The 144179-nt window shown below is 47.3% G+C and overlaps 6 protein-coding genes, 1 non-coding gene and 1 pseudogene across 9 annotated transcripts; 4 read left to right on the top strand and 4 right to left on the bottom strand.

Moving 5' to 3' along the window:
* Window positions 1-51167: 51167 nt before the first annotated feature.
* LOC136473574 (protein VACUOLELESS GAMETOPHYTES-like) lies at window positions 51168-52631 on the top strand. Its single transcript, XM_066471224.1, has one exon. The coding sequence runs from the start codon at window positions 51327-51329 to the stop codon at window positions 52140-52142; it is 816 nt and encodes a 271-aa protein (XP_066327321.1). The 5' UTR covers window positions 51168-51326; the 3' UTR covers window positions 52143-52631.
* Window positions 52632-69489: 16858 nt separating this feature from the next.
* On the top strand, window positions 69490-72036 carry LOC136469922 (uncharacterized). Its single transcript, XM_066467939.1, has 8 exons — window positions 69490-69687; window positions 69824-70213; window positions 70339-70535; window positions 70626-70842; window positions 70915-71286; window positions 71369-71597; window positions 71670-71774; window positions 71861-72036. Exons 1-8 carry the CDS (start codon window positions 69490-69492, stop codon window positions 72034-72036), a joined length of 1884 nt encoding a protein of 627 aa, XP_066324036.1.
* A 1127-nt stretch (window positions 72037-73163) lies between these two features.
* Window positions 73164-73302, top strand: LOC136478835 (small nucleolar RNA Z247). The gene has a single exon (XR_010764509.1). It is a non-coding gene; the product is annotated as a small nucleolar RNA Z247 (small nucleolar RNA).
* Window positions 73303-78775: 5473 nt separating this feature from the next.
* LOC136469923 (uncharacterized) lies at window positions 78776-79150 on the bottom strand. The gene has a single exon (XM_066467940.1). The coding sequence runs from the start codon at window positions 79148-79150 to the stop codon at window positions 78776-78778; it is 375 nt and encodes a 124-aa protein (XP_066324037.1).
* A 15689-nt stretch (window positions 79151-94839) lies between these two features.
* On the bottom strand, window positions 94840-98062 carry LOC136473576 (probable aldo-keto reductase 2). Of its 2 annotated transcripts, none has more exons than XM_066471226.1 (5): window positions 97753-98062; window positions 97459-97653; window positions 96249-96421; window positions 96058-96160; window positions 94840-95652 (listed from the first exon to the last, which is right to left on the bottom strand). In XM_066471226.1, the coding sequence occupies exons 1-5, from the start codon at window positions 97978-97980 to the stop codon at window positions 95314-95316; spliced, it is 1038 nt and encodes a 345-aa protein (XP_066327323.1). In that variant the 5' UTR covers window positions 97981-98062; the 3' UTR covers window positions 94840-95313. The 2 variants fall into 2 exon arrangements, with proteins under 2 accessions (XP_066327323.1, XP_066327322.1); XM_066471225.1 differs by having other exon boundaries at window positions 94847-95652; window positions 97453-97653.
* A 3718-nt stretch (window positions 98063-101780) lies between these two features.
* On the bottom strand, window positions 101781-103057 carry LOC136473577 (uncharacterized). 2 transcript variants are annotated; one of them, XM_066471228.1, is made up of 2 exons: window positions 102543-103057; window positions 101781-102336 (listed from the first exon to the last, which is right to left on the bottom strand). In XM_066471228.1, exons 1-2 carry the CDS (start codon window positions 102855-102857, stop codon window positions 102028-102030), a joined length of 624 nt encoding a protein of 207 aa, XP_066327325.1. In that variant the 5' UTR covers window positions 102858-103057; the 3' UTR covers window positions 101781-102027. The 2 variants fall into 2 exon arrangements, with proteins under 2 accessions (XP_066327325.1, XP_066327324.1); XM_066471227.1 differs by having other exon boundaries at window positions 101781-102341.
* Window positions 103058-108157: 5100 nt separating this feature from the next.
* LOC136469924 (uncharacterized) lies at window positions 108158-113458 on the top strand (annotated as a pseudogene).
* A 3301-nt stretch (window positions 113459-116759) lies between these two features.
* On the bottom strand, window positions 116760-117185 carry LOC136469925 (putative disease resistance protein RGA1). Its single transcript, XM_066467941.1, has one exon. The coding sequence runs from the start codon at window positions 117183-117185 to the stop codon at window positions 116760-116762; it is 426 nt and encodes a 141-aa protein (XP_066324038.1).
* Window positions 117186-144179: the final 26994 nt, after the last annotated feature.

Consider the following 144179-nt stretch of genomic DNA (forward strand, 5'->3'; position numbering starts at 1 on the left):
CTACGTCAACACTCTGGAGCTCCTGGAGCTCGACCAATCACGGCTTTGGGGTGGTTCCGCGCCCTTCCACGGCGTCGTGCCAGGGAAGCGCACACGACCCCTCGGACGCATCGACTTACCCGTCTGCTTTGGCACCCCGTCCAACTACCGTAAGGAAGCCCTCACCTTCGAGGTAGTTGAATTCAAGGGAGCTTACCACGCCATCTTGGGGCGCCCGTGCTACGCCAAGTTCATGGCGATCCCCAACTACACCTACCTCAAGCTCAAGATGCCAGGCCCCAACGGCGTCATCACCGTCGAGTCCACGTACGAACATGCATACGACTGCGACGTCGAGTGCATCGAGTACGCCGAGGCCATCGTGGAGGCCGAGACCCTCATCGCCAACCTCGACCAGCTTGGTAGCAAGGTTCCCGACGCCAAGCGGCGCGCCGGGACCTTCGAACCCGCGGAGGCCGTCAAGTTCGTCCCAGTCGATCCCACCGTCCCCGACGGTCGGGGACTGAAGATCAGCGCCACCCTCGACAGCAAATAGGAGGCCGTGCTCGTCGACTTTCTCCGTGCGAACGTCGATATGTTCGCATGGAGTCCCTCGGACATGCCAGGCATACCAAGGGAGGTCGCCGAGCACGCCTTAGATATCCGGCCAGGCTCCAGGCCGGCAAAGCAGCGCCTGCGCCGGTTTGACGAGGAGAAGCGCAGGGCCATCGGCGAAGAAGTACAGAAGCTCGTGGCAGCCGGGTTCATCAAGGAAGTATCCCATCCAGAGTGGTTGGCTAACCCTGTACTAGTCAGGAAGAAAAGTGGCAAGTGGAGGATGTGCGTGGACTACACTGGTCTAAATAAAGCATGCCCGAAAGTCCCATTCCCACTACCACGAATTGACCAAATCGTCAACTCCACTGCAGGATGCGAAACCCTCTCCTTCCTTGATGCGTATTCCGGTTACCACCAAATCAAGATGAAAGAGTCCGACCAGCTCGCGACTTCTTTCATCACTCCATTCGGCATGTACTGCTACGTAACCATGCCGTTTGGCCTCAGAAACGCAGGGGCCACTTACCAACGGTGCATGATCCAAGTCTTTGGCGAACATATCGGACGAACCGTTGAGGCCTATGTGGATGACATCGTAGTCAAGTCCAGGAAGGCCGGCGATCTCGTCGGCGACCTGGAGGTTGCCTTCACATGTCTCAGAAAGAAGGACATCAAGCTCAACCCCGAGAAGTGTGTCTTTGGGGTCCCCCGAGGCATGCTCTTAGGATTCATAGTCTCGGAACGTGGGATCGAGGCCAACCCGGAGAAGGTCTCGGCCGTGACCAACATGGGCCCGATCCGAGACCTCAAAGGCGTGCAGAGGGTCATGGGATGCCTTGCGGCCCTGAGCCGCTTCATCTCCCGCCTCGGCGAAAAAGGCCTGCCCTTGTACCACCTTTTGAGAAAGGCCGAGCGCTTTTCTTGGACCGCCGAGGCCGAGGAAGCCCTCGCCAGGCTCAAAGCACTGCTCACCAACCCCCCCGTCCTGGTTCCGCCCACCGAGGGCGAACACCTCTTACTCTACGTCGCCGCGACGACCCAAGTGGTCAGCGCGGCCGTAGTCGTCGAGAGGCAGGAGAAGGGACACGCTCTGCCCATCCAGCGACCTGTCTACTTCATCAGCGAAGTGCTCTCCGAGACTAAGACACGTTACCCGCACATCCAGAAGTTAGTTTACGCCATAGTCTTGGCTCGACGCAAGCTACGTCACTACTTCGAGTCCCACCCGGTGACTGTGGTGTCGTCTTTTCCTCTGGGAGAGATAATCCAAAACCGGGAGGCCTCGGGTAGAATAGCCAAATGGGCTGTCGAACTCATGGGGGAGACCTTGTCTTTCGCGCCTCGGAAAGCGATCAAATCACAGGTCCTGGCCGACTTTGTAGCTGAGTGGACCGACACACAGCTGCCACCCGTTCAAATCCAATCAGAATGCTGGACCATGTACTTCGACGGGTCTCTGATGAAGACTGGGGCCGGCGCGGGCCTGCTCCTGGTCTCGCCCCTCGGAATACACATGTGCTACATGATCTGGCTTCACTTCGCCGCCTCCAACAATGTCGCCGAATACGAGGCCCTCGTCAACGGCCTGCAAATCGCCATCGAACTTGGAGTACGACGTCTCGACATACGGGGTGATTCGCAGCTCGTCGTCGATCAGGTGATGAAAGAGTCAAGCTGCCACGACCCCAAAATGAAGGCGTACTGCGCGATGGTACATCGTCTGGAGAACAAGTTCGACGGTCTCGAACTCAACCACGTTGCACGAAAGTTCAACGAGGCCGCGGACGAACTGGCAAAGATGGCGTCGGCACGGACCCCGGCCCCTCCGAACGTCTTCGCCAGAGACCTCCACAAGCCGTCCGTCGACTACGTCTCGGCGACGGAAGAGGACCCATCGGCCGAGCCCACCGCAGGGCTCGAGGCCCCCTCTGCCGCCGAAACCCCGCCAGCCGAGCCCGAGGCGATGGCGATTGACGAAGAGCCTCCCAAGATCGACCAAGGAACGGACTGGCGAGTCCCTCTCCTTGATCGCCTCGTCCGAGGAGAGCTTCCTGCTGACAGAACCAAAGCTCGACGGCTTGCGCGACGTGCCAAGACTTACGTCCTCTGCAACGGCGAGTTATATAGGCGCAGCCCATCTGGTATTCTCCAACGATGCATCACCACCGAGGCTGGCCAATCCTTACTTCAGGACTTACACGCGGGAGTCTGCGGGCACCATGCGGCGCCTCGGACGCTCGTAGGTAACGCCTTCCGCCAAGGTTTCTATTGGCCAACAGCGGTGGCCGACGCCACAAAGCTAGTACGCACCTGCGAGGGATGCCAGTACTATGCTCGACAGACGCACCTCCCGGCCCAAGCCCTCCAAACCATCCCCATCACATGGCCATTCGCTGTGTGGGGACTGGACATGGTTGGGCCTCTGCAGAAGGCACCCGGGGGCTATACCCATCTGCTGGTAGCTATCGACAAATTCTCTAAATGGATCGAGGCTCGTCCGATCGCTCAGATCAAATCCGAGCAAGCGGTGCTGTTCTTTACGGATATCATCCACAGGTTCGGGGTTCCTAACACCATCATCACTGACAATGGGACACAATTCACCGGGCGCAAGTTCCTAACGTTTTGCGACGACCACCACATCCGGGTGGCCTGGGCGGCCGTAGGGCACCCAAGGACGAATGGCCAAGTAGAGCGTGCCAACGGCATGATCCTACAAGGCCTTAAGCCAAGAATATTCAACCAGTTGAAGAAGTTTGGCAAGAAATGGCTTGCCGAACTCCCGTCAGTCATCTAGAGCCTAAGAAATACCCCGAGCCGAGCCACGGGATTCACACCGTTCTTCCTGGTCTATGGAGCCGAGGCCATCCTCCCCACTGACTTAGAATACGGCTCCCCGAGGCTACAGGCGTACAACGAGCAAAGCAACCGCACTGCCCGCGAAGACGCCCTCGACCAACTGGAGGAAGCCCGCGACGTCGCGCTACTACACTCAGCCAGGTATCAGCAAGCCCTACGACGCTACCAAGCCCGGCGCGTCCAAAGCCGGGACCTGAAGGTGGGCGACCTAGTGCTGAGACTGAGGCAGAGCAACAAGGGCCGCCACAAGCTGACCCCACCCTAGGAGGGGCCGTATATCGTCGCTCAAGTGCTGAAGCCCGGGACCTACAAGTTAGCCAACGAGAAGGGCGAAATCTTCACCAACGCTTGGAACATAGAACAGCTACGTCGTTTCTACCCTTAAATTTCCAAACGTTGTTTACATTGTTTCTCGAAATACAATAAAGAAGCGTTCTTTAGTTGTTATAATCTTTCGAGGAACCCCCTTATAGACAAATCGGCTGTATAGAACCCAAGGACCAAAAGATCGTCTCAAGGGCGAAAAGGCCGGCCGAGTCGTGAAGAACGGCCTATGCCTCTGGGCTACGGCAGCTCCCTCACCACCGTTTCGCCCAAAGGACAGCTTAGGTTCCGAGGAAGTTCTTTGCAGAGAGGTTGTCTATCGATAGGGGCTCGACGTCACTATAACGCAATAAGGGAGACTCGGCTCTGCCTCTGCAAAGTCGAGCCTCCCTCGGGGGCTAAAAAGGGGGAACCCCCCTAAGTCCCGGACACCATTTTCTCAACCGTTTTTCCGAAAATTTCCACGCCAAACTCTCTCGCGCTCCAACGGGACCTTCGCAAGAAACCCAAAGACCAAAAGCCTGTCTGGAGGCCAAAGGGCCGGCCGGGTCGTGAGAACGGCCTACGCCTCTGGGCTACGGCAGCTCCCTCACCACCCTTCGCCGAAGGACGGCTTAGGTTCCGAGGGATTTCTTCGCGATCGAGACAGAGGGCACGGACTTAGAAATAGAATGGAAAACGGTTAAGAAGCACACATACGCAAATACTTTAAGGGCCTCGACGGCCACAAAAAACGTCACGATTCGGCAACTAACTCGATTCGGTTACATGGCCCCTTTTGGCCCAGGTCAAAGCTCAAGGATCGGCGGCTGGCGCGGGAGGGACCACCTCTTCTTCGAACAGCTTGGCCAACGCGGTGCCAGGTGCCTCGGCCGCCTCCAACAGCCTCACGACCTCTGCATCAGCCTCCTCGTCATCTTCTGGCAACACGTAGCCGTCGCTGACAGCCTCGAGGTTGATGGCGTAGTGCGAGGAGACGACGGCCAGGGCGCGCTTGACACCCGTGTGCAACGCCCCTCGGAGTCTCTCGCGGACGTGGCCGCTCAACGCGATGAGGCGGCTCCCAAGGGAGCTAGCTGATTGGACCTCCTCGACGTCCAGAGCCTCGTAGGCAGACCGGACAGCGCTGCGCAGCGCCTCGTGCTCCCGGACCTCAACATCCAGCGCCGCTTGCGCCGCGATGGAGGCCTCAGCCGCCTGGGAAGCCTCTTTCTCCAGATCTACGTCACAACGAGGGACAGGAGTCAAACGCGAACAAGAACAAATGGAGCAAGGAACACAGTTCAGCGGAACTTACCCTCGGCCTTGTTCTTCCAGGCTGAGACCTCGACCCGAGAGGCCTCGGCCGCCTTGGTAGCCTCTGCCAAGGCGGCCTTCGTCGCCTGATGCTCGCTCTGCTCCGCACCCAGCTGCCCGGCTGTGGCCTTTGCAGAGGCCGTCGCTTCTTGGGCCCGAGACCTGAAGGAGTCTCGCTCCTCCTCCAGCTCCTTGATCTTCGCCACCAGGGGGGCAGCCTGCCCCTTAGCCGTGACCAGCTCGGCCTGAAGGTCAGCACAGCGAAGGCGGAGGTCCTCCACTTCCGCACTCCGCGCCGACAAAAGCCCCTGGGCGTCGGCAAGCAGGCCCCTCTGCCGCCGGAGCTAGTCCCAGATATCCCTCTCCCTTCGTAGGAACACCGATTTCCCAAGGGACCGGGTCTCGAGCTCCTAAAGAGGCAAAAAACGCACGTCAAACACTGCGACGACAACTCGGCACGAGACACGAAAGTACTCACCCGAGTGACACCAGGCAAGTCCCTTTCCATGACAGTCATCGCTGTCTGCAACGACCGCACGGCCAATTGGCGATACTCCTCGAGGGTATCCCAACGCCCCCCCTCGGCGACGTCCTCAAGGGCGAACACAGGCTCCCCCTCGGGATCAGCCTGGTCCCGCCAGAAAACACGCGGGAAGTTCCACCCACGGGGCTCGGGCCGTAGCGGGACAAGGGCCGAACTCCCCTCGGCAGGATCTGGGACTTGCTGCTCCACGGCACTGGCCGCCTCGGCGTCCGCCGCCTCCTTCCCTCGGGAAGAATCATCAGACGAGATTGTCTGAACCAGGGGCGGCGCCAAAGTTTGCCCCGCCTCCACCTCCATCGCCTCGGTCTCGACGGACCCGGGGGCTCTGGCCTCCGCCATCTCTACCTCGATGGCCCCGGAGTCCACCGCCCTGGCCTCGGAGGTCTTGGGCGCCCCGGCCTCACCCTCAATGGCCTCGGCAGTGCTAGACGCCCCAGCCTCCGTCGCCCCAAGACCCACGACATCGCGAGGCGTGGGCTCCTCCTCCTCCACTCGCCCCGCGGCCGCCTCGGCACCCTTTTCCTGGGCGGCCACCTCCTCCGAAACGGCCTCGCCCGACTCCGCGCCACGCTGCGCGTCAGCCTGCGCCTCCGCTGCCTGATGGGCGGAAGAGCTAACGTTCACCTTGAGCGCCTTACGGGGCGCCAAGGGAGGGTCTCCCACCAGAAGCGTCTGGCTGCAAGAAAAGACACTCCCAAGGTCAGCATGCAACCAAGGGGCAAACAAGAAGCGGACTCCGCCAGGAAAGACGCTTACCGCGAACGGGGATGCAACCGCTTCGACACCGTCCGCCTCCTCTGCAACGGCGGCGGTGGTGGCAGCAGCGCGGCCTCGGTGTCCACCAGCGCCAGCTGGTCCCCGTCGGGCCCCAGCACCTCCTCGACCCTTCGCGGAGATAATGGGGTCGCCCCCACCGTCACCCGCTCAACCTCCACCGTCGAACCCATCGGGCCGACGGCACGCTCCTCCGACGCCCGCGCCTCGGGTGTGCCGGCCTCGGCGCCGGGACGGGCCACGACTGGCCCCGGGACACCTCCTCCTCCTCCTAGGGGCGTCAGGCTCCTTGCCGGCGCCCCGGGAACCATCTCCCTGATGTCGGGGAGATGTTCCAGGCAGGCCGTCCCCACCTCGCGCCCACCGCCGTCGCTCGAAGAATCCGACACCGACGACGAGGGAGACGGCTCCAAAGGGAGACCGTCGAGCCTCTGGCGCCGGCGACGGGCGTCCAGCTTTTCGCGCGTGAGGATCTTCTTCGTGCGCTTCGCCTCCTGGGCATCTTTCTTCTTCTTCTCCTCCTCGGCACGCGCCCTGTTCACGGATCGTCGCCGGGCGTCCTCAGGAACGGGCGGCGGGGAGCCTCGCACGTCTCTTATCCCCTGTGAGAACGACGAAGTAAGACAACAGACCAAAAAGGCGAAAAACAAGAAGGACGCGAAAGCCTCGACAACATCCAACTTACCAGCGAGACATACCCCCGCGACGGGCGCATCGGGAACGGCATCAAGTCATCGAGCCTCGGCTTCCCGTCTACCGCCTCCCTCACCCGACGCAGGGTCTCGTCATCGGTAAGGGCGAAGGCGGACATCTTGATACCGGCGACCGGGTCGCTCGGCGTCATCTCGAACAGCCGCCGCCGCCGGGCCATTAGCGGCAACACCCTCCGGCGGTGAAAGGCCGCCACGACCACGGCCGCCGAAAGGCCGCAGTCACGCAGCTTCCCCAAGGCCCTCAAGAGCGGTTCCAGCCTAGGCTGGTCGACCTTGATGACGCCGTACCCCCATTTCTCCGGTTGACTCTCTACAACCCGCCCGGTATAAGGGGGAAGTCCTCCGCCGTCGTTGCGGAGGTAGAACCAGCCGTCATACCAACAACGGTTGGATGTTGACAGCTGAGCCGGGATGTAGAGGGACTGCCGGTCTTGGCGCACGTGGAGGGTGCAGCCGCCGGCCCTCTGCGCCTTCCGAGCCCCCCTCGTTCCCCCCGGCTTGGAGGTGAATGTCGCTCGGAACAAATGGAGCCACAACTCCCAGTGGGGAGCGATCCCCAGATACCCCTCGCAGACGGCGACGAAGATGGCCGCCTGCGCGATGGAGTTGGGGCTGAAATTGTGCAGCTCCACGCCATAGTAGTGCGGGAGTGCCCGCATGAAGCTATCCGCCGGCGACCCGAAGCCTCGCTCGTGGAAGACGACGAAGCTCACCACGTAACCGTCGCGCGGCCTCGGCTCCGACTCGTCCCCCGGAGCAATCCACTCCGGCTCATCGGGGTCGGTGATCGGGCGAAGAAGACCGGCCTCCACGAGCGACTGCAGCTTCTCCTCGGTGACGTCGGACCGCTCCCAGGGATCCGCCGGGAGGATGACGGGACCACCAGCCATTGCGCGGCGGAGGACGCTGCTACGGCGGTTATCTCTCTCCCTCTCTCTTTCGATCTCTCGCCCTCGCACTTCTCTTCCCCGGCGCTCTATGCTCTCAGCAACGGCACGGAGGCAGCAAAAGCGAACGCGGAAAAGGTAAGGAGGGAGAGGGCGAGGCTGTTTGCGTATTTATGCAGGGATGAATCGAAACCACCGGGCGACGAAATCGGGGAAGTTTCCCCCAGGAAATCCGGCGCGGTTATCCAGATCCGGTCTTACCGCCCACTCCCTCCTCATTAATTGCGCGTGCAGTTACGTCCCGTCGACTGACGCCACGTCGCGCCCAACCGCAGCAGCAGCAGGCGCCGTTTCACCTCCCCGAAAAAGCTGCCTCAAAAGGCGCGCCTGCCGTTGCTAACCGCAGGGAGAGAGGTAACCCCCACCCGATTCCTTTCAGGCAAAGGAACCAGGCACCGAGCCCGTTACGGTCCAGGGGTTCGAAGGCTGGGCCCTCAGGGGTTTCGACAGCCGCCCCAGGACAACAGAGTCAGGGGCGACTACGGGCGAGCCTATGCGAGGCCGAGGCCCAAGCAAGCGAGACGCTTGGGATGCCCTGTGTCGTGTCCGAGACCGGCAGGGAAGTCTCCGAATGGGATCCCACCGTAGGGAGGCACCGAGCCACCGAGGCCCAGCGAACGGCCTCGGCACCCACTAGAGAAACCCTCCGGTACTCTTGGAGCGCGTCTCCGGACCGCTAGCCGACCCCCAGCGAACGGGGTACGGGCCTCCACTCGGACTTACCCGATAACAGCTCACCGGAAATGCCGTCGCTCGCGCCCACCGAGGGTAGCGTGGCATCTTCCACCCCTCCTTCCGAGCGAAAAGGAAGCGCGAGGGTCGAACAAAAAGTCAGGAGAATCCCTGACGGCCCTCTCGCTCCGCGCAGAGGCTAAGGGACTCTTCCTGCAAAACGTTGCCGAGTCCCAGCGACCTGGGCTCGCACACGAGGGGACTCGGCAATACAAACCCTCCTTCCGAGCGAAAAGGAAGCGCGAGGGTCGAACAAAAAGTCAGGAGAATCCCTGACGGCCCTCTTGCTCCGTGCAGAGGCTAAGGGACTCTTCCTGCGACACATTGCCGAATCCCAGCGACTTGGGCTCGCACGCGAGGGGGCTCGGCAATACAAACCCTCCTTCCAAGCGAAAAGGAAGCGCGAGGGTCGTTCAAAAAGCCGGAAGAACTCCTGACGGCCCTCTTGCTCCGTGTAGAGGCTAGGGAGCTCCTTCTGCAAAAAGACGCCGAGACCCCGCGACCTAGGCTCGCACCCGAGGGGGGCTCGGCAGTCAGACCCTCACACGCGAGGGGCGAACCAAAAGCCAGGGGACCTCTGACCGCTCTCTCGCTCCGCGCGAGAGACTCGGGGGCCCTCCTGCAACTTTGCCGAGACCCAGCAGCTCAGGCTCGCACACGAGTGGGCTCGGCAAACAGCCCCCCCCCCCCCTGTCCGAGCGAAAAGGACGGGCGGGGGACGGGCAAAAAAGACGGGAGGACCCCTGACCGCCCTCTCGCTCCGTGCGGAGGCTCGGGGGCTCTTCCTGCACCCGAGATAAAGACAAGCGACCCAAGCCCGTTACGGTCCAGGGGTTCGAAGGCTGGGCCCCCAGGGGTTTCGACAGCCGCCCCAGGGCAAAAGAGTCAGGGACGACTACGGGCAAGCCTGTATGAGCGCGCCCTGTATCGTGTCCGAGACCGGCAGGGAGGTCTCCGAATGGGATCCCACCGTAGGGAGGCACCGAGCCACCGAGGCCCAGCGAACGGCCTCGGCACCCACTAGAGAAACCCTCCGGTACTCTTGGAGTGCGTCTCAGGACCGCTAGCCGACCCCCAGCGAACGGGGTACGGGCCTCCACTCGGACTTACCCGATAACAGCTCACCGGAAATGCCGTCGCTCGCGCCCACTGAGGGTAGCGTGGCATCTTCCACCCCTCCTTCCGAGCGAAAAGGAAGCGCGAGGGTCGAACAAAAGGTCAGGAGAATCCCTGACGGCCCTCTCGCTCCGCGCAGAGGCTAAGGGACTCTTCCTGCGACACTTTGCCGAGACCCAGCGGCTCAGACTCGCACACGAGGGGTCTCGGCAAAACAAACCCTCCTTCCGAGCGAAAAGGAAGCGCGAGGGTCGAATAAAAAGTCAGGAGAATCCCTGACGGCCCTCTTGCTCCGCACAGAGGCTAAGGGACTCTTCCTGCGACACTTTGCCGAGACCCAGCGACTTGGGCTCACACACGAGGGGGCTCGGCAATACAAACCCTCCTTCCGAGCGAAAAGGAAGCGCGAGGGTCGTACAAAAAGCCGGGTGAACCCCTGACGGCCCTCTCGCTCCAGGCGGAGGCTAAGGGGCTCTTCCCGCAGCATCGTCGAGGCCCTGCGATCCGAACTCGCACCCACGGGCCCGGCAAACACAATGTAACTCCCCACTCGAAAGAGAAAAAAGCCCCTGGAGAAGTGAAATCACTCCTCCAGGGCCTCGGGGGCTACACCCGGCGGGTGCGCTCGCGCGCACCCACCGAAACCTCGAAGACAAAACACCATCCCGACAGGAACTATCAAGAGCCAATTCTCGTCAGAACCTCAGGGGGAGTGCCTCCACTCCCCCCAAGGCTCGGGGGCTATTGTCGGATACCGTGAGAAGGGGTACCCTAAGCAAGATCCAAAAAACGACTGCTTAGACTTCGTAAAGATCGAAACCAGCTAAACGCTGCTGGCCTCGGCCGATTGTCCGACTCGCCCGAGGCCCCATCGCCGCGAGCCTCGGCCGACCCTCCGCTTCGCCCGAGGCCCCTCACCACGGGCCTCGGCCGATTCCCCGTCAAAGGCCTCGGCCGGGCCACCGGCCCTCTGTCTCGCGCAAGGCGGACTCGGCAGCACTCCGCCACCTCTTCCTTCTCCCGTCCCTCTGGCAAAACGTCGTGTCACGACAACTCAGCCAACTGCTGCCCCTGACAACAGCCGCACGCCCGGCACAGTACAGCAGAATGGCCGATGGGACAGGAGGCAGGACTGGGCAGGGGTTACCCGCCACTGTACTAACCACCGCGACGCCCATGCCTCACTATGCTGCCAACTCCTGCACCGAGGACAATGCAGCGTGGGGAGCCACATCTGGGCTACTGTAGCCTCGGAATCAGTACCCAAGGCCAATAACTCCCCCCAAGGACCTCGACAGTTTGCTTCACGGGCTCGGCAGCCTGAGGGTCCATGACCACCGAGCCCCCCGCGATGGCTCGGCCTCGGCATAGCCGCTACCCCCTACGACGTCATTACACGGCAACCCGCACGTCGCCCGCCATGTCCTGCATCAAGCCGTACTGGAGCCCCACGACGCACAAGACCGAGTACGACCAGCATGTCACTTCCGCACGTCCCATCGAGGCGCTCAACCACTCCGGCAAATCACACGACGGCGCAGTGCAGCGACGTGGCAGACCAGACGTCCGTCACGTCAGCACCCTGCCATCCACGACGGGACTGTGCAAGGGTTACCGGCTACTGTGCTGCCTAAACTCCTGCACCAAGGACGGACACGACGTGGGGAGTCAGAACCGGGTTCCTGTGACCTCGGGGCCAGCGAACCGACCGCTCCGCCCCGCTCGAGACCCCCGATGAGCCTCGGATTCCGCCTCGCCCGAGACTCCCGGTAGGGCCTCGGGCGAACTGGCCATGCTCCGCCTCGCCCGAGGCTGGGCTCGTCCCGCAATCTCGTCACCTCCGCCTCGAAAGTCACTCTGGCAGGCTATCGCATCCAATTAATGCACCCAGCTGCCCTCACTACGAAAGCCACGATCGGCAGTATGCCACGACAGGACAACGGTCAAATCGCCTTTTTACCATCCCTTACTGACGATACAGGGCACCGTATCCTGTAGACGCATGTTCGGCACTGTTCCGCCCAAATCAACTATCGACGATGGCCGCCCAGACCTCACATTGCCACCCGCAAAGGCCTCGGCACAGCAGGCCTCAGCACAGTGGGTCTCGGCCTCAGCGCGATAGGTCTCGACACAGCCTACTACAGCAGCCACCAGGCCTCGGCATTTCACCAAGTCAACAAAAGTACAAGAGCGCAGCATGTCGTCAGCCTTGAAGACCATACCGACTAGACATCGACTGGAACTCCCACGACGCCATACTGCTTCAGGGAGCGGAATACGTCAGCAAATAGTAGCCTTCTCATGTACCTCTCGCTTCCTCCTTGTAACTATAAAAGGAGGTAGCCAGGGCCATTTCTGGGGGGGGGCAGAAGGAAAAACATACCGATAGAATCACGCACTTCCACGCTGCTTGGGAGCAACGTCCCAAGCAGTTCGCACCACCCTCGCCGAGACCTGGGGCTAGCTCCCTCTCTCACTCAGCTTGTAACCCCCTACCACGAGCACTCCGGTGCAAGGAATACAAGATCAATCTCTCAGACTGGACGTAGGGCCTCGACTGCCCGAACCAGTATAAACCTTGTGTCTCTTTGCATCACCATCCGGGATTAGGGACACGCAGTACAAATTCACTCGTTGGTTGAGGGACCCCCGGTTCCAAAACACCGACATTAATATTCAAAACTTTTCAATTTGAGACAATCTAGGTTCCAAAAACTAATTTGTAGGCGTCGAAATTTAAAAATAAGAAATTTGAACCATCTAAACTTTCTCATATGGAAAGTTGACCAAAACAACAATTGTATATCTTGATGAGCTGAACAAACTGGTATTCAAAACTTTTCAATTTGAGACAATCTAGGGTTCCGAAAACTAGTTCGTAAGCGTCGAAATTTAAAAATCACAAATTTGAGCCGTCCAAACTATCTCAAATGGAAAGTTGACCGAAACAACAATTGTAGATCTTGATGAGTTTAACAAACTTGGTACTCAAAACTTTTCAATTTGAAGTCATTTAGAGTTCATAATACTAGAGTCAAAGTGTTGTTTATTTATTTGACCAAATTTGACTTGGTCAAACTTGCTCAAATGAGACACTAAATGGCCTCAGATGAAAAATCTCTGAATACCAAGTTTGATCATCTCAGCAAGATCTACAATTATTACATAGCTTATTTTTCCATTTGAGAAAATTTTATCAAACACTAGTCACAAATTCTTGAATCTCATATAGACTTTATAAAACTATGTCACACTTGTGAAATTTAAACTATATTTTGTTCAAACTTTCTCAAATGAAAAAATGACCTATATAAGGATTGTAGATCTTGATGAGCTGAACAAACTTAGTATTCAAAACTTTTCAATTTGAGACAATCTAGGATTCCGAAAACTAGTTTGTAGGCATCGAAATTTAAAAATCACAAATTTGAACCGTCCAAACTTTCTCAAATGGAAAGTTGACCAAAACAACAATTGTATATCTTGATGAGTTTAACAAACTTGGTATTCAAAACTTTTCAATTTGAAGTAATTTAGAGTCATAATACTAGAGTCAAAGTGTTATTTTTTCATTTGACCAAATTTGACTTGGTCAAACTTGCTCAAATGAGACATTAAATGACCTCTGATGAAAAAAACTCTGAATACCAAGTTTGATCATCTTAGCAATATCTACAATTGTTACATAGCTCATTTTCCCATTTGAGAAAGTTTTATCAAACACTAGTCATAAATTCTTGAATCTCAGACTTTCTAAAACTATGTCACACTTGTGAAATTTAAACTACATTTTGTTCAAACTTTCTTAAATGAAAAATGTCCTATATGAGGATTGTATATATTGATGAGCTGAACAAACTAGGTATTCAAAACTTTTCAATTTGAGACAATCTAGGGTTCTGAAAACTAGTTTGCAGGCGTCGAAATTTAAAAATCACAAATTTTAACCGTCCAAACTTTCTCAAATGGAAAGTTGACCAAAACAACAATTGTAGATCTTGATGAGTTTAACAAATGTGGTATTCAAAACTTTTCAATTTAAAGTCATTTAGAGTTTATAATACTAGAGTCAAAGTGTTGTTTTTTTATTTGACCAAATTTGACTTGGTCAAAATTGCTCAAATGAGACACTAAATGACCTCAGATGAAAAAACTCTGAATACCAAGTTTGATCATCTCAATAAGATCTACAATTGTTACATAGCTTATTTTCCCATTTGAGAAAGTTTTATCAAACACTAGTTATAAATTCTTGAATCTCATATAGACTTTCTAAAACTATGTCACACACTTGTGAAATCTGAAACATATATTAAACATATTACAATGTGAAGTCATAACATATTACATAATATCCGTCTCTAAAACATAATATATTAAACATGCATCGTTGTATCATGCGGGCACAACAGTGAATTTCTTCTTGACGTATGACCCTTGGTTATGATCTTGTCGTAACCATGGAGTATCTTCATCATTTAACATGATGCTTGGATCTTTCTTCACTATGAAGGGTGGAATTCGGACATTTCTTTCATAATCTTCTGACATGTCTGACTTGTCTTCAATTCCTACTATATTTATTTTCCCAGAAAGAACTATGTGGCGCTTTGGCTCATTGATCATTGAGTTGATGTCTTTGTTTTTTCCTCTCTTTGATTTTGTAGACATGTCTTTCACATAGAACACCTGACTCACACCTGCGTAGTCTAGTTCCCATATCTCTTCTATGCGGCCATAATATGTTTGCATATTCCCATTTGGATCTGTGCCATCCATGCGAACACCACTATTTTAATTAGTGCTCCTTTTATCTTGGACAACTGTATAAAATGTATTCCCATTTATCTCATACCCTTGGTACATGAGGATATGCTACGATGGTTGCCTAGCCAACAAATACAGTTGCTCATCAATATTGTCATCGTCTTGAAATTCTTTTTGCAACCAACCACTAAAACTTTCCATGTGCTGACGCCTAATCCAAGCTTCAGTCTTCCCTGGAAACTTAGATCGTAAGAACTCCTTATGTATCTCGATGTACGGATGCACCAATGACGAGTTCTAAAGAACTGTATAGTGTGCTTTATTGAAATAATCGTCTTCCATGCCAATATATGTTTTCTTCCCTAAAGTTCCTTTACCACTGAGTCTCCCCTCGTGTCGCGATTTGGGAACACCAATCGGGGCAAGGTCAGGAATAAAGTCAACACATAACTCAATGACCTCCTTTGTTCCATAGCCCTGGGCGATGCTTCCTTCAGGCTTAGAACAGACTTTCACATATTTCTTCAAGACTCCCATAAACCTCTCGAAGGGGAACATGTTATGTAAGAACATAGGTCCATTAATACTAATCTCCTTCACCAAATGAATTAGGAGGTGTGTCATGATATTAAAGAAGGATGGAGAGAACATCAACTCAAAGCTGACAAGACATTGAACCACATCATTCTATAGAGTAGCTAGTTCCACTGAATTGATTGCCTTCTGAGAAATTGCATTGAGGAATGCATATAGCTTCACGGTGGCTAGACGTACATGTGGAGGTAGAATTCCTCTTAAAGCAACTGGAAGCAATTGCATCATAAGCACATGGTAGTCGTGGGACTTTAAGTTTAGGAATTTCTTCTCTGGCACATTTATTATACCCTTTATATTGGAGGAGAATCTCGATGGGACCTTGATGCTTCTTAGACATTCGAACATGCTGTCCCTCTCTTCTTTGCTAAGCGTGTAGCTAGCAGGACTTAAGTAATGACGTCCATCATCTATCTTCTCTGGATGAAGGTTGTCTCATTCTTTCATGCCCTGCAAGTCCTGGCGTGCTTCAAGTGAATCCTTTGGCTTCCCGTACACACCCATGAATCCTAACAAGTTCACACAAAGATTCTTTGTCAGGTGCATCACGTCGATTGCGTTGCGGACCTCTAGGACTTGCCAATAGGGTAGCTCCCAAAAGATGGACTTCTTCTTCCACATGGGTGCATGTCCCTTAGCATCTTTGGGAACAGATTCGCTGCCTTGTCCCTTTCCAAATACTACTTTCACATTCTTGACCATTGCGAGTACATCTTCCCTGGTTCGGTTATGAGGCTTCTTCCAGTGGTCTGGCTTACCTTTAAAATGCTTCCCTTTCTTTCTTACTTGGTGATTCAAAGGAAGGAATCGACGATGGCCAAGGTACATGACCTTTCGACATCTTTTTAAATATATATTGTCAAGGTCATCAAAACAATGTGTGCATGCATTAGATCCTTTGTTTGTCTGACCTGAAAGATTACTTAAAGCAGGCCAATCATTGATTGTTACAAACAACATTGCTCATAGGTCAAAGTGTTCTTATTTGTACTCATCCCAGACACGTACACCTAGTTTGTTCCATAAAACTAGAAGTTCTTCAACTAATGGCTTCAGATAGACATCAATGTCGTTGCTAGGTTGCCTCAGACCTTGGATGAGGATCGGCATCATAATGAACTTCCGCTTTATGCATAACCATGGAGGAAGGTTGTAGATACATAGAGTAACTGGCCAAGTGCTATGACTAGTGCTCTGCTCCCCAAAAGGATTCATATCATCTGTACTTAAGGTGAACCTTAAGTTTCTAGCCTCATTTGCAAACTCTAGAAATTCCCTGTCTATCGCTCTCCACTGGGACCCATCAGCTGGGTGTCTCAGCATATTGTCTACCTTACGGTCTTCTTTATGCCACTACAACAACTTTGCATGGTCTTTATTTCTGAACAAACGTTTTAAGCGTGGTATTATAGGAGCATACCACATAACCTTGGTAGGGATTTTCTTTCTAGGACGTTGTTCACCCTCGATGTCACTAGGATCATCGCGCCTGATCTTATACCGCACTGCTTTACATACTAGGCATTCATCCAAATTCTCATATTCATTGCCATGGTAGAGGATGTAGTCATTAGGACATGCATGTATCTTCTGGAATTTTAATCCTAAAGGGCAGACAACCTTTTTTGCTTCGTACGTAGTGGTGGGCAATTCATTTGGCTTCGGAAGCATCTTCTTTATGAGGTTCAATAAATTCCCAAATGCCTTGTCGGATACACCATTCTTTGCCTTTCACTGTAGCAATTCCAGTGTTGTACCCAGCTTTTTTTGCCCCTGTTCGGCCATCGGGTATAGCAACTTCCTATGATCCTCAAGCATGCGCTCGAACTTAACTTTCTCTTTTTCACTTTTGCATTCTTGTTGTGCATCACAAATGGCATCGCCAAGAGCATCACCGAGATCATCTTCTGCCGCTACCCCTTCTTCATCTCCCCCATTGTAGTATCATCAAAGGCACCATACTAAGCAATAATGTCATCAATGTCTAAATCTTCTCCTTCACCTTCTTCCATCATGACCCCACTTTCTCCATGCTTAGTCCAACATATATAGTTTGACATGAAACCTGACTTAAGCAAATGTGAATGAAGACTCATTGATCTTGAATATTCCTTTAAATTCTTACATAGGGCACATGGATAGCACAAGAAACCATCCCGCTTATTTGCCTCGGCCACACCTAAGAAATAGTGCACGCCCTCAATAAAGTCTTGGGAGCGGCGATCGGCATTGTACATCCAATGGTGTGACATAATCTGTATTACACGACAAATTATGAAAACCTTGAACATAATTAAGTATTTTATTACACAACATAGATGACACACACACGGTTGATTAATTAACTAAGCCTGGCTATAACGTAAGCAATTCCAACTATCACTAAACAAACTAAAACTATAATGCACTTCAGTAACATAATTATTTCGTGACCGTACGCAACTAAAATAGACAAATCATTCGTTTGTTGAATATCAATAAGCTTCTCCTGCTAGCTCACTGCCTCATCATCAGCAGCCACTACCTCAAGCGCACCCGAATTCTGCACGTATGTAGCATAATCTTCCTCCCAGTACCAACCATTGCATCCATTGCCCTCCCACTGAAATTAAAGCCAAAAAATATTTAATCAAAAATATTCAAGAAAAGCAGGTCAATTAGCCATAATAATCAAATGCGTAAGAAACTCACATCGCGATCCGGGCACTTGTAGAAAACACGACCCATGTTGGGTTCCTGTCTCTTGACTCGGTACTCCATCACAATCTTCTGCTTACACTTGCCGCAGATAATGAGAGGGAGTTCTGGCCTCAGTCGTTTCACAACCGAACGAGAGGCCGAGGATCCGGTACCAGTTGTCATCTACTTTCTATACTTATTTTTGCAAACTAGTGTAAATTTCACATTTTCTAAAATGATATATTTAAACAAAACTAAAATTATTTATTTATCTAACTAAACCATGAAATATGTACTATGTATAATAGTAAAATACCAAACTATCAAGTGATTTTACTATTGTAAATCATCATGTGATTTTGAGCTAAAAATGACATAGAAATCATAATCAAATCCACCATATCAAGTTACTTTCTATACTTATTTTTACAAACTATTGTGAATTTCTCATTTCTAAAGTAATATATTAAAAAAAATAAAAATATTTATTTATCTAACTAAACCATGAAATGTACTACATATACTAGCAATACTAAACTATCAAGTGATTTTGATGAACTAATTTAACTTTTGTTTATCCAAACATATATGCAAATCATCATGTGATTTTGAGCTAAAAATGACATAAAATCATAATAAAGTCCAACATATAAAGTTACACATGCATCTACATTGCAAAATGAGATAAGCTACTGATAAAACATAAGAGGATTAAGTTTGTTACCTCCAAAATCGAAGAGCAACACCAATGGAGGGGGAGAAAGCAAGAACAACAGCATGCTGAAGAACAGAGGTAGTGAGTTTGAATGGAATGGCTCGGGCTCGGGGAGGAAGAAATGAGCTGGTCTATAGGCCAGGATAATTAGTCCCGGTTAGGGGGCCAAACCAGGACTAAAGATTAATCTTTATTCTTGGGGCATCACCCAAACTGGAACTAAAAGCTTTAGTCCTGGCTGGTATTACCAACCGGGACTAAAGGTTTACCTTTAGTCCCGGTTGGTAATACTAGCCGGGACTAAAGATCCCTGCCCCGTGGACGACCGTTGGGCAGGAACCTTTAGTCCCAGGGGCAAAAAATGCCGAGGCTAATGCCAAATTGGGACATCATTCTAAAGTCTATTCTCTAGTAGTGTTGCAAAGTTTGGAGATACCTTCGCCCTCTTCTCCTCCGCCAGCTTACGAGCAAAATCCCTACCGAACGGGGCCCAGAAATACACGATGAAATTTCTTAGGGTCTTCCGCAACCCTAAAGAAGTCTCACCAAGTGCCTCCAAACTCGGCAACCTTCCCTCCAGGATGCTCTCAGTGTGACTGCACCCACCACGCTCCAAGATCTTGGCGTAGTTCATCACCCCCGCCAACGCACCAAAATTGGTGCAGCCGTTTATCAGCCCGGGAGCTTGGCAAGGTGTCGCTTCAGCCAAGACGCTAGGGCGAAGGCGTTATCCTCCTCTAGAAGGGCGGAGGTCTTGCCTTCGAACTCAGCAATGGTGACCCTGTAATGCCCCACAATCATGGCCAGGACACCCTTAACCGAGTCTAGACACTTTGCCATCATGGAGAGCTACTGCCCTAGTGTAGTGACAGACTCTTTCTCCACTGTTAGCTCCCTACGGAGGCCCTCGGATAATTTGTTCGCCTTGCGGGCCTGCTCGGTAGACGAGGCCTCCGTGTCTCTGGTCTTGGAAAGGTCAACCTTCAACACCTCCACCTCCTTCTCCTTCTCCACCAGAGCCAGCCGGAGAGCATCAAGGGAGTTAGCCAACCCCTCTTTCTCACCTTCCAGGCGCTCATTCTCCATCTTCAGCACCTCCATCATGGTGTCACAATTGGAGACCTCATGAGTGCAGCGCTCTTCCATAGCGACGGCCATGTGGTACCCCTGCGTTTAAGAAAATGAGGGGGAGACCATCAGTAGTCGAGAGCGCAAACAAGTAAGAATAAGTCAACATAGACCCTAATAAATAAATGCCTGAGACCCACCAAGCACTGATGCTCCAGGTGCACTCGAAGAAGTTGGAAGAAATCCATGTCTCTCAGGCATTGTTTGAAGCGATCTGCACAGGAAAACAAACTATAAGGTAAGAGGAAACGAATTGCACAACAAAAAATGCCAATAGCCGAAGACCACCTCCGACATCACCAAGAACCCCACGGAAGCACTCATCCCAACAAGAGACATGCAAGCAAAAATGCCACAACACTCACTTAGCCCTAGCGCTGTCGGCCCAGGCTACCCCAGGCCAAACCTAGCATTGGCAACAGCCGCCCGTTCCTCCAGAGTGAGAAGCCCAGCCATAGCATCAGCTGCAACACCACGATACACCAAGTGAGCACTTGGGAGATACAACAATAAGACAACTGTCTAAGGCCAGAGGGCACATAGATGGGGACCAGGCAAACTTACTTAGAAAAAGCCCATATTGAACTGCTTGAGCAGCTCCTTGTGCTGATGTCTCTGCCCTATCATGTGGCTGAGGCCCAAGCAGTTGGCCCTCCCCAATTCGTGCACAGGGAGGCAGAGAGCCTAGCATCGGCTGGATGGCTAGGGCTTGCTCGGAGAGCATGGTCTCTGGCTGCTCGTCGTCAGCCTAAAGCTAGGGGGTGGTGGCAGGAAGCGGAGGCAACACAGGATCACACCGCAAGGTGTCCTCTCCACCCTCCTCGGAGCTAGAGTATAGCCCACCAAGGATGTCGGGCATAGGGTTGGCAGTGCTGGCTTCTGGTTGCTCGGCACCACTCGCAGCACCAAGCATGGAGTGCACCGGAGTGCCATGAGACCCACTGTCTCCACCGCTAGTAGCCCGCATCTCTCTCGAAGGGGTGGAGGAACTCTAAACCCCCTCCGTCTCGGTGGAGGCAACACCAGCGCTAGCAGCTGAAGACGCAACTGGCGCAATCACCAAGGCGCCAGTCCTTTTCCTTTTCTTGGTCGGTGCCCGGGTGGAGGTCGCACCTCTCCTTTTCTTGGACTCCGCCTCCGCCATCGCGTTCTTAGCCACCGCCTTCTTCTTCTTACTCTCAATGGCAGCTAAGACCTCCGTAGGAACCTTGCACTCTAGTAAGAGATCCAAAGCTCCTCAAAGACACGGTTGAGCCATGGCATGGTCCCCGCCGCTAGTCTCCGAGACATGTACTCGCGCTCAAAGACCTTGCCGACTAGCCCAACCGCGGCCTCCTCAACATCGGAGACAAACCCCTCCTTGGTCATGTTGGGAGTATGCCCTAGAGGTAATCATAGAGATGATTGTATTGCCTTGTATCCATGATATATTATGAGTTCATTTAATATCCATTAAAGACAACTTGTATCGATTGGCAATTATGTGAATTGAAAGTGAAACTCTTTTACTTGTATGGTTATTCTAAAGTTGTCCCTAATCGGAGTTTGTGTGAGGACACACATGAATATTAGATTAGCACATTATTAGTTGATGACTATGTTTCACAAGTCATAGACATGGAGATGTCAAACTAATAATGTGGGCACATGTATGACTTGGGGCTAGACAGACCCAACGTGAGATGTTCTTATTATCTCTTTACACATCATGTATGTTATGTCCTTAGACCTGAGATTGTCGTATGTACTCAAGATGTGAAACAACCTACTTAGGGACTATCAAATGCTACTCCGTAACTGGGTAGTTATAAAGGCGGTCTTCGGGTTTGTCGAGAAACATGCTATGAGACATAGACAATCAAGAAGGAATTTGCCCTCTCCATGTGAGAGAGATATCACTGGACCACTTGAATGATTGGATCAAGAAATGCATGGTCGTGCTTGGGTTAAGTGTTAACCTATGAGTTGGACCAAATATTGTGAGGCAAAGGGAATAACATGTATGTGGTTTTGTGGTGGTTCGTCTGATATGATCTTTGCGTATGCATAGGAGTTGACATGCCTTGCTAGAGGCCGCTGCCAACTATTGGCCAAGTAGGAGTATTTGGGATGTGTCTATGTGTGCGTGAACCCATTGGGTCGCACGCTTAAGGGGCTAGAAGCCTAATTTGGATTGGACCCGAATTAGACAAGGCTTAGGGTTGCTAATGGACCTCCAACTTGGGAGCTCATTAGGATGCCTATATAAGCAAGGGGTGGGCGATAGGGCTAGGGTAATCCACGCCATTTGGCAGCCGCCACCCTTCCCACGCCCACACCTTTGTTCCTCGTGGACCTAGCAGTCTGGAGGCGTGACACTTCCTCCCTGTATGTGTGGATACCTCAGAGGTGCTGCATCTAGAGCACAAGGATGAACCGCACGAGAGGGACGGGTGGATAGACGACCACGCTACTGCACGGCACTACTGCAACATGCACGACTACATCGAGTCACTTCCACTGCACCTACGCGTCTAGTGGTAATCCCGTGATCTATAACTAGCAGTAGTTCCTGGTTTATGGGGTCAAAATTTTTGTTTTTTGGCTAGCGTAGCAACCCCATAACCCTTCAGGTCACCCCTTCCATCAGGGATTGGCCAAAGCGGGGGAACAAGACCACGGCCTCTGGCCTGAAGATAGGAAGCTTGACCGTTTCTAGTCTGAACACCAGATTGTCCCTACCCAAGGCCCAGTAGTTGGAGCCCATGATCTCCTCCACCAGATCGTGGCCTCTGGAATAGCGGCACGTAGCCACAAAGGCCCGATCACACGCCTCCCGCGCCAGAGAGACATCCACCGATGGGTCCACACGCATGTGCAGCTTCATCTCATCCATAGTCGAGGTCAGAGGATATTCCATGACCTCTGACCCATCATCGGCAGTGCAACAGACCCTGTAGGTCTTCACATAGAACCACTGCTCTAGCCAGCCATGGTCCCACTTGCCCTTCTAGCAAAATGATATCTCCGTGCGATCTTCGCCCTGGTTCCTCTTTGCCATGAAGGTGCAGCTACCTTACTGGTAGGTCACCTCAACTTCCTTGCCCTCCCTCATCTCCTTCCCCTTCTTGGGCTACTTCTGTAGCTCATAATAAGTGCAGAAGGTATCAACATTAGGCTCGGTGCCGTAGGAGACGCATGCCCAGTAGAACTTGCTGAGCGTGAGAAAGGCTGTAGGGGTCAAATGGTGAAATTGGACGTTGAATGCCTCTAGCACCCGGTGGAGAAAGGGGATGTAGGGAAAGCGGAGGCCACAGGTGAAGAAGTCCCAAAATACCACCACATAGCCCTCCTCTGGCTCCAGGATGGTCTGGCCGGGCAGAGGAATCTTCGCACGCTGGCAGGAAAGTGGGACTCCTTCAGCATCTCAGCGACTGTCTCCTCAGTGATGGAGGAGGGACTAAAATTCTAGGACTTGATCGCCATGGCTCCTGGATCCACGGCAATTAGATCTCTGATGGATGCGGAGATGCTCCCTAGGTTCTCCTCCAGCACTTTCTCGAACTCTAACGCAGAGGTGGAGGCTAGCATGCACTCCTCAAAGCGCGCGTCTCGGCCGGTCACCCTAACTCCAAGAAGATGGCGATAGGGACCGAAGAAGGTGGGCCAGCAAGATTGAGCGGAGGTGAAAGAGGAAGCCACCATGGCTGCAGGCTAAGTAGGAGGTGGAAAAGGAGAGACGGAAGGCGGCAAGGCGCTGCTAAGGAGAGCGAGGCCGGTGGAGCGCATTTTTGGATGGCAAGAAGGGCAAATGAGGCTGTGCGGGAGGGGGGACCCCTCCACCAACCCCGCCCTTATATAGGCTGGGGGCGACGGTTTGACTTCAACTGTACAACAGTCGTCTCCAGGAAAATCACCAGGAAACGCAATGGCCGTGATAGAGGCCAACGACTAAGTTTGCAGCCCAACGGCCACGCCAGAGCAGGCTAGGGGGGAAGAAGCGTGACCTCGGTTGAAGACGCCACTGTGTGAGGCCTCCACCCCCATGGATGTCCCTGGTTAAGGTGTTTTGAGCACATGGCATGCTTGGGCGGAACATGGTCTCAAAAGGGGGGAACTATTGTAACATGGCCATAGTGGATGGTGGACGCCTCCGCTGGCAAGGGCTCGCGAGGATGTCTCCAACCATTGCAGAACGGAGGCCTAGCACTGACTGGAAGAACTTTCCTGATTATGCTTGTAGGGTGCTATGCAGGGCCTAGCGGGCTTATCGCGGTCTTTGCCTAAGCGATTTACAGGCACCTTCGGCTGTTCAGGCGGAGGCCACCTCGCCTCGATTCACAGGCATCTCCAGTTGTTCAGGTGGAGGCCGCCCCACCTCAAAACTAATCAAACATCGACATTGCCTAAGTGTGTGTAGGTACCTAGGCATGAGCGCTTATGGATTACATGGGCGCGCTAACACGATCTCTGGCCGGTCTGGCGAAGACTTGCGCAGGAGGTCTCCGACTGGTTCGGCAGAGACCCTTGCAGGAGGTCATGCGCTCCCAAGGATGGAGGCCAGCGGCGGACGACACCCTAGGATGCGGAGGCAAGCGGCGGGAACCCAGGCCCTTAGGCCGAAAGCTGGCACCTGGTGGGCCGACCATTCGTGGAGGCCCATTGCTTGAAGACGGCGTGACAAGTGTCTCACCCATTTTTAAGAACAAAAGTGGATGCATCAAAAGCCTTATGTGCACCCCTGGAATGGTCGCACACATAGGTTGACAAATTATAAATAGTATCACCACAATGTTTACTACATAACGAACCAATAATCAAACATAGTCTTTAACACATAAATAGTAGATACTATGATAACTCTCTTGCGGAAGCCCAAGCATAGGGACGTCAACTGGTTGACACCAAACCTAGTACTCCTGATGATAGTCTTCACACCAATCTTGATTTGTTACCCATTCAGGATTTTTCCAAAAGAAGGTAAAAGCAAGGCATAAGTACATGTCGTACTTAACAAGAATAGCTAGGGGTTCATGAGGCTCAATAAGCTGACACTGGTTGAACTGCAAGTAGCTTTTTAGTGTATGATCAAATTTTAGCTTTTATTAGCAACAAGGTAGTACCATAGTTCCCATAACACATGATCATTATACTAAGACAACAATTAGCTTAAAGACAACTGAGTAAAGCACAATTAAACAAGAGCTCATTTATGGTGTAAGAATCCATTGGCCGCTCATGACCGTGAGCACGGCTAGTATACTAGTTTATTAACTCTGCGTAGAGGTGTACACTTTCACTATGAGTCATGTTGTTCAAGTGCATGGGTTAATTACATCCAAACACCGAACACCATATAAAGCTACTCAGAAGTTCATCTAACTGGGAAGGGCTGCAGGGTCATCGGATATAGGAACCCCCCTTCCAATAAAAGGCCACTTCCATAGCAAGGCACAATAGGACAGAGGTTGTCCTATACCCAACTCGCAGTATCCTCTAAGCTAGCTAGAAAAGGTCTCCCAAGCAACTAAAGCCAGAGCCATGTGTCCCTCACAGCTGTACTATAAGTCTAGGATGATCACTTACAAACAAGTCCTTAAGGAGAGGGAACTAAAACCCTCCTGTCATTGCTGACAAGTCATCTTAAATTGTTTAAAGCTCAATTATCAGTCAAGTATCAAGATCATGATTATTGTTTAGCACTAGCATAACACTACCCAAATGCATATACCTAGGTTTCAAGGTATTCAAGATCAAGTTCTTGGATTTCCTACATAGGATTTCAAAGTAGACACATGCAAATGAATTTTAGTGTATCTCATGAATAGGACAACAAGGAAGGTCCCAAGCTATACTTGCCTTGATCAAAGGGCTCCTGAAGATCCTGCTAGTCTTGCTGATCGTAGATGAACTCTTGATCACCAACGAAAACCTCACCGTCTATACTTGATCAACAACACCAAGCAGCAACATACAATCATCCGAGCAATCATACACGAGGCAAACAAATAGATTTAATTAGAATAGTACACCAATAGAGACAAACAGTTTTGAAAACTTTATAAAACTATTCTACACGTTGCTATGATCACACAGACGCGAAGATCATGAAAAACGGAGCTATAACGAGAAAGTTATGGTTAAAGTAAGTTTTCCTATTAAAGAAATAGATTTAATCTAAACTCGAATTTTAAAGTTTAAAAACATGATGACAAATTATATGAACAGATAGATCTTGAAAAGATGAATCTAACGCAACTTGAATGGATCAATTTGGAGTTAAAACGAAGAAGTTATAAGCAATTAAAGGCAGTGGCAAAACTATAATTAGATGGAACTTCTATTTGAATCTGTAAATTGAAAAATATGTTTTCAAAAAGAGAACACGTATTCCCTGGAATACGCTTTGGACAGCGGGTTCTATTATTAAAAACCGTAGGGGCTCTTTAGCAATTTTACCCTGCGAAGGGGTATGGGCTTCCCTGGGCTGTTGGATCATGGACGGATGGACCAGATTAGATGGAAGAGAGAGGGAAGAGTTGCCGGCTGCCAGAATAGGACTCTAGGTGGCGGCGTCCATTGCTGGAGGGGTCAAGATCTCGCCGGAGTTTGTCAGTCCGATGGCTCCGGGCGTCATTGGCCATGGGACCGGTACGAGAAGGAAGAGGAGATCATCACAAACTCTATGCGTGGCTCAGGAGAGGCTACGAGGACATGGCGTTGACGCGACGCGCGGTTAGGCAGGTCGGTTGCTCCAGCAAAGCGACGATGAGCGCGTGCGTAGCACAGAGAGGGATGGAGAGTAAAAGCGTGGTACCGGTCGCTTTCTTACCAGCTGGCAAAGTTCGGTGGACGGTTCCCGGCGACAGAAAGGCAACGGTGGGGGGAATTGACTGCGGTGGCGGGATATAGGGTTTGCGGCGGTGTGGAGCTTGGGAACGAGGCTTTGAGGCTCTGATCTAGTTGCGGATCATGCGGACGCGGCCATGCTCATGATTTATAGGGACGCAGGCGTACGAAGCACGCTAGGGCGGCATAGAGCACGCGGACACGGTGGCGGCGGTGTCGGGCTCGGACACGGGCGAGAGGAAGGAGACGATCGACAGGTGGGCCATCCTTGTCAACGTATCAGAGAGAGAGAGAGGAGGAGAGCTACTGCCGTTGTGGGCTCGCTGCTTGTTGGGCCTTGGCTCAGCCTAAGAAGAGAAGAGGAAGGAGGCCGGTTGCCTGTGCTGCAGTGTGCTGGGCTAGAGGGCAGGCCGAGTGGGCCAGAAGCTAGGCAGAGAGAACGTTTCCCTTTTCTTTTTATTTTCCAAGCTTTTGAATCCTTTTTCAAATAGATTTGAATTCCTTTTGAATTTTTGAATAAAATCCAATCATCACAACAAAAAAGTATGCACCAGCATGAATGCTCAAGCATGTATCTAACTTTGAGATTGATTTTATTTTTATAAATTTATTATTTGGCCTATGTTAAATGCTCACATAAATAAAAATAAATTAATTTAGCCAATTTAAACTTATTCAAATTTTAGGGTGTTACAATTCAACCCCCCTTAAGAAAATCTCGTCCTCGAGATTGAGCTGCTTACTCAAACAACTGCAAGTATGTCCTTCTCAACTCATCTTCTCTTTCCCAAGTAGCCTCTGCTTCCGAGTAACGATTCCACTGAACCTTACACATCTTAATAATTCTACTCCTTGTAACCCTTTCTGCTGTCTCTAAGATCTTTACTAGAAACTCTTCATAAGTAAGATCATCTTTCACAGTGAGTTCCTCTAGTGGTATTTGTTCTTCCAGCACACGCAAACACTTCTTAAGCTGAGAAACATGGAACACATCATGCACTCCTGATAGACTATCAGGCAACTCCAACTGATAAGCCACTTCTCCACGTCTCTTTAGAATTTTGAAAGGACCAACATACCTTGGTGCTAACTTTCCTTTCATGTTGAACCTTTTTACACTCCTCATTGGTGACACCTTCAAGTACACATAATCTCCTTCTTCGAAAACTAATTCTCTCCTTCGATTATCTACATAACTCTTCTGACGGGTTTATGCCACTCTAAGGTTCTCTCTAATCATTCTGACTTGGTCTTCAGCATTTCTAAGTACCTCTGGTCCAAAGACTTGACTTTCTCCCGTTTGATTCCAAAACAACGGTGTTCTACACTTACGTCCATATAAAGTTTCAAACGGTGCCATCTTCATACTATTCTGGTAGCTATTATTGTAGGAGAATTCTGCATATGGTAAACTTTTATCTCAACTAGTACCATACTACAAAGCACAAGCTCTCAACATGTCTTCTAGTATCTGATTAAGTCTTTTTGTTTGCCCATCTGTCTAAGGATGATAAGCAGTACTAAAGTTCAACTCTGTACCCAAAGAACTGTGGATTTGCTTCCAAAAGTGAGAGGTAGACTATGATCCTCGATCAGACACAATTTTCTTTGGAACCCCATGCAGACACACTATTCTTTCCATGTATAGCTCTGCTAATTTTGGCCCATTGTAAGTAGTCTTAACAGGTAGAAAATGAGCAACTTTAGTCAATCGATCCATAATTACCCATATCGAATCATAACCTTTCTAAGTACGGGGTAATCCTACTATGAAGTCCATACCAACTTCTTCCCACTTCCACTCTAGGATCTTCATCGGTTGCAACAATCTTGTAGGTCTCTGGTGCTCAGCTTTCACTCTCTGACAAGTGTCACACAAAGCTACGTACTCAGCTACATCTCTCTTTAATCCATACCACTAGTACTTCTCTTTAAGATCTAGATACATCTTAGTACTTCCAGGATGAATAGAGTAAGCTGACTCATGTGCCTCCCGTAGAATTGCATCACGAATAGATTTCACTTTAGGCACACAGATCATTTTCCCAAACCATAAAGTACCATTCTCATCTATAGTAAATCCAAGTGCTTTCCCAATTACTACATTCTCTGCTATCTCTTTTAACTTCTCATCCTCTAACTGACCTTTACGTATCTCTTGCTCTAACATAGGAGTCACTTCTATCTCCATAACATTTGCAACTATTCTGAGATTCAAGTGTTGCAACTCTTGACATAACTTCTCTGACTTAGGTCCCTTTTTAAAACTATTGTCATATCTCTTTCTGCTAAGAGCATCGGCCACAACGTTTGCCTTACCAGGATGATAGTGCACTTCTAGATCATAATCCTTGATTAACTCCAACCAACGACGTTGTCTCAAATTTAGATCAGTTTGGGTGAATATGTACTTCAGGCTCTTATGATCGGTGTAGATATCACTCTTATGCCCAATCAGATAGTGTCTCCAGATCTTTAATGCATGAACCACAGCTGCTAACTCCAAATCATGAGTAGGATAATTCAATTCATGCTTCCTCAACTATCTTGATGCATATGCAACAACTCTACCATCTTGCATAAGAACACATCCCAAACCTTGACGAGATGCATCACAATATATAGAGAACTTCTTGCTCAAATCTGGCAATATCAACACGGGGGCGGTGGTCAACCTCTTCTTTAACTCTTCAAAACTAGCTTGACATTTAGTAGACCACTCGAACTTAGCATTCTTCTCAAGTAGAGCTGTCATGGGTTTAGCAAGCTTGAAGAAACCTTCAATAAACCTCCTATAATAACCAACCAATCTGAGAAAGCTACGAATCTCACTTACATCAGTAGGCAGCTTCCAGTTCAGCACATCCTTCACTTTGCCAGGGTCCACTGCTATACCACCATTAGAGACAACATGACCCAGAAAAGATACCTCTTTTAACCAGAACTCACACTTACTATGTTTTGCATACAATTTATGCTCTCTAAGCTTTTGCAAAACTAACTTCAGATGTTTAGCATGTTCCTCCTTGGTCTTAGAGAATACTAGTATGTCATCAATGAACACAACCACAAATTTATCCAGATACTCCATGAACACCTTGTTCATCATATATATAAAGTAGGCAGGTGCATTGGTCAACCCAAATGATATAACAGTGTATTCATACAACCCATACCTCGTAGTAAATGTTGTCTTTGGTATATTAGTGTTACTAATCTTCAATTGATGGTAACCAGAACGCAAATCAATCTTAGAGAACACACAAGCACCTCTCAACAAATCAAACAAATCATCAATTCTTGGCAACGGGTACTTGTTCTTGATAGTTACCTCATTAAGTGACCGGTAGTCAACACACATACGCTGAGATCCATCCTTCTTGTCAACAAAGATCACCAGCGCCCCCCAAGGTGACGCACTAAGACGAATGAACCCTTTTTCTGATAATTCCTTCAATTGTTTCTTAAGTTCTTCTAATTCGTTAACCCCCATTCTATATGGACGTTTAGCTATAGGTGCAGTGCTAGGTAATAACTCAATAATAAATTCAATATCACGGTCAGGTGGCATACCTGGCAAATCATTGGGGAACACATCTGGAAATTCCTCCACAACACGATCTTGAGGATTAGCATCACTCATCTGGTTCACTATGGCGGTTGGTGGTGGTTGCACTGCTACCTCAATGTTGATTCGATCTCCCCTTGGTGTTGTCAGAACTACCACTCTTTCTTGACACTGAATTACTGCCCAGTGTTCATTCATCCAATCCATACCCAAAATCACATCAATGCCAAAGGTTCTCAGCACAATGGGATAGACTGTAAAGTCTACCCCCCTTAAGGTAAGACTTACTGAGGGACAACAATATGAAGCTGGTATTGATCCCCTCGGTGAATTTACTAGCATTTGGTTCTTCATTGCAATTAAAGGTATGCTATGGTTTCTAACAAATGCTTGAGAAATAAAAGAATGCGAAGCTCCAGAATCAAATAGAATGGTGGCGGGGATAGAGTTGAGGTTGAACGTACCCATCATAACTCCTGGTGCTTCTATTGCAGTCTCAGGTGCCACATGATTCACTCTTCCAGTATTATATGCAGGCTTCTGATTGCTATTCTATTGCTGAGGGGTCTGTTGGTTCTGATTTGGCTTCTGAGGGCAATGGTTTGCATAGTGTCCCACTCCACCACAGCGAAAACACCTATTGGGCGTACTTGGTGCACTGCTCTTCATACGAGTGTTGTTGGGCGTTCCCTGAGATAGAGCCTGATTGCCCGAATGCTGCAGAGTACGCTGGTTCCAATTCTGTTGTTGATACTATGAACGCTGACCATGGTTCCACTGACTAACTGGTCCTTGGTACCTCTGCTGATTATTAGGACGGAAATGAGTGTTGCTTCTAGATCCTTGTCCTTGCACCTTCCTCTTCCTATCCCTCTCCAATCGCATATTATCAAGCACAATAGCATGATTCACTAACTCCTAGAAATTGGGATAGGAGTTGCCAGACATCTGAAGCCTGAGATCATAGTAGATGCCTTTGAGAAAGAGACGCTGCTTATCAGCATCCTCCCTCACCTAGTTAGGAGCATAATGAGCTAACTGGGCAAACTTGTCATGGTACTCACTGATAGTCATAGAGCCCATCCTGAGAGATCTGAACTCCTCTTGTTTCAGTGCTATCAACCCATCTGGAATGTGATGAGCCTTGAAATCTCTCACAAACTCTTGCCAAGTGATGGTAGGAGCGTTAGTGGGATGTGCAGCCTGGTACGACTCCCACCAAGTCTGAGCTGCACCCTGTAGCTGTCCAGATTCATACAACACCTTCTGTTGATCATCACATTGAGCAATGTTGAGCTGCTTCTCCACGGCGCGTACCCAATCATCAGCCTCCAAAGGATCAGCAGCATGAGAGAAGACAGGAGGGTGACCATGCAAGAACTCCCTTCGCTTGTCTCTAGGTGGTGGTGCAGGTGGTGGTGCTCCAATGGGTTGATTCTAGAAGAATTGCATCATGCTCTGCATGAACTGCCCCTGCATTGCTAGCACCTCCGCTGCGGTCATGGTTGGTGGTGGTGGTGGCGGAGCACCTCTGCCACGTCCTCTACCTCTTCCACGGCCAAACATCTGTCATTCAACACGAAATCACCAATAGATAAGAGATAAGCAAATCTGGAATTTCTGGACGTGACTTAGAGTCAACAGATCAGTAAAAACAGCAATATCTCGAGTTCCAGAAATCTAAATAGGGTGATCTTTATATGGTTGGAAAGCTTATGAAATTATCTACAACTTTTGTTTATACCAGGTGCTCTGATTCTGACGTTAAGTTAATCAAAAACTGACCACAACAGAATCTGGTTTCTGGTTCCAGGCAGAACAGAAACTTCAGTTTGCAACCGTTATAACTTTCAATCCAAAACTGATAATGAGGTGATTCTTGCGGCATTGGAAAGATACAGAGGTCTATTTATGCCCATAAAAATTTCATAGACATTGCTCGAACAGGTAAAAAGTTATATGACCAGAACACCACTGACTGCTCCAGAAAACAGCAACTCCAAGGAGAGATAAACCAACCCAAACTTTTATTTATTAACTTAAAACTTAATATTATTAACTAAGGGATCTGTAGACAAGCCTACAATATCCCAGCACTCATTATAAAGAAGCAAATCACTCATAAGCATAATAAAAACTCAACTAATCACACAAGGTTCACACCACACTTAAAGACTCGACTAGACTCAACTTGCGCTTCTAGCGTCTTATTACAAAAGGGACTCCAAAACTATGGTCGAAGCGGGCTGCGAAGCAAATCATAGATCCTTGGTTCTCCAAGCCTTTCCCTGAGGTCATCACTCTCCTTTTGCAACCTCTTGAGATCTCTTCCTTGCTGGCGCACCGTATCTTCCAAATTTTGGCTCTTTTTCACCATATCATAGGCAAAGTATACCGCGCCACGTGCGGTTGAATCTAAACCCAAAGGTTCCAGCATGCCCCATCCATCTTCTAAGTCCTTATCGGCACGGGGAAGATGACGATCATGGCCTTGCCTTATAGCATCAAAGCGATTACCACGGAGAGTCACCCAAGCATGGTACGCAGCAGCTTCAATGCTATCTTCCATAGTAGCACGACGACCCATGTGTCGATGTGCTATCTCCACCTCATTAGCCTTTAAGTCTTCATTCCATGCGCTGATGGTCACAACGGTCTTCTAGTAAGTGTTCTCCAAGGGGTGAGTAAACCGGGAGCATGTGTAGTGCACCGAAGCATTCCAATCAGCATAGTGATCAGTGAGGAGCGCTACAAGATGATGGTGTGCGTTGACATTGCATTCTGGATCCTGGAGTATTCTTTCAGTCCATCCCATTGATGGGGGTGGCACACTTCCCGATGATCCATCTTGTGACAGAGACGGGGGTTGTCCATCACCTTGATCGACGTCTTTTTCTTCATCACTGCTCACATCGTTGATCTCTTGAGGGATCTCCTCCATAGGTTCTATTTCTTCTTCTATAGGCTCGGGTGTAGGAGATGGCATTGGTGATGGTGGTACGACAGGATAGACCACTTGCTTGTCTTGATACACACTCAGCTCTTCATCTTGCTCCATAGGCTCGTACACGTAACGGGGTGGATTGCAGCCTCCAACGGACATGCGAGCTCTCTTGGGTGCATGAGACATCTATAGAATTTAGACTTTAGTTAGAAAGAAGCAATATTTTGTAATAGAATGCGAGAGAAGAGCATCAAAGTTTAGCAAATAACAAGATCAAGACGGAAAGCAAGAAACAAGTGAAGCAAAGAACACTAAAACGACCATTCTAACTAGGCTTGCGTCCTACAATCAATAGTGAGCTGATACCAATCTGTCACACCCATTTTTAAGAACAAAAGTGGATGCATAAAAAGCCTTATGTGCACCCCTAGAATGGTCGCACACATAAGTTGACAAATTATAAATAGTATCACCACACTGTTTATTACATAACGAACCAATAATCAAACATAGTCTTTAACACATAAATAGTAGATACTAAGAAAACTCGCTTGCGGAAGCTCCAAGCACAGGGACGTAAACTGGTTGACACCAAACCTAGTACTCTTGACGATAGTCTTCACACCAATCTTGATCTGTTACCCATCCGGGATTTTCCAAAAGAATGTAAAGGCAAGGCATAAGTACATGTCGTACTTAACAAGAATAGCTAGGGGTTCATGAGGCTCAATAAGCTGACACTGGTTGAACTGCAAGTAGCTTTTTAGTGTATGATCAAGTTTTAGCATTTATTAGCAACAAGGTAGTACCATAGTTCCCATAACACATGATCATTATACTAGGACAATAATTAGCTTAAAGACAACTTAGTAAAGCACAATTAAACAAGAGCTCATTTATGGTGTAAGAATCCCTTGGCCGCTCGTGACCGTGAGCACGGCTAGTATACCAGTTTGTTAACTCTGCGCAGAGGTGTACACTTTCACTGTGAGTCATGTTGTTCAAATGCATGGGTTAATTACGTCCAAACACCGAACACCATATAAAGCTACTCAGAAGTTCGTCTAACCGGGAAGGGCCGCAGGGTCATCGGATATAGGAACCCCCCTTCCAATAAAAGGCCGCTTCCATAGCAATGCACAACAGGACAGAGGTTGTCCTATACCCAACTCGCAATATCCTCTAAGCCAGCTAGAAAAGGTCACCCAAGCAACTAAAGGCAGAGCCATGTAGCCCTCACAGCTGTACTATAAGTCCCGAATGATCACTTACAAACAAGTCCTTGAGGAGAGGGAATTAAACCCTCCTGTCATTGCTAACAAGTCATCTTAAATTGTTTAAAGCTCAATTATCAGTCAAGTATCAAGATCATGGTTATTGTTTAGTGCTAGCATAACACTACCCAAATGCATATATCCAGGTTTCAAGGTATTCAAGATCAAATTCTAGGATTTCCTACATAGGAGATCAAAGTGGAGACATGCAAATGAATTTTAGTGTATCTCATGAATAGGACAACAAGGAAGGTCCCAAGCTATACTTGCCTTGATCAAAGGGCTCCTGAAGATCCTACTGGTCTTGCTGGTCATAGATGAACTCTTGATCATGAACGAAAACCTCACCATCTATACTCGATCAACAACACCAAGCAGCAACATACAATCATCCGATAATCATACATGAGGCAAACAAATAGATTTAATTAGAACAGTACACCAACAGAGACAAATAGTTTTGAAAAATTTATAAAACTATTCTACACATTGCTATGATCACACAGACGCGAAGATCACAAACAACGGAGCTATAACGAGAAAGTTATGGTTAAAGCAAGTTTTCCTATTAAAGAAATAGATTAAATCTAAACTTGAATTTTAAAGTTCAAAAACATGATGGCAAATTATATGAACAGATAGATCTCAAATGGATGAATCTAACGCAACTTGAACGGATCAATTTGGAGTTAAAAAGAAGAAGTTATAAGCAATTAAAGGCAGTGGCAAAACTTTAATTAGATGGAACTTCAATTTGAATCTGTAAATTGGAAAATACGTTTTCTAGAGACGAAAGCGTAAACCAGGGAATACGCTTTGGACTGTGGGTTCAAAACCCAGAGAGCTCAGGGGCTCTTTAGCAAAATTGACGGCCGAAGGGGTACGGGCCATTGTGGTCCGTTTGATCTAGGATGGATGGCTCAGATTAGACCGGGAGGGTGAGGGGCGGCGCTGCTGGCCGGAGAAGAAGGGGGAGACAGCGGCGACCGAGCTCGTCGGAGTTGGTGGTTTAGGCGATTCCGGTCTCCTCGGAACACTAGACCGGTACCAAACAAAAGCGGAGATCGAGGGCAACTCACCAAGCGTGAAGAAGAAGACTGGGACGATCCGAGGACAACGTGCGACATAGAACGGCGGCGAGGGGCACCCTGCAAGGTCCGGCGATGCTTAACAGACGAAACTGAACAAGAAGAAGATGAAGGATAGGCACGGCGGCTTCGCGACAGCACTACGAAGCTCGGTGACTTGCCTACAGCAGTGATTCGACCAGCGGTGCGATGAATCAAGCTCCGCGGCGGCTGTTCTAGGGTTCGGCGGCTGCACAAGCTTGGATACGAGGCGCTGGTGCTCTGATCCGGTTGCGGGTCGGGCGGACGCGCTCGCCATTTATAGGGACGCAGGCATGCGGAGCAAGCCAAGGCGGCGTAGCACACGCGAACAACGACGGTGGTGTCCGTCTTGGACACGGGAGAGGGGAGGAAGACACGCCTGACATGTGGGCTAGCTTTGTCAGTGAGAGGAATGGCGGGACCCGGTTGTTAGCGAGGGAAGGGAGCTGCGGCGCTGCGCGAGCGGGCTGGCGCGAGCTGGGTCGGCCGTCTCGGCCCAAGAAGAAGAGGAGAGGAAGCCGGGCAGCCTGCACTGCTGGCGCGCTGGGCTAGAGAGAAAGGAAATAGGACAAGTGGGCCAGAAGCCAGGAAAGTGAAGGTTTCTCTTTTTTTTCAAGCTTTTGAATCCATTTTCAAATAGATTTTCAATTCCTTTTGAATTTAAACAAAAACCAATCAACTCAACAAAAAAGTATGCACCAGCATGAATGCTCAAGCATGTATCTATCTTTGATGTTGATTTTATTTTTATAAATTTATTATTTGGCCTATGTTAAATGCTCACATAAATAAAAAAAAGTCAATTTAGCTAATTTAAATTCATTCAAATTTTAGGGTGTTACATTTATGCTTTCTCATCCATATCATGTTTAATTCCTTGCAATGCATCCATGTCACTTGCATCTAAAAAGAAAAAAATAATATATATTTCTCTCACCATGATCATGTTCTGTCATCTCTAATTGAGTAAATCTCTATAGTGATTTCATGCTACCTTTGTTTGCTAAAGTATGCTTTGGTTTGAAAGTACTACAATTGGGTACTTCCAAAGGCTTTTAATATAAGCGTGGTGCTTAGGTTAAATAGTCTTCCTTAATTAAATTAGATATGGAGTTTAGTTTGGTTATTGAACTAAAAATTTGCTTGTGTAGACATTGGTTATTTTTGTCCGACTAACCCCTGCAGAAAATGCTCAAATCCAATTCGGGTAAATCAAGAGATAAACTCACATCAGAGATGAAGCAAGGCATACAATGAACTCCAAAGACTTTGCACAAAAGCCACAGTTCATTCATCATTGACCGAAGAACTGTAAGTATCAAAGATCATTCGCCTTGTCTATTGTAGCAAGTTACATTTGCCTTGAACCATGCTAGAATGCAGCGAACAAATAGAATTTGTTGCGAAACATAAAAAAAATAAACCTATGCTAAAGTGATTAAAAACCATCTCTTTGTTAGCATAAATGAAATTCATATGAATTGTGGATGACAACCCGTACTTTAAAATTGTTGCAATCCTTCGGGTATGTGTCCACTAACATTTTGCAGGAAAGAATCCACGCTATGCCTGTTCAAGGTTTTGCATGAACCTTCCAAATCGCCACTTTAATGATGGAACAAAGAAGGAGACGAGAGTGCCACATGAAGGTCCAAACATATATTTTTATGTAAAAGAAAATAAAATAAAAAAAATATGGACACATGAAGGTCCAATATAGAAAAGGGAAAAGAAAAAAATGTGAGCACATGAAGGCTCATGCTTAGTTAAAAAAACAACACATGTTCCTAGGACAAGTTCCCTTCGGGTATTCTTGGTCACTAACCATTACAGGTGAAGATTTAAAAACAAAGGATGAACAATGTCTAAGGACATGGAGTTACGACACACTCTGAGGGATGTTTCAACAATTACACTTGACTTTAAGTGTCGAGCGACAGCAAGGTCAAGCTTGGGGGAGGAAGGCCGATGACTCCTCCGAAGATGAGCCAACAATGCTCTTCCTCCTCTCAAGCTCCCATCACTCTGGCACGCTGGTTTGCAATCCCTCCACTCATAATTACTTTCTCTCTATAAGTTTGAATGTTTCTACAACCTACATACACAAAAATCAGGCTTAAGATGAAAAATAAAATTAATTCTAGAGAAGAAGTAATGCGCTAAGCTAATTAAAATGTTCAAACTAACTTTTCTATAGCATAGAAAGTGACATTTAGCTCAATGGGAACTCTACCCTTAATATTGTTTTGTATATTCCTTCGGGTATGTGTTGTCTGCTAACGCTTTGCAGGAATAAAACAACAAGGGGAACAAAAGGTCTGAAAAAAAAGATGATGTGACAAAAGGATGTGAAGAAGAAGTGCAACATAGAGAATCTGTTCATGAACAAGATACACAACCAGTCAAGTAATTAAGGCAAGCTTCAAAGAAGGAAAAGACAGCCACAAGTCATCAACCCTTCATCACACTCCAATGATAAAGGTAACTTCTCAAGGTAAGTGGTCATTCCTTAAAAAAACTTTTTCTTGATTCTGGTATGCACATAAATGAAGAATCAAACATGTTTGAGTTGCAATCTTACTTGATCTGTCCTGATTAACTCAACATATTTGGCTCTTTAAACTTGTTCATAGAACCTCTCTCTTGATTTCATAGTAATAAACAAATGAGTTAAAATATTGCATATTTTATCTTTGGAAGTTGATTGTCATGATCATATAAAGTTTGATACATTTTGCAAAGATGGACAATCCTTCCATGGGTTAAGCACTTCCACTCTTTCAGTCATATGTGTTCAAATGCTACATTCATGCTCACCCTTTTGATCCTACCACCCATGTTATAAATGAACAAAATACATAAACATTAATCTGATCATGTTCAATGTGCTTAAACTAAGGTTAGAGAAGAATAGATAGGGTTTTGGTTCTGTTGGTGTTTTATCACCAATAGGGCCCATGCACTTGATCTCTACCTTGTCTTTGCAAGAAGGACACAATTTGAGCAAAATGTAGGGGTTGATCCTACAAGTGAAAGATCTGAACTTGCACCATGCACACTGAGCAAGAGGCTGCCAGCTTCCACTATTAAAGCTTCACTTCAAATTACTGGGTGAGCAAAGAACATGGGTGACACCATCCTCAGAATCACCATCTCAAGAGATGCCGTCATCAAGAGCTTCACCTTTGGGGTCAGATGATGCACCTAAGGAATGAATTTGCTGAGAGTCCTGTTCGGAGGACTTGAATCACCGAACCTTCGCCAGGGAGGTAAACTTGGTAGTTATCCATATCTTTTTATTACCATTGCATTAATTATTTTCTTGTTAGCATATTTATTTCCCACATTATCATAATTAACTCATGTTGCATATTTACTTTGCTACTTCTGCATTAGAAAAGAAAATAAAAATATTTTGCATTGCATCCTAAAAATGTGGAGCGCCTATGTGAATAATTCTGTGGCATTAAACCCACAGGGATATTCACAGTGGTGGCATAAAAATAAAAATAAATATGCATTCATCTTGTTGCATTCTCTTGCATTATAAAAACCCAAAAATAATGAGAAAGAGATCCTGTTGAAATTCTGCCCAAAAGAAGAAATCATAAATGGGAGAGCTCTAGGCAATCAAGACCTAGGTGGCTAACCGCTAAAGCTTAATCTGTTCCACAAGTTTTGTTGTCTATTTGAGTTCCATAGGATCAAGAGAGCTGGCAAATAGGGAGACATTCTATCTACTGTTGGAGCACTGCCTCAATAGTCATCAACATCAATGCTCCAATAGAGGAAGAACATCTCCGCTTCTAGTTTGCTACACGCAAGAATGAACGACTATGTCAACATCCAGCTTGGGGGAGTGCATCCCCCATGTATCCCAATAAATATTCTTTCTCCCTTTACAATTTGATCAAGTTTGCTTTGCTAGTATTTCAATAAATAAAAAAGATGCATAACCATAAAACCAAATAAATAATTTCCTTTGAGTTATATATATGTTTTGTGTGATCTTTAAAGTTTGAAATAAAGTATAAAAAAAGTGAGAGTGTACAAAGGTATTGCTTGACTAATAAAAAGAACTCTGAAGATAATCATTTTGCATGAAAATGATGAATAGTTGCTCTACCGTAATTCCTTTCAAGTACCTAGTTTTCAACCTAGAATTCTCCCAAGTTTTGGATACAATTGATCTGACCTAAGATTTACTCTGAACTTAAAACTCGTGGGTTGCATATGCTTGATCTAAGTCTAGGTAATTGACGGATACGATATGAGAAGGTCTGAGCTGCTATTTATCTTGTTCCTAATGACACTAGAGTTCTGGAGATTTATCTTTTTGAAAACTTAAAAATATCACATGATGAGTTCCTTGTATGACAGAGCTTGAATTCCTATCACAGCCATATACATGCCAAGTAGCCTAGGAAAACTTTTACATTTATGCTGCTTGCTTTGCATTGAGTTTTGTCAAGCTTTGTTGACCCTTAGAAACTTGTCATGCTTTTAAAATCAAGATCACGTACACTCTCCACCAAATATGCTGCTTCCACTCTAGAAGTACGCAACCACATGTCATTCCATCTAGATCCACCCAAAAATGTTCTACTCCTACACTAGGAGTGAACACCAAAAACATCTTAGTTATCCATCTACCTAGTCACTCCAATGCCATCCAATAAAGCTCCAATGTTCTTGTTGTTATCTCTCAAAATTCCTTTGCAGAAAGAGGCTTGGGCTGTTAGAAAAAAAGAGAAGAAAATAAATGGACAAGTGTCCAAGAACAAATGGGAGCAAAAGCTACCTGCTCAAAAAAAGAAAAAAAAAGAAGAAAAAAAGGGAGATAGAGTATGCAGCCCAGGTTCTCTCCACTTTTTCCAAAAATGAGAGGTATGTTTCCAAGGAGCAAAAGTAGAATTAGGCTTTCACCCTTGCCACTATACATAACCACTCCACATATATCCACACACATGCACATCTTGATTTGATTGTATGACTTGTTTCTCTAGATCTATTGTTTGACTTTACAATATATGCTTTGCAAGTATGTATGTGTTGTCTCCCCACCTATGAGCTCCACATAAGCCTTTAGTTTTAGGATGAGAGAGAAGGCATAATGTTACTTTGCCTTAACATAAAAATACCATATATTCTGAGAGAAGGCAAAACACCATTATTGCCTTAGTAAGGATCCACAAATACCACATATTGAGAGACCTAAGAGAGTCATACAAAGGAATCTCTGAGTTTTATTTTGAAAACTAACAAAAACTCTGGAATGAAGGTTGATAAAAGAACTCGAGACATAGTGCTTGATTTGATCGTTCTGTCTTTCAATTGCTCAAGACCCAAGTAAAAGCTAAGAAGCCTCATGGTTGAAGGTAATATGGGTAAGTTTGAAAGTCAGTTCAGTTTATTCTAATTCGGAGGAAAATTCTTGTTTGAATGCATGTATACTTTTGAGGTGTGAAAGCATTGTAGCAACTCCAGATCCATTGCTGAGTTTAGCTTTGCTCAGGGACGAGCAAAGGTTAAGCTTGGGGGAACTTGTTGATGCTCATTAAACTCCAAATATAACCATCAACTATTGCATGAAATGATAAGAAATTGATCACAAAGTGTAGTTGTAGGGTTTGCTACTAACAAGTTCCACGAGTTTTGGTGATCTCCGTTGTTTTCCGGGACATTTAATTTGTCACCAAAAAAAGTATCTTAAATGATGAGTTGGAGTACACCATTGCATAGAGCTCGTCGCGCTAATCGAAACGGATATATTATTTGCTATTTTTGGAGGCCAGAATAAAAAGATAAGAATTTTGCAAATTAAAAATGGCGCTGACGTCACTGATGACGTCAGCACCCCAGCAGTCGGCCGTCAGCAGCTGACAGCGGGCCACAGCGGGGCCCAGCTGCCCTTGGCGCATGCAGCGGCTGTCCCCGTGGGGGGAACCAGCGTCCTGGCCGGCGAACCCGCGGGCAACACGTGGCCTAGGCGGGGCGCACGCGCGCGCGTCCGCGCGGCCGCAGGCGGGAGGCGGGGCTGAGCCCGCTCGCTCGGTTCGGCCGGGCTGGGAGAACACGTGGCGTGCGGAGACTGGAAGGGAAAGGCGGTGGAGCGGCCAGGCGCGGTCCGCTCGGTCTGGGAGCGGTTGAACCGGCCGAACCACCGGTTCGCCTGCCCAGGAAGCCCAGATTTCGTCCAGTAAACACAGAACAGCGCGTATCACGCCGGTTCGGCTCCAGTTCGAGGTCCAAACGTCCGGTTCTTCTCCGGTTTTCTGCTCAGATTGCCTGGGAATATTATTTGCGAGATCCCCATGATCTCCACCGCCCATTAAGGTCGGTTTGATCCGATGGTGGGCATTAATTTTGATGCGGATCGATGACGTGGCATTTTCTTGCCCCCTACTCCACCTCGAGCTATATAAGGACGTCCCCATCAGCTCCAGGGGTCATGCTCTCATTCAGAGGGAGAGGTGTCCCATGAAAGGATGACCTCTACTCTCCATGTTAGACTTTTCAATGTAGTAGATTAGTTTTAGTCGAGAGTTAGGGAGAGCAGAGCTACGCTCCGATTCCGGAGATGTCTTCAGAGATTTGGTATGTTTCATATCTCACCATTGTACGACTTGTGCTTTAATATATATTTATCTTCTCTAAGTACTTTTATGCCTTTTATGTGATCGTTTAGTATAGTTGTTATACTTTACCATGGGATCTCCGCTCGTATTGAGTGCTCTAGTTATAGCACATAGCTAGGGTAGTAATTGATAGTGTAGACATGGCGTCTAGACTAGAGGTTACCTGAGATTGCGCCAACCTTACAGATAGTGGTAGCCCTAGGGGTGACAGCTCTGTCAGGCCTTTGTAATCCACCACGTTAGGGTTGGTGTTCGTAGAGCTTTTGGCAGCCTTCCCCCGACTACCTCTTACCAGTTTTCTCGAGAGTCAGAAAGGTACTGCTACTCCGAAGTGTTATTGTGTGATTGCTATATTTATCTATCCTTTGTTAACTTAAAACCCAAGTACTAGAGAAGTATATATGAACCTTGATCTCTCTCGTTGTCCTCTCACTTTAGTTACCTACTCATTTATCATAGATTTATCCTGTGTGTTATTATGCTTCACTCTTATCATTTACTATTTACCCCTCACTTTAGTCTAGTTGGTTTACTAAATTAGTAGATACATGATGGTGAATTATTAAATTCTTTAACCCATGCTTCCCTGTGGTAAAATATAAATAACAATACCTGGAATACTCCCGGTAAAAATGCTACAATGGTATTCTGTGCGCTTGCGGAATCCTTCATATTCTATTTGCACTTAATAAATACCAATAGTGGTTTAAACCTCCGCTCTCCTTGGTGGCTTTTTTGTGGCTACACCCCCGTGGGACATGTTTCATCTCCGGCGACTGTAGCCCAGACCTCCGGCCTTGGGGGATGTTATGAGATTTCGTACGATATCTCCCCTTTTGCCTAGGGCTAAGCTATTCATCACCGTGTCATAGGTTTCTTCTCCTCTCCCACTGCCTCTGACCATCTGCTGGTGCCTCAATTTTAACAAGTTTTCATACCATATCTTCTCCCAACCTTGCTATCTAAAGCGACCCCTGCCCCCATAGCTATGGTTCTGGCTTTGGATAGTATTATGCCTCCTTCCCCCTTGCGCTCTATGCTGACTAAAGCTTTAGGGTGCAAGTTGAGCCTGTTTTATAGTGGCTAGGGATATGTGTGGTGCATTTAAGTAGTGAGTGGTTGTTGAATTTTAATTGTTTGATATCAGTGGTGTTTGAAACGTATCTAGGCTTTTAAAGCCGATATCTCGCTTGGGTTAATTGTCTCTTTTGAGATCTTTTGAATTGAGTGAGTCTGATGCCTGTATGACAGGACTTTGTCAGACTTTTTAATGCCCTACCTACTTGAGGATAGGCATTATTGCTTTTTGACGGCGGAGGCCTTTTTACTGGCTCCAGTGCCATAGAATTTTTCCCTAGATGCCTGAGGTTGGACAGGTCTTTGTCAAGGGCAGAGGCCTTTTTTGGTCATAGAGGTCGTTTCAAATTGCCAAAGCCTGTGGCTAGCATTTTGAAGGGACCTCCGCTTGGTTTTTGTTTACCGAATATTGTGGCGCCAAGGCTAGCCGCTTTCGGTTTCCAGACTTTTCAAGCGTTCTTTTGGGGAATTACCTCTTTATATTTCTAGAGGATTTTTACATTGATCCTGCCTCGTTAAAAACCTCACCTCCGCTAGGAGTTCCCCTATGAGGAAAAGAGTATAGGCCCATTTACATTGTTTTGAATTTTGAAAAAAGAAGAACTGAAAAGGTGAAATAGGAGGGGCCTCCATTTATATTTTACAGAGGTTGCCCTTTTTACAAATTTATCTAGATGTAGAATCTGCGGAGGCTGTCAATATTCCATGTGTGAGTTGTTGTGACACCTTCGCCATCAGTCAAGTAGAATGAGCCTGGGCGGTCTGCTGCCATTGCTGTGTATGGGCCTTCCCACTTTGGCTGCAGTTTGCCTACATGTTCTGCGTTTGGCTTTCTCCTAAGCACAAGGTCTCCGGCCTTTATGTTTTTCCTTACCACTTGGGCATCTCTCCATTTCTTTGTCTGAGATTGATATTTTGTGATGTTTTCGACTGCTTCTAGTCTTGTGGCTTCTATTGTTTCTTTTGCATATTCTTCATCTTGCATCATTGATTGCCTTGTTGTTTGGAGGCTTTCATGCTTGATTTCCTCCGGCATCATGGCCTCTTCACCATACAACAGCTTGAATGGTGTGAATCATGTGGTTCTTGAGATTGTTGTATTATGTGACCAGATGACTCTGGGTAATTCATCTACCCATTTGCCTTTGCGGAGGTCTAGCAAAGTTTTTGATACTGCTGAGAACACTACGCTATTTTCTCTTTCAATGGCGCCGTTGGATTCTGGCTGATAAACCAAGGCGAAGGCTAGCTTTGTTCCAACACTGTGACAAAATTCTTTGAAGTTTTCTGAGTCAAATTGTTTCCCATTGTCTACGGTCAATATCCTTGGCACTCCAAATCTGCAAATGATGTTTTGCCAGAATAATTTTTTGACTGACTCTGAGGTTGTTTTTGTCAGTGGCTTTACCTCAATTCATCTTGTGAAATATTCTACAGCTACCACTGCAAATTTGTTTCCTCCCTGAGATGGTGGGAGTGGTCCAACTAAGTCCATACCCCATCTTTGTAATGGCTAGGTCAGAGGTATTGTTTGGGTCTCCGCTAATGGTTTGGATTGGCTTGGAGCAAAGGTTTGGCATGCTTTACATGTTTTCATAATTTGCTCTGCATCTTTTATATGTGTTGGCCAGTAAAACCCCTGCCTTATTGCCTTTGCTGATAGAGCTCTTGACCCAATGTGTGACCCGCATATTCCTGAGTGAATTTCTTGGAGTAGCTCTAGGCCTTCGCCTTGTGATATGCATTTGAGTAGAGGCTAGACTACTCCCTTCTTGTATAGCACTCCCTTTATGGTTGTGTAGTTTCTTGCCCTGGCCTGCATTCTTGCTGCTTTTGCATCATCTTCTTGGTTGTTCTTTCCTACTTACTATTCCATTATTTCTTCTCTCCAGTCTTCCTGCTGCAAGAACAACACTGCTTTGAATGCTTTTGATGTTTCTTTTGTTGCCGGAGACTACAAAACTTGATAAAAGGTGTCCGGTGGCATTGGTAGATTGTTTGCCGCAGCTTTGGCTAGCTCATCTGCCTCTGTGTTTTCTGATCTTGGGATGTGTTTTAGGGTGAAGCCCTTGAACCTCTGCTCTAGGTTTCTGACCACTGATAGATATTTGGCTAACTTTGGCTCTCTTGCTGTGTATTCTTTCTCTACCTGGCCTACGATGACTTGGGAATCTATTTTGATTGTGAGGATTTTAGCCCCAAGAGCCTTTGCCTTTGTGAGTGCCAGTATTAGGCCTTCGTACTCTGCTATGTTGTTGGTGGATCTAAATTCTAGTCTTGCTGTGTATTTTAGTCAGATGCCTGAGGGTGCTAGTAGAACGGCGGAGGCTCCTGCCCTAGCTTGACCCCAAGCTCCGTCTGTAAACGCTGTCCATCCTTCACCGGTAGGTTATGGCCTTGGTTCTATCGAAGGTGTCTAGTCTACTATGAAATCAGCCAAGGTTTGAGACTTGATTATTGTTCTGGGAACATATGTGATGTCAAACTGAGATAACTCTGTGGCCCATTTGCCTATTCTATCGGAGGCTTCCTTATTTTTGAGTAGATCCCCTAGTGGCAGTGATGTTGGCACTACGATTTCATGGGCTTGGAAGTAATGCTTCAGCTTTCTTGATGCTATTAGCACAGCGTAGGCGACCTTTTCCATTTCAGTATAATTTAGCTTTGCTCTGAATAGGGCCTCTGATATGAAATAGATAGTCTTCTGCACTTTGCCTAAATCCTCTGCCACCTCGTGGACTAGGACTGTGCTGACTGCATCATCGGAGGTTGCTACATATAGCAGTAGGTGGCTGTCCGGCTCTAGGATGGAGACTGCCAGTGTGTTTGCCAGATATTCTTTCAGCTGACTGAATGCCACCGACTGCTCGGTGCCCCACTCAATGTTGCCTCCGCCCCTTAATACTTTGAAGAAGGGGAGGCTACGTTCTGCCGATTTTGAAATGAATCTGTTGAGTGTTGCTATTCTTCCTGTGAGCTTCTGCACTTCTCTCTTGTTTTTGGGTTCTGCCATCGATATTATTGCTCTGGTTTTGTCAGGGTTGGCCTTGATGCCTTCCGCACTGATGATGTAGCCAAGCATTTTTCCCTTTGTGACGCCAAATATGCATTTTTTAGGGTTAAGCCAGAGACCAGCTGCTCTTAGATTGGCAAAGGTTTCTTGCGGGTTGGAGACATGGTCGCTTTTATTCTTGCTCATGACCACTGTGTCATCAACATAGGCTATGATGTTTTTTTCTAGTTGTTTGTCCAGAACTGCCTTGGTCATCATGGCAAAGGTTGCTCCTGCATTTTTTAGTCCCTCTGGCATCCTTGTGTAACAATACATGCCAAATGGAGTAGTAAAACTTGTCTTCTCCTCATCTTCTTTTTCATCCAGATTTGGTGATACCTTGAGAAACAATCAAGGAGAGAGAACCTCTGGCATCTTGCTGCCTTATCGACGGAGGCGTCTATCCTTGGTAGTGGGAAAGGGTCTTTCTTGCAAGCCTTGTTCAGGTCTGTGAAATCTATACACATTCTCATTTTGCCATTCTTCTTTGGTACCAATACTACATTTGCAAGCCATTCTGAGTATTTGACTTCTCTGGTGACTTTTGCATCTAGCAGTCTTTGTACCTCCGCCTTTGCCGCCAAGATCCTATCCTCCGACATTTTCCTTTGCTTTTGCTTCCTTGGTCTCATGTTTTCATTAATGTCAAGTTCGTGTTCTATGACGTCCCTGCTGACTCCCTGGGGGTCGGAGGCTAACCAAGCGAAGATGTCCTTGTTTTTCACCAAGGTTTCCATGAGTTCTTCTTCTTCTCTGTTCAACTCTAAGCTGATGGTTATTTTTATGTCTGGTAATTCCTTTTCAAAAGGGATCACCTTTGTTTATTCTTATCCTACCATATCTGTTTTTCCTTTGGGCATGTCCGGAGGTTCTGACTCTTGCTCAGGTGACTCTACTGCATTGATGTTTCTTTGTGCCTTGTAGATTGCTTTTTTTATGTTTCTGGCTTCTTTTTGGTTGCCTCGGACTATGATAGCATCGTGGAGAGCTGGTATTTTCATGCACAGATAGGCCATATGCAAAGCTGCATTGAATCTTGTTATGAATCCCCTACCCAAGATGGCGTTGTAGGGTAGTATAGATCTACAACATCGAAGGTTATGCACTCAGTCCTAGCGTTTGTTTGGCTTCCAAACGACACTGGTAGTGATACCTTTCCCAGTGTCTGTATTTGCTTGCCTCCGAATCCTATCAAAGCAGACTCTGAAGGTTGTAGCTGATTTCTGCTGAGCTTCATTTGGTCGAAGGTGCTTACAAAGATGATGTCAGCTGAACTGCCTATGTCAATCAACACTCTGCTTATCTCCCATGCTGCAATGTTGGCCTTGATCACCATTGCGTCTGTATGTGGGTAGCTCTCTAGATGGAGATCTTTCTCTATAAAGGTGATTGGTACTCTGGACCAGTCTGTGTATTTTGCTGGATCTTGGACTGCTGCGTTGTTGACCAGGCGGAGGTGGTCTTTTTTTTGCCTTTTCGTCTGAAACTCCATCGATGAGCCTCTGGCAATTGGTAGTATCATGCCTATTGTTGGCAATACTCCATGAGGATTGACTTGGTTTTCTGGGTTTGGCTCTTTTTTGGTTGTGGCAGTTGAGGATGCGGTGGTGGCAGAGGCAATTGCTGTATATGTTGCTGTGGCTGCGGTAGTGGCTCAAATCTGCTTTGGATTTGTGGGGGTGGGTTTGTTTCAAGGTAGGTTATGTGGGGTGGTTTTAGATTTATGTAAGTTAGGTTTGCCTCCGCCCTATAGTTGTTTGTCGGAGGTTGCTGCGGAGGCACTAGCCGTCATACTGGTAAAAAGTTTGGGTAATAGGCGAAGGCTAAGGTTGAAGGATGTATTTGGTTTGAGTTTAGCGCTGGGTAGACTGGGCAGCACTGCTGATGACCAGTTGTGAAGGTGTTGTTGACCTCTCTGGCATTCTGCTGCGGCAGAGGTTGGGCAATCTGCTTGTTTTTCATCCTTTCCTGTGTCTCTTTTGTCTCTGGACAATCTTTGGTGTTGTGCCCGGTGTTTTCGCCATGAAAGACGCAATATTGTTTGCGTTGCTTTTGCTTGTGATTTTTATTCCAATTTTGGCCTTGATAGCCTTGACGACCTTGATTCTGTGTTTGGGCCTCGGTGCTGCTGGCACTACGAGCTGCCCTTGGTCTGGGCTAAATTGGCCCTCCACATTGAATACTTGGTGACCTTGACCTGGCTTCTGATTTGATGTATTTTGATTTGTATTGCCCTTCTGAGAATTCTTATTAGTGTTCTGTTGCTTGTTCTGCCCTTGTTCCTCTAGCCTTTTCTGGAGGTCGTTATCTGACCTGCAGTATTTCTCAAATTCTTTATACAACTGTTGCATTGTGGTTGGTTTCTTTCTTGCTAGATGGGCTGCAAATGGACCAATGCGGAGGCCTTTGATTGCTGCTTCGATGGCTATTTCATCTGGGACGTCTGGTGCCTTTGCCTTCAGCTGTACAAATTTATGGAAGTAATCAAAGAGTGCCTCCCCTTGATTTTGCTTGTGCTGAAATAGATCTATGGAGGTTAGAGATTGCGCAGTGAATCCTTTGAAGTTTGCCAATATTTTATCTCGGAGGTTTTCCCAAGAATAGACTGTGCTTGGTTTGAACATAGAGTACCAGGCCAATGCATCACCCTCAGCTACGATGACTAAAGACTTTGCGAGGACGGCGTCATCTTCGCCGGCTGAGGCTACCGCGGCCTTGTAGCTCATGAGGAATTGATGGGGATCTGACTTTCTGTTAAACTTTGGGAGTATGATTGGCTTGCAGGCTGTTGGCCATGGTGATTGTTGGATGCCTTCTGAAAGTGGGGACTTCGGATCAACGGGCCTCCGTATCGCCTGAGCTGTTTGGTTAGCCGGTGGCGGGGGGGGGGGGGGGGGGGCTAAGGTATGGTAGCATTTAGTGTGACGGCGGAGACTGGCGGTGCGAAGGTTGGAGCCGATGTTGAATGCTGCATACTTAGCATCTCTGCTTGCAAGATGGCTAGCTGCTGCCTGATTTCTGCCGCTTGCGCTGATGCTTGGGCTGCTTGTTGATTGGCTGCGAATGCTGCTGCCATCCTGTCTCTCTCCTGCTGTGTCCTCTGTAGTTGTGCTTGTAATTGTTGGAGCTCTTGTTCGGGTGTTGCACCCTGAGGTTGCTGGACCTCCGTCCTCTGGGTCTCTGGGCCGTGTGGTTCCGGAGATTGAGCCTACGGGACCGCATCCTCGACTTCTTCCTCCTGCTGGATTGCGTAAGTGCTACGCGTGTTGCGCCTAGGTCTCCCTCTCTGACTCGCGGTTGTCGGTGCTCTTGCGGTGGTTTTCCTTTTCCCTGCCATCGTTGGTTTGCCTTGGCCAAACCACGGTGGGCGCCAATGTTGAGACTTGCGGTCTCAAACAGGGAGGAGGTGATAGGGGCCTCCGACCAAAGGGCGCTGCTCCTGGGCGGACGCTCGACAAATATGCTAGACATATGCAACAATGGGAAGATGACACGTGAAAACTAGGGTTTCATCAATTCATTCACCAACCAACCTGAACAGTTACAATCACCCCCTATTTATAGGGCTCAACCACCGTTTCACACAGATTACAATAGTACCCCTCAACCACTACAGTACATTCTGGGAATATTCTATCACCGTTGTGCAGCCTTGGGGGTATTTTTGCCTTGTCTTCACGCGATGTCCTCTCGTCATGGGCCTGTACGGCCGGAGGCCCACCAGAACTCAGGGCGCCACATCCATCTTGGGCCTTGTCCCTCTAGTGGGCCGGTTGCTTCTGGCCGTCTTGCTCGGGCGCCGGAGGTCCCTGAGGCCCACCTCCGCTAGTTCGTGGCGGAGGTCTCCGTTGACTTCTCCGCCCCTGGGGGCGCCGGTGCGGGCTAATGTCTCCGCCTTGCTAGCCGGAGATCGCGCCCGTGCACCCGTGTGACTCACGTGAGTCCGCGCTTAGTTTCCTGCAAACATTTAGACAAAGCTGGTACACAGTAAGTTTTAGTCTGAGGCGACCTCCGCCCTACGGTCGCAGACACCTACGAAAAACATGGTCGGAGGCCTAGTTGTGATCTCATAATACAGCAATTCCTCTCCAAGCACAAGACTGGTACGAAGTTAACCTCAATCTAGGGCGGCCTCCGACCAACAGGGCGGAGATGCCTGCGAAAAACATGGTCGGAGGCCTGGTCATGATCTCATGTTACAACACTTTGGCTATTCAAGTTTCTTGGAATGACTTATAATTTAGAACGGATGGAGTATTTCTGACTTACAACTTGTGGTGCAAGAAAAAGCCCAAAGCAAATCTCCTCAATTTGTTTTGTCAATGCACTAGAATATAACCATTTCATATCTATGCATGATTTATTGGTTGATGATGATGACCTCACAGGTCCTTACCCACTGCGATTGAGAGAGAACTGCATGCTCGCCAGTCCTTACATTTGAAAGATTCAACTTATCTCGCCGTCAACACGTACGATCGAAGCGCAAGCGCCACACATGTATCTATCAGGCCAGATACAACTTAATTTGGATTCCTTGTACGTGCTATATAACCTATATTCCAGCGCGGCGACTGACCCACTGGAGTTTGGGTCGTTTTGACTTTGTGTCCTTGCGTTTTTAATTTAATTAGCTGCAATTATGAACGCTGTTAACCTCCGGACACTAGCTTACAGTGCTCCCTTTATTCGTTTAAATTTGTTTGTTGTAAAGTTTGCTTCTTTTTTGCTAAAAAAGATTTTTTTTTTTTTGCAAACTTTGTTGTGCAAAGACCGAAAACCCCGCGAAAAGGAACCAGTAACCACCGGTCTCCACTGAAACCCTGACCATGTAATAGCAACACCGTGTTGGCCACTGACCCATTGATAATCGATCCGTCGATATATGTCCCGGATGATTCCCGGAAAATCAGTCCTAAAATATACGCGGTGTCACTCGGCAGGCAGCTCTTATTTCTGGGGTAATGATCCGGTCTTCTAGCCTAGCTATATATATTAGCAGTAGGACAAATGCAAGAATGAAGAAACTACATACACAACAATCTACTATTCTTTGTTATATATATAGCTTCATATAGCTTGCACCCCGGGCAGTTCAATTCATTGCTATGGGTGCTTCGCAGTCCGTGGTCTCAGGCCACCATGCCCACCCCGAGGGAAGGCACCACCGCCTCAAGCGCGTGAGCGGCAACGAGGTGAGGGAGCCGTGCATGATCTGCGCGAAGCCCGTCGAGCTCGGGGAGCAGGCTTACCGCTGCCGTCACGCCGGCTGCGGCTTCGTCCTCCACGACGCCTGCTACCACCTCCCCAAGAAGATGAAGCACTTTGCGCACTCTGGCCATCACCATCACCTCACGCTCTCCGACGGGCACCAACTGCCCGCCGGCCGCCGGTCATGCAACATCTGCGCCGTAAACTTCGACACTACCGGCGGCGGCGGCAGGCCGTCCTCTTTCATCTATGGCTGCAAGCGGTGCAGCGGCTTCTACGCGCACCAGCGCTGCTGCCGGCTCCCGCGGACAATGCACAACACTGCGCTGCACCAGCACGCGCTCACGCTCCTCCCGCCGCTGGCGCCGCAGCCCCGCGCGAACGGGCATGGCAGCCGTGGCGGCGGCCGCAGATGCCTCAACGCCGCTGGGAAGTGCAACAACGCCAAGCGACTTGAAAACGACGCCATGTCGTACCAGTGCAACCAGTGCGACGTGGAGGTCTGCCTCGCGTGCCAACTGCCGCCGGTTCCGGAGCCGGACCACGGCGGCCCCGCCGTGGAGCCGAAGAACAGCTGCGGCAACGTTGTCGAAAGCCTTAGTGCGGTGGGGCAGCAACTGGCGACTGCGACGGGAATCGTACTCCGCGCACTGTGCTGTGCATGGCTTGGAGCTCCCATGGCCGCGCCGACACCGGCGCCTTCTAAGTCGTAATAACCATATAATATATATCTTCATCTATATAGAATATACTACTCATATCCTACTTTTTACCTTGGATCAAAGATTACATGTACCTTGATGCTACTTGCGGCAGCTGATCTGCTCTTCCGGTTGCTGGCGATAGTACTAGCAATGTCGGATCTTATGTTCGGTTCAACCTTCGGAAGATATGGCCGATGTGCTCTCGGCGCCTTTTACTCCCCATAGTGGTTGAGCATACCGCGCCTGTTTTGCAGTCTCCATTTTCATGGAGTCTTCTGTTGGTTGGGACTGCGGTTCTCTAGTCCAGATCTGGTGTACTTCCATGGTCGTGATGGAACTTTCTGAAGATTTGTACGCCGCTGGACGCGAGGAAGATGAAGTATAAGGACCGAGTGGTGTGCCTCAATGTAAATTTATTTTATGTTGAGGTCTCAGTTGTAAAAGAAGTTTTATTTTAACGAAATCTAGTCCCTTTCTCGAAATAAATTTACCTGTGTACTTCTCCAAAATTTTTGGTATTCCTATTCTTATCCTACCACTTCCACATGATCTTTTTTCCCCTGTGTGTACACTTACAATTAGCATTTGTTGAACTTGCAACTGCCACATGTTAGAGCTGCAGTAAAGTTTTTACATTGTAATTTTCAAGAAGTTATGGTTTAACAAGAAAATTTTGGAGCAATACTTAATCTCACTATTACTAATTAGAGGCTCTTTAGCTGAAACTCCATGTTAATTTCCACACGACGTGCCAAAAAGGATAAATTCTAGAAATTCACATAATCATCAGAACACATTAGGCCTGTATAGGGGGGCACCAAGTTTTCACCGGTGTAGGTAGACAGGCCCAGTTCTTGTATGTGATCAACCATGTGCATCACTAGGTGTGGTATAATATCGAAGAAAGACGGTGGGAAGCACATCTAGAGCTGGCAAAAAAAGTCTACACGATGAAGGCTTTTAGGTCAGGTAGCTTAGCATCATCGATGACCTCTTGTGTGATGTGGTTAAAGAAGTAGGACATGCATGTGATGACCATCTTCTCGTACTCTGGACCGACAGCCCTAATCACAATTGGAAGCTAGGAACACCGTCAACATGACGTGACAATCATGTGAATTATAGTTGGTCGGTGTGAGGTCTTTCATCGAGACCAGGTTCTTAATGTTGCAAGAGAAACTAGTCAGCACCTTGACACCCCTAAGCCACTGGCACAAAATCGTCTTCTCATCTTTCGTCAGGCTATAGCTCACACCCGGAAGGTCGACTTTCCCGTTCTGCGGTGATGTCGGCTGAATTTCAAGCCTGATGCCCTGGTTGACAAGACCCAGCCGTGGCTTTAGACCATCCTTCATCTTAGTCTTGATGTCTAGCAGGACGCCAATCGTGCTTTCGAAGACATTCTTCTTCATTAGGTGCATGTAGTCGATGGCAGAACCTTGGACCATGCGCGAGAACACCAACAAAGCACAACACATCCAACACTTAGTCTCTACGGTCGATGTTCGCGCAGATCGTCCGTGAGAACACCTTGCCGACCGGTTAAAAATTCAATATTGTTTGTTTTGTTAGCCTAAGAACATCCCCTCAAATCTTGCACCCACAGTATGACCGATTGATCACCGGATTGTCCATGAAAACACTCAGAAAAAGGGCTAACTCTTTGCACCTTCTGACCGCTCTAAGAAACAACTCGGTGGACACGTATATTGTTCCACGGAACACAAGAACACTCAGAGCCCAAACCTAAAACAGAACCCTCAGTATTGCACTCATGGACTGTTTGCTAGGACAACTTTACACCCCTAAGCCACTGGCACAAAACCGTCTTCTCATCTTTGGTCAGGCTATAGCTCACACCTAGAAGGTCGACTTTCCCGTTCTATGGTGATGTCGATTGAATTTCAAGCCTGATGCCCTGATTGACAAGACCCAGCCATGGCTTCAGACCATCCTTCATCTTAGTCTTGATGTCTAGCAGACACCAATCGTGCTTTCGAAGACATTCTTCTTCATTAGGTGCATGCAGTCAATGGCAGCACCTTGGACCATCCGCGAGAATACCAACAAAGCACAACACATCCAACACTTAGTCTCTGTGGTCGATGTTCTCGCAGGTCATCCATGAGTGAAAGGATCAAGATGCCCAAGAGGGGGGGTGAATTGGGCTAATTCTAAATTTTCTTGCAATAATCAAATCCTACGGATAGCCCAATTAACCCCTTGTGCCTAGAAAAGTGTTTCTATCAAACTAACGCACAAAGGACTTGCAACCCATGTTCCAAAACTTACTCTAGCATGGCAATTCTATGAATATAAAGACAAGTATTGAATTGCTCAAAGTAAATACTCAAGGTGAATGCTCAAAGTAAGGAGAGAGAGGAACGCGGCGATGTTTTGCCGAGGTATCGAAGAGTCGCCACTCCCCACTAGTCCTCGTTGGAGCACCCGCGCAAGGGTGTAGCTCCCCCTTGATCCGCGCAAGGATCAAGTGCTCTCTACGGGTTGATTCTTCGACACTCCGTCGCGGCGAATCACCCAAAGCCGCTCACAACTTGAGTTGGGTCACCCACAAGCTCCGCCGGGTGATCACCAAGCTCCCAATCACCACCAAGCCGTCTAGGTGATGGCGATCACCAAGAGTAACAAGCACGAACTCTCACTTGACCATGCGAAGCCTAATGAGAAGATAGATGCACACTTGGCTACTCTTGATTCACTAATGAGGCTACTCTCTTGGATTCTCAAATCTCAATCACCTCACTAGGACCTTGCTCTTCTTGGCACTCACAAACGTGTTTCTCAGCTGTTGGAATGAGCAAAAGTAACTCCACACACGAGTGGAGCTTCTATTTATAAGGCAGCTTGAAAAACAAACCATTATGAGCTTCTGCGGGATGACCGGATGCTCCGGTCGTGTTGACCGGACGCTCCAGTCAGTTCAACCCGTGAACCAGTAAAAATGTGTTGACCGGACGCTGGCAGGGTCCGGTCACCACTGTCCGGACGCATTCGGTCGCATAAAACCCTTACTGGAACCTTACTGGACTCGACCGGACGCTGAACCCTTAGGGTCCGGTCAGTACGGACCGGACACGTCCGGTCACAGATTCCCTTCTCTGGAACCTTATTGGAGTCGACCGGACGCTGTCTCTCAGCGTCCGGTCACATGACCTCTCCAGCGTCCGGTCGCACCGAACGCTGACTACTGATCAAATGAACTGACCGGACCCTGCGGCCAGCGTTCGGTCGCACCGGGGCCAGCGTCCGGTCAGCATTTGACCCTCCATTCACTTCCAACTCTCGATCATATGTGAATGAAGTTTGCTCCAAAGGATCTTAGGCATTCATAGGAGCTACCTAGAGCTAGTTTTAACAAGTGTGCACCACACCTAACTCACTAGACTCAACTAGGTCAAGATACCCATCCATACCCCCCTTAATAGTACAGCCAAAGGAAAAACAAAGTCCTAAACTACTCTAAGTGTCTCTCCAACTCCAATCGACACTTAGAACTAGTCATCCTTAACCTTGTCATCCATCCTTTGAAAACTGAAATGATTTCCATCGTGGGGGCATGACTACCTTGATTGCCCAATTGATCTCCATTACCATGACCTAACTTAATTGCCTCTGCAAAACACACGTTAGTCATAGTAATCTTGTATTGTCATTAATCACCGAAACCCAACTAGGGGCCTAGATGCTTTCAATCTTTCCCTTTTTGGTGATTGATGACAATACCACCTCGAGTATGTGAAAGAGTGAGGTTTTTGACGGGCTTGGTTCATATAAGCTTTTGTCGGTAAGAACAAAAGTGTTAGTCAAGCTTATATGACCCAAGCCAACACAATATACTCAAAGGATATGAATTAAGCATGAGTACGAGTAACAATGCTCATTTGCATCGGAGTATAAACGCGGAAGCAAAGGCAAGTGAGCATAACACAAGAGATATGACATATAAATAATGTAAAGTAGCGATCACACATGTCATATATCACAATCACGTAGATAGCACTATCACATATATATAATCGTATGCATGAAAGTAAACACATGAAAGCATAAGTAATAGTGTATCACACAAATAAAACTCCAAATGTATATAATAGGCTAATACTATATAACTAGCTCCCCCTGAGTCTACATACTCAAACCCTCTCCCCCTTTGGCGTCAAACACCAAAACCTAAGGGTCGGTCGGCGGGGCTGCAGCAGATGAGTCGGGCGCTGAAGTGCATGGAGCAAGCTAGAACTGGGCACCATCATCATCTGACCCTAAACTCTAAATAGACTGACCCTCTGTAGCAGGAAGTGTCGCTGAAGCGGTCTGGGTCTGAGCTGGAGCTGGTGCTGCCTGTGAAGCTGCTAGAACATCTGTCGTAGGATCTGACGAGGCGATAGACGAGGGGAGCCTCTGAGTAGTCACTGCGACTGGGGCTGCTGTAGAAGGACCGGCGGTATGCATATGAGGTGGTGTAGGCATGCCGGTCAACTTGCTGAAAGATGCTCCAAGACTCCTGGAGACTGACGTGTCAGGCAGAAATAGCGAGGGTGACTACTCTGGTGAGAAGCCCATGTGATATGGAGTGAACTACAGGGCAACCACCAATGAGGACAACCACTCGGACACCTAAACTGTAGGTGAAGCAAACTGAGCTAGAGGTTGTCCCTGACTCTGAAGCCCATGGGCTATATAGCTAGAGTCGTCGAAGTGGTGGTAGGCTGAGCAAGCTGGGGCGAAGGCTATGGCTGTGGGGCCCCAAGTGTTGTCACTACATGCTGCATAAAGCCCATAAGCTGCTGTTGCATGAGTATCTACTGCTGATGCATCTGCTGCTGCTGCTACTAGAGAAGCTGCTGCTGCCGCTGGAACTCGTCCTGACGAGCCTGGAACTGTGCGAAGTTGGCAGCGGTCTCCTGTGCCTATCGTGCCTGATCCTGCTGCATTCGCTCAAGAATGGCAATCAATGCGGGGTCCATCTGCGGTGCTGGTGGAGCTGAGCTAGAACTGTTGGCCTCTACATCATGTCTGCGTGGAGGCATCTGAGGAATTGGCAGATAGTCATCATCCGAGCTATCACTGGACTCGGTCATCCCCTGCTAGGCCTCAAGCTGCTCCTCCTCTGTAGCGGCTATACCTCTAATGATCTCGTCCTGCTGAGCTGCTGACTCGGGAACATCTAGATGACGACTGGGCTGAGCAGGTGCCTATGGAGTGCTGTGCCTGATCCTCTGTGCCATGTTGTATGTGGGAAACTCTATGGTGGCAGCCTTGTACTCTACAACCAACTCAGGGGTCCTGACCTGCACACACTTGAGCATCAAGAATGTGACCCGGTGTGCATAAGGAAGTTGTCTACAACCCTTGAAGCCCTCAGCAATAGTATCCTCCATCTCTGATAGAAGGAGGTCCCAAATGTCGAACACAGTCTGCTGCATCAGGGCATTAAGGAGCCAGAGCTGTAGGTGAGTCAGACCCTCTCTGTATCCCAACCTGGGAAGTAGTGTCCTCCTGATAATGGCCTCTAGCACACGAGCTATAGGAGTCAGGTCACTAGGGTTCCTGCTCGACCCCTCACCAAAGGGCTCTTTGAAGCAATGTCTCACCAGATCTGTAGGGGGCACCAACCCTCTATGAGGACGCCTAGGAGGCTCCTGCTGTCCATAGCATACCTCATGCAACTTGATAGGCTGATCCTGTAACCTCAGTATCTCCCAGGCCTTGAAACTCATCACCCTATAATCTCTGCCGTTGAATGCAAAGTGAATGAAGTTGTGATGCAGATCAACGTAGAGTGAAGCATAAAACTACCGAACCCAAGATGGTACATATACTCCTATCCGGCCAATCAGATCTGCGAGCCCTGACAAATATGACAAGTAGGGGCAGATGTGCTCTCCAGCTGCTGCCACAATAGACTCTAAACTGCAGACTCTCTGAGATCTGAACACTGCCCCACTGTTGAGATAGGCATTATAGAAATCCTCCTAGAGCGGCGTGTAGAACCCCTCTACTGCTCTCTCATCCCTCCTCGGAGGAAACCACACATCGAACTCAAGAAATCTCAACTGGTGAACCTATTTGGCTGGGGCGGCCCTCAAGTCAAGGTGTACCACTAGAGGTGGACCCTATAGTCTGGGCGGTGGGCATGAACCCCTACGCTATGTAGCTGGCCTCGGTGGAACTGTAGCACTGGTCCGACCAGAGCGGCGTAGCTGGGGTGCTGGCTCAGTCTCCTTGGCCTGCTGACCCTCTTGAGTCTCCTGAGCTAGCTGAGGCTCTGCTGGTGGGGGCTGCTGATGTGCCTCCTGCTGGGACTCCCTCTGAGGTCGAGCCTCCTCAATAGCCAATCGATGTCTTGCCATCATGATAGTCCTAGGTGGACCACCATGACGATGCTCAGCCTCCTCAACTGCTGCCCTCTGTGTTGGTGTGAACTGTGGATCTGCTATGACAACACCACTGCAAGTGCCTCCTCTCTCGGCACGCTCTGCGGCCTCTACAATAGCTGCTGCTCTCGCTGTCTCTACGTCGGGGTACTTGCGCTTCTTGGATGTCACCTGCTTCGTTGCCTTGCCTTTCGATCCTGTAGGCTGGCGAGGCGGGGGGGGCTCTGGTCATCATCACCCGGACCACCACCAATGTTCTTGGTGCGAGCCATCTGATCTGACAAGAGGATGAACTGCCCCTGATGAAGATCAACTGTCAAACTGACACTCCTGAGGCTTGGCCTCGATCCTTACTCGTGAGCTTGGCTCCGAGTTAGCTGCCAACTGCCACAAGAACCTCAACAGCACTGACTCGCTGCACGATAGAATAGATGGATATACGAATAAATACGATATATCTAATAGATGCGAAAACCTAGGAAGCAAGCAATGTAGGTACGAAATTGAGACGACGGGCAAGCTACCTGATGATCAGCGATCCGAGAAATGAAAAGACATCACGCAGGGGAAACACTGAACAGGGGTTAGGGTTCACGAAGCTCTGTGAAGAATCCGCCGTGGATCAGCGATAATGGCGAAGTTAGGGTTGCTGCGCAAATGCTGGGTAATCTGATGAATCGGCAGAATAAGGGCCTTACCGAGCAATTGAGGAGAAGGGCTAGGGCTTAAATCAATGGCCTTGAAAGACCCTTGGTGCCTGGGAAGCCGATGGTGGTGCTGAGTCATGGGAGGGTGCACGGTGGCTTGGATGCGCGGAGAGGCTCGGTAGCGAGCTCCTCTACGGTGGCGCGGTGGCGAGCGAGGCAGGGACGAGCATAGGTAGGGGAGGCGCGGTGGCGTGCGTGGTTGGCGCAATGTGCTTGGCATGGGACTGAGGCGGTGCGGCGAGCAGCGGCGGCACGTTGGCTTGGGCGCGGGAGCGGCGGCGCTAGCTAGGGCTCGGCTGGATCCGGGGTAAAGGGGTACGGCGGTTGCGGTTAAATAGATCCCCCAACGTGACAAGAAAGGAAACGGAAAAGAGTCCTGAGACCGCGCGAGATCCACTGACTGGACGCTCCGGTGGTAGCGATCGGACGCTACCACCGAGCGTCTGATCGATTCTAGAGAGGTCCAATTCCTCTGGAATCGGGACCGGACGCGTCCGGTGGTCCATGACTGGACGCAGGCAGGGTCCAGTCAGTATAGCCTGTTCTTCCTTCAATCGACCGGACGCTGGATCCCTTCCTGACCGGACACAAAAATGCAGCGTCCGGTTACTCCTTCTGCAGCAGTTCACCTCCTGTGAACTGACCGGACGCTGGACAGCAGTGTCCGGTGCAGCGTCCGGTGCACCTTTTCTAGCAAATCTTTAAAGTTCTTCCGCGCTGCCTGTTCCCAATCAAGTCCCAACTTAAATAAGATCCAAATAAACACCAATTGGGACTGATGTGAGTGACCTCTCTCAAACCCTCATATTTTTCAAAATATTTTGCCTTAGGCTATAATTCTTTTTAAGAAAATATGGAATAAAAGGGCAAATGGAACAAAACGACAAAACAACATCCATGTATATGCAATACTATGTAAATAAATCTAGTTGCTTGTCAAGTTTGATCCAAGGTTAAGCTTCTTCACATGCTTTTCGGTGGTTATCTTAACCATGTTAGACAAGCCCTATATGTATTGCCAAAAATTAAATATGTTGTATATTACAATGAATGCAAGGGACAACACAAGCTCAATTTTTAGTGAAGTTGCTAAAATCAAGTACATTGAGCTCATTCCGCAATCTACAAAATGTAGCCTCATCTAGCGGTTTAGTGAAGATATCCGCTAATTGATCTTCGGTTCTTACACCTTCTAGTGATATATCATTTTTAGCAACATGATCTCTTAGAAAGTGATGGCGGATATCTATGTGCTTGGTGCGAGAGTGTTGAACCGGATTATTTACAAGTTTTACCGCCCTTTCATTGTCGCACAAAAGAGGTACTTTTTCTAGAACTACACCATAGTCTAGCAAAGTTTGTTTCATGTATAAAATTTGTGCACAACAAGCACCCGCGGCAATGTATTCCGCTTCAGCGGTGGACAAAGCCATACTATTTTGTTTCTTGGAGGACCAAGACACAAGTGATCTACCAAGAAAATGGCACCCTCCGAATGTGCTTTTTCTATCAACTTTGCATCCGGCGTAATCCGAATCGGAATAGCCAATTAATTCAAATAAAGCTCCTTTGGGATACCAAAGGCCAATGCTTGGTGTGTGCTTAAGATACCTAAGGATTCTTTTTACGGCAATTAAATATGTTTTCTTAGGACTAGCTTGAAATCTAGCACACATACACACACTAAACATGATATCGGGCCTAGATGCGGTTAAATATAACAAGCTACCAATCATAGAACGGTAGAGAGTTTGATCAACCGGGTTACCTCCCTCATCTAGGTCGAGATGTCCATTGGTAGGCATTGGTGTCTTGATTGGCTTACATTCATCCATCTTGAATCTCTTGAGAAGATCTTTTGTGTATTTCTCTTAAGAGATGAAGATGCCTTCTTTGCTTGACTTGAAAACCAAGAAAGAATGTAAGCTCACCAATCATTGACATCTCGAACTCCTTAGACATCAATTCACCAAATTCTTTGCATGAGTCTTCATTTGATGATCCAAAGATGATATCATCAACATATACTTGACAAATAAAGATATACCCATCAAGCTTCTTGGTGAATAGTGTGGTGTCGACCTTCCCAATGGTAAAGCCTTTCTCAATGAGGAAGTCCTGAAGGCGCTCATACCAAGCTCTTGGGGCTTGCTTAAGCCCATATAGTGCCTTGGACAACCTATAAACATGATTAGGATATCTAGGGTCTTCAAACCCGGGAGGTTGATCAATATAGACTAGTTCATTAATAAAGTCATTTAAAAATGCACTTTTCACATCCATTTGATATAGTTTCATTTCATGATGTGATGCATATGCAAGTAGGATACGGATGGCTTCTAATCTTGCAACCGGTGCAAAGGTCTCTCCAAAATCCAAACCTTCAACTTGAGAGAACCCCTTTGCAACTAGTCTTGCCTTGTTCCTCACAACAACACCTTGATCATCTTTCTTGTTGCAGAACACCCACTTTGTTCTAATGACTCTTGCACCTTTTGGTCGCTCTTCAAGAGTCCAAACTTTATTGCGAGTGAAGTTGTTCAACTCTTCATGCATGGCATTGATCCAATCTAGATCTTTAAGAGCTTCTTCTACCTTGGTAGGCTCATAACAAGAGACAAAAGAGTGGTAAGCAATAAACGAAGCAAGTTTTTGAGATCGAGTCATTACACCCTTTGATGGACTCCCTATGATATCTTGTGGATGATCTTGTAGGAGAGGTGTATTTCTTCTATTGACCACTTGAGGAGGAGGTTGTGGAGCATCAACATCTTGTGCTTGTACCATCATTTGCTCATGGGAGATATGAGTATCTTTATTTTCTACTATCCCATCTTTTTCACCATCTTATGGTACACTTGATGAAGAAGGTTGGTTAATGACTTGTACATCATCTTCATCATCTTTTGGCTTGATGTCTCCCACCGGAATATTCTTCATGGCCTCCCTCAATGGTTCATCACCTACATCATCAAGATTCTCATGTGCTCCTTGGGAGCCGTTAGATTCATCAAATTCCACATCATATGTTTCTTCAACCAAGCCGGTGGCATGATTAAATACTCTATATGCTTTGGACTTCAATGAGTAACCAACAAGAAAACCTATATCACAACGTCTTTGGAACTTCCCTAGGTGTTGCCACTTCTTGTAGATGTAGCATTTGCAACCAAACACCTTAAAGAATGAGACGTCCGGCTTCTTCCCATTGAGCAACTCATAAGGTGTCTTACCAAGGAACTTTTGAAGGAATAGGCAGTTGGATGCATAACATGCGGTGTTGATTGCTTCCGCCCATAGAGCTTCGGGGGTGTTGTACTCATCTAGCATTGTCCTTGCAAGAGTGATCAAAGTCCGCTTCTTCCTCTCAACTACACCATTTTGTTGAGGAGTATAAGTTGCGGAGACTTCATGTTTGATTCCAACTTCATCACAATAGGCTTCAATGTTTATGTTGTCAAATTCTTTACTATTGTCACTTCTAATCTTCTCGAGCTTCACTTCAAATTCATTTTGAGCTCTCTTGGCAAACTTCTTGAATCAAGATGCAACTTCAGATTTGTCATAAAGGAAGAACACCCATGTATACCTTGAATAGTCATCCACAATCACAAGACAATAGAGATTTCCTCCCAAACTCTTGTATGTTGTTGGTCCAAATAAATCTATGTGTAGGAGTTCTAGCACTCTTGTGGTTGACATGAAAGCTTTGGTTGGATGCGTGTTTGCAACTTGCTTGCCGGCTTGACATGCACTACAAAGCTTGTCCTTCTCAAACTTCACATCCTTCAACCCTCTCACCAAATCATTCTTCATAAGCTTCTTGAGTGAGCTCATCCCAACATGAGTAAGTCTTCTATGCCATAGCCACCCAAGTGTTGTTTTGGTGAATAGACAAGTCTTCAAATTTGCATCTTCGGAGGTGAAGTCCACTAGATATAAGTTGTTGTATCTAAATCCATTGAATATCACTTGATTGTCATCTACCTTAGATACAACAACCTCTTTCTCGGTGAACAAGCATTGGAAGCCAAGATCACACAATTGCCCAACGGATAGTAAGTTGAAGCTTAATGAAGCAACATAGAGCACATTGGATATGGAATGATCATTTGATATTGCCACTTTGCCCAATCCTTTAACCTTGCCCTTTGAGTTATCTCCAAAAGTTATTTTCTCTTGTCCATCTACCTCTTCATCTAGTGAGGTGAACATACGAGGATCACCGGTCATATGTTGAGTGCAACCACTATCAATAACCCAATGACTTCCACCGGTCTTGTAGTTCACCTTGCGTTCACCCTTGGCCATAAGGCATAGGTGTGTAGAGGATGATGGCGATGGTGGCGGTGAAGATGCAAGATCAATAGCAATGGCGGCCACCTTTTCATTGTCACTATCATCATTGGATGATCCACTTGATGAATCAATGTCTGTGAGCCAATCACCGACAATGTAGGCCTTTCCACTCTTCTTCTTATGGAAGTCCCTCTTCTTGCCATCTCTCTTCTTGTATGGCTTGTTCCTTTTCTTCTCATCTTCAACTTCATTGCTTGAGTCATCTTTCTTGCCCTTGTTCTTATTCTTGAACTTGTCTTTCTTGGGCTTTGTGCATTGATGAGCTAGATGACCAAGTTCACCACAATTGTAGCAATCCATCTCGGAGATTGGCTTTCTTCTTGAGCTAGTGAAGAACTTCTTCTTCTTGCCGTCAAACTTGATGCCACTCTTGTTTAGCTTCTTTAGCATCTTGGCGGTCTTCTTCACCATGAGAGCAAGACTTTCTTCATCATCTTCATCACTTGAGCTCTCATACTCAAGTCTTGCTTTGCCCTTATCTTGGCTAGCTTTGAATGCTAAGTCCTTCTCTTTCATCTTTGTAGAGGATGAGCCATCTTGTGGCGTGATGTGCATGTACATCTCATGAGCATTGATCTTTCCCAAGATTTGTGTCGGTGTAGCGGCGGAAAGATCATCTTGATGTAGCATGGTCACAATATGCCCATATTTGTCAATGGGGAGGACACTTAAGATCTTTCTTACAACATTGGATGGTGACATTTGAGTAAGTCCAAGCCCATTGACTTCCTCTACAAGAACATTTAAACGAGAATACATTTCATTAGCACTTTCTTTGGGAAGCATCTCAAATGAATTTAGCTTTTTAATCACAAGATGATAGCGTTCCTCACGCTCACTCTTGGTTCCCTCATGGAGCACACAAACGTCCAACCATAGTGCATGGGCGTCTTTGTGGTTCCTTACACGGTTAAACACATCTTTGCAAAGGCCTCTAAAGATGGTGTTTCGAGCCTTTGCATTCCATTTTTCATAGTTAACCTCATCGCCTTGTAGGTTAGTAGCATCTCGAGGTTTTGGGAAGCCTTGAGAGGCGGCTCTAAGAATAACAACATCTAGAGCTTCTAAGTACGCCTCCATGTGGATTTTCCAATATGGAAAGTCATCTCCCTCAAAGATAGGAGGAGGTCCATCATCGTGAGATATCTTGCTCTAAGCGATTAAGCTTAAAAACATGAGCATGAGGCTCCGATACCAATTGAAAGGATCAAGATGCCCAAGAGGGGGGGGGTGAATTGGGCTAATTCTAAATTTTCTTGCAATAATCAAATCCTACGGATAGCCCAATTAACCCCTTGTGCCTAGAAAAGTGTTTCTATCAAACTAACGCACAAAGGACTTGCAACCTATGTTCCAAAACTTACTCTAGCATGGCAATTCTATGAATGTAAAGACAAGTATTGAATTGCTCAAAGTAAATACTCAAGGTGAATGCTCAAAGTAAATGCTCAAAGTAAGGAGAGAGAGGAACGCGGCGATGTTTTGCCGAGGTATCGGAGAGTCACCACTCCCCACTAGTCCTCGTTGGAGCACCCGCGCAAGGGTGTACCTCCCCCTTGATCCGCGCAAGGATCAAGTGCTCTCTATGGGTTGATTCTTCGACACTCCGTCATGGCGAATCACCCAAAGCCGCTCACAACTTGAGTTGGGTCACCCACAAGCTCCGTCGGGTGATCACCAAGCTCCCAATCACCACCAAGCCATCTAGGTGATGGCGATCACCAAGAGTAACAAGCACGAACTCTCACTTGACCACGCAAAGCCTAATGAGAAGATGGATGCACACTTGGCTACTCTTGATTCACTAATGAGGCTACTCTCTTGGATTCTCAAATCTCAATCACCTCACTAGGACCTTGCTCTTCTTAGCACTCACAAACGTGTTTCTCAGCTATTGGAATGAGCAAAAGTGACTCCACACACGAGTGGAGCTTCTATTTATAAGACAGCCTGAAAAACGAACCGTTATGAGCTTCTGCGGGGAGACCGGATGCTCCGGTCGTGTTGACCGGACGCTTCGGTTAGTTCAACCCACGAACCAGTAAAAATGTGTTGACCGAATGCTGGCAGGGTCCAGTCACCACTGACCGGACATGTCCGGTCGCATAGAACCCTTACTGGAACCTTACTAGACTCGACCAGACGCTGAATCCTCAGGGTCCGGTCAGTACTGACCGGACGCGTCCGGTCGCAGATTCCCTTCTCTAGAACCTTACTGCAGTCGACCGGGCGCTGCCTCTCAGTGTCCGGTCACATGACCTCTCCAGTGTCCGGTCGCACCGAACGCTGACTGCTGATCAAATGAACTGACCGGACCCTGTGGCCAGCATTCGGTCGCACCGGGGCCAGCGTCCAGTCAGCATTTGACCCTCCATTCACTTCCAACTCTCAATCATATGTGAATGAAGTTTGCTCCAAAGGATCTTAGGCATTCATAGGAGCTACCTAAAGCTAGTTTTAACAAGTGTGCACCACACCTAACTCACTAGACTGAACTAGGTCAAGCTACCCGTCCATACCCCCCTTAATAGTACGGCTAAAGGAAAAACAAAGTCCTAAACTACTCTAAGTGTCTCTCCAACTCCAATCGACACTTAGAACTAGTCATCCTTAACCTTGTCGTCCATCCTTTGAAAACCGAAATGATTTCCATCGTGGGGGCATGACTACCTTGATTGCCCAAGTGATCTTGTATTGTCATTAATCACCGAAACCCAACTAGGGGCCTAGATGCTTTCAGTGAGAACACCGTGTCAGCTGGTTTAAAATTCAATATTGTTTGTTTTGCTAGCCTGAGAACACCCCCTCAAATCTTGCACCCACAATATGACCGACTGATCACCGTATCGTCCATGAAAACACTCAGAAAAAGGGCTAACTCTTTGCACGTTCTGACCGTTCCAAGAAACAATCCGGTGGACACGTAGACCGTTCGACAGAACACAAGAACACTCAGAGCCCAAACCTAAATAGAACCCTTAGTATTGCACTCATGGACTGTCTGCTAGGATAGCGGATCGTCTAGGAAAAAACTCATGAATGTTTATCATATCATCCCTCAATTCAAAAACCTAATCACCCTATCACATGCTTGGTACATCACTAACATTTGTTCTCTGCAAGTCTCAAGTTTATTCGATCACCTCTCCCACTCTTTCCACTTTTTGTTGGTTCCCAACTCTTCTGTCTCTCACTTATAGGGTTACATAGCGGATGAGGAACACACACGAAGTAGTCATGATCCTCCACGATCACGGGACTTCATGACAGGCTGGCACCATTGTCGATGAAATATGGTCGGCAGTCTACCAATGGGGTACCCAAGGTAGTAGATTGTTTGGTGGAGGTGCGCTAGACGACGAACTAAGCGTGATGCAAGATAGAACACTAGAGTTTATCCAGGTTCGGGCCGCGAGGTGCATAATACCCTACGTCCTGCGTCTGTTTTGTATTAATATGAGATCCGATGTTTCGAGGGGGTCCTTGCCCGCCTTATATAGTCGGGGGGCAAGGTTACAGATCGGGAAATCTAATCCTAGTCGGTTACAACTATCATATCGGTATGAGATACAATATGTTTCCTAACCGACTAGGATCTTGCTTGATCACCAAGTCTCTCTTGATAGCTTACGCAGTACGCCGACCTCTAGTGGGCCTGAGTGGGCTTGATCTTCTAGGTTGGGCCGATGCCTCCGGTATGGCCCATCTATATCCGTAAGGGTATAGGGGTCTATTCCCCCACAGCTAGTCCCCGAGCATTGAGTAATTTGAGGGAAAAGCTACTCCGACCTCTTCATAACTTCATCATCTCTTGATATATTGATCTTGTCTTGCTTTCAATCCTTATCTTGTCTTTATCGGAAAGCTATCTTGCCCACAAATTTCATAATGCTCCAAGAAGAAAAAATTATTTCACCTCTGGTGAAGTGTGCCCACTTTAACTTGCCGAAGGGAAGGTAAAGTAGCCGCATAGCACAACACTACTTGCATGAAGATATGGTGTCTCTGACACCTTTAAATAGCACACTCACCGCTAGGTGAAGTGTGCCCACTTAGTCCCCGAGCCTGGCAGTAGGTGGAGTATACACGTGGTGCCAGGGTCAAAGAAAAGAATGAAGCCATATTTGTATTGAGAACTTAGTATGATTCCCCGAATTCTGTATAAAGCTACCCATGTCTCAGACAATGGTTCAGTCCCCAAGCTCTGCTCGTGAACCCACTCGACATCTCTGATGGAGCGGCAGAAAGCCGAGCTCTGCTTGGTAAACAGTCTGCGTCTAAGACGGGACACCAGTCCCCGAGCTCTGCTCATGGGCCCGCTCAACATCTCTGATGGAGCGACAGAAAGCCGAGCTATGCTCGGTAAACAGTCCGCATCTCAGACGGGACACCAATCCCCGAGCTCTGCTCGTGGGCCCGCTCAACATCTCTGATGGAGTGGCTAAGTACCGAGCTCTGGTCGGTTAGCAGTCCACGTCTCAGACGGGATGCCAGTCCCCGAGCTCTGCAAATGGGCCCGCTCAGCATCTCTGATGGAGTGGCTAAGTACCGAGCTCTGGTCGGTGAGCAGTCCACGTCTCAGACGGGACGCCAGTCCCCAAGCTCTGCTCGTGGGCCCGCTCAACATCTCAGATGGAGCGGCTAAGTACCGAGCTCTGGTCGGTGAGCAGTCCACGTCTCAGACGGGACGCTAGTCCCTGAGCTCTGCTCGTGGGCCCGCTCAACATCTCAGATGGAGCGGCTAAGTACCGAGCTCTGGTCGGTGAGCAGTCCACGTCTCAGACGGGACGCTAGTCCCCGAGCTCTGCTCGTGGGCCCACTCAACATCTCAGATGGAGCGGTAGAATGTTGTAGAAATACGCCGTTGTATTATAATAACTGACCCAGATTGCTTAAATGAGCTGTAGAACGGCCCAACTCCATAGTGTGAATGGGTAACGGCCTGTGCGCGCGCTCCCAAAAACCCTGGAAGGCTAAAGGACGCGCCGTGTGGTATAAATGCCCCTTCATCTCGTTGGCTCCACTCTTTACACTCCGAAACCATCGTCGTCTTTCTCGTGCCCGTCGCCTCGTATTCCACTGTAGCAGCTGCCACCGCACACACAGATCCATCGCTCCGCCACCGCCAATCGCAGGGGAAACCCTAGATCTGCCGTGCGCACTGCCGTAGCCGCATCCACAATCACCACATTTCTCTGTTGCGGCGTTAATCGTCGTTTCCCCAATCACCACCATATCCGAGGGAAAAACCGCCGCCAGAGAAGAGATGGCACTGAAGAAGGCCGCTGATCCAGTGAAGAAACTGATGATACAAGAGTGGACCTTGATGGCCTGCACCATCACATCGATGAAGCAGTTGGTAGATGCAGAGCTATTGCCAGTGCAAGCCATTGGAGGATGGCGGTTTACGGCGGAGAAGTACCCACAGCCGGAGGATGGCGAGCTCGTCGTCTTCGAAGACTGGTATCTTCGAGGATTTGGTACTCCCGTGCATCCCTTTCGCATCAAGCTGCTCAAGTTTTACCGTCTCTCGCTCTGCCATCTGCACCCTAACTCCATTCTCGCGGTGTCGATTTTTATTACCTTCTGCGAGAGCTTTCTTGGAATCCCGGCCCATTTCAATCTGTGGCGATACTTTTATGCTATGAAGAAGAAGGGAGGCTCCGGAGGATCCCAGATCGCTGGAGGGGTGTACTTTGTGCTTCGGGATAACAAGAAGTTGGAGTATCTCAACCTCCGAGCGCAGACATCCATCCGAGATTGGTTTAAGAAATGGTTCTATGTTGGAACTGCCGAAATTGATGCACGAGTTCCGTGCGATGTCACCAAAATTCCCAAGCAGCAAGAGTCGTGCAAGAGCCCAGAAATCTAGATCATGTACGAGAGCCGCTCGGGATGTATGATAGGAGAATCGATGGGCCCTACGTGGGCAGTGTATGGATGAGCCACCGGGTGCAGCCGTGTAAGGAGAGGGTGCACCCCTTATACGAATACACGGGCCGCCGGGATCCCACCAGGGAGGCAGACGGTGATGTACCAGATGCTGACCTCAGAGATCGGTTAGCAAAGGTGTTCGACATGTCAGGCTACACCGTGCCTGACGGGATGCCCCATGCATTCCAGTTGTCCGACCCTCCGCCGATGATAAGCCCAATCTTTAGACCTCTTGGTCAATTTATGTGTCTATGGAAAAAATCTTGGTTGGGATCTCTGTCTGTGACTTCTTCAGGTGAACGGTCAACCCCGCTGTGCTGTGTACATCTCGGATGTGCCAGCAGATGACTGGCCGCGTGGAGTAGATCGCCACGACGGAACCCAGTTTGAGAACATCGTCGAGCGCTTCTCGGACAAGGGTGGAGATAAAGCCGCCGGGAAGCGTGTCATGGCGGAGGGCGCGGACAAGCCCAGCAAGATAGGTGGCCGCTTGCGAACTGGCGGGCCACTCAACATTGGTGGCGACGGTAGCCGTAAGCGATCACAGCCGTCCGGAGTCGATGAAGATGACGACGACAACATACCGCTGCGTCAGCGGTTTCGTCTAAATTCGCCGTCGCGCGATGAAGCAGCGTCAGCAGTCGCCGCCCGACCAAGGCCGCAGACGGAAGCGAGGCCACAGCAGGCAACACAACGATCCCCAGGCCAGAGGAGCCGGCAGGGACCCTTGCCCGCTGCCGAGCAGTCTGGAGGACTGGAGCAGCAACGGGAGCAGCCCCCTCTTCAACAAGAGCAACTTCAACGGCGCAGCCATCAGGTCCAGCATCCGGGAGGAAAACGCAGCGAACCGCGGAGTCGGTTCGTGCGCCAGCCCCTCCAGGTGCAACGCCGCCACCACGTCGGCAGGAGCCTACTCCTCCTGTGCAACAACCTGCACCGCAGGGGAGTTCTGGTGGTAGCAGCAGGACAGGTTGGCACTTCAGCGCCAAATTCACACAGTCCTCTGTGTAAGTCTTCTTGAGCTTATCGTCCTTCTTTATATGGATCTAGTTTGATATCAGTTCTGCAACGTGGTAAACCATCTGTTGAAAACACAGGCCGGCGTCCACCGAGATCCTAATCTCGCCACGGGCAACCCCGAGCACTGCTGCTGGTGCCGCAGGGGAGCAGCATGAGGCAGCTGCAAATCAGCCGCAGCCGACTGTTGAGGACACGGGGAGGAGCCAGCCGGGAGCGCCATCGCCGCCGAGGCAACAGGAAGAGACCGCAGCGGCGACGGATGGTGGCCATGCACCCCGGTCTCCAACACCCGAGGTTAGTAGAGTCTTGAACCCACCATAGGGATTTATTGAATCGTCGAAAGTTCTTCACTTATTGTACTTGTAGCGGGAGGCTGTTGAACATCCTGGCGATGCGGAGGGACAGGTCGGGGACGGTGCCAGGCGCCCGGAGGTCGGAGAAGCTAGAACTAGTTCGGCTAGCGTGCCAGTTCCAGCGGGGCTCTGGGCCGGCGCTGACCCGTTCCCTCGCGCCACTGTGGCCAGAGCTGTTGCCGCGGCTAGAGCGCCGCCACCAGCAGAGGATTCAGATGTTGAAGAGATGGAGCCACCGGAGCATGCGGAGGATGATCGACCTCGCCGTGTGTTTGTGGCACGGCGGGAGTCCGTGAAGGAGTGGGTCTGCCATGAGGCAGATTTGGAAGGGTCATCCTCGCGAGCCATCCGCCGAACGATGGAGAAGTTGTATCGTCAGGTGCAGGTAAGTGCCTAACAAATCATCACCATGTAGCTTGTGCCGTGAGCTGGAAAAGTCACAGGAATGTTACCGAGCTGTGTTGCAGGACTTGGAAAAGAACAGCGAGTACTCCAAACGCTGCTACAACTCGATAGAGCCCACCCTCAAGGAGAACGAAACCCTGAAGGTTGAGGTGGCGTCTCTGAAGAGTGAGGTGGCCCGTGGCCGCCCTGAAGGAGCAGCTCCTGCTGGTTCAAACCAAGGAGGCGGCGCTGTCGTCAGAGAAGCCTGCTTTGGAGGAGACCTGCGCTCCCGACTCGAGAAGGAGAAAAATGGTACATCGGACAACACCCCAAGCTCTTTGTGTGCATCGATGAAGACGTGTCCTGATGTTTTGTGTTTCTCAGAACTTGTTGCGGAGAACACCGCCCTCAAGCTGGACATGGAACGTCTTGAAGACGCGAAGAAGGGGGCAGAGGAATCCGCGAAGAAACTTGTAGCCAAGCTCGAAGGTACATCTTGAACAACTCAATTGCATTATATCAACCTTGATACTCCATGCTTAGCATGGTCTTCATGTTTGCAGCTGTTCGCGCAGGAAACCAGGTGCAGTTTGCCGAGTTCGCCCGACAAGTGCAGTGGTATCAGGAGAAGGCCCAGCACATGGAGGAGGGAGTAACACCTCTCCACAACATTCTGGAAATGGAGAATGACACCCCTGCCAATGATGGAAGACTGCCAAATCCAATGGCTATCGTCGACCGCTGCCGGTAGATGTTTTGCCGACGGCTCTTTGCCGAAAGCTGCTCTCGGCAAATAGTTTGCCGAGCGTCAACTCGTCTTTGCCGAGAGCTTCGGGCTCTCGGCAAAGGCCGGGAGTCCGGTAGTGGCTCGTAGCGTGGGCCCCAGAGCTCGGCTGGTGGTGCGACACGTAGAGTGCCGACCTCCCTGAGGAGCCACTGCTGACTACCCGTAGCGTAGAGGGCGGACGCTCGTGCTGTTAGAGATATTCTTGGAGTTGTACATAGCTGGTTCGGTTAGGACTCCCATAGATAAGATAGTTTAAACATAGGACAGTTGTAATCTATTTACACGAGAGTCTTAACTTAAACCAACTATATCTGTAACATGTTCTATATAAACATGGAGCCTATGGTGAGCCAATATAGGCAACCATAGTTACCACATATTCTTTCATGGTAATCAGAGCCACCTCTTCCAAATTAGATCCACAAAACAAATCTCGTTCGTGACAAGGGAGCCACGACGCTGATCGTGACGCTCCTCCCTGCGACACAGAAGACCTTTGCGACAAGGGGGCCGCGACGCCTGCCGCCGTGACGCTCCTCCCCGCGACAGACCTCCCTGCGACAGAAGCTCTGCGCCGACGCGACGTGCGACAGAAGATCGACGATTCCATGGCGTCATCCTCCTCCTCTCCAGATCATCGATCTCCCTTCGGAACCCCGGTGGCAGAAAAGCTTACACGGGACAATTTTGTTCTATGGAAAGCTCAATTTCTCCCGGCGGTCCGAGGCGCCAAAGCACTCGGCATCCTCGACGGTTCAGTCCCTGAGCCGCGCCAAACAATGGAGACCACTGTTGATGACAAGAAACAAGAAATTCCCAACCCAGAGCATGACTCATGGGTAAGCAAAGATCAACAGCTCCTCTCCTATCTGGTGAACTCTGTTTCGAAGGAAGTTCTCGCCGGGATTGCGACTGCAACAACCTCTGCTGAAGCATGGAAGGCTCTAGGGGTTATGTTTGCAGCTCAGTCAAGAGCGCGGGTTACAAACCTGCGCATGCAACTTGCCACCGTCAAGAAGGGAAGTCTTACGACCGCGGCTTACTTCAACAAGATGCAAAACATTAAAGATGAACTCGCCGCAGCAGGCGTCACCATCAATGATGATGAGGTTATCGCTCATATTCTTAATGGTTTAGATTTTGATTATCACCCCTTTGTCTCTTCTATGATGGGCCGGTCAGGAGATCTTTCTCTCTCGGAGTTGTACTCACTTCTCATGGAATATGATCTTCGGCTCGAGATGTATCAAGGGGCTGGTCAGTTCCAATCCTCAGCAAATTTAGCATCAAGAGGCCGTGGAGGCCGTGGTCGTTCTGGAGGTCGCCGTGGCAATGGCAGATCAAATCAAGGGCGCATGAGACAAAATAGCAACAATCCCAATAATCAAAGGAGCAACGTACAGAATAACAAGAAGACACCATGTCAGATTTGTAAGAAGGACAATCATGAAGCTAAACAATGTTACTTCCGCTATGAAGATGATGATCAGTACCATGGACGACCCAATGAAGCTTATGGCATTGACACAAATTGGTATGCTGATAGTGGAGCCACAAATCATGTGACTGGCGAATTGGAGAAACTTTCAGTTCGAGATCGATATAATGGGCGTGATCAAGTGCACACCGCAAGTGGCACAGGTATGCAAATTAGTAATGTTGGTCATACAGTTGTTCATACCCCTACCAGTAATCTTTTTCTTAAAAATATCCTTCATGTCCCCTCAGCAACCAAAAGTCTTGCTTCCGTTCATAAGCTAGCTAAAGACAATAATGCCTACCTTGAATTTTATCCTGATTTTTTTGTTATCAAGGACAAGGACACGAAGAAGATCCTGTTTCACGGTAGATGCAAAGATGGTCTTTATCCTCTTGTCTCTGGTGCATCTTCTGGAGAAGGGAGGCCGGATCCAGAAGCTCTTGCTGCCCAGGCGCCGTCAACCTCTTTATGGCATAGCCGTCTTGGTCATCCTGCTATCCCTATAGTTCAAAAAATTCTTAGTTCAAATAGTCTACCGTATGCTAGTAGTAAAAGTGTTGAGTCCATTTGTGATTCGTGTCAGAAGGCCAAGAGCCATCAGCTTCCGTATCCAGTGTCCAATAAAATTTCTAATGCTCCCCTAGAATTAATCTTTTCTGATGTGTGGGGTCCTGCTCCCACTTCTGTTGGCCGCCACAATTACTATGTGAGCTTTATTGATGACTATTCGAAATATACTTGGATCTATCTTCTCCGCCAAAAATCTGATGTCCTCCAAGTCTTTAAAGATTTTCAATAATTGGTAGAACGCAAATTCTCTCAAAAAATTATTTCCCTCCAGTCAGATTGGGGTGGTGAATATGAGAAATTAAATTCTTTCTTCTAGAAAATTGGCATTAGTCACCGTGTCTCTTGCCCTCATGCTCACCAACAAAATGGAGCTGCTGAACGCAAGCACCGTCACATTGTTGAAGTAGGGCTTGCTCTTCTTGCAAATGCATCTATGCCCCTGAAATTTTGGGATCAAGCTTTTCTTACTGCTACATATCTCATTAACTTGCTTCCTAGCAAAGTTATCAATTTTGAGGTTCCTGCAATTCGGCTCCTTAATGAACAACCTAACTATAGCAACCTGCGTGTGTTTGGGTGCGCATGTTGGCCAAATCTTCGGCCTTATAACTCTCGAAAGTTATCTTTTCGTTCCACACAGTGCGCCTTTCTAGGTTACAGTTCCATGCACAAAGGTTTTAAGTGCCTGGATATTTCCACGGGACGCATCTATATCTCCCGCGATGTGGTCTTCGATGAAAACATTTTTCCCTTTGCCACCCTTCATCCTAATGCTGGAGCCCTCCTTCGAAAAGAAATCGTGCTTCTTCCTTCCTCTCTTCGGAATCCGGGGGATGACAATTGTTATGATCCTAACATTACTAATGCATCTGATGATGATAGCATGCAGCAGACAGAACATGGTGATCATACTACAACTGCAGCTCCTGGTGCACAGGCGTTTCCTAGACCTTCGGTGCTCCCTAGTGCAGAGGATCCGGGCACCAGTTCCCGTGCAGGATCTGTCGGCGCACCAGATACAGAGGATGTCTCCCCAAGCACAGCTACCGAGGCTGGTGAGGCCACGGCTCAATTTTCTCCGGCTGAGGACTCGGCTCCGCCTGCATGCACGCCACCTGTACCATCGCCTGCCGCTGCTCCCACAAGCCTGACGTCTGGCGCTGCTGTTCCCACGGGCGAGACGCCTGGCGCGGCCGCTGCTTTCCCTGATTTGATTCCTGGCGCACCTACCGGCTCGACTTCTGGCGCCACTGATGCTGCTGCTTCTTCGCCGTTGACTTCACCAGTGGCTGCGACGCACCGCCATCAGACTCGACTGCAGAGCGGAATAGTGAAGCCTAAGCGCCTATATGATGGCATTATCAGGTATGGTTTCTTCAGTGCAACGGGGGAACCCAACACGATTCAAGATGCGTTGGGTGATCCGAAGTGGAAGCAAGCTATGGAAACTGAGTTTGATGCACTAAAGAAAAATAAAACATGGCGACTAGTGCCACCTAAGTCAAGGCAGAATATAATCGATTGTAAATGGGTATACAAAATTAAGAAGAAAGCTGATGGGAGCATTGACAGGTATAAAGCTCGATTAGTTGCCAAAGGGTTTAAGCAACGATATGGCATTGATTACGAAGATACCTTCAGCCCTGTGGTGAAGATAGCCACTGTGCGTTTGGTACTTTCTGTTGCAATTTCCAGGGGTTGGTGCTTAAAGCAACTAGATGTACAGAATGCATTTCTTCATGGCGTTCTGGAAGAGGAAGTTTATATGAAACAACCACCAGGATTTGAAAGTTCAGATGCTCCTAATTATGTGTGCAAACTAGATAAGGCTATTTATGGATTGAAACAGGCCCCTCGTGCGTGGTACTCCAGGTTAAGTACCAAGTTAATTTCCTTGGGTTTCGTCTTCTCAAAATCAGATACCTCCTTATTTATTTATTTATAATAAAGGTGGTATAACAATCTATATGCTTATTTATGTGGATGACATCATTGTTACAAGCAATGCGCCTGAGGCAGTCACAGCCCTCCTAGCAGACCTTCGTGAAGACTTTGCTCTTAAGGATCTTGGTAAGCTTCATTATTTTCTCGGCATTGAAGTTAAAGAAGACAAGGAAGGAATAATTCTTTCTCAAGCAAAATATGCCCAAGATCTCTTAACACGGGTAGGTATGCTTGACTGTAAGCCATGCACGACTCCGTTATCCGCTACTGAGAAGCTGTCCAGTTATGAAGGTACACCACTAAGTGCAGAAGATAGTACACGTTATAGAAGTGTTGTGGGCGGTCTACAGTATCTTACTATTACTCGGCCTGATCTGTCCTTTGCTGTTAACCGAGTGTGTCAATTTCTTCATAATCCGACAACAATACACTGGACTGCTGTAAAGAGGATACTACGGTATATCAAGTACACTATTAGTTTGGGGTTGCGCATTCAGAAAGCAGTTTATTTTTCACTGAGTGCCTTTTCAGATGCAGACTGGGCTGGTGATGTTGATGACAGGCGCTCCACAGGAGGATTTGCTATATTTTTTGGTGCTAACCTGATATCATGGAGCGCAAGGAAACAGCCCACTGTCTCTCGTTCTAGTACTGAAGCAGAATACAAGGCTATGGCAAATGCAACGGCAGAATTGATATGGCTCGAACAGTTGCTGGCCGAGCTTGGTATAAAATTAAGGCGTGCTCCAATTCTGTGGTGTGACAACTTAGGTGCAACTTATTTGTCAGCAAATCCAGTGTTTCATGCAAGAGCTAAACATATAGAGATTGACTTTCATTTTGTCCGAGAAAGAGTTCTTAAGAGACAACTCCAAGTCCGGCTTATTTCTACCAAGGACCAGTTGGCTGATGGATTTACTAAGGCGTTGCCAGTTGCTAAACTAAATGATTTTGTGCACAATCTAAATCTTGCAAGTGGCTGAAAGCTTTGATTGAGAGGGGGTGTTAGAGATATTCTTGGAGTTGTACATAGCTGGTTCGGTTAGGACTCCCATAGATAGGATAGTTTAAACATAGGACAGTTGTAATCTATTTACACGAGAGTCTTAACTTAAACCAACTATATCTGTAACATGTTCTATATAAACATGGAGCCTATGGTGAGCCAATATAGGCAACCATAGTTACCACATATTCTTTCACGTGCACGCGTAGGGTGGAGCCAGAGACAGAGCTACTTCGAGGGACTCGAATGTTAAGACAGAACAGGTCGGCGTAGCTATATTAAAAAAATATGTATCTTTTTGCATATATATCATGAAAAACTCAGTGATTCATGAGTGGAAGTAACAAAGAAATCTGCAAATACTTTATTGAAACTGGTGAGAAAGAAAAAGAGTACATATCTTTTAATTCAAAACTAGGCATAAAATCGCTGTAGTTGGTCGATGTGCCACGAGTTGGGCTCCCGTCGGCCATCTAAGCCTTCAGTCTTTTGTTTCCTGCGCAACACGAGGTCTCCGACCACAAAAAGTCTGTTGTTCACATTGTGGTTATAGTAACGATGCAGTCCTTCGACGTACTTGGCGGTACGGATACAGGAATCGAGCTTCTTTTCTTCTGCGCAGTTGACCTCAAGCTCCCGTGCTTTATTGGCGTTGTTTTCATCATAGTTCTCCACCCGGGGGGACCGGAAAGCGATGTCGGCCGGTAGGACGGCTTTGGAGCCGAATACCATGAAATAAGGAGAGACGCCTGTATTATGACTAGGTTGGGTCCTTAGTCCCCAAACCACAGCCGGTAGCTCTTGCAGCCATTGCCCTAGGCTCTTGTCGTTTTCTCTATATAATCTCTTCTTCAATGCGTCAAGTATCATTCCATTTGCCCGTTCGACCTGCCCGTTAGCCCTGGAATGATCCACCGACACGTATTTAACAGCAATGCCTCTGTCATCACAGAAGTCCCAAAAAGCACTGCCGGTGAATGTAGACCCCAGGTAGGTTATGATACTGTTCGGGAGGCCAAAGCGGAGTATAACATCGTCGAGCTGCTCGACTGCTTTTTCCGCTGTTGCCTTGACTAGGGGCTTATATTCTATCTACATGGAAAACTTGTCAATGATGACATAGACCCAGCGGAACCCTCCGGGGGCCGGCTTGAATGGTCCTATCATATCCAATCCCCAGCATGCGAAGGGCCAAGAGGCCGGTATGGTTTGCAGCTCGTGTGCAGGGACATGGATCTGCTTGGCGAAGAATTGACAACCCTCACAGTGATGGACTAATTTTTCGGCATCGGCAACGGCAGAGGGCCAATAAAAACCAGCTCGGAAGTCTTTGCCGAACAGCGTTCTAGACGCTGCGTGATTGCCGCATATGCCACCGTGAATGTCTTGCAAAATCTTCAGCCTGACCTCCTGGGAGACGCACTTTTGTAGGAGTTCTTCTCTGGCATTCTTGCGCATGGCTTCCCATCGACAAGGACATAGTTCTTACTGTGCCTAATAAGGCGCTCCATCTCGATCTTATCACGGGGGGCGTCTGCATTTGTTAGGTACTTGATGAATGGTTCCCTCTAGTCGGTGGTCAGGGTTGAAATCGTAGCGACCGACTGGTCTGTAGGCGTATGAGCAGCCTCAAGCTGTGGCTCATCCTCCTGGAAAGAGGGCTTCAGGAGGTCTTCAACAAAAACTCCATGTGGAATCTCAACTCAGGTTGATCCTAACTTTGATAGCTCATCGGCCGCCTTGTTATCAGCCCAGAGCACATGGTGAAATTCCAAACCATAGAATTTGTTTTCCAGTTTGTGGATCTGAGCAACGTATGCTTCCATCTTTTCATTGTTGCAGTCCCACTCCTTGTTAACCTGCTGAATTACGAGCGCAGAATCGCCATACACCATGAGTCGCTTAATGCCAAGCTCTATAGCGATGCGCAGGCTATGGATGACAGCTTCGTATTCAGCGGCATTGTTGGAGGCTTTGAAGTGTATCTGTAGGACGTAGTTGAGCTTATCCTTCGACGGGGAGATGAAGTGGACGCCAGCACCCGCTCCGTCGATGTTGAGGGATCCATCAAAGAACATCGTCCAGACCTCAGGACTGGTCGGAGGGGGAGGCGTGTTCAATTCAGTCCATTCTACCATGAAATCAACTAGCGCCTGGGATTTGATTGTGGAGTGACTTCAAAAATTCATGGTGTAAGGGCATAGCTCCATTGCCCACTTGACGATGCGCCCATTGGCGTCTTTATTCCAAATTATATTGCCGAGGGGAAACTCAGTAACCACCTCAATCGGATATGCCTCGAAGTAATGGTGTAGCTTGCGTGACGTGATCAGAATGGCATAGAGCAACTTCTGAAGGTGAGGGTACCGAGCTTTTGAGTCATTGAGGACCTCACTGACGTAATATATCGGTCGTTGGACCGGGTACACATGCCCGACCTCAGGTCGTTCAACGACGATTGCCGAACTGATGACCCTGCTGGTAGCTGCAATGTATAAGAGCAGCGTATCGCCCTCAGCGGGGGATGTTAGTACTGGCGGTGTGGTGAGGAACTACTTAAGCTCAGCGAAAGTAGTATTAGCTTCTTCCGACCACTCGAATTTTGTGGAGGCCTTTAGGAGTTTGAAGAATGGCAGGCCCTTGTCACCGAGGCGTGAGATATAGCAACTTATGGCAGCCATGCAACCCGTGAGCTTTTGGATGTCCTTCACATTTTTGGGAGGCTTCATCTTCATAATGGCTTCTACCTTTTTTGGGTTGGGTCATATGCCGTCTTGGCTGACCACGTGACCAAGCAGTATACCAGATTGAACACCGAATATACATTTTTTGGGATTTAGCTTCCACTAGAACTTGTTGAGGGTGGCGAAAGTCTTGTCTAGGTCTCCGACCAGGTCGGACCCTGCTTTGGTTTTGACGACGACATCATCGACGTAGGCTGCCACAAGATCATTCTTGATTTCTTTTTCGAGGCACTTCTAGATAGCTCTTTGGTACGTTGCATCGGCATTTTTGAGCCCAAACGACATGGTCGTGTAGCAGTACGCACCGAAAGGCGTTATGAACAAAGTTTTTATCTGGTCTTCTTCGTCGAGGGATATTTGATGATAGCCGGAGTAACAGTCGAGGAAAGACAATAGCTCGTAGCCGGTCGTAGAGTCAACAACCTCGTCAATGCGAGGGAGACCAAAGGGGTCTTTAGGGCAGTGTTTGTTGAGATCGGTGTAATCAACGCACATTCTCCATTCTTTATTTTTCTTTCGAACAAGGACCGGATTGGCAACCCAATCCGAGTGATACACCTCTTTAATAAATCCAGCCGCTAAAAGCCAAGACACTTCTACCCTAATGGCCTCCTTCTCGTGCGAAAAATGGCGCAGCCGCTGCTTGATAGGCTTGGCGGTATTCGACACATTCAAGGAGTGCTCGATCAACGTCCGAGGAACACCGGGCATGTCGGTAGGTTTCCATGCAAACACGCTCATGTTCTTCCTTAGGAAGCTGACAAGCCACTACTAGAGAACAGACTTTAGAACGATGTCCCAATTTGGCATTAGCCTCGGCATTTTTTGCCCCCGGGACTAAAGGACCCTTTAGTCCCGGTTGATAATACCAACCGGGACTAAAGGTCCCTGCCCAACGATCGTCCGCGGGGCAAGGATCTTTAGTCCCGACTGATATTACCAACCTTTAGTCCCGGTTGGTAATACCAGCCGGGACTAAAGCTTTTAGTCCCAGTTTGGGTGATGCCCCGGGAATAAAGATTAATCTTTAGTCCCGGTTTGGCCCCCTAACCGGGACTAATTATCCCGGCCTATAATCCAGCTCATTTCTTTCTCTCCGAGCCTGAGCCATTCCATTCAAACTCACTGCCTGTGTTCTTCAGCTTGCTGTTGTTCTTGCTCTCTCCCCCTCTATTGGTGTTGCTCTTTGATTTTGGAGGTAACAAACTTAATCCTCTTATGTTTTATCAGTAGCTTATCTCATTTTGCGATGTAGATGCATGTGTAACTTTATATGTTGGACTTTATTATGATTTTATATGTCATTTTTAGCTCAAAATCACATGATGATTTGCATATATGTTTAGATAAACAAAAGTTAAATTAGTTTATCAAAATCACGCCTCGCTCGTCCTCGCTGGAGCACGCGTCATCCTCGTCCCCGGTGGCTTACGTGATCTTAGAATTAATTTTTCCATGAAATAAAAAACTTAGAAAATAGTTAGAAAATTGTAGAAAATCCGTACTAGTTGAACTTGCGGACCGTGTTCAGCTCGGCGAGCATGTTCTCTGCCGAGCGGTAACAGACATCAAGGAGGAGCTTTGATTCTATGAGGGAGAGCGGCAACGGTTGTGGAAGACCGTGTTCCCTTTCTCGTAGAATCGGAGCTCTTCCTTGGCCAAGTACGGTGCCGTCCGGTGGAGAAATGCTCACCGAGATGATCACGTAAGCAAGGTCAACTAGTACGGATGGTTATTTATTGAAACATGTTTTTGAGCAATAATTTGATGGATATTTGATAACTTCGGACCTACAAATGTCATCTACAAATGTTACTATCCTCGGCAACCTAAACGCCAGCGAGCTCGCTGATATCGAGCAGGTCACTTAGAATTATTTTTTCCATAAAATGAACTACTTAGAAATCATGTCTTTTATTTTTTAGAATTAAATTTTCCATGAAATGAAAAACTTAGAAAATAGTTAGAAAATTATAGAAAATCCATACTAGTTGAACTTGCGGACCGTGTTCATTTCGGCGAGCATGTTCTCTGCCGAGCGGTAACGGACGTCAAGGAGGAGCTTTGATTCTACAAGGGAGAGCGGCAACGGTCGTGGAAGACCGTGTTGCCTTCCTCGTAGAATCGGAGCTCTTCCTTGGCCAAGTACGGCGCCGTCCGGTGGAGAAATGCTCACCAAGATGATCATGTAAGCAAGGTCAACTAGTACGGATGGTTATTTATTGAAACATATTTTTGAGCTATGTGATTTCTATGTCATTTTTAGCTCAAAATCACATGATGATTTACAATAGTAAAATCACTTGATAGTTTGGTATTTTACTATTATACATAGTACATATTTCATGGTTTAGTTAGATAAATAAATAATTTTAGTTTTGTTTAAATATATCATTTTAGAAAATATGAAATTTACACTAGTTTGCAAAAATAAGTATAGAAAGTAGATGACAACTGGTACCGGATCATCGGCCTCTCGTTCGGTTGCGAAACGACTGAGGCCAGAACTCCCTCTCATTATCTGCGGCAAGTGTAAGAAGAAGATTGTGATAGAGTACCGAGTTAAGAGACAGGGACCCAACAAGGGTCGTGTTTTCTACAAGTGTCGGGATCGCGATGTGAGTTTCTTACGCATTTGATTATTATGGCTAATTGACCTACTTTTCTTGAATATTTTTGACTAAATATTTTTTGGCTTTAATTTCAGTGGGAGGGCAATGGATGCGATGGTTGGTACTGGGAGGAAGATTATACTACATATGTGTAGAATTCAGATGCGCTTGAGGTAGCGGCTGCTGATGATGAGGAAGTAAGCCAGCAGGAGAAGCTTATTGATATTTAACAGAAGAATGATTTGTCTATTTTAGTTGCGTATGATCACAAAATAATTATGTTACTGAAGTGCATTGTAGTTTTAGTTTGTTTAGTGATAGTTGGGATTGCTTACGTTGTAGTCAGGCTTAGTTAATTAATCAACCGTGTGTGTGTCATCTATGTTGTGTAATAAAATACTTAATTATGTTCAAGGTTTTCATAATTTGTCGTGTCATGCAGATTATGTCACGCCATTGGATGTACAATGCCAATCGCCACTCCCAAGACTTTATTGAGGGCGTGCACTATTTCTTAGGTGTGGTCGAGGCAAATAAGCAGGATGGTTTCATGCATTGTCCATGTGCCATATGTAAGAATTTAAAGGAATATTCAAGCTCAATGAGTCTTCATTCACATTTGCTTAAGTCAGGTTTCATGTCAAACTATATATGTTGGACTAAGCATGGAGAAAGCGGGGTCATGATGGAAGAGGGTGAAGAAGAAGATTTAGACATTGATGAAATTATTACTCAGTATGGTGCCTTTGATGATACTACAATGGGGAGAGATGAAGAAGAGGTAGCGGCAGAAGATGATCTCGGTGATGCTCTTAGCGATGCCATTCGTGATGCACAACAAGAATGCGAAAGTGAAAAAGAGAAAGTTAAGTTCGAGCGCATGCTTGAGGATCATAGGAAGTTGCTATACCTGACGGCCGAAGAGGGGCAAAAAAAGCTAGGTACAACACTGGAATTGCTACAGTGGAAGGCAAAGAATGGTGTATCCGACAAGGCATTTAAGAATTTATTGAACCTCATAAAGAAGATGCTTCCGAAGCCAAATGAATTGCCCACCACTACGTATGAAGCAAAAAAGGTTGTCTGTCCTTTGGGATTAAAAATCCAGAAGATACATGCATGTCCTAATGACTGCATCCTCTACCATGGCAATGAATACGAGAATTTGGATGAATGCCCGGTATGTAAAGCAACACGGTATAAGATCAGGCGCGATGATCCTGGTGACGTCGAGGGTGAACAACGTCCTAGAATGAAAATCCCTGCCAAGGTTATGTGGTATGCTCCTAGAATACCACGCTTAAAACGTTTGTTCAAAAATAAAGACCATGCAAAGTTATTGCGGTGGCATAAAGAAGACCGTAAGGTAGACAATATGCTAAGACACCCAGCTGATGGGTCCTAGTGGAGAGCGATAGACAGGGAATTTCCAGAGTTTGTAAATGAGGCTAGAAACTTAAGGTTTGCCTTAAGTACAGATGGTATGAATCCTTTTGGGGAGCAGAGCACTAGTCATAGCACTTGGCCAGTTACTCTATGTATCTACAACCTTTCTCCATGGTTATGCATGAAGCGGAAGTTCATTATGATGCCGATCCTTATCCAATGTCTGAGGCAACCTGGCAACGACATTGATGTCTATCTAAAGCCATTAGTTGAAGAACTTCTAGTTTTATGAAACAAACCAGGTGTACGTGTCTGGGATGAGTACAAACAAGAACACTTTAACCTACGAGCAATGTTGTTCGTAACAATCAATGATTGGCCTGCTTTAAGTAATCTTGCTGAGATGATCAAACTTGGTATTCAGATATTTTTCATCTGAGGTCATGTAGGGTCCCGGCCTATATATATCGAACGGTTCATCTTCTACTTTTTCGATCTACAACGTCGATCTCGTCGTCTCTGCCGCGCCCGCGCCGCCGTCATCGTCTACCCTCGCCCGGCCTCGATCTCGTCGTCTCTGCCACGCCTGCGCCGTCATCGTCGTCGAGCCCCGCCCGGTGGCCGTCGAGTCTCCACCGTATGTCGTCCTCACGTGGCTCTGCTCGGCCCCGTGGCTGGCCAGCACGCCCAGCCGCCATATATATGCATGGCCATCCCTATTTTAGATAGTTTTTTAGATACTTTTTAGATAGTTTTTTTAGATAGTTTTTTAGGTAGTGTTTGATATATATGTTAGATTAAAATGTATTAAAATTTAATTAGTAGTTTATTCTTAGTTTTTAGATAGTTTTTGATATATGTTAATTAGATTTAAATGTATTAAAATTTAATTAGTACTTTATTTAGATAGTTTTTTTAGATAGTTTTTATTATAGTTTTTGATGTATTTAGTAATTATTATTCTATCTCTCTCTATATATGTGTTAGATTTAATTTTGATTTATAGTAATTCTATCTATGTATATATGTTAGGTTTAATTAGATTTTGTAATTAATTCTATCTAGAGATTCTATATGTATACATATATATGTACTTAATTATTTCTATGTGTATATATACATGTACTTAATTATTTCCATGTGTTGAGAGAGAGAGAAAATTATATCTAGAGAGACATTCTATGTGTTATCACATGCATATCTAGAGATATATACATATGCACTTATTCTATGTGTTGAGAGAGAGAGAGAAAATTGTATCATTCTATGTGTATATATACATGTACTTATTTCCATGTTTTTTGGATCGAAAGTGTTTTTTATTCGATTCCAAAGCCTATACACCTTATTATTGTTTATTCTTATGAAATATTATGTGTTATTATATTTAATTGGATTTAGTAATTCTATATATGTTATCACATGTACTTATGTTATGTGCCATAGTAATTCTATCTATGTGTTATCTTGAAGATACAAATGGCTGCTCCGGATGATAACTTGAATGATGATATAATGGCGAATATTATCAACACCGGCACCAATGTGGATGTAGATGACACGAGTCAATACTTTGCTAATTATGAGGATATCCTGAATATGCCGGTGATTGAAGATCAACAAATTATCGCGCAAGAAAATACTAGCGAGTTATATTCGATTATCTATCATCTCTTATAGATGCATGCATATGTATATTTGTTGTTAATCGTTGTGTTTCTACTCTGTAGCCGGTCTCTGGATCTACATCAACCACCGGCAAGAGTAGGAAAGTCTGAGGGCCAAAAAAGCCATTAGAGGGCAGTTTCATAATATTAGAATTCGACACCGACACCGGCAAACCATTGGGACCACATGCTCAGACATATGTCAATCAATGTGGGTTCATTGTAAGGGATAGGATCCCAGTTAGTGCTCGTGAATGGAAGCAGAAGATATCCGCTCCTAATGTTAGTTTTGTATCTGATCGTGACAAGAACCTAGCTTGGAGAGATATCACTCAACATTTCACATTACAAGCAGATGATGCTTTGAAGGAGCTAGTGAGGGATTGGATAATGAAGAAGATGGCAACATTGTTCCAGAGTTGAAAGAAGACATTGTATAAAAAGTTTATCTTGAAGAATGAAACGCCGAATTTCAATGCTAAGGCGTTTGTCAAGTTGGAGTCCTATTGGGATGACTTCGTACAATACAAAACATCTCAAGAGAGTGAGGAACGTGTGATGAGGAATCAGCAGAATGCCCGACAGAAGCAATACCATCATCGCATGGGATCAGGTGGTTATAGGAGTGCTATTCCCAAGTGGCAGAACCTAGAAGCAGATATTACTGCCAAGGGAATCATACCTGAAATAATAGAGAAGAACTAGCCTCAACGCGCGAAGAATTGGTTCTACGCTCATGGGGGAAGCCTAGATCCAGACACTGGCAAGCTAATTTTCAGACAAAAAATTGAGAGAGCAACACAGAGACTAGCTCGTGCTAGGGAAGAAGCTGATAGTGGTGTTTTCAAGCCCAACAGAGAAAAGGATGAATTGACATATGCCCTAGAGAATCCCGAACATGGTGGTCGAATAAGAGGCTATGGGGCGGTTCCGTGGCTACAAGCATTCCCAGCAGACAGGGATACCTACAGAAGCCGCCAGAGAAAGAAGGATGAGGAGGCAGACCGAATCCGTGTATTGGAGCAATTTGTTAATGAGTCACGACAAGCATTGCTTGAATTACGTGAACGAGAAAAATCTCTTGAGGCAAGAATGCAGGAGGAGATCAAGAGGCAAGTGCAGCTAGCAATGAGTCAAATGCAATCGCAAACAACGCCGGGAGTCACCATTAGCCTCGTTGGTCAGATGAAAAGCAATTGTGCTTCCACAGAGCTACCAATTATTCAAGGTGACGCTGGGTTGTGCTTCCCTATTGATGACATTACCAAGCCTCTAACAACATGTGAGCTGCACATTCCAGATGATAATAATGCATCAATCATGGTGGCTGTCGGGGTTGTATCTCTAATAGACCGAACGAAGATACCAAGAATCCATGGGTCAGTTATTCAACCTGGATATGCTAGCGTCTCGGTCGATAGAGTGCTCAAAGGTTACAGCAATGTTCCTCTTGACATTGAAGGCGGTGATGGGGAGAAGATACTAGGAGAAGCAGAGAAGACATTTATTCAATGGCACAAACGCTTCATCATCATTCCTGGGGCGCCACCGCTTTCCCTACCTCACCCTAGGTACGAATGAAAGTGAATGAAATATTATTTTTCCATTAATTTTATATTGGCTTCAAAAATAATTGACGCACAACTTGTTTTTGTAGTAGGGTCTCCCCCCAGCCTAGCCCAATCATTCATTCCCCATCTCATCACAGTGTCACGGGGGGCGAGACGACTTCATCCCCACGGCGATCTCCAACTCCTACACCAGCCCCATCACCTCCATAACGATCTCCAACTCCTACACCGGCCCCACCGCCTCCACAATGATCTCCAATGCCTCCACGCCGGACTCCAACACCGGCCTCATCGCCTCCACGCCGGTCTCCAACACCACCCCCACCCCCTCCACAGCGACGCACTACAAAGACGTCTAAGGTCCCGGCGGCAAAGAAGACCCAAAAAAAGAGTTATTTCTCAAGAAATACCTCCTAAAAAGACTGATGAGCAAATAGCAGCTGAAGAAGACAAAAAAGTGAAAGATTTTTTTATAGATATCCAAAAGCAGAGACAAGCAAAGCGTAAGAAGTCGTACTTTTACATACCACGAGATCAGCTAAGGCAGAAGGTCGAAGCTCACAAGAAAAAGATGCTTGAAGTTCGTAAGCCTCCGCCACTATCAGACTATGACCGCTCCCTCGTGAAGTCACATGATGCACATAAGAAAAGGAAAAGAGCATCAGGGAAGGATGTCCCATAGCTCGGACAACAGAAGCAACCAATGCAAAATCTTGTTATTGCTAATGAATATGGTTCCAACATAGAAGTCTATCGACCAGACAACTCTAGAGAAGTGTCGGTTCAAGACCTTAATGTTTTTTTTGAAAAATTGGTTTAACCTTGGATCAAGTGATGGGCAAAGCTCTAATCCAGAACCTGGAAGACTTATAAATTTGGCAAAAGTCTGTACAACCCTGCGGCTCTGAATGAATTGGGTACGCAAATGTACTTGCTCAATAAGTGGTACATGCAGGCGTGTGGCAGGGGTGAGCAGTGGATCTTTATTAGATTTAGAGACCATCATTACTTCCGTGGAGATGACATCTTACATATTAGTTTCGAAGAATTGCATCAACTATTCCACTTGGACGCTCTGGACAAATCAATCATTAGCTCCTTTTGTTTGTAAGTGATTCTTACTTTTATTTAATAAACTCACTTCCATGCGTACGTGTATATAATTATCCTCACATGTAACTTATATTTATATACATATTCTAGATGCCAGAGCTCTAAAGAATACAAGACACCAGTGTTGGCTTCATTGATCCTTATATCGTATTCAAAACCGATATTATTGTTAAGGAGCACTGGGTATCTAAAGCACAGACGAATATCATGAAGTTCTTCGTGAAGCAGCACGACAAGACAACAATACTTTTCCTGTACAACTTTGAGTAAGTGTTAATAATAATGTAGTCTGCACATTTTATGTAATATCAATACAACTTATATGTATGTACGTGTGTGTATAAACCAATGCAGGTTTCACTGGATACTCATTGTCATTGAGTTAAACTCAAGTCAGTTAGTAATCTTGGACTCATTGAGAAAAGAGCGAGCACTATACCAAGATATGATAGACATTATCCAGGGATAATTTCGATCTCTCGCGCACAACTATTATTGAATAGACTTTGCCATAATTTATTAACGATCGTACATTATTAGTCGCACAGGGTTTGGAAAGAGTTTATTCGGCAACACCGCAAGGATTGCAAGGCACCACTTAATGTAGTTGAAATACCAGTAAGTTGTACTATATATACTTCTCCACGTGTTTAATTACTATATCGTACTTCAATTTACGTGTGAGATGATGAGAATAATCTTCTTCTTGTATAGTAGTGTTTGCGGCAGGAACCAGGTAATAAGTTATGTAGATACTACGTTTGTGAATTTATCACTACATACATAAGAAGAACTCTTGAAGATGTCCTCAGAGTACATATATATCAATTTTTTATTTATTTTTAAATGAATATATATATATATATATATATATATATATATATATATATATATATATATATATATATATTAATACTTTTCCTTTTATTTCAAATGCAAGACTGAATGGTTGAAACGAAGGATCATGCAAAAAGACCATCTGAAAGCAGTTCAAGAGTCAATAGCAGGATATCTTCTAGAAAAAGTGCTAAATCCCAACGGCGAGTTCTACTTTGATCTAAGCAACTAACGATGTAAATTAAATGTTTATTGATATCGTTATTTTCGAGAACAAGATTATGAAAGTGTTGTATATATACATATATATCTATAATATATATAGTTTCATACTTTATTCGAATATAATAATGCTCGAGATGAGAATTAGATGTAATTATATGCGTGCGTGTATTTATATTAGCACGTACATAAAAACATATTATATATTAAACAAATATGTATAACTGAACTGAAAACAAATTAAACAAAAAAAAAGAAAAAGAAAAGGAACCTTTAGTCCCGGTTGGGGTTACCAACCGGGACTAAAGGGTGCGGCCAGGTTTGCTCGGCTGGAGGGCCTTTAGTCCCGGTTGATAACACCAACCGGGACTAAAGGTCCCTCTTTAGTCCCGGCTCGATGACCCGGGACTGAAGGTTCCACCTTTAGTCCCGGCGCGGTAACCGGGACTAAAGGCCGTTACCGCCCGGGACAACAAGTCCACTCTATAGTAGTGAGCGTGTCTTCCTATTTGGGATCCAAGTCGGTCCCGATGAGGGCCGTCTTGGATTTGTCTCCTTGGACGATCTCCACCTCCTTGTACTCCTTAGCCTTGGTCGCCTGCCGCTTAGCCGCGTTTGCCGGGATCTCCAGCTCTTCTTGTGGTATCTTCTTGGCGTCGACGAGTGTTTCTTCCATGCGCTTGGCGAGGTCGAGAGCTTCCATAGCAACGAAACTTTCTATCTCGCAGGCGTAAGCAACGTTCACGTTTCCACGAAGGGAAAGCACGCCCTGCACGGTTGGCATCTTGAGAACGAGGTAGACATAGTGTGGCACCGCCATGAACTTAGCCAGAGCTGGTCGGCCAAGGATGACGTGGTGTGCTGCTTCGAAGTCAGCGACGATGAAGTTGATGAATTCGATGCGGTGGTGCTTCACGGAGCTGAACTGAACGGGGAGCGTAATCTGCCCTAGAGGCTGCGAGACATGTCTTGGCAGTACCGGCCAGAACGGCGCGTCATATGGCTCGAGGTCTTTTTGAGTAAGACCGAGCTCGAGTAGCGTGTTGTGGAAGAGGATGTCAAGAGCGCTGCCGCCGTCGATGAGCACCTTTTGGAAGCGGATGTTGTCGATAACCGGATCCAGGACCAGCGGGAAACGACCTGGTTGCGGTAGCTTGGCCCATATGTCGGCTCTGCTGAAGGTGATCTCCTGGTGGGACCAGTCTGGGACCCAGACGTCGGCGACTTTTTCATCGCTCTTGGCGACTGTCATGATCGCCCGAGCTGTTAGCTTCCTCTCCCGACCTGTTTCCAGGACGACCTTGCCTTCGAAGATGGTGGAGACGGTTCTATCTAGAACTTTGAAGTGACGTGGGTTCCTGTCTGTATCCTCGTCATCCTTCTCTTCGTCGTGGTTCATGAGTCCCTTTCCGTCGCGTAGAGGCGGATTCTCCTCGGTGGTGACTTCTTCCTGACGCTGCCGCTTGTAGATGGCTCTGAAGCCATTGCATTGGGCCATTGTGTGGCCGGTGCCTGGAGGAGCAGGGCAGGGCTGCGCCAAGATCTTATTGTAGGTGGCGTCGTAGTTCCGCTTGGTGCCAGCTTTGACAGCATTGACGGAGTTGTTGTCGCACCGATCTCTGCCGCGTCTCCTGTCGTTGCGGTGGTCACGGCAGGAGCCGCGATCGTCATCACACCGACCTCTGTCGGAGTCACGGCGGTCGCGGTTGTCGTCGCGGCGGTCGTGATCGTCATCGCGGCGAGGTCGGTCGGTGTCACGGCGAATGCCATGATCGTCGCGGCGCCGATCGTCACGTCGATAGTCGCGCGCTGCACGACCGGTTTCTGACATAATCTGGTTGTCTGCATCCTCTGCGTCCGCCTAGTTTTTCGCGGTCGTCTTGAGCTTATGGACGGATTCCGGCCTGTGGCGCAGGAGTTCTTTCCAGAAATCGTCGTGCCAGACAAGGCCTCTATTGAACGCCGAGATCGACTCCTGCTCTGAGATGTCTGGAATAGTCAGACGGGTGTCTGAAAAACGCCGAATGTATCCTTGCAAAGGTTTCTCCGAGTGATCTCTGATCCTCTCGAGGTCGTACTTGGTGCCTGGCTATTGACAGGTGGCCATGAAATTCTTGATGAACGATTCCTTGAGCTGAGTCCAGGAATCAATTGACTTCTCCTTCAAGCCGAGCAACCATTGATTTGCCACGTGGTTGATGACCACTGGCAGATAATTGGCCATGACGTCTTCGCTTCCACCAACAGCTCGGACGGCGATCTCGTAGAGCATGATCCACTGGCGGGGATCTTGTTTGCCATTGTAGGTCGGGAGCTCGGAGACGTTGAAACTCCTGGGCCACCTGATGTTGCGGAGTCTATTGGTGAAAGGAAGGAGCCCGGATTGAGCAGCTGCCCTCGACCGGTACGGATCTCCATGGTCGCACTCATATTCTTCCCTATGGCGTAACTCATGGGCATGTCGTCCTTCCTTACTCTCGTCGATGCGATCGCGGAGGCTGATCCGCTGATTGAGATGATCGCGGAGGTCGGAGTTGCGCGCGGGGCCGTTGACGCTTGGCGCCGGGCCTCCTCCGGGACGTCCGCCGTGTCCTCCTCGATTGCGGTTGCCACCGTCAACACGGTTGTCGCGGTGGCCGTCATTGTCGCGGCGTCCGTCCGGATTAGGGTTGCCATCCGGGCAGGGCCCTTCACGATTCTCGCTGTGACCCCGGTTGCGTTGAGAGCGTTGGCTCAAGCTAGATCCAGCGAGAGTGGTTCCACGGCTTGATGGCGGGAGATTGCCGAGCTTCTCGTTGACTTGAACAGTGGCGGCCTTCAGACGGGCAGCCATAGCCTCCACCGCCGGGGATTGAGGCAAATTGGCCAGATCTTGCATGACGGTAGCTAGGTTGGCCTCTGGAGTCTTGTGGACTTGGTGGCCGTCGCACATGTCGAATGCGTTGGAGAGGTCGCGGACTATAGGCCGCAGATTAGGGTTTGGATTCGGCGGAGCGTTCCTTCGCTCAGCTCGGTTGGTGTTCCTCGCCAGCCTGGCGTCTCTTTCTTGCTCGGTTTTGCCGTCGATTGTACGTTCGTCAGCGCTGATGTTGAAGACTATGCCCCCGAAGCCGGGCGGGAACTCCGGGATGGAGTCGTACGAGTCTTGTTGCTGGTCGGTGTCGTGCGAGTACTCGTCGTAAGTCTCCGTCCAGGTGTGAGTGGACCCTGCGCTTTGTTCCTGGATGGGAGAGAGCCGAGCCCCGCCGACCTCCGAGATCTCCACCATGTTGACGATGGGCGGCGGTAGCACTACCTCCGTCAGGTCGACGGGATGTAGATCTGATACATGCTCGCGCTTAGCGGGATCCATGAATAGATGTGGAAGATGATCCGTGTAAATAGACGCAGCGTTCCTCAGCCCGTAAGGAAGAGCTGAAGCAGATTGCTCCCTTGGCGTGTCGTAGTCCTCCAGCCTCAGGTCGGTAGCCGGAACAGGTCGGCGACGGACCGTGCGTCCTGCAGGAGTCGAAGTGATCACTAGATCGGTCCCCGCGGCCGGTGCGGGCTGGCCGCATGATCCAGTGGTCGTCGAGATCTGGCTGCGTGATCCAGTGGCTAGCCAGAGATCGGGTGAGGTCTTGAATCTCCTCAGCGGGTCGATCTCTGATTGCCTCTGTCAGGGTGAGTGCCTCCGTTAAGCCTTCGGTGACCCGATCGATGGACTCGATCAGATCGGAGTTGTCCAGCCACCTCCCTTGGTAGCGAGGAAGCTGGCGTCAGTTTGCCGGGACAGATGATCGAAGGATCAGATCTGCCGGTGCTGGTGCAGATTCGGTCGGCGCAGGAGAGTCCTGCACCGCTTCCGTGATGCTTGCGTCGCTGGGGCCGCCGGTGGTCTAGGTGAACGCTCCGACGGTAAGGGTGACGCCCTCAGGCGTGGTCGCGGAAGCAGAAATGATGACCATCTGGCTCGCCATGGAGTCGTAGTGCACACCCGACGGTAAGGGTGACGCCCTCAGACGCGGTCGCGGAAGCAGAAACGATGACCATCTAGCTCGCCATGGAGTCGTACTGCACACCCCCTACCTAGCGCACCACTGTCGACGAAATATGGTCGGCAGTCTACCAAGGGGTACCCAAGGTACTAGATTGTTCGGTGGAGGTGCGCTAGACGACGAACCAGACGTGACGCAAGACAGAACACTAGAGTTTATCTAGGTTCGGGCCGCGAGGTGCGTAATACCCTACGTCCTGCGTCTGTTTGTATTGTATTAATATGAGATCCGATGCTTCGAGGGGTGTCCTTGCCCGCCTTATATAGTCGGGGGGCAAGGTTACAGATCGGGAAATCTAATCCTAGTCGGTTACAACTGCCATATCGGTATGAGATACAATATGTTTCCTAACCGACTAGGATCTTGCTTGATCACCAAGTCTCTCTTGATAGCTTGCGTAGTACGCCGACCTCTAGTGGGCCTGAGCGGGCTTGATCTTCCAAGTTGGCCGATGCCTCCGGTATGGCCCATCTATAGCCGTAAGGGTACAGGGGGTCTATTCCCCCACAACCATTGAACCCTATATTGGATACTAATTATGCTTATTCAATGTGTCGTTGTATTTCATTCAATGATGACTTAATCAATTAATCTTGCTCCGCTAATGCTAGATCAACACACCCAATTAAGAAGAGCCTTTTTATACTGTTTTCGCGAGAGAAATACTTGATGAGTTTGAGGATCCTTGTTCTTCACTTGCAACTGATTAAGGGTTGAGAATACTTTCCCGAACAATCAAAGACTGAAGATTCAAGAAAATAGAGATGATCAATAACTGATGATTAACATGAGCCTGCCTAACTGAAGGTTGAGCACTTGGAGCAGTATCGGCATAAGATTTCCCCTTTTTCTTCTAAACTTCAACCCAATCAAGGCTAAGATTCAATGGTGATAAAAGCCCGAGCTCTAGCTGAACAACTAACGTTATAGAGGTGAAAGTAAGCTCTAAAAGTTCCGCAAGAATTACCTCTCAAATTTATAAATAAACAGTCCAACATTTTTACACTGTACTGCAAATTTTAAAATTCTATCTTCAGTCTCAACATAAAGTAGTTGTAACATGCAACTTATAATTGAGTCAGATTACTCATTCTTTCACTGTTAGGAACTTCTGGGTGCCGCTAGATATATAGGTACTTGTCAGCAGCAAGTTCGTCAAAATAATAATGGAAGTGCAACCAAACAAGCCGTGTAATATGGACTTTAAGTACGTAGTAGTTTGATTGATGGCTTCCATGGACAACATGAGTTATACTCAAGGATGTGTGTAAATTAGTATATAGTGTGACAGATGTTCATTGTGACATTCTAGAACTGAACCTACATGAATGAATCAATGTTGTGATGATGTCTTGACATGGATACCATTTTTTCGGTACAATGTATATTATTACATGCAAATTAGTTTTCCTTTTTATCCAATTTGAATCATCCTGATAAATTGCCATGGTAAAGCAGTCTATCCCTTCAACCGGCTAAAACTGGTAATGTACAGTAAGACTATCAGTTGGCAAAAAGGTGCCAGTTGGTAAAAGTTTATATCGATACCACTTACATCAACAATGTGAGTAGTCAGGATAGGTTTATACAATTATACTGACCGGTAGTGTGGCAGTATAGCCGCTTTTACTGACTCATACAAAGTCGCAGATACTGGGTTATGGTATAGTGACCATTAACCAGCAGTCACAAAATTCATTTTGCTATACTCATAGTAAATACTCTTGAAGTCTATCCTACAATGCACATGGTTATTCATCGCATGCAGTTTTAACCATTTAACGCACTCAGTTCCAAACAATCTAACACTTTTTTTTTACCGAAGTCAGCAAGAAAAACCCAGCCTTTTTTATTTTTTAATAATACAGACCTGTTTAAATTCGCTCCCACGGGGAGTCGAACCAGGTGCTACTCAGGTGCTCTAACCACTAGGCTAGAGGCCTTTTCGCCAAACTAACGCTTTTGCAAAGTGCAACTGGGCATCTTCTGCAGTCCGACAACTTGGAGATATAGCAAGGGACCGAGGAGACACAGTTGAAAATACCAGATTGGCTACTCAAATTTCCATGAAGATAATGGCGGGGTCTCAGAGTCCTTCCAAGTGTTGGCCATTTGAGCATACCGGTCACCCAAGACTTCACCTGCCGCAGCATAAGACTCAAGTTCAGCCATTTCATCTGGTGTAAGCTTCACAGACAGTGCCTCCACATTCTGGTTAAAGTTCTCAATTTTTGTTGTGCCAGGTATGGGGCAAACATCGCTTCCTTGGTGGTGAACCCAAGCCAATGCAAGTTGTGATGGTGTGCATCCTTTTCGTGCTGCCATTGCGTTCACACGCTCAAATATCTGAGCATTCTTGACAAGATTCTCTGGTTGAAATCTAGGCATACGCTGCAGAAGTATGAAATCATCATTAGAAAGGCGCAATACACCATATTTCCAAATTTTTTCTATAAGCATGTACTGACTACTGAGACCATTCCATATATCAAATAAACTAGACCAACCAAGGAGAAACTAGGTGACATTTTGTTAACAAGAAAATGGGCACCCAAATTTGCCTCACAAGGGCTTGTACCTGGGTATCCACACCCTTGACCAACTGATCTAGTTCAGCTTCCTATTCAAATAGATTAGCAGAATCTAAAATTGTACGTAAGATCAAGGAAATACACACATCAAGGATAACCTAACCATGTATTATGTGTCTTATGAAGAAGTTGAACCAAAGGATTATAATAAATTATCATCCTACCAAAGCAAATCAGTGTTCAGTAGGTGATAGTTTGAGCTCACCTTGCGGGAGTCCTGCTCAGATAGTGACTCAACTAGTTCTGCTCCACTAGAGAAGAAACCTCTGCCTAGTGGACTGTAAGCCACAATTCCAATTCCAAGTTCTCTGAAATTGTCACAGAATGGTGATAAATCAAAGAATAAAGCTTCCTACTTATTGACTGCAAAACTGTTTTGACTGTTCATGAAAGTACCTGCAAGTGGGAATTATATCTTCTTCTACATCTCTAGACCATAATGACCATTCAAGCTGTACTGCGGTGATAGGATGGATTGCATGAGCTCTTCGGATTGTTGATGCAGATGCTTCGGATAACCCAATGTACTTTATCTTTCCTTCTTCCACTAGCTTCTTGAGTTCACCAATCTAGAAGCAGGAAAAGAAGACAATCGCAATTGCCCAAAAGGAAATGGTTCATCCCTTACAATGGTGAAGAATGAATTGGAAGAGAAAGTAACAGCACAAACAGGACTTCATATATGAAATGACAACAGCAGCAGCAGCAACACAGGCTAATAGTAGTGTTAGCCCCAAGCACCCAAACAGGGTAGGCCATGTAGATAGGAAAGTACTCTGATATGAAGCTACCGATTTCCCCAACGGAAGCCACATTGGTGCCACAGCAAAAAAACATCATGGTGTTTTTGCTCTTGCCCCAGCAGTCCAGCACACCTGGTGAGCGCTTCAACCTTTTGTGAGATAGAGCAGATAGAGCACTAAGCACCTCTACAGGCTTCTCTAACGCCCTGCAAGACTGCTGATAACCTGGTGAGTGCTTCAACCTTTCATTCTATTGAGCTCTCGGCACCTCTGCAGGCTGCTCTGACGCCCTGCGAGACTATACTGATCAGTGTGATCTGAACCCTGGCTGCCTGCATATGTGGGGCTTGAGACCACCAGCCATCCTCTTGTGTTGGGCTGATCTAACATGAATGATCTAGGAAGGGCAGTAAATTAGTGCTTCCTGGGGCACAGAATTCCAGATAAAACTTCGGATATGATTGATCCAATTGTTGCCTTGCCTCGCTGGTGTGGTATATGGCTATAAGCAATGGTACCTAAGAAACCTCCTAGAAGTTAGTACTCCACTAGTTCGTGGGGTTTGAGCTCTGCTAATGGTGTGGAGGTCCTGCCAGATGCGCCCTTCTCACACGTTAAATAAAAAAAAAAATAGATTCCTTTTGTTTGTGGGTTAAATTCCAGGTGGTCGTTGTTGAGATTATAGGAGAGAAAACCTTTCATCGTATATGCCACCAACCACCATCAGTCCCATACTTTCACTGCCGTGCAAGAACATTCCCCTCATATATTTCCAGTTCCAGCCTCCATTTGTAGGTTGACATGAAGCCTCCATAGCTACCAAACAAAGAAATCAAAGTGCACAAAAGACTACTCACAGTGACCTCGATAGGCACCCTCTTGTCCACGCGGTGCTGGTAATAGAGGTCGATGCAGTCAACGCCGAGCCGCTTGAGACTGCCCTCGCACGCTGCGCGCACGTAAGCTGGGTCGCCGCGGATCTCCCATTTCCCGTCGGCGAAGGCGATGCTGAACTTGGTGACCAGCTCGACCTTCTCCCGCACCCCGTCTTGAAGCGCCTGCTCAGAATGAATTCAGAAACATTACATCGAACATCTTCGGTGCAAACTGGAAACAGGCCAGAGAAGTCCAGAAACCTAAAGGTCCGAGAGACCGACCTTGCCCAGGAGGATCTCGTTGGTGTGCGGGCCGTAGATGTCGGAGGTGTCGAGGAAGGTGACCCCGGCGGCGACGGCGTGGTGGATAAGCTTGATCATGTCAGGCTCGGGTTTTGGCGGGCCGTAGAAGGCGGACATGCCCATGCAGCCGAGGCCCTGCGCGGAGACCTCCAGCCCCTGCGTGCCCAGCTTGATGCGGGGCACAGACACGGGAGCGGCAGCAGCCATGGCAGCTGCAGGAAGTCGATCGGGTGGGGGCACTGCTTGATGCTGGTGAGTGCTGGCCTGGTGTGTGTGTGGAGGTCTGCAGTGCAGGTGTGGCGTGTGGGCTTCGAGCTTATAGAGTGAGACAGAGGGAGTGCCATTTTTTTATTTTGGTCCCTTTTGAAAACATTTTTTACAAAAATAGACTATTTTTAGGTATCTTAGAACATGACGCCGAGGTATGAGGGTCGGTGTCGACTGATACGACGCCGAGGTCTTGCCACGTCACGGACGACCCCAGTCGACGGCGACACGGTGGCGCATGGGGCCCACTACGTCAGCGTCGTGTCAGCCAACGCCACAGGCCCAACCTCGGCGCGGTGGGACTACACGCCGAGCTACTGGCGCGCGGTCCAGGCGGCCCAACGACGCTTCGTGGCCCAATAGCTCGGCATGTGATCAGATGACGTCGAGACGCTAACCTCGGCGCGGCCCGACTCAACGCCGAGTTTCGATCAGAACCCCACCTCACGCATCACGATTCATGAGATCAGAGAAGCATGCATGCACCTCGATCGGTTTCATTCCACTAGTGATGGAGACATGGCATGTTCATCTGCGGGTGCCGGGAGACAATTCAGAGCGGCAGAGACCGGAGGTAGTGCATGCCCGCTGCCTAGCCTGTTGCGGGATTGCGGCAAGCCGAGGTAACGTCTCGGCGTCATAGGTCATGGCGCCGACCTCTAAATTTAACCTAACACCATAGTTTTACCGTGAGATGGATATATAAAATTTACCATAAGATGGGCAACTTAGAATTTGGCTAAGTCTTTAAATTTATCATGAGATGGACATGCTGAAATTTGTGGGATAGACATATGCAAAAATGGCTAAGTCTGAATTTTTGCTATGACTTGGAGACTAGAATTTTACCATGACTTGGACATTGACAAATTTAAAATTTTACCATGACTTGGATATTGAGAAATGTGGCTAACTCTAAAGTTTTACACTGACTTGATATTTGAGCACTTAAAACAAAATAGAAATACTTAGAATAAAAATGATCTATGGTTCATATTGATGAACGAGCCTAAAAATGTTTCTAAGTGTTAGATCAATAGTTTGACCTTTTTCATGATGCAGTTTTGACCACAGTAAAACTATAGTTTCTTTTCTAGATATAAAGTTTGACATTTAATAGAAGTTGTAGTTTGAGTTTAGTACAATAAACTTTGTTTTTGGACCTAAACCTAAATCAGTTTTTAACATGGCCAAATAGTGACCACAACGCTGGCAGTTATTAGAAGGGTAGGACTACAAATACAGTGCTTAGCTATGTATTGGAATACATATAATGCGTAGAAGCACTTGCAAACATTAATTGTATGAACTTGTACCATTCCTTAATTAGCAAAAAGCATATGAATATCAAACCAGCTTAATCAACAGAAACCAAACCAGATAAAACGCTGATATAGTAATTGCAGCCATATTGAAGACAGCCTGTGCGATTTACCTGACTATTACAGTGTGTTTTAAGTCCATTTGTATCTCCATTAGCTCTGAAAGTTTCTGCTGCATTCCGAGCGTCCCTGTAGCAGTGAATTGACATGTTTACGATATTTTATCTTCTAAATAGTGACCACGAGTTTGAGTACTCTATGAGGATATGACAACAAAACAAGTCTCATCAAGTTTGGACTTAGCCACGGTAAAAAATCAGACCATCTCGTGGTAAATATACATATGTCCATCTCATGCAGCGGCGGATCCACAGGGGGGGCTGGGGGGGCTCCAGCCCCCCCTAATTTTTTGATTTCAAGCCTAATCACTGTAGCAAAAGCTTATACTGATCTCATGGTAAAATCACAGATTTAGACAGATCGTAACATATCCAAGTCACAATAAAATTCAATATGGCATTGCCATGGTAAAAATTTAAATTACATATCCATGGTAATTCTAGTCTCTAAGTCATAGCAAAAATTCAGACTTATAGCCATTTTTGCATATGTCTATCCCACGGTAAAAATCAAATTTGACAATGTCCAAGTCATGGTAAATTTCTGCATGTCCATCTCATGGTAAATTTTATATATCCATCTCACGGTAAAACTAGGGTGTTAGGTTAAATTTAGTGGTCGGCGCCATGACCTATGTCTCCATCACTAGTGGAATGAAACCGATCGAGCTGCATGCATGCTTCTCTGATCTCATGAATCGTGATGCGTGTGGTGGGGTTCTGACCGAAACTCGGCGTTGAGTCGGGCCGCGCCGAGGTTAGCGTCTCGGCGTCATTCGATCGCACGCCGAGCTATTGGGCCACGAAGCGTTCTTGGGCCGCCTGGACCGCGCGCCAATAGCTCAGCGTGTAGTCCCACCGCGCCGAGGTTGGGCCTGTGGCGTTGGCTGACACGACATCGACGTAGTGGGCCCCATGCGCCACCGTGTCGCCGTCCACCGGGGTCGTCCGTGACGTGACAAGACCTCGGCGTCGTGTCAGTCGACGTCGACCCTCATACCTCGGCGTCATGTCCTAAGATGCCTAAAAATGATCTATTTTCAGCAAACGTTTTGGCTTAGATCTTTTTATAAAAAATATTTTCAAAAGGGACCAAAATACAAAAATGGCACGACAGAGGGACGCCGCCGCCTGTCCGCTGTGCCAGCTGGCAGAGGACTAGATTTGCTAATGTCACTGCTTATGTGAGCTTGTAGTAAGAGGTGACGTCTTTATATAGTATTTGTAAAGTACACTGGCAAATGGGCCAGCCTGGTATAATTACAAAACCGAGAAAGATTAGGCCCGGTGTCGTCCAGGTTTTACGCGTACGATTGTCATCGTTGGATGGAAACATTTTTTTTAATATGGGCTTCTCCATTACTCATCGGCTAACAGAATCGTTAGCAACAAACCTTCCTCAGCAATCAATGGGGTTCGATTTTTGTCCTTGGTATAAAAAAAATCAGATATACTCCGTATATTTGAAATTACTAGCAAACATGTGTGTTGCCGCAAGTTAAAATGAGACATTTAATTTTTTGTACTTGGTACCAATGATAATGACCTAGCTATTTTTATTTTTACAGAATTTAATTAGGCATGCAAGGCACCTAATCTCATTTTTTTCTACAATTGAGCGTATGTCTTTGGTGGTGCCTTGTCAATGTATAGCAAAGATCTTTTTTTTTAAGAGCATCTCCAGAAGTTTTATAAAACAACTCGCTATCTTGATTTTTAGCAAAAAGGAAAAAAAAAAGTCCCCTTGGTAAAGAGCTTCTTAAAAAGACTTTGTTAGATAGAAATTCAAGTTGCCAATACAAAATCGTTTAGAAAGTAGTATAGGAAACTGTTGGACAGGAAAATGAATTGAGGTTGTATTTTATTGACTCACTACACTTATTGATTTAGAAGGTAATTATATGCCTGTGGCGACAAGTTCAAGGTGTCCGTGGCAGCTGCAAGATCGTTCGATGCGGCCATTCGCGCGACGCCGCCAAAGCTTTTTGCGGCAACCCCGCATGCTTCATGCTTGTGTTTGGTTGCCGCCTGGAGCCCGCAAGCACAAACTTATTAGATTGCCGCCTCCATGCTTTGTGTGCCTGAGATTCTGCTCACTCTGCTTGCAGAAACCCGCAACGCATGTTTGTAACCACCGTCAAGTACGAGCATAATAAACATAGGTTAATATTTAAAATAGATCATCACCTTAATAAAAAAATACATATATTACATTACGTTGAGATAAAGAGTGAATAACTATTTTAAATAGATCCATGCATGAGCACGTGTGAAATACAGTATATCTCTTTTTTTTTTTTTGAAGATCCGGGTAATCCGGCTTTGGTTAATAATAAGAAGTGAAGCAAAGTCAACTGAATACAAATAAAGCGCGAGGGGCGCTCCCCAGACGAGCCTAAGCCGCCTGGGGTTGAAAAGAAAACAAAACAGACTACTCGCTACGGGTGTTTACAACAGTTAGAGGAATAAGGGCATTACATCCCGCCCGAGACCACAGGGCTGCAGTATCCTTGATCTCCACAAACAGAGATTGCACTACCTTCCTATCATCTCTGAAAACAACAGCGTTCCTTCGGTTCCAGATGCTCCATAGTGTTAGTATCGCCATGGAGTGCTCCTTCCTTCCGCCGGCGCCCAGCAGTCGATGAAAACACTCCACCAGCTCTGTCTTGTTGTCCCAAGATGCCGGCGACAAGCTTGGGAAGCTGCTCCAGGAAGCTACAAGCTGCCATACCTGCTGGGAGTAGGGGCACTCGAAGAACAGATGGTGTGCCGTTTCCAGGTTCCTTTCGCATAAGGCACAGAAGTAGTTGTTCTTCCATTGGCGAAGCTGGAGTCGCGCCGCTGTCCACAACCTGTTCTGTAGTAACAGCCATAAGAAAAACTTGCACTTGGCCGGAGCCCATGCATCTCAGATTAACGATGGAAAGATCGACTGCAGTAGATCAAATTTCTTCATATCCTCCACCAGCTTGTGGATCTTGTTCAGTACGTTCTTGAGGTCTCTGCTGGCTTTATGACGGAACACGAGTGGATTCCTGGAGGTGAAGTAGTCAAGTACCTTGCTCGTTGTCGACCGAAGGCTCAGGGCCTCGCGGCGCAGCGCCTCGTACTGGAAGTCATCGAGGACGTCGTCGGCCTGGTACGCGGCGCCCCTGAGCTCCTTCATCCACGCCTTGACGGCGCGGCCGGCCTCGTTGTCCGCTTCTGCCTTCACCTCGGCGTCAGCCAGCAGGGACTGCACGTACAGCAGCTTCAGCTCCAGGTCGCGGCGGTCGTCGTCGACGCCCCACATGCGGGTGACCTTCTGGACGAGCGCGTCGGTGGCCTTGCCGAGCACGCCGCGCACCACGGGGAGGAGCAGCGACTCAGCCATGGGCGGCGCGGCGGCGCCCTTGCCTTCTTGACGGGAGGCGGGAGGGAAAGTCTCACTTCTCTGCAACTGCAAGCTGTGTGTGATTGAAGCGAGAGACAGAGCCGGGGAATGGTAGATCAGGATTGGATCGGCAAGAAATCGAGGTGACGTTGTGCTTATCCTTGACCGGAGGAAGTCGGAAGGTAACACACAGCACTCAAGCAATAATGTCGGGAAAAAATCTATAACTCCCTCACCTTTCGCGCCGGGGCTACTTCATCAACCACCCACCCAACCCACCCCCTAAACCTTAAAATCGTATAATGAACAAAATAAAGTTTTTCAAACCGTTTAATTTACCCTAGAATGGTTTTGGCACCCGGTTTTGCCAACGTGACACTCCAATCTGATACGGAAAGACACGTTGGCAGTGGGGCCCAACTATTAGTCGCCTTTACCCCCAATACTGAGGCGGTGTTTAGTTGGGTGAAATTTGGGAATTTGACTACCGTAGCACTTTCGTTTTTATTTGGCAATTAGTATTCAATTATGGACTAATTAGGCTTAAAACGTTCGTCTCGCGATTTCCAATCAAACTGTGCAATTAGTTTTTTTTTCGTCTACGTTTAATGCTCCATGCACGTATCACAAGATTCGATGTGATGGCTACTGTAGCACTTTTTGGAAAAAGTTTTTGGAACTAGGCCGTGTTTAGTTCGCCAGATTCGGCGCCGCCCGATTGACTATAGCGACACTGTAGATACAGTGTTGTTTTGTTTTTATTTGGTAATAATTGTCCAATTGTTGACTAATTAGGCTCAAAACGTTCGTCTCGCAAAGTACAACCAAACTGTACAATTAGTTTTTGATTTCATCAACATATAGTACTCCATGCGTGTACCGCAAATTTAATGTGACGGGGAATCTTCTTTTTGCATAGTGCCAAATTCTGGAATTTGGGGGCAACTAAACATGGCCCTAAACAAGGCCTGACCTCCGCGCGATGCAAAAGCGGCGCTGAAGCGGGGCTCTGTCGGCCATAGTGACGACCATGGTTTCCAATATCGGCCGAAATTTCCTGATATTTCTGATATATCCTCTTTATCCGTAGGTGCCGATAAGAAAATATCTATCTTTTTCGTACAAATTTTGTTTAAATTTATTTAAATTTACTTAAATTTAAATTAAATTTTATTTAAATTTGATCCGATATTTTCGATATATCATGTTTATCCTCTTTATCTTTAATTTCCGAAAATGAAAACCTTGTCGAGGCTGTGCCGCGAGCAGAGCCGCGGCGGCGGCGGCGAGCCACGGGCAACCCACCGGCAAGGCGAGGCGGCCTCTGGGAACCCTAGGTGCGGCGCACCTACTCCAGCTGTGGTCGCAAGATCCTCCTCCACCAGCGGCGATCATTGTGCCCACGGCAGCGTGACGAGGTACGGGCGTACGGCGTGTCCGGCACCTAGGCGGGGGCGACTGGCCGCACACAGCGGGCTAGGCGAACGCGGAGCGGGGCGAGGAAGATGTGCGAGCTCCCTGCCGGCACTTGGCTATGACCGCGCGAGCTCTGCAGGCGACTGCGCGTGAGCCGTGCACGAGTGGCCGTGTGGGCGGTGGCATGCCACCAGACCCGGATCTTCGTCATCACGACCATGGCCACAGGTGTTGGGACCTCCCTGACGCGCACAGGGAGCTGCTTCGCCACACACGACTCTAGATGGTCATGGAGGCGGGGGTAGGGGCGAGACGGTGGGGAGGCTGGACGGGTACGGCGGTGGGGCCGGTAAGATGATGCGGATGCCGTCCGCGCCGCCGCTGCTCCTCCCGATCCTCGCGCTCGCCGCAGCCGGTTTCGCACTCGCCACTGCGGTCTCCGTCACGCGGCAGACTCACAGCGCCCGCCCGCGCGCTCGCGGCCTCCGTGCAACTCGCCTTCAACTCGATCCCGTGCGGCCGAGACTCCGCTTCGCTCATGGAGCCGACGCCGCGATGTTGGAACCAGCGGCCTGCCCCATTCGCCGCCTCCGCCCCGACAAAAGTTAGTCGTGTTTGGCCCGAAGAAAGCTCGCCGCCTCCGCCCTGGCTGTCCCGTTCGATTCGCCACCTAGCGCGCACAACCGCCAATGGGGAGCTTGAGTGGCCATGGCTGCCCTGTCTGGCCGGCCATGGGGCTGCCCTGTCCGGCCGACCATGGCTGCCCTTTCCCGCCTCTCGTCCACGACCACAGAGCACGCCGCACACAGGTGCTCTTCTCGCCATGGCGCACGCAGACGTAGAGCTCGCTCGCGCTATAGAGCAACAGGAGCACGCAAGAGAGGAACAGGAGTGCCGCGGCTGCGGAGCTCGCGCGTGCTGGCCGGTGCCGCCGCAAATGGAGCTCGTACAGGCGCGGGGGAAGGAAGGATGACGCCCGGGCGCGGCGGGAGCATCAGCGGCGGGCGTCGTCGTCGTTGCGCACCAAGCGGCGGCGGTGGCCCAAGCGTGGCCTGGACGGGTGGGGCGAGGCGGCCACCCTGGCCGCGTGCACCATGCGGCTCACCTGGGCGGACACTACACCACAACTCAAAATTAGCGTCGGTGGGGGGACGTTAAAAGTTTCGATTTAACGTCGGAAGGTCGGACGTTAAAGATCGGTAACGGACGGTGTGTCGTTATATCTCGTTTTTTACCACAGCCTATCCGACGTTAATTCTATTTAACTTTAACGTCGGATGGTCCGACGTTATATATTACTTTTAGCGACCCACCGTCCGTTGCACCCTAGCGCGGAGTATATTGGCCCAATTCCCGCCCAAATTTTATGTGACCCACATTGTCAGAAAAAAATTGGAGCCCGCCAATCCAGCCCGCCAACAGCCCATCCCGTACTAGCGCTCATCACCCTCGCCTCAACAAAAAAAAACAAATCCCAAATCCCTGTCCGCATCGAGCGCGCAAGCCCCGGCCGCCGCCACTTCACATCGAGGGCTCGAGGTCGCGCCGCCCGCCGCCAAGCGCTACCCCATCCCGCGCCAATCCGCCCGCCCGCCGCCGCTAGGGCCCAGGCGCCCACCGCCCGACGCCCGCCGAGCAGGAACGCCACGCACCACACGGACAGAAGCACCGCGGGCTTGCTGCTTCGCGAAACAGAAGTGTCGCGCCGCTGCCGGCGCGAGCCGCGTCCCTCAGCCCTCCGCCGTCGCCGGCCGCCTGCCTGGCCTCTGCCGCCGCTGCCGGCCTCCTGCCGGGCCTCTACCGGCCGCCTGCAGCCCTCCGGTCGGCCTCCCTCACCTCGGCCCCTCCATCCCGTCGGCGTCCACAGCTCAGGCCGGTGACCTCAGCACAGTTCTTCCCGTCGGCGACCCCCAACGACGCCGTGTCCAGGTGAGCACAGCCGGTGACCTCAGGTCGCCCCTTCCTCGGCCCCAGTCCCCTTCCCGGACAGCGCCCCAACCCCCTCCTGGTTCCTCCTCTTCTCGTGGAAAGTGCCCCCACCCCCTCCTGGTTCCTCCTCTCCCCATGTGTCCCACAACACTGCCAGATCCAAATTAAGAGAGCCATGATCTCCTTCTATACTATGTTTGCTGCTATCGACTGCTCACTTTCATTTTACTAACTAAATCATGGATGTGTAATTTCCTCTACTAGAGCAGCAGGTTGTAGTCGTGATTGCCTGAGGCATACAAGAAGAAGGTGCTCCTAGTCGTAATTGCCTGAGGCGTACAAGAAGAAGGTGCTCCTTGGAGGTCGTAGTCGTGGTTGCCTAAGGCGGGCTCTGCCCTAATAAAAGCCACACCATTCACAGGTTTTTGCCTAGCTGCTAATTCTTCATTCATTCCCAGTCTGCCGTGTTGATCTGTTGCTTATATATATATCTCTTGTTTTGCCTAGATCGATCCATGATCTATTCTTGTGTTTATATTTTTAGAGTTTGTTTGGTCAGCTTCTGGTTCCCCCTAGTAAAGGTTGATGGATAAATCTTGGATTGATGATGATGCTAGGTAAATACAGTAACTTAATAGATATTGAAAGGGGTATACATAGGCTGAGTGGCTTTTTAACATAAACTTTCATGTAGGTATGGCAAGGCATATTTGTAGGGGGTGAACCGTTTCTTAGCTTTTGCATTTAGTAATGCAGCTGTTGGTAGCAAGATACTTTGTCCTTGTAGAAAGTGTTCCAACTCTTTCTGGTATGAGGCTAGTGAAGTCCGTGAACACTTAATATGTGATGGGTTTCTAAAAGGGTACAAAACATGGAATTTACATGGAGAACCCACCCCGTCTGTGAATCATGAGAACTGTGACATTGATGTTGATGGTGTTGAGGTTATGGATGATCCTGATGAAGATGATGATATCTCTAGTTTGCTTAGGGACTTAGCAGGTGGCTTAGATGATAGAGGTGATTTTGAGGAAAATAGTCCTGATCTAGATCCTTGTGAGGGGCTAGTTACTATTCAAAAGCTGGTTGAAGAGAATAGCAAGGATCTGTTCCCTACTTGCAAGAAATATACCTAATTCTGATTTCTTATTAAATTACTACACATCAAACTCCTTGGAGGATGGTCTGATAAATCTTTTAACCTGCTACTAGAACTACTCAATGATGCATTCCCAGATGGTTCAGCCGTAGCAAAAACCTTTCATGAAGCTAAGAAATTGGTGAAATCCATAGGAATTGGGTATACTAGTATTCATGCTTGTGAAATGATTGCATTCTCTATTGAAATGAGAACACAGATTTGAATTCATGTCCAAAGTGTAAGGTTTCACGGTGGAAATCAACAAGGAAGAGTCTAGACGGGAAACATGTATATAATGTTTCCAAGAAGGTTCTTCGCTACTTTCCAATAAAGAAGTGTCTCCAAAGGTTATTTATGTCCTCTAAAATAGCAAGCCTGACGAGGTGGCATGATGAAGGCTGGAAAAAAGATGGTCTCCTAAGGCATCCTGCAGATTCCCCTCTATGGGAGGACTTCGATGAAAAGCATCCAACCATCGCTACGGATAGCCGCAATATCCGTCTTGCATTTGCCACCGATGGCTTCAATCCATTTAGAACCATGAATAATAGCTATAGCATTTGGCCTGGCATTTGTATTCCCTACAATTTCCCACCTTCAATGTGCATGAAGCAATCAAATTTCATCTTGTCTTTTCTCATTCCTCGGAAAGATTCTCCTTGTGGTAATTTTGATCTCTTTTGTCAGCCAATTGTCAACGACTTGTTAGATATGTTTGAAAATGGTGTTAGAACTTATGATGCTTCCATGGGTGAGTACTTCCAGCTACGGGCAGCAGTATTGTGGACTATTACTGATTTCCCAGGTCTAGGATATGTGTCTGGATCTGTCACATCTGGTGAAGCAGCATGTCCTGATTGCCACTTCTTTACTGATTCAATTAGACTTGGTAGTGGTTCCAAGACATGCTATATGGGTCATCGAAGATTCTTGCATGAAAATCATCCATTTAGGTTTGACACTGATAAATTTGGTGGTAAAACTGAGTTCAGACCTGCACCTAAACCACTTTCTGGAGAGGAAATTTTGGAGTGCACTAAAGACCTTAGTACTAGTTTTGGCAAGGATCCATCTGGGAAGAAACCAGCAAGAAAGAAACGCAAGGAAGGTGAACCATTAGTCATTTTTAAAAGAAGATCTATTTGGTTCAAGCTTCCATATTGGAAAGATTTGATGTTGCGACATAATTTTGACTTTATGCACATAGGCAAAAATGTCTGTGAAAGTTTATTGAACACATTCTTGGGCACTGTTGGGAAATCTAAGGATAACTTGAATTCTCGCTTAGATCTTCAAGCTCTTGGTCTTCGAACTGATCTTCACCCAATTGAAGTAGAGGACCAATTTTATTTACCACCAGCCCCCTACTCAATGAGTCTTGATGAGATAAAATTATTTTGTCAAGTACTAAAAGGGGTGAAGTTTTTTTGATGGTTATGCATCAAATATACGACAAAATGTACATGTCGGTGAGAGGAAGGTATTTGGGCTGAAGAGTCATGAGTGCCACATTGTTCTACAAGATTTGCTACCACTTGCTGTGAGAAAAATACTACCAGAAATAGTCAGTGCTGGAGTGATTTGTATATCCCACTTCTTCAAGAAACTTTCTGCACCTGTCATTCGAATAAGTGATATGGAAAGTCTACAGGCTGACATTGCTGAAACCTTGAGCCTTCTTGAGACTATATTCCTTCCATCTTTTTTCGACATTATGGTACACTTGATGGTACATCTTCCTGCCCAAGCAAAAATAGCTGGTCCAGTCCATTTTCGCAGCATGTGGCCTGTGGAGAGGTAACTATCTTAGGCCACGTGTCTTACTGAAGACATACAAACCTACTAGTTATATACCAGTGTCAATTAATGTGCCTATTATTTTTATGTATAGGTTTCTAATGAGACTAAAGGGTTCTGTACGTACAAAAAGTCATCCGGAGGGATCAATTATGGAGTGGGCTAATTTCAATGGGTGCCTTACACTTTGTTCTCGCTATCTACATGGCGTGGGACAGATTACCCGTCAACCTAGAATAGATGAAGATGACAGTACACCTCCTTTCTTCCGTAGCATTGGTCAAGGCTTGGCTAGAAAATGCACATTTAGTTTAGACCACAAGACATGGGTGTAAGCTCATAGATATGTTTTGTTCAACAATGACAACATTGCGCCTTACTTGGAGTAAGTTATCGAAACCACTTGCATCATATAATCAAATTCCCCTGCATTCTAAAGTCACAATAACCTTTGCAGTAAGCATGATGAATATCTTTCCTCCATTGGCCATCGAAATAAACGGGACATCAACCGGATGCGTCATGAATCCTTTCATGAGTGGTTTAGGTTGCATGTAAGTGAAAGTAAAACTAAAGACTTGCTATTTGTGATAGTTTTTACAAATTTTAATAGCAGTCTTTCATAATCATAGGTGGGAGAAATGTGTGAGGAAGCACCAGATGAGATAAAAATTTTGGCCAAGGGGCCAATGTTGAATGCACGCAAGTATAGCAGCTATAGTATTAACGGATTCTATTTCCACACAAAATCCTATGATGAGGGAAGACCTATTCAAAATAGTGGGGTAGCTGTAGTTGCTGAGGCAACAACCTTTGATATGGGTAATAATGATCATAGTAGAATAACAAAAAATGCCTATTATGGAATTATAAAGGAAATTGTTGAACTAAATTATCATCACAAAGGAAATGTGGTTCTTTTCAAGTGTGATTGGGTTGACAACCATGTGCAGGACAAATGGGTACAAACTGATAATTTGGGAGTTACATCTGTTAACTTTAAGCATTTATTCAATACAGGCGAAAAGATATCAGATGAGCCTTTCATTTTAGCATCACAAGCAATTCAAGTATACTATGTTCCCGAAGCAATTGATCATGAGTGGGCTGCTGCTGTTTAGTCAAAAGCAAGAGATGTGTATGACTTAGATAATTTAGAGAATGAGCACATGGATAATGGCAATGGAGTAGCATGGCCATTGCATGATCTAAGTGCAAATGTGACAGTGGATATTGTAAATGGGGTAGTCCCTTCTTTTAGAACTGATATAGATGGAACACTTGTTGTTCCCCAAAAGAAAAAGCCTAAAAAAAGTCTACAAAGTAAGTGTTGTTTAAGTGATGCCTGCTGCATATATTTGTTATTGATTGTTTTATTGAACCCTTTCATAGACGGCTCATATTTGGGTTCTTTGTTTCAGGAAAACAAATGGAAAGCGCAAGAGGAAACAGTAGCAATGGGGGCAAGACCTTGTATGAGCTGGAGAGGGAGGAAAATGTTGCAGAGAACGAAGAGATGATGGCATCACTTGGTCTCATTCATATGGCGCAAGAGATGACGTGCAATGAACCTAGGAAAAGAGCAAAGGTCATCTCTTGTATAAATTGTTCTACTACAGTGACTTGATATTGTTCTACTACTTCTTTTAGAGAACTCATAACACAAGTGTTCAAGCAACCAGGATTCATAATCTGTGGCCAAGGCCACAAACAAACCATGCAATGAATGTGAATGGGCAAGGTGAAGAAGATGTAGCTGAAGAAGATGATTGGGAATTTGAATCGATTGGAGATTTCTTATGTGATAATGAAGGTCTTGTATATCATAGTAGATTTTCTCAAGTTATTTATAGTAGATTTTTGTTATGCCTGCTTCTAATTTCTCCATTTATTTATAGCAGATTTTCAGCGCAATACACAAGAGAAGAGGAATGGAAGAGGTATCAGTAGATTGGATGAAGTCTTTGCAAGGAAACCTGAGATGCCTAAAATCAAAGTTATGGTCAATGAATATGGTCAGCCTGTTGGTGAGAATGCTAGGAGGTTTTCTGGTGCTGTTGGGGTACATGTGAGACAAACAATATCAATTGCCTGTGCTGATTGGAGGCTTGTTGATGAGGACTTAAAGGATGCAGTATGGTTAGACATGAAGGTAGCTGCTCTAGTTTTATTTGTAGGCCTTCATTATTTTCTCACTTCATGATAAGTACTCATTTGCTACTTTCTCTTCACACTAGGAATACTTTGATATTGATGATAAAGCCTATGATTGGGTTTTGGATGCTGCTGGAAAGAAATGGAAGGATTTTAAAGCAAACCTGAAGAGATAGTTTTTTAAAGGTGAAATAACAGAGGAAAATTTAAGGACAAAACAAGGTAAAAGACTGAATGATGATGATTGGAACTTTCTCAAAAACCATTGGTCAACCCAAGAATCTGCAGTGAGTACTACTCCTAGTTTTGCTTGCTGGTTACAGCCATCTTTGTTGCTTGCTGCTTGCATTGATCTTTCTGATATAGCCATATCTATCATAGGCTCAAACTGAAATTGCCAAAGCCAACCGTGCAAAGCTGTCCATACATCATACAACTGGTAGCAAGAGCTTTGCTTGTAACAGGCATGAACTGGTATGTCAAATGATTTTTTTTTCAATACTTAACGTGCTGCATTAAGTACTAAAAGTGAAACACTTGTAGGCTAATGAACTAGGGCGCACTCCTCGAAGGGACGAACTCTATATCAAAACACATACAAGAAAAAATGGAATTCCATCAAGGAATGCAGAACCAATTATTGTAAGTTTTTCATTGAACAAGTATCACTTTTTGAAATATTAGTTTTGGCATATTTACAATGATATCCTATTTGTGTAGAATAAACTTAAATCAGTTATTGAAGCCCAGCCTGAATTGACCGAAAAATCCATCCAAGAAGGTGATGCATTTGCTGCTGCTTGTGGAAAAAAGGAACCGAAAGGACGTGTTCGGGTTTTGGGCCTAGGACCAACTCCCCAAACTGTTGGTACACCAGGGGTCAAGGGTTACACTCCAACGAGGCTTCAAATGCAAGATCGAGAGTGTAAAAGGAAAGAAAGTCATATAGCAGCTCTAGAAAGTCACCAAACAGCTCTAGAACAACGCATAGCAGAATTAGAAGCTGAATTGGCGCATGAAAGGTTGGCACGTGAAACGTCAAGTATGGAAAATGTCTCCCAAAATGGCTCTAACTCATGTCACCATGAGGTAAATTATTTGTACATTCTCTAATTTCAATTATCAGTCCTTGATTCTATGGCTAGATAATTGGCTCATATTGGTATTAGCCTTGCTTCAGTCCTGATTTACATAGAAGATGCATTACTGCGAGATCATTAATGTGTTACCAAGTCACTTGTCTCTAAGTACTGAGAATATATATGCATTACTCATAAATATTTGCACCCTAAGTTCATGTGTTGTTCCAGAATGTCTCTAACTTCCCACTTTTATGTTTATAGAGCCCAAGATCTGAAGAAAATTATGTTGAGACAAATCAAGTTGCTGAATTTCATGAAGATGGTGCCTATACAAATAACTCTAATGAGTATGAATACGTGTTTATGCGTAGGACTAACTTAGCCCCACCAGTCCAGCAGCCCCACCGGTCCAGCAGCTCCCTAGTTGTGCAGCCCAACACATCTCCCGTAGCCTCATTTATGCAGCACCATCACTCAAGCCCCATTCCTACAACCACAGTTGTTCAGCCCCCTCAGTCTAGCCCCATTCCTACAGACCCGACTGTTCAGTCCCCTCAGTGTAGCCCTAACGGTGCAGGCCCATCAAGGAATGGTGATGCAAATCACATCTCACATGACGACCTTGTAATGTTCTCATCGCTTTTCAATTTTTTTTCTTCTAGTCCAATGGTGATTTTTTAATGTACACAATTCTCATAAATACATTGTTTGCTTCAGATCAGCAATGAAATTATACTCTATGCACTCCAGAGAGATGAACCTGTGGCCAAGGGAACAATTATTTCAGTTAATCCTGTCACCGTGCACGCAGGACAAGCTCTTGGAAAGAAGCACTGTCTAGTTGTTATCAGATGTGTGATGAAATGGGATGCAAAGCTACCTCGCCCATATCCTGGTGTGGAAGAGATGGCTGATGCTAAGGACATGGCAATTGCTTGGCCATATAAAAGGGTAACAAACACAACTTGTCATTGTTTGTGTTTTTTCATATGTAATGAGTGCCCAGATTTTCTAATCATTGATATTTCTAACAGCTCAAGGTCTGCAAGTCTAAGAAATCATCCCATGGAACATGTCTGTAAAGCTCTAACTTAGCCAACATTTTAAAATTTTAGGACTGTGTTAGTGTAATTCAGTAGTGAAGAACTTACATATTTTCTTAGATGTGAAAAATTTACTTGTGCACTATTCCCAAGTATATTGTGAGTGTGCTGATTTTAAAATGTTTAGAATATATTCATTGACGTGCTAAAATTTTAAACCCAACAAGAAAGTCAGAAGGACCATAGTTATAAGGCAACATATTCAGTTTATAGGTTCTGTAACTAACAAGAGATATGAAGTTAGTATTGATCCTAGTGATTAGTGTATTGTATATTTTATGTAGCTTTTTTTTAGCTTGTTCCATATTCTTTAAGCACTTTTAATTGAACTTGTTGCATTGCCTTCAGCTTATCTTTCTAGTGATCTAGCAATCTTAACCTTTGCCCAAAATACATTTTAAGCTAGTCGCAAAGCTTGGCAAGCATGCTGATTGTGTTAATGGAAAACTGAGTAAAGTTATTAACTGATCTAGGACGACAAATCAAAGTATCTTATAAGTTTTATGTTGTGCCTTTTTTTTATGAATTTCAACTTTTATTTACAGGTGGTGGGAGGAAATAGCTGGAAGTGGACTGCAACCAATGATTGGATCAAAGTGCTCATGACGACGTGTTTTGGACATTTTAGCTATAGATGATAACTTTTGTATGGCCTTACTAGAGGTGGACCATTTTGTAAAGAGTGGAAGCAAACTATGAGACATGGGTTGCCTAGTCTGGCATTTGGCTAAACTTATTTCATCTTAGCTTTTGTATGCCATGAATTATGTGTAAAATGGCATGACACATCATGATGACTTTAATATAACTTGTGAGCTCTATCTTGGTCCAGTTTATGTGTTCTTGACTGTATTGTTTGAATGTATGACATGGCAGTGTTGATTATATGGTTAACAGCTAAACAGTACAGATATTATGTGTTGTTTACTTGTATGCATAGTGAGGGACAGTGGGTCGCTATAAACCTATATCATCAGACAGTGCGACGTTATAAGTTTAGAAAAGACGTCAGACAGTCCGACGTTATATATTTTATATAAAGTCAGACGGTTCGACGTTAAAAGTCGGTCCGACGTTATAGATTTTTAGCGTCGCCAGTATCAACGGCTAATATATCTGACGCTATAAGTTTATAACGTCGGACCGTCAGTCGTTGAAATGGCTTATAACGACCCACCGTGTGACGCTATATTTAGGCTGTGGTGTAGTGGGAGACGCTCGGCAAGCAGCCAGACAGCAAAGGTAGATGCCACCGTGGCCGCTGCTACCAAGTTGGACGGCCACATCTGCAAAACCACCCAGTGTTTTAAATTAGACGATTTGCCACAGTTTAAAGTGTTAACATCCGGTTTGGGCTACCCAGGTCCAATAATGTGGACAGGCTATACATACAGCGTAAATACAATTTCTGACGACAACCGCACTAGTGGCAGATCCTTACATCAAATATATAGCTCTCTTAAACACCGGAACATTTGAGGGTCTCTCATCCACTGTGAGATGGATTGGCCAGCATATCCACGTAACCTCAACGTTTTCAGCTGAACATGAGGTACAAGAGATTCAAGTACTTCCTCCTCATTATTACTGATGACCTCATCATGCAATGGATCATATATTCTTTGTCACGGCCCCAGTACAAGGCCTAGTTTAGATACAAAATATAATGTTGTAAAGTGTCACGTCGAATGTTTCGTGGGGTGTCGGGAGGGGTGTTTGGATACAAAAAAAAAATTATAGATTTCGTCAGTAAACTACGAGACGAATTATTAAGCCTAATTAATTCATCATTAGCACATTTGTTACTGTATCACTTTGTTGTCTAATCACAGACTAATTAGGCTCAAAAGATTCATCTCGCAATTTACACGCAAACTGTGCAATTAGTTTTTATTTCGTCTATATTTAATACTCCATGCATATATATGTCTAAACATTCGATGTGATAGGGTGTAAAGTTCTTTTTCTCATGCAGATTAGCCTTTGACCCACTCTTTACTTTCCTTAAATTACGAAGTTCCATTTTGTTTCCAAGGTGTTTCAGGTCTATGAGCTCCTCAATTCCAAAGGCCATCTCCAGAATCCACAATAAATTTTGTAAGTGTGCAGAGGTTGTGTAGTAGTCTAAGTTTTGGTGGCATCTGCTTCGACCTATATATCACATCCTATTAGATAAATGTGAGAGCTTTCTCATAGTTTGCATGCCTTCTAGTAAAATCTCTAGGTTCTGACAAATGATTGAGAATCAACGATTGCAAATTGTACAATATACAAACTAAGTCGGCAGTCTAACAATATTTGACTAAGAGAGATCAAGATATCTCAAATGTGTTGTATTTATGAGCTTTGTATGGATAACAGATCGGTTTCCCCGACATAGTGCTCCTAATGATGTTAGTTTTAACTTCTTAAGTGCCTTCAGATCTGATTTACTAAAAGACAGGTGTAGAGACTGAGTTAAAGTGCCGATAGGAGATGAGTTTGGATCCATCAATCTGGTGATTTGTTGTTGTTTCGGTGACCATGACAACTTGATGTGACGTACATTGTTTATCAACGTCTTCTGCGCAATTAACTTTGCTTCAACAGCACACTCATCTGTCGTCTCTTGTGCTAAGTCATGCATTAAATCATCCATTTTACATCCAATTTTATTGTATGCATACCAAGAATATCCATTAATTGTCTTGACACATTCACATCTTGAATAAATGACCTCCTCACCAACTAATTGATTGAAAATAAATTTTGCCTTGTTCGCTTGGGCTAAAAAACATTGTTGGCTGATGGCTGAAAGTACTCCTAGCTGATTTATTATGAGAAAAAAATATTGTTCTGAATAGCTGAAAAGCCGTCTGGATATGCAAGCGAACAAAGTGTTTTTATCTTTCTGCGTAAGGACGTCCGCAATGACGCTAGCTACGTAGCTAGCTGATGTAGAGGTGAGAGACAAAAGAAATTAATATTTTATACATTTCTGTTCTAGTGGATCCACATGTTTCTCTCTCAAATTCTTGGAATACGTGAAATAGACAGGCTATTTGCTCGTCGCTAGTGACTACACTCTCTTACTTTTTTGCTTGTCCGCGTCATAACAGCTAGCCATTAGGGACGTCCTAAGCTTTGTAGCTCCATCTAAATAAATCAAATTGTTTGTCATTAAATTTTGCACGACTTCACCACGATTTCGTTGTCATTGTCTCTTCCAAGAATGTCTGCAGATTAGTCTAATGCAGAGTGCGTCTGAGGTTGTGGCGCCACTGGCTCTCTCTGCAGCAGATCAAATTTTTTTCACATCCTCCACCAGCTTGTGGATCTTGCCCAGCACTTTCTTGAGGTCCCTTGTAGCCTTATAACGGAACACGAGCGGATTCCTGGAGGTGAAGTAGTCGAGTACCTTGCTGGTGGTAGACCGGCGGCTCAGGGCCTCGCGGCGCAAAGCCTCGTACTGGAAGTCGTCGAGGACGTCGTCGGCCTGGTACACAGCGGCCCTGAGCTCCTTCATCCACGCCTTGACGGCGCGGCCGGCCTCGGTGTCCGCCTCGGCTTTTGCCTCTGCGTCGTCAAGCAGGGACTGCACGTACAGCAGCCGCTTGAGCTCCAGGTCGCGGCGGTCGCCGTCCACGCCCCACATGCGAGTGACCTTCTGGACGAGCGCGTCAGCGGCCTTGTGCACCACGGGATCGAGCAGCAGCAACTCAGCCATGGGCAACGCCGTTGCCGGGAGGGTCTCAGCCGGAACTCTTCTCTCCGGCGAGGTTCTTGACTCTAGCAAACTCTTACGAACTCACCAGAACACTCAAGAGCACAATGCGCACGCGCTCTGGAATTTTTTTTCCCTCTTATCTAAGTACAACTGTAGTATCTATTCGGATACAGACATACACCACTATACACACGCACACCTCACACACACACGGTATACAAACAGACCTACAGCTATACTAGACAACGAACGCAGCTAAAAGATACTCGAAGATCAGCAGACTCCGAGCGTGGCGGGCACGTCACTTGACCATTGTAGCATATCTCCAAGAGAGGCACCTAAAGAAATTAGAGAAAAACCCGGTGGAAATCATGCGCCGAGCAGCGCTCGAACGCATGACCGACGGCTTCCGCAGCTGGAAGACCGACCGATCGAGCTACGGCTCGTTCCCTGGAATTTTTGGTGCTGCAGAAACCGCGCGTGACAGCTTTTCTCAATGTATTAGCAGCTATTTATTTATATTTATATTTATATACATCTCGACGCTAAAAATAGGAAAGCTGGAAAAAGAAAATACTAAGACGCGTACGTGAAGAACAAGCAAGCTAGTCTTGCCCTCCATCGTACGTGCATATACACGGTACGTATACCATACAAAGACGCGCTCGGGAGGACTTTCCAAAAGCTGGTGCTGTTGAATTCGGGCGCAGGCAAATCGCGCGGCATGGAAGACGAGGAGCTAGAGGTGGTGGCCAGCACGTTGTCATAGTGAGAACTGGTGGCGACGCTGGGAAGGTGTGGGAGGGGGCCTAGTAGGATTAAAAACCAGTGAATGATACCATGTGAATGTGGAAAGCACAATACGGCGGCCTTTGGTTTCATCATATAGATGGTGTACATGTTACAATGGGAAGGAATATATCATGATATATAAGGAAATATCCGATCTACGTATAAGGAAATGGGCAAATGCTTCTGCCCTCATTTCCACCTTCAATTGCATGTTTGCCCCTCTTTTTTAGAGTTTGCATAGTTGCCCTCGTTATGTGAAAAGTAGTCTTATGTTTGGCCCTACTCGTCACATTACCTGGAGCTACTCCAAATGACCAAAATGACTTCCAAACATTTCTGGCCATGGCAATTAATGCCATTACTCCCTCCGTCCGTGAATATAGGGCGTAACTGCTTTTTTTTCAAGTTCGGGAATACAGGGCGGCGGCGGCTCGACGGCAGTTCACGCGCGCATGCAGCATTTAACTTGCGTCGCCCTTCTCCTCGGCTCCCACGCTGCATGCAGCTGGCCGTTACACTCACAGCGCATGCATGTTCTCTCGAGCGAGACTAGTAGTACTACTCCTATACGAAGGCAAGCACTATAAGTTCTCTGGATGCATCCTCTTTTCTCTAGTGGCCATCTTCTCGCTGCATGAGTAAGCAGCATCTTCTTCTGTGAGACTAGTGCAGAATCTAACATTTTTGTGCAGCGACGAAGATGGCAGAGGTGACTGCGGCTGCGGAGGCTGCTGCGGCGCAGGCAAGGCAGTAGTTCGCCATTGCTTGGCGCATGCGTCGGAGGGCACAGAAGGAGCTCGGCCGTGCTCTAGTGCTCCGTGTCTGCGCCATCCGCATGCGACGGCAAGCGCAGGCCAAGCTTGGCCGCGCGCGAGTGCTCCGTCTCCGTCAGCAAGTGGAGCTCCGCCGTGCGAGGGCTCTGTCCAACACTGGTGGAGCTCATCCGCTCACAATAATGGACGAAAGTGAAGCGGCCGGTGACGATCACGGCACCGACTCCGACAGCATTCGGTACGTTCCACACTCACTGCTCGGGGACACCTGTGTTCCAGATTCATTCGAGGACACCGAAGAAGAAGCTAGTATTGCTGCACACGTTGCTGCTGAAGCAGAAAAGGATGAGAAAGCCCTTGCGATTGTCCGTCCAATGATGTTTAAAATCATCTTCCCTAATTTTCCTGAACTACACAAGTGATGCGAAACGAGCGATGGTGTACTCTTGTTTTTTTAATCTAATCGGTTACATGCAGTAAGAGTACATTTTTGTGAAACACTAAGCTATACAGCGATGAAATTCACTGCATCTTGATAAATTTTCTTATCTACTCGAAGCCTTATTGGAAGTTGCTGAATTCTCTCTAATGTTCCCTTCTTCATATGAGGGATAGCATAATGTTGCCCTCCTTTTGCACGCATAATCTCTATCATGCACCCTTGTAGTGTTAGGAACACACGGTTTGACCTGTCCATCGGATATTCTAAATACGCTTTTATCACATTCGACTCAATCTCTTGGATGTTTGATGGAGATGACTTCCCAAACAATGCCTGCAGAGCTGCAAAAAATCCCAGATCTAAAACATTAAGATCCGGAGAGTTGGGTGGCTGACACATTAGCCGTATATCCCACCCATCTGCTTGTGCATCACGACAAAAATCAGGATCGGGTGATGAAAAGGAAATCTGATTGCTTACCACCTGCTTGAAATTAGTACAGGTGCTTACATAAAATGGTTAGTTAATGAACTAGCGCACTGCTAATAAAAATCGAATATAAGGACGCACTTTTAGTAATGCTCCTACAGATGAAATAAATCCACAAGCCAGATAGCCTTGCATATCCTTGGAGTCTTTTCTTTCCTCCTATCGAGCAAGTCTAGCTGAGTACAATTGAGTACTTAGGTTTTATTCCCCCTGTTGCAGGTGACAGGTGGATGCTAGAGCTGACTCTTGTGTGTGGATTCCTCCTGGTGGGCTCATAGAGGATTTCCTTATGCTGCGATCATAATTTTTATTTATAACTCTCACCAAATGTTTTATAAAGGAAAGTTTTATAATCTGTTGTCATAGTTTACATATCAATGCTTCATCATGCCATGAATAGATAATTATTTCTGCTGTAATTCCGATCATATGTTTATATTCTGCTGTTACATTAAATTGTTCATAACTCTGATAATATGATTACATTCCATTGTTATAAAAATAAATATTATACTCTGATGTTGTATTAAAGGTGATGTAAGAAATGGTTAATAATGATGTAAGCTTTATTCTCTCATTTGTGATCCTGATGGAAAAATGTGGATTTTTGGGTTCTCCCCTGGGGTGTGCCCGATGGAACCGAGTAATTTGGTGATCTCCCTTGAGTGCTTAGTGTCTAATGGAAGACGAGCACTCCTAGGAGGCATTAGATTTGGCGGTTCTGCCACAGGTAGTATCAGAGCGCAAATGAGGAAATAAAGCTTCGAAAACCTTTTCTAAAATAAAAATTGACAACAAAATTCTTTTCAAAAGTTAGGATGTTTGTATGCAAAGTTATATAAGTAGCTCTATTAGTATAGTTATGTATCCAGGATAGATGGCACTTTGCTGACTTAGGTAGGCATAATCAATTTTTCTGGAGGTATACTGACCCGAGCATAGTTCGATAGTATCGACTAGCTATAGGGAGAGAACATTGTGCCAAAAATTTGAGAACGGTTGCCCTATATGTTGGCAACAGTGGAAGGATGTATAGGACGTGCATTCATGCATATCCTATTTGTGCATTGTAGCGCTCGTACTACTTGCAGATACGTCATCCATAGGCATCACGCTTATTGTATTGTGCACGATTGACTCGTTCCTGTTCCGGAGTTAGGTCTACACTGTGGCTTTGTGCTCCGCGTTCGCCGTGGTTCATGCCTGTCGTGACCCACATTTTCCCCATACTCTTTTCTACACTCTTGTCGGACACCTGCCCTGCAGTCGTACCAGCTAGTAATGGCCTCGGACCTCGCTTGCCTCGAACACACTAAAATTTGGTCGATTCATTCGTAGTGACCCCACGCAGGAACTCCAGTGGACCGTGTCAGGATGCTCCACCTTTATAAGCAGAGTCTGGCTTAGCCATTAGTATCACCACTCAGTGCACTTTAGCTCGCTTAGCTTTTCCTTTGGAGTAAGCTTTTTGCTCCGTCCTTTCTCACAACCACCGCCAGAAATGGCAGGAGCCTGGGTTGTAGTTACTGCCTAAACGTTGAGGGTTTTCCCAGTATCCTACATGCCACCTTGCAAAAGCTTGGTGTCAAAGATCATCCCGAGTATGAGGGTCATGAGTATGAGGAGCATGGCACCAAGCGGTGTGAGGTTACCGTCTACATCAGGAAGAGTGAAGAGTTCCCCGACCTCACTGAAGCCTGGAATATGACCGCAACCGGGTTTAGCTTCATCGACACCTACCAGGTTATGGCCCGCAAAGCCCTACGACACCTTTGCCAGATCTATGAAGAGCCCATTGCCCGTACCCCCATGAGGTTCTTTCCAACTTTGGACAAGAATTGGCGAGCATGGAGGGCTCGCATGGAGGCTTTGCAAGGGCGGGAGGCACAAGAAGATAGTCCTACCATGGTGCACTTGACCATGTACCTGCTTGCTCTGGATGAGCAGTACGACCAGCAAGCCTTAGAACTGAGGATCTGCCTCTGGCGAGCGGAGGAAGCCAAGATCTTTTCTAGGATGCTCCAGGTGCAACTAGCCAAAGCGCATGCCAGTGTGGCAGCCACTAAGAGTCGGGAGACTACCATGTCGAAAGCCCTAAAGGAGGCTAAAGATTGGCATGTCCATCAGCTGCGTGAGGCCTATCTTGTCACCAGGACCAAGCAAAGGATGCTGGCTACTGAAAGGCAGGATGCCCTGATCTTGGAAGGGATCCCTGTCCACCCGCTAGAAAGAAGGAGAACCGGTGTTGTAGTACCGTCAGCACCTCCACCCTCAGAAGTGTCAGAAGTAGAACCGTTGGTTCCTCTCACTCAGCCACTGCCAGGAGAAGATGCAGATCTATAGCTAGGGCAGTAGAAGAATCCACCAAGCCCAGGAATGAAGGTGCATGGTCTAGCCCAGGAATGAAGGTGCGTGGTCTAGAGTAGATTAGTTGCCTTGGGATGTTATACCCGTAGTAGTAGTGCTTTTCGTCGTCGTTCTCTAGTATTGTACTCTTGCCATTGTTCTTCATCCGTAGTTATTGAGGTCATCCTCTAGTAGGGAAGGTGAATGCTGTGTCATGAATGTGAGCCTAAATGCCTATACGTCGTACCCGTATAAGACCATTGGAATGCGCACTTTGTTTATTTTGCTGTGTTATTGCGTCCATCTACCCTTGAATTCCGTTAGACGGGCTTAGAGTTTTCAAGGGCGATATTAAGCGTGTTACAAGAGAAGTTGACATTCAGATGCCAGTAGATCAGCTGTGATTGGATATTATTGGACACTATATCGACTAATTGTGGATGTCCCAACAGAACACTTGAATCTCTTTAAACCAAATCCACCGTTGGATTTGAATTCCTTGTCCCTTGTTGTGAAGGGAACCCTTGTTGTTTGAATTTTCCCTTGTAATACTGCTCTTATTCTATGGTCTATGACCCTACCGCCTTCATGGCATGTAAGATGGTAGTAGTTGCCTGGTTAAAAGCTTATGGTGCCATGACGAAACTGAGGGCTACCTATGGAACAACTGCCACATGATGATGCTGCTCGGCACATGCTGGTATCGAGGTTGTTGACCAAGTACCTTTACCAAGTTACACTGCCATACCGCTTTTGCTACAAAATATTCTCCTTGGAAATATTTAGGTGTTCAAATGGGAAATCCACAATGGGTTGATGAAATAGTGTTCTCTCAAAGTAAACAAGAGGTGGTGGTTTTGGAGGAAGTGTGTATGTCATGATCTCAGTTCATACAGAGGTCGGTACATATTGTGGTCAAGGAAGGGAAGGAATAGAAGAGTAATAAGGAGAGTTAGCCGTGGGTAGTCGGTAGTGATTGTAAAAGCCTAAGTGGACATCATGTTCCAAGCCCTGTGTTTAGCTGACCACGCTACGCATGCTAGGTCATTTCGCTGCGTGCCCTGCGAACACTGTCTGTATCGGGCCCTTAGCTCCCCATTCTCGTGTGGCCATGGCATCATGCCGCAGTCGCCGTCTTTGTGCACTATGCGTTTCTCCTTTTCCCCAACACCCAGTCGGCTCTCGACTCTCACACCTCATCCCTCGTATTGGACCCCCCTTCCCTCTCCTTTGTTTCTTCTTTTGGGGACACGACCGCCCGCACGCCTCCCTCGTTGAGCGCACCCTCTTATCTCCTCTCCTTTATTTCCCATCCACTCGTTTGTGATGGGAGCGCACCATGGCCGTGTTAGTCCCCACAACATGACCATCTGTGTATCCCATTCACACCGCCTCCACTTCTGGTGTGTTGCGCCCCACCTCCGTTTGCCACTATAAAATGCCCTTGGTCCTTGCTCTTCTTCTTCATCCCTATTTCCCTCGCATTCATAGTAGAGCTACGAGATCCAGTCATCATTGTGAAGCTAGATTCATCAGTCTGAGGTGATGGTGTAATCTGAGAAGAAGAAAGGATCCGGTTTGTCGAAGAAGTTCAAGTTCCTTTGGATAGTTCGGTTTTAGAGTTCGCGATGTTTTACTTTTCAGTCTCCTATTTCTAGATCTGTTGGACCTACATCATGATTTGGATAATCATCTTCCTGCTATTTCTCCATTGTCCTCATCTATCTCACCTTCTAGATTAAGTCTCGGTTGTATCAGGTTGCTCTTAACGATGTATCTCTAAACCTCCGTGTGGTTTAGTATTCAAAGTCAGGTAATCTTTCGTGTAATCCCTGATCTATGAAATGTAATCGTGTTTTCCCTCTTCTAGTTCTTACTCGAATGTCAGGATGAGATTCTTTTTAAGGGGGTTGGTTGGACACCCCTGGTGTTACAAGCTCATTTAGCACCGTGATTTAGGCCTATGTAAAATTTTTGAAACGAGTTTCTTGGATTTTTTATTTAAAATGTACTTGATGCGATGAGTGAATCCGGTGACTCAATTTTTGTGGACTCGAATCAACGCTCAAATTAAATTGCTCTATGAGTAAAGATATTTAGGAATGTCGAACGACAATTCTAGCCAATAGAAAGCGAACGGTTTGTCTATTAGGTTAAGCATGAAAAGCAACATTTATAAATAAATAAAATCCAGTAATAAATAGAACGATATATATAGCTTTTGAATCTAATTTAAATTCGAGCTTTGTTGAAATCTCCTTGTGCCTAGATGTTGCTAATTGTCTAAATTAGTAAACCGATATATATATATATATATATATATATATATATATATATATATATATATATATATATATATATATATATATATATATATATATATATATATATATACTCACGTGTTTATTTTGATAAGCATGCTCAGTGGAAAAGCTTTGGTCTAGTGACACGTTTATGTTTTTACGCATAGACTCATTTTGGTCCCTATGATAATTGGTAACGTACCCACGACAGCTGCCGTGTGGCCGCTTCATAAATTTAAGTGATTGGTGTGAAAGCATGAACTATCGAGAGAGGGAGCGTAGCAGCTTCATTTATTTTTCCTGGCGTACAGCGTACTCGTTGCATAGAAATTATTCACCGTCTCGTCATGCCACTATTGTCCTACGCCTGGCTCCTTGTGCGAGCGTCCTTGTTGCTGCTACATTGTCGCTGTCTTTTGCCTTTAAGAAAGATGGCCGGCCGCTGCTCGCATCGTCCCATCGATCTGCAAAGCTGCCGAAGCACGCCACGCTGTCCCGGTGTTAATGAAGTTGGCCGGTCACTCACGTTGTTTTCTTCCTTCCTTTTCCATCTCTGTCTGCCTTACTTGTCTTGTCTACTTGTGTCCAGCCGCTGCTCGCTTTGTCCCTTTGCCTCTGTGGCCTGCCTTGCTTGTCTCTGCCTACCTTGTTGTTTCTGTCAGACTGGGCTGAGCTTTCCGCTATTTCCTCCTTTCTTTTTCTTTCTTTGCTGGCCGTGCCAAGACTCACGCCACGCCATCGCTCTGTTTTCCCCTCCCTCTATCTTTTCTACTACCGAGATGGATGAGCCCCAGCTCCGCTCGTCCTCCATTATCCCTCCCTAGGCTAGTCCTGTGGCTCCTCGGCACGCCCGAGCCGCAGCGCCTCGGCCATGGCTGCGTCCGTCGACGCTGGCCTCCCCCGCTACGCTGCCCCGCCGTCGCAGTCACCGCTGCTCCTCCCACAGCACCCATTGTGGCCACGCGCCGCATTGTCCCTGTTGCTGATGCCACCGCAAGGCTCGCGCAGGGCCTAGCTAGGGTTGCGCCAGGTCTGCCCGGTGCCATGGAGCCTGCCCTCGCCTACCACCGCCTATTGCTTGGCACCGGCGAGGCAGCCACCGCCGTCGTCCCACGGCCATCCGTGTGCGCGCGTGGCAGGTGCTCCTCGGGTCCCGTCCGGCCATGCTGTTTTCGTCCTCAGGTGTGGCCAGAGTCGCTAGTACTTCCTCGCGCCGCCTCACTTCACCTCCACCTCCGGCGAGCCGCCAATTGGGCCGGCGGATTGCTTCCCTATCCGTGCTCTGTTTTGGAGGATGAGGTGAGGACGTAAATATGGAAATACAAGATTTTCCGAGGGTCTAGATGTAAAGAATATGACTCGAATGAATAGTAGAAATGGTAGCATACTAAATAGATAGAAACTTGGGGACGTTTTTGCGAAACCATCAGCGCATCCTGGGCTTGTCCAGTTGGGCTAACTGGTTGGGCCGCGCTCGCTGTCCGATTGGGCCGCCAACCTCCTTTGTGGGCCGCGCGCGCCGCATGCTCTGTCTGGGTCAGCCATGTGCCGCTAGGCCACGCCTGGTCGGTAGGCCGCGCGCGCGCCTGTGGGCCGACCGCGTCGCCTGCCAGCGCTTGGGCCGCGCGTGCCCCTTCGGGCCAGGCCGGTTCACCGGTCGTGGGCCGCGGTACTCTTTTCATTTTTCCAAGGAATTAGTGAAGATTTCATAATATAAATTCTGAGCTAATTTTGTTATTTAAATATAAAATCATTTAGGAGTCCAAAAATTATAAAACTAATTTTGTTAAGTTTCTAAAATCATGATCTATCGGTCAATATATTTTGTTCAGATAGTTTGATAATATTCGTGGAAGCTATATAATTAATTTGAGATACTTACTATTGGAAAAATATAAACTTGTAGGAATTTCCATGATAAATTGGTGATAGTGTTGACTCTAAAATTTTTATAGTAAATTACTGATATTATTAGCTGCTCACTGTAATTTTTTTAGCTCCAGAATAATTAGTTTGCTAGATGGATAATGATGCTCTATTTTGAATAATGATTAAATCGATAGAATGAAATAAAGAAACAACTTGGGTTTGTATAACTAAAACATTTGTTGGAAAATAATGCCTTATTAGACAACATGGATTTGTAGCCTAAGTACGATTATCATGAGAACTAGCTCGTTAACTTGAGAGGCAAAAATCGGATTTTACAAGTCACAATTGCAGTTGATTAATTACGTCTTTACATTGCATCACATTGCATATCAGAATAGGGATGTCCATGGATCGTAGAGTCATCGGGAGTTGCTGAAAAGATGGTGCCAGGAATCAGGACACAAAGATGGACTGCTAACTTTTGGTTAAATCTTACCTAGGCAAGCCACGGTGCATAACCCCTACTTTTCTGCACTTTAAATTATATCTATGCATTAAGTTTTAAGGAGTTGAATGATACCCACTTGCATATATATATCTTTATCCTATGAGTCTTACTAGTATGATAGGATCATGTAGAATGCTATGCTACAGGACTCTGGTAGAAGTTGAGTGATTACCTGTCACTCGCGAGAGATAGGAAATATATTACTGTATTATTATCACTTGGAAAATATAAATGGTGGAAAGGGAAAATGGTGATTGGGTAAGGATATGGTTTGGGTATTGATGGGTGTAAGAGGTTGTGTCACCGCGGACACGGGGCATAGCTTGGTTACACTGCTTGTCCCTATCTATGTCAGTTAAGGACCGGACGTTGCATAAGCGTGAGATCAAGAACAAGAAGGCAACAGAGACATACGAGTTAGACAGGGTCAGGCCATCAGTATGATGTAATACCCTACTCATATGGTCTGTTGGTTTGTATTAGCTATCGTATGATATTGCGTGAGTTTCGAGGGGGTCCCTGCCCGTCTTATATAGTCTGAGGAGTATGGTTACAAGTTGGTTAGATCTGAGAGATAACCGGAAAGTAATAACTGATTACAAGAATCTTGGGATCATACATATCCTAACAGATCTCGTAGTATCTTTAGGATATCTTCCAGATGTCTTGAGGGAAGCGCCGAGCAGAGTTGTGCCCCGCAAGGCTTCGTCTCGTGGGCTAGGCCACCCCTGAGGGTGCAACCTTTGTGGTCTGCTGTGGGTATCCAGGGTCATACCCTCCATAGCTAGTCCCCGAGCACCTTGTACCCGTTGTGCAACGCCGTCTTGAACTTGTCCGAGCAGGTGCGAACAAAGCCAAGCAGTCGAACTCATGGTCCAACCATCATGTTGAGTTGCCGAGCAGTTGTGAGCAGTTGCCGAGCAGCGTGTACTATCACCAAGCAGCATGAACCATAGCCGAGCAGCATAACCCAAGCACGGCTTGCCATAAGGGTGTAAGGAGCTCAAGTTCAGAATCGAAAATTTCTTCGCAATGGACCAAGTGTGCCCACTTAGAGTCCGACCACGAGAAAAGGAGATAGTCTTCTTCAGCTTCAAGAGGTGCAGTGTTTTCTAGAAAAAAGCAAGCACATTCACCGTGAGGTGAAGTGTGCCCACTTAGTCCCCGAGCCTGACAGTAGATGATGTAGTCATATGGTGCCAGGGTCCAAAGTAAAAGAATAGAAAAAGACCAGCCGAGCAGGCAGCCAGTCCTCGACCGTAGCCCTGAAATGAGAGATAGCACATTCACCGCAAGGTGAAGTGTGCCCACTTAGTCCCCGAGCCTGACAGTAGGTGACACAGTCACATGGTGCCAGGGTCAGAAATAGAAATATAGTAAAAAGACTAGCCGAGCAGGCAGCCAGTCCCCAAGCTATTTACGGAGATATCTGGAAAACCCAACCGTGGAGAAAAAACCAGAGTAATGGCTATACAGTAACTATTACTGAGCCTCAATAAATGGTGGAGAAGTCAGTGATTATTTGGCGAGTGATAACCAACGGTGGTGATAAATGAGCGACGTGGGTTGCAGTTGCGTGAAAGTCCAGGTTATGGCCCATGAAGCCGCGTCGGAGAATTTGGAGGGGCGCAAATCGCGGGAATGGTTCCCCAAAAACCCTCGAATGCAAAAGGGTGGGGAAAGTGCTTTATAACTATGCCGCCGCATCCCACATTCATACCTTTGCCACTTTGCTATTCTATCTTCATCCTCAGCCCTCACATTTCTAGATTCGCATCCACGCATGCTCCCGACGTTAGTCCCCATCTAGATCTGAGAGATGGTGCTGAAGAGGAGAGCTGTGAACCCAAAGAAGGTGAGCCCAAAGAAGGCAGGTGCCGGAGCCAGTCATGACGTCGGGCATAGGGGAAGCGGAGCTCGAGAGATTGGTGGAGGTGGGCATGCTTCCTGACCGCGTCACCACCGGATGGCGGCTAGCCAGTGGTGAGCCCTTCCCGATGCCTAACACTGATGAGGCCGTAGTCTTTGAGGATTATTTCTAGCGTGGGTTGGGGTTCCCTGTTCATCCTTTCCTGTGGGATCTACTGGAGTTCTGGATGATTAGTCTGTGCAATCTCCACCCCAACACCATATTACACATCTTGATCTTTATTCATTTCTATGAGACATTTCTAGGGGTTCTGCCGCAGTTCAACCTCTTCAGACACCTGTTCTGGTTGAAGAAGAAGGGCGGTGGTGGTTCCAAGGTGGTCGGTGCTGTATATCTATAGCTCCGGGATGGGATGGCTAGCGAGTACATTAATGTACCACTAAACACTTCTCTAAAAGGGTGGAACTCCAAGTGGTTCTACATGAAACAGAGTCACCCTGCAATCCACTGCGACGTCCACCATATCCTAGAGAACCAAAAAAGCTGGTCAGAGAAACCGAACAGTGCTGACATGGAACAAGTAAGGGAGCTCCTCGACCTGATTAAAAGTGTGGAGATTAGCGGCGAGATTCATAGTGTGCCACGTCCAGCCCTGCAAGGAGAGGGCCCACCTGGGCTTTGACTACAAAGGTGATGACGATGGAACCTGGGAGAGGACAGAGCGGCTAACGAAGAAAATTGTAATAGAACAGGCCGCAGAGCTATTCGCTCCCAACGCCTCATTCAGCCGGCCAAGGCAAACGAGGGCCTTCAATTGTACAAATCCACCTCCTCAAGTAACCATCTTGATTGTTTTTTCCCGATACTTTTAATCCTAGAACATTGCCAAGCAGTGAACTAATTCACTTATACAAAGATCCATTCGTAGGAAAGAGCAGTGTACTTCTCCAGAGTGCCGAGGGGTGATTGGCCGAGGGGTGTAGATGCCCGGCCACCAGCTCGGCCTGAGAAAGATGCGGCTAGCGCTTCGTCAGAGTCTAGAGGCACTGACGCTGATCGGACGGAGAGTTCGCCCCCGGTATCAGAGAAAGTCTAGGGGAAGAGGGTAGCGGCAAACGAGCCGGCCTGAAAGAAGAGAAAGACGGCATCCGCCGGTCCCCTTAAATTGGGTAGCATCTCGCTTGGTGGCGACCAGACCACTCGAACATGAAGGACCGCGGTGCTCGAGTGGTCAGATGACGATGAAACTTCGGTGGCTCCTCCACCAAACACTAAATCACCTCCGCGCAGCACGCGCGCGAAGGAACAAGCGAAGAAAGGCGAAAAAGTCACCAAGCAGTGGGCTAGGGTAGTCCCTGCACGGTAGGCCATGGGAGTTCCCGAGCAGCAAGTGGAGGAAGCCCCAGAGCGACAGGTGGAGCAGAGGCCGACGGTGGAGGAGACAGGACCTCCACCCCAGAGCACAGAGGTCAACCGCATGGCCGTGCCTGGGTTCTCGGGTAGGCATCACCAGTTCAAGAAATTATATCGGCAGACCAAACCGTAAGTATCCTTGCCTTGGAGTTACTTTGTTGTCATTTCTTAGCTTTTTTGGTGCTTGACGAAATGATCTGATGTAGTGCGAAGCGTGTAGAGGGTCTGACCCCACCAGTCTAGACTATCGAACCACCGAGGGATGATCCCATGGTGGAAGCAACACAGGTGACTCCCTTCCTAGAGTCCCCGAGAGCTCAGCAGCCAGAGGTGTCAACCGCTGTCGACAAAATATGGTCGGCAGTCTACCTAGGGGTATGCCCAAGGTAGTAGATTATCGGCAAACAGATGCGCAAGCTACAAACAAGATGGTGACGCAAGACAAACATGAGGTTTTATAAAGGTTCGGCCGCTGTGAAGGCGTAATACCTACGTCCTGCGTCTGATTGTATTGATGTATGTCAATGAGAGATGTTTTTTAGAGAGGTCCCCTGCCCGCCTTATATAGTCCGGGAGGCAGGGTTACAGATCTGGAAACTAATCCTAACCAGTTACAATTGCCATAGGTGGCCGGATAAGGATTCCTATTCTAACCGACCAGGATCTTGCTTGATCTCCAAATCTGCCTTGATTCCTTGCGCGGGACTCCAAACAGATTGGCTGGGCCACGCATCGTCTTCTAGTGGGCTAGACCCCCTGGTCCAGGCCAGCCCAAGCCTAGCTGTAAGGGTATAGGGGTTAATACCCCCACAGCTAGTCCCCGAACACCATGTATTATGCTGTGACACGCCGTTCGATCTCCTTTGGCTAATGCGATCCATCTTCATGTCATCTCCAACTGGTTGAAACATTGACCAAGCGAATATGCCAGTATTCTGGTTAGAACCAAAAGCAGTAGACCATGATTATAGCTGAAGATTCCAGTTGTCCGAAGAATGCATGGTGCTCTAAAGAAAAAAGAAAAAGATTTCTTTCCTGATGAAGTGTGCCCACTTGTATTTCTGAAAAGAAATGTAAGTGACCCTTGTACAATAGTAGTTATGGCCAACAGTCAGAGCGTAGGGGTCGATAAAATAAGCATATTCACCACAAGGTGAAGTGTGCCCACTTAGTCCCCGAGCCTAGTAGTAGGTGACGTAGGCACGTGGTGCCAGGGTCTAAAAAGAATTTCCACTGGAGTTTAGGATCCAATCGTTGTACAAGCAATACGAGATGCACCGGTAGGTGCATCGTACCAATGTAGTCCCCGAGCTTGCTGGAAGGCGAGGTATCAGCCTTGTAGCAAGGTCTAAATAAATGCCTCTCAACTGTATGTGAGTACAAATCACATGTAGCCAAGGAGAGCGGTCTCCGAGAAATGTTAGGAGAGTGGTCGGGGCAGTCCCCGAGCATGATGGTGATCTGGACAATCCCTGAGCACGATGGTGGTCTGGACAGTCCCCGAGCACGATGGTGGTATGGACAGTCCCCGAGCACGATGGTGGTCTGGACAGTCCCCGAGCATGAGTAGTGTGGCAAAAAACCATATGCCACTTGTACTATTATTTTTTCTATTTATTTATTTACTTGCTCTATCAAGTCCAATCTGACACATCTGGTCAAAGAAGTAGACGGGTATAGCACGTCATACTGCCTTTTTGTCTTTTCAAGCAAATAGTTGCGTGGCACCTATAAGTAGGTGCGTCAGCGTGGGCCCTCCCACACTGGCAACGAAGAGGTGCATATATTGGCATAGATCTTGAGGCTGTGAAAACAATCGTCTACGGCGCATGTGCACGTCTCCCAAGAATCTCGGGCAGACAAAACGACATAACTCTTGGGTTGAATACAGTATAAGATAGGTAAGTTACTTTTTACTGAACCCCATTGCCATTCGCAGCCGCAACCATCTTCTTTCTCTCGCCAACCCTAATACCTCTGAAATTACCACCAATCACTCCTCCGCCATTTCCTCGTTCATCAGCAAGGCCAGAGTCATGGCAAAAAGCGATGCGCAGAAGAAAGCAGGAGTCATGGCGAAGGAGTGGTGGAAATCGATAAGCAACGAGCAGACCATTGAAGACCTCGTCACCATGGGGGTACTCCACAACAAGGAGCTCACAGGATGGCGTGCGCCGGAGGGCAAGGGGTACCCCGATCCATAACTCGGTGAGATCGTGGTGTTCAAAGACTTCTTTAAGCGGAGATTTGGGGTTCCGGTATATCTTTTTCTTCAGGGGCTTTGTCTTTACTACGAGATTGGGATTTGCAATCTGCATCCCAACTCGATCCTCCATGTCGCCACTTTCATACATCTTTGCGAAGCATATGACGGCTTCTAGCCCCATTTTGATTTTTTCCACCATCTTTTTTGTCTGCGGAAGAAAGGAAGCAGTGGTTCGAAGATAGCTGGGGGTGTGTACCTCAACCTCCATGATGGCATGAAAGCCCAGTACCTACACTGCCCATGGAACACGTCGCTAGACGACTGGTACAAGAAATGGTTCTACATCCGCGAAGAGCCAAACATGATTACATTGTGCGACGTGGGGTACATTCCGGAGAAGTGGACAAGCTGGTCAGAGAAGCCCGAGCACCTGGAACAGATTCTAGAAATATTTGGAATGATCCCGTGGAAAAAACTAGATGGTCCGAGCGTGGTTGGGAACTTCATCAGCCGATGGATCCAGCCCTGCCAGAGGAGAGTACATCCTGGCTATGAATATCAAGGTAGCGTAGACCCGACGAGAACGAGGCAGGAGGCGCTTGACAAAATCGAAGTCAAAGCTAGAATTAGAGAGCTATTTAACTTAGCTGATCCAAATTATGCAAGATTGAACGACATCGAGCACGCTTTCAAGCTTGCCCGACCTCCCCCAAAGGTAACTCGTCTTGCCCTATACCCATAGTTTTATATTGTGGTGGGATAAGTGGAAACTTACTGTGTTCACCCATTTTTGTTACCTAGGTTAATGATCGGGATAGAGCGACAGTGTTTGCGTCGCCACCCCCTGGAGTGGAGTGGCCACAAGGAGCTGGTCCCACCACCCAGACCAGCGTCGAGATCGAAAACGAGGACGTCGACTGGGCGGTGCTCGGAGCTAGAGAGGAGGCAGTGGCCCTAGCCGCTGGTAAGTGGCCGGCTGCCCCCAAACAACCAAAGAAGAGGTCAGCAACCACCCTGCTCACCGGGGGGTGCTAAGTATCAATGAGCCCGAGGAGGGCCCGAAGGAGAAAACTGCCAGCAAGCGTCGGCAGGTGATTTTTTCCTAGTTGGACGATGACGCAGAGGAGGGAGAGGATGCCGACACCTTCCGACTTGTCCCTCGAAAGAGGAGGAAACAACTGGAGTCGATGGAGTTGGGTGTCTCCTCCATGCCTATGGGACCCACATTGCCGACAGTGGTGAAGGATGTAGCCAGGTCGACCTTGGGAGTACCTAGGCAAGGAACACGACCAGCGACGGGAGCAACAACCCGACCAAGCACACCACCAACCACTGTAGCGCGAAGGACAAGCGGTGGAGGTGTCGGGCACCAAGGCCCAGCGACAGTGCTGGATGTAGATGGAGACCAGGAATCACCCACACAGCACGTGGAGCAAGTGCGGCCAAAGGGACGCGCATTCGCCACATCATTCTGTGCTTCTAACATGTAAGTATTTATAACCTTATTATAAGATTAGCAATTTGCATTGAATATGGTTGCCTTCTGAACTTTTCTCGGATGTACTAGTTCGGCGTCCACAGAAAGTCCAGACTAGCTAACCAGAAGTTTCGTGGCTCCACCAATAAGTTCAGAGCAGACTGCCCAGCAGCCGGCCACCGAGGACGCCATAGCAGAAGATCCGTCGAGGCCGCATCAAGGGAGCAGTCAGACAACAGTCCCCGAGCAGGTGGTCGTGGGACCAACTGAGTCGAGCATGAGTGCTCCGAGCGCTAGACCTGCTGAGGGCAACACTTCAGCATCGAGGGTGACGGAGCAGACTGAGGAGCAACAACCAGAGGTGAGAGCATAGCCCACATTCACTGACGCTGAAGCCCGTGGGAAGGCTTTGGTGATCGCAGAAGCTACTAACGCTGGACCAGCACCGAGACCCGAAGAAGAGCCCGAAGAGAACGAAGTGGAGGAGGTCCTGGGCCATCCGCAGGACAAGCGACAACATGTGTATGTGTCGCGTTGGTGGAACGACCAATGGGTTGTCCATGAGGAAATCCCGAAGGTCGAAGAAACCAAGATAGTTGAATGGGTGGCAAAACAGCTGGTGATGGAAGTGCAGGTAAGCTTTGCTTCAACCCCTGATCTTGCTGTCTAGTCACAGCTATCTTACTTATCTATCTGCACATAGGACTTAATGAAGACCGTAAGGTACCACAAAAAATGCTTTGACTAGATCAAGGGGATCGCTGCAAGCAACAAGGAGCTAACGGCGGAGGTGGAACGCTTGCGCCAGCGACTTGATGCCGCCAACCATGAAAAGATGGTGCAAGAGTCCTAGAACCAGAACCTGGTCGTCCAGCTCAGTAATAATGAGCAGGAAAGAACAAGTAAGTAGCCACTTTATCACAACAACTATTGACAAGTGTTGTTGCATTGTTGGTAGTAACAGCTATAGTGCAGGCTTAGAAGCTGAAGTGGTCCGTCTCCGAGAGAACAGTCATGCGGTCGTGGAGTGTGATCGCCTAAAAGAGGACAACAAAAAACTAGCACAAGACCAGTCGCAGCTCTGGGACCACACAACCAAGATGACAGAGGAGCTGAAAGGTAAGTTTTCCAAACCCCTTTGCCCATTTTTGTTGCCTACCGTAGTTTGGCGTAATGTAGCATCTTAACAGCATGTACGATTTGCAGTTTTAAAAGTCAATGCAAAGAAGCATCTGGAGGCCATGATAAAAGATCATGATGGCTAGAAGGTGCAGTGCCAAGAGATCACCAAGGATCATGACACCTGGAAAAACCGATGCCAGGAGGTGGCAACGGGCATTTTGCTAGTCCTTAACCTCATCGATCCGGCGCTAGCAGAGGATGTGCCAAGGGCGCCGCAGCAGGGATTGATTGAGAGATGCCGAAAGGCATGGGGATGGTTCCAGGAGTTTGTGAAGGAGGCGGGTGAGTACACAAGAGCACATGTGCTAAGCATGGTATGTGCTCACTACCCCTTGATTGATCTCAAGCACCTGAAGGCTAGATACCCGAAGGAGGTAGATCCAGACAAGGCTGAGGAGCTATGGATGACCTAGCTGGACTTGTCGGTGAAAATAATTGGTGACATTAACCTGTGTGGAGGCGCGACACCACCTGTATAGGGAATGCCATCAACAAGTCAGCTAGAAGCGCCGTCATTTTTAAGCCAACCGGCGAAGCCTCTGGTCTCGACCAGCCAGGCATCAGCGGGGCCATCTTCTTCAACTCGATCAATGCAGAGTCTTTGAGACCCTTGCACGATGTCAGGCCTAGCGAGCAGCAGGTGCTGCGTGCCCCGACTAGCCAATAGTATAGGCTATAGCTGTGGAAGAAGATGTAGTTGTGTTATTGTAAACTTGGACCTTTTCAGGCAAGCTTGTAATAACGTAACTGTATATCAGCATAAGCTTGTTTGTTTTGTAGAAAACATATTTAAGCTTGGAGATCGTGTTGGTGTAACTAAGTGAGAACATGTTAGCATTCTATTTAGTTGTACCAGTTTAGTCGACACGTCATCCTGAAAGGTTTGTATGGCCCTGGTTTGTCTTGTGGTCAGAGTGTGAGGCGCATAGCTTGTGCACACGTAGACACACACAAGTCAAACCAGAGAGGACCTGCCGATCACCCGTAGCATAGAGAGCAGATCTCATGCACGCGTTGGGAGGAACCAGAGACAGGGCCTACTTTGAAAACCCGAGAAGGAATGGTGGTCAGGTTTAACTGGTTGAGTTAGAATAACAATAGACTTCAAAGCGACACATTAGAGTGGTCGGAGAAATCATAATAGCTTTATTGAATTAAATCAAAAGTACAAGAGGGGTACATATCTCAGTAGTTAAGCATAGAAACACCTAAGCTTGTCAATGTGCCATGAATTGGGTACGTCTGTACCATCTAGGTGAGCTAACCTATAAGATGTTGGTCGTGTAACCTCCTTGATCATGAAGGGTCCTTCCCATGGGGTTGCGAGTTTGTGGACGCCAGCCTGATTCGTCTTCCACTTCAGGACCAGGTCCCCAACCATGAAGAACCGCTCCTTGATGTTCTTGTTGTAGTACCTGCGCAAAACAGCAAGGTATTTGGCTGTATGTACGCAAGAATCGAGCCGCTTCTCTTCTGCACTATTCACTTCTAGCTCCCGTACTTCATTAGCCTTGTCTTTGTCGAAGTTCTCTACCCGTGTTGATCTGAAGGCTATATCCGCTGGGAGCACTGCCTCAGCGCCATAAACCATAAAGTATAGTGATACGTCGGTATTGCGACTAGGCTGGGTTCTGAGGCCCCAGACCATGGCTAGAAACTCTTTAAGCCATCTTCTAGGAGCTTTGTCATTTTCTCTATACATCCTCTTCTTAAGTGTGTCCAAGATCATACCATTTGCCCACTTGACCTGTCCATTAGCTCTAGAGTGCGCCACCGAGACGTATTTTACTACTATGCTCCTTTCATCGTAGAAGTCCCAAAAAGCATTCCTAGTGAACTGAGTACCCAGATCAGTGATGATGCTATTGGGTTTGCCAAAGTGGTGGGTGACCTGGTCGATAAATGCAACAGCCTTTTCTAAAGATGCCTTGACCAGGGGCATGTACTTTATCCACTTGGAAAACTTGTCGATCAGCACAAAGACGCATGTAAATTTTCCAGGGGCTGGTTTAAAAGGCCTAATCATATCCAGTCCCCAGCATGTGAAGGGCCAAGAGGCTAGTATTGTTTGAATCTTGTGTGCTAGTACGTGGATTCTCTTGGTGAAGAACTGACAACTTTCACAATGGCAGACTAGCTTCTCTGCATCGGCTATGGCTGACGGCCAATAGAACCCTGCTCAGAAAGCCTTGCCAACCAGCATTCTTGAGGCCGCATGGTTGCCGTAGGAGCCAGAGTGGATTTGGTCTAGGAGATGTTCACCGTCCTCTTGGGTTATACACTTCATCAAGATTTCCTCCTTCGCGTTCTTGCGCCACAATTTGCCATCGATGAGCAGATACTGCTTACTGCGACGCATCAGGCATTTGTTTTCTGTCCGATCAGTGTAACCGCTACCATCTGTCAGGTACTTGATGAAAGGTACTCTCTAGTCAGGCTCCTTAGTGGTCGGAGGTGGTTCGATGGTATTTGACGCTGAAACCGTAGCCACCAATGGCTGGTCTGGCGGCTTGTTGACCGTGGGATCTTCTTCTTTGATGGAAGGCGTGAGCAGGTCTTGAACAAATATGCCATGTGGGACTTTGGCTCGGGATGATCCTAACTTTGACAGCGCATCTACTGCTTGATTTTTGTCCTAGACCACATGTGTGTACTCAATGCCATAGAACTTGCCTTCTAGCTTTCTGATCGATTTGTAGTATGCATCCATCTTTTTGCTGGTCGTATCCTAGTCCTTTTTGAGTTGGTTGATGACCAGAGCCGAGTCTCCATAGACATAGAGACGTTTGACACTGAGCTCGACCGCAATGCATAGACCATGTAGGCATGCTTTGTACTCGGCGGCGTTATTAGACATCGGGAAATAAATCCTGAGGCCGTATCGGAGCTGCTCCTTGGATGGTGACATGAAAAGGACTCTTGCTCCTGCACCATCGATGTTGAGAGAGCTATTGAAGTACTTCTTCCAATACTCATCGGGCCCTTGAGAGGCAGGTGTGCTTAAGTGTGTCCACTCGACAATGAAATCGACAAGTGCCTGAGACTTGATCGTAGTACGGCTTGCAAATTCCAAGGAGAAAGGGCATAGCTCCATTGCCCATTTGATGATGCGCCTGTTTGCATCCTTGTTGCGAATGATGTCTCCCAGAGGGTACTCAGTCATGACCACCACACGATATCCATCGAAGTAGTGTTTCAGCTTTCGGGATGTGATTAGTATGGCATAGATCAATTTCTGAATCTGTGGGTACCTAGTCTTGGATTCATTGAGCACCTCACTAATGAAATATATTGGTCATTGTACCTTGTAGACGTGGCCAGGCTCATCACGCTTGACCACCATGGCAGTGGAGACCACTCGATTAGTTGCCGCAATGTAAAGCAAGAGGGTTTCGTCTTCTCTAGGAGCAGTGAGGACCAAAGGTGATGTAAGGAATTGTTTTAGCTGTGTAAAGGTAGTGTCCGCTTCCTCCGACCACTCAAACTTCTCGGATGCTTTGAGCAGCTTGAAAAATGGTAGTCCTTTTTTGCCTAATCTTGATATGAAATGACTTAGGGCAGCCATGCATCTGGTAAGCTTCTGAACATCCTTCACCTTTTTAGGCGGCTTCATGTCCAAGACAGCTTTTACCTTCTCTGGGTTAGGGCATATGCCGTCGTGACTGATGACGTTGCTGAGCAAGATACTAGATGGAACACCAAAGATACACTTCTTTGGGTTTAATTTCCATTGGAATGTGTTAAGAGCTGCAAAGGTACGTTCAAGGTTGTCAACAAGGGTGTATGCTTCCTTGGTTTTAACAACTACATCGTCAACATAAGCCTCGATGAGGTCATCTTTTATCTCATCTTTGAGGCAGGCCTATATGGCGCGTTGGTAGGTAGCCCCAATGTTCTTCAGCCCGAACAACACGGTCATGTAGCAGTAAGCGCCGAAGGGCGTGATGAAGGATGTCTTGATCTGGTCGTCCTTTTTGAGAGCGATCTGGTGATAACCAAAGTAGCAATCGAGAAAGGAAAGCAACTCGCAACTGGCAGTTGAATCTACGACCTCGTCTATGCGAGGTAAGCCGAAGGGGTCTTTAGGGCAGTGTTTGTTGAGATCAGTGTAATCAACGCACATTCTCCATTCATTATTCTTTTTGCGTACAAGAACTGGGTTGGCTAACCACTCCAGATGATACACTTCTTTGATAAATCCGGCTACCAAAAGCCATGTAACTTCTACCCTAATAGCCTCCTTTTTGTCATGAGCGAACCGTCGTAGCTTTTGCTTGATAGGTTTAGCCTTGCTGTCGACATTTAAGGAGTGCTCGATGAAGTTCTGAGGTACACCGGGCATGTCAGTGGGTTTCCATGCGAACACACTCACGTTGCTCCTCAAGAACCTGACGAGCGCATCTTCCTATTTAGGATCCAGGTTGGCCCCGATAAGGGCCGTTTTGCTAGGATCACCGTCGACTAGCTAGATCACTTTGTGCTCTTTGGACTTGACGTTCTTGCATGGGGCCTCAAGTTCTGGGATCTCCAGGTGGTTGGCTAGCGTCTTCTTGGCATTGAGCGTGGTCTCGGCCATGCGAATAGAGAGGTCGTGAGCCTCTGCTATTTTGAAGTTGTTGTCCTCGCAGGTATAAGCTGCGTATACGTTGCCCCTGAGAGTTAGAACCCCTTTCTCGGTAGGCATCTTGAGCACCAAATACCTGTAGTGAGGTATGGCTAGGAATTTGGTGAGCGCTAGTCGACCAAGGATAGCATGGTAGGTGCCATCGAAGTCAGCGACCACGAAGTTGACGTAGTCAATGTGGAAGTGGTCCAGGGTACCAAATTGCATAGGTAGCATGATCTACCCAAGAGGTGTGGAGCTCTGTCCGGGGAGAACACCCCAGAACTGTGCCTCGTATGGATTGAGATTAGCCTGGGTTATCTTTAGGGCTGGCAAACTATTCTTGAACAGTATATCGATGGAACTATAGCCGTTAATCAGCACTCTGTCGAACTGAACCTTGTTGATACAAGGATCAAGAACCAGAGGAAAATGTCCTGGCTCAGGTATTACGGCCCATTGGTCCTTTCTGCTGAAGGAGATGTCGCGGTGAGACCAAGGAGGGAGCCGTGGATCAGCGATGAGGTTGTCGGCATTGGCCACGTTCAAGCAAGCGTGGGCAATCAGCTTGCATTCTCATTTGGTCTTGATGGACACTTTGCCTCCAATGATGGTGTGGACACGATCGGTTAGCTTGACATACTTGTGACGGGGATCTGCGTCTTCATCATCGTTGTCCTCGTTACGCTGCTCCCCTGCGTCGTTAGGCTTGTCGGATGTATCCGGAGCCTGTTGGCGCGTGTAGATAGATTTGAGGACACAACAATTCTCCATGGTATGGTTTGACTTGGGATGGAGCTGGCAGGGTCCTTTCAATGCTTTGGCATAGTCTTCTTCATAGTTGCGACGTCCTCCACCTTTTTTAATGGTGTTGACATCACCATCGTCTTCCCGAGCACGCTTGCCCCTGTAATCGTCATGACGATTACACCGCTGATTATGCTAGTCACGATGGTCGTGGGAATCATTGCGCTGGTTGCGGTGATCAAAATTGTCATTCTGACCACGGTTGCCGTGGTAGTCATCGTGGTGTGGGGGGTGGTCGGAGCGTGGAACCCTTGCTGCTTCTTCAATGATTATCTTTTTAGCATCATCGGCATCCACATATTTTTTAGTAGTGGCCAGGAGCGCTATGACTGATTCAGGTCTCTTATAGAGGAGCTTGTCCCTTAGGGCATCGTGGAAGCGGAGACCAGTGATGAAAGCCTCGATTGCCTCATTGTCGGAGATTGACGAGACCTTAATGCGCATCTCTGAGAAGCATCAGATGTACTCATGCAGTGGCTCATCTTTGCGATCTCGAATCTGCTGCAGATCATATTTGTTGTCGGGTTTCTTGCAAGTAGCAATGAAGTTGTCGATGAATGCTTGCTTGAGCTCTTGCCAAGAATCAAAGTAGTTTGCCGGCAAGCTGACCATCCATTGGTGGCCTGCATGGCCGACGGCGACTGGGAAGTAATTAGACATGACGTGCTCGTCAGCCATGGCTGATCTTCATGTGGTTTCAAAGAGCATGACCCATAATTCAGGGTTCTCCTTGCCGTCGTACTTCTAAAGTTTTTCGAGCTTGAAGTTCTTGGGCCATATGACTTGGCGAAGGTGTGGAGTAAACTGCTTCCAACCCAGAGGGCCGTGGGTAGTATCATATTACATACGGTGATAGCTTTTGTGGGATGGACAATCGTTGGCTCTTTGGTTAATGCGATCGAGCAGATCGCGTTCTCCAAGGTAATGGCGGAGATCATTATTACCATCATGGCGATCCCAGTTGCCACCCTAGTTAACTCTGCGACCATGGTTATCACGGCAATTATCGTGGTTGTCTCGGTGGTTGTCGTCTCAGTAGTTGCGGCGATTGTCATCCCGACCACCATCATGGCCACCGTTTCCACCTTGACGGTTGTCTAATGGGTCGTTGTTGCGCGAGCCACGTTGGTTGGGTGGCTATGAGCGACTTGAGTACTGGCGGCTGTGGCTTGATTCAACTGTGACGGATGGAGCCCGGGCTTGATTTACAATCTCTGCGGTCTAGGCCATCGTAGCCGTCAGGTAAGCTTGTATATCATCATGAACTGCCTAGGTTTCTGGGGTATTGGGTAGTCGTTGCATTATTGCCATAGCAACAGCTACGTTGGCGCTTGGGGTCCTAAAGACCTGCTTGTCCACCACCCTGTCAAAGGCATTGTTAAGGTCGCGTGGCTAGACCCTTATGCATCGTGCCTCCTCTTCTGCCTCGGCTTTGATCTGTCGGCAATTAAACCAGTCAATATTGCGTGCTTCGCGTGCTAGCCTTTCTTGTTCTATTTCGCCAACTACCAGTGGTTCGTCATTACTGACAACATTGATCAGGTCTCCTCGCCTTGGTGGGAAGGATGGGAATTGTGGGAACCTCGGGGCATGGTCTGGGATATCCAGATCATATTCAATGCCTTCATTGTCATGATGCTAGAGCTCGGTGTGGACGGAGCCATTAGATGCGATGCCAGACGAGGAGCTTGAACCACCCTCTTGAACTGTGTGGACCGATCCTTCTTGATAATCCTCAATCCGGACCATGTTGATGAAGTTGCGCAGGCCGTAGGGCTGGGCCTGGTAGTTCTCCATTGAGGCTTCATACTCGGAGAGACAGAGACCCATCGCAGGGGCTGGCCGGCAACGAATGGAGCGCCCTTCAGGAGTAGATGTGACCATGAGATCTGTACCGAGTCATGCAGGACGACTGGCCCGAGCTGGTCGGGTAGATCTATTGTGGGTAGTGGTTACCTGCTCATTAGGTTGACTTTGAATCAAACTTACTAGAGCTAGGGTTTTAGCAAGTTTGGTGCTGACCTGATCGATGGAGTCGAGCAGGTCAGTGTTGTCGATCTGCCTCCCTTTGTAGCGAGGAAGCAGACGATGGGTTGTCGGCGTGGCTGAAGACAATGCTAGCGTGGCCGAAGCCAGATCCACCGTGGTCGGAGCCGTAGCCGATGCAGATGAAGCAGTGGTCAATGCAGATTGAATCCACGCCTCCTCCGTGGTCATGGCGATGTAGTCGTCGGAGCCAGTGGTCTAGGAGATCTGGCCAATGGTGAGCGTGAGGCCATTCGACACAGCCATGGAACCGGGGATGATGACCATCTTGTTTGTCTGGAGAGCAGTACGCACACCCCCTACCTGGTGCGCCACTGTCGATGAAATATGGTCGGCAGTTTACCTAGGGGTATGCCCAAGGTAGTAGATTATCGGCAGACAGATGCGCAAGCTACAAACAAGATGGTGACGCAAGACAAATACGAGATTTTATCCAGGTTCGGCCGCCGTGAAGGCGTAATACCTACGTTCTGTATCTGATTGTATTGCTGTATGTCAATGAGAGATGTTTTTTAGAGGGGTCCCCTGCCTGCCTTATATAGTCCGAGAGGTAGGGTTACAGATCTAGAAACTAATCCTAACCAGTTACAATTGCCATAGGTGGTCGGATAAGGATTCCTATTCTAACCGACTAGGATCTTGCTTGATCTCCAAATCTACCTTGATTCCTTGCGTGGGACTCTGAACAGATTGGCTAGGCCACGCGTCGTCTTCTAGTGGGCTAGACCCCCTAGTACGGGCCGACCCAAGCCTAGCCATAAGGGTATAGGGGTTAATACCCCCACAACCACCGTTGCTGGCAAACTTAGCAACAACAAACGAGCGGCGATGACAATAGACGGATCGGCGGCAGTGCCCAAGGCAACGGTGGGAAATGCTGGGTCATCGAGAGCAGAGGCTAGAGTTGCCGGCGGTGCGCTGGAGTCTAGGATGGTGAAGCCAGTGGTGGTCGAGGAGGAAACGATGCCCCCTGAGGCATCGCCAGGGATGGTCGGACCCGCTGTCCGGCCACAGAGCCCCCCGATGGTGCCTTGAGCTATGGCGGAAGAGGACAAGGTGGAAGGGATCGAGGATGCTGAACCTCGACTTCAATCCGTCTGAATCCTCCGCAAGCACGGCGATGAGGTGGTGGTCATCGAGGAGGAAGATACCACCAGGGAGATGAGGAGATTGAAGACCACCCTTGCCAGAGTGATGAAACAAATCAAGGTTAGTGCTGCATCTGGAGTGCTCATCTTTGATGTTGGAGATCGGAGTTCATCATTATAATTATGCATTTTTAGGGGATAACTCGGACTATCGAGCAGCGGCACCAGCTAATAAAGAGGATGGAATTCCTCGCTGAAGTGAATGAAAAACTCAGAGAGGCGATGAACCTGATGGAGAGAAACATCCAGAGGGCCCTACGTGAGTGAGACCATGCTGAGTCCAACACGCGGGACCTGGAACACCAGAAGGGGTCCTGTCTGAGCAGCTGGCGGTTGCGTCTAAGCAGCTGTGATGCAAGTCTGAAGAGCTGGCAAGTGCTTCCACACAACTGGAATAGAAATCCAAGCAACTTAGAAGTGTATCTAAGCAAAAAAGCAGGTACGGTATATTGGTGAATGTGCTTTGTATTGCTAAACAGCCATATTTTTGACGATGACTATTGTGCTGGTAGAGCAAAACACGAAGCTCAGCCAGTTGCGCCAGGCCCTCAAACAACTCTGAGAAGAGAAGGCGAAGGAAACAGGGTGAGTAGATAAACTAGCCAAGGAGTTAAAAGGTAAGTACTACCTGGTCAGAGTTAATGCTGAAGTAGTTTCCTTGCTTGATGGAACTTTGTAATGCTTGCAGACTACCGTCAGAGGGTCAAGGCACAGTTT

This window comes from Miscanthus floridulus, chromosome 8 (assembly GCF_019320115.1).
Source record: "Miscanthus floridulus cultivar M001 chromosome 8, ASM1932011v1, whole genome shotgun sequence".
Taxonomy (NCBI): Eukaryota; Viridiplantae; Streptophyta; class Magnoliopsida; order Poales; family Poaceae; genus Miscanthus; species Miscanthus floridulus.

What these genes read in the sequence shown, in the direction of transcription:
- LOC136473574 (XM_066471224.1), top strand. Translation starts at nt 51,327, where the DNA reads ATGGGTGCTTCGCAGTCCGTGGTCTCAGGCCACCATGCCCACCCCGAG.
- LOC136469922 (XM_066467939.1), top strand. Translation starts at nt 69,490, where the DNA reads ATGTATGATAGGAGAATCGATGGGCCCTACGTGGGCAGTGTATGGATG. An exon ending in CGGAAGCGAGGCCACAGCAG is followed by an intron (nt 70,214 to 70,338) that starts GCAACACAACGA and finishes TCAACGGCGCAG; the next exon opens with CCATCAGGTCCAGCATCCGG. An exon ending in ACTTGTAGCCAAGCTCGAAG is followed by an intron (nt 71,775 to 71,860) that starts GTACATCTTGAA and finishes CTGTTCGCGCAG; the next exon opens with GAAACCAGGTGCAGTTTGCC.
- LOC136469923 (XM_066467940.1), bottom strand. Translation starts at nt 79,150, where the DNA reads ATGTTCTTTGATGGATCCCTCAACATCGACGGAGCGGGTGCTGGCGTC.
- LOC136473576 (XM_066471225.1), bottom strand. Translation starts at nt 97,980, where the DNA reads ATGGCTGCTGCCGCTCCCGTGTCTGTGCCCCGCATCAAGCTGGGCACG. An exon ending in ACGAGATCCTCCTGGGCAAG is followed by an intron (nt 97,654 to 97,752) that starts GTCGGTCTCTCG and finishes CATTCTGAGCAG; the next exon opens with GCGCTTCAAGACGGGGTGCG. An exon ending in GGGTGCCTATCGAGGTCACT is followed by an intron (nt 96,422 to 97,452) that starts GTGAGTAGTCTT and finishes TCCTGCTTCTAG; the next exon opens with ATTGGTGAACTCAAGAAGCT.
- LOC136473577 (XM_066471227.1), bottom strand. Translation starts at nt 102,857, where the DNA reads ATGGCTGAGTCGCTGCTCCTCCCCGTGGTGCGCGGCGTGCTCGGCAAG. An exon ending in TTCGGTCGACAACGAGCAAG is followed by an intron (nt 102,342 to 102,542) that starts GTACTTGACTAC and finishes CTGTTACTACAG; the next exon opens with AACAGGTTGTGGACAGCGGC.
- LOC136469925 (XM_066467941.1), bottom strand. Translation starts at nt 117,185, where the DNA reads ATGGCTGAGTTGCTGCTGCTCGATCCCGTGGTGCACAAGGCCGCTGAC.